A 144,179-nucleotide genomic window follows, 5' to 3' on the forward strand; every position below is an offset into this window, starting at 1 on the left:
CTAAAAATGTTTCATTTGCAGTGTTTCTCTTTCATGTTTTGCTCAATAGGCCAGTTTTTGAAGTGTTATTTTTTTATGTATGTATTTTTTTAGTGAAAGATGAGATTATGATGTAATCATTAGCTCCTTTAAGGAGAGATGTTAAACTGTGAGAACTGTCAAAATGGTGTGTAATTATCATTGACTTGAGAATATTTTATCTAGCTTTAAGGAACTTCTGTCATTTAGAGTAGGTTTTTGAAAGTATGGAAACAATTGCTTCTGAAACTTTTAGTGCCAGAATTAGAAAGACATGTATGCAAATATACCCACTAAATAGCACACTGACACTGCTGTGGAATGCAACATGGAACTGAAAATTATATACTTAGCAGCTCAATATGATGCTGGGCCTTTTCTCTTAATAGCAGTAAGGTTATCATGCATATGGCCAATTGACTTGGTGTTAGAGTAGATGACCTTAGCCCCTGACACAGAATAATTATTTATAGAGATTAAAAAGCATGGCATTTAGGGAAGCAGAATTTGTGAAACAAGAAGAGTGGTCCAACTCAATCCAAGGTTATGAGCCTTGCCAACAGAAAAGCTCATCAACAGTACTGTCACAACCACAGTGAAGGAACACAAAAGAACAATGTTGGAGTTTGGCTGCTTCCAGATAGACAGGTAACAGTAACTGTGTTATTTGTAGAAGACAATGAGTCTTCCAGTTTCTGAGTTGCAGGTCTCCTCACATCTCAACATACCTTTGTCACATGGAAATGGATCCTAAATGCTAGATTGCTAAGGCTTCCAAGAGGCTCACATGAACCAGGACAAAACTGGGAATCTCCAGAAAATTATTCTTGACAGTGGAAGCTACCAAAAAGTGCTTTTGTTACCCCTGTCTGTCACAGTATGCAGTATGAGCCATGTTGTCCCACTGATTTTAAGCAGCTGTTTAAAATATTAATTTGATGTACGAAGCCTTAAGTTGTGTATAGTCTTGCTATATTAGAAGTTCTTCCTATTTTTTAGTTTAGTTGAACTAATGTTGATTTATGTCTTTTTATCTAATAGCTTTGTTTAGTTTCATTCTCCTGCCCTCCTTTTATTGTAGTTTGACAAAAATTTTGGAATAGGAAACAATTCTAAACCAAAACCCACTTTCTTTTCTTTCTGACAACAGAGGATATTTGGGCCCATTTGTAAACCAGATTTCTTTTGAATATCAATTTTTATTTCAACGAATGACTGTTTTGACATATGGGATTGGGAATCTCCTGACTAGCTATTTGGGTGAAATTTGTTGTTTTATATCTTAAGCCGCTGAACTGCATTGTTAGTGTAATTGTAGAGAAACCATAAAAAGTGACAGATTATAACCTACTATTACTAATTAGTAATAGAAGGATTTTAGAACCAGACCCCTGTACGACAAGACTGACAAGAAGAGAATGAGTTGTATTGGTCAGTGATACCATAAAACACATGAAAATTTCTGAGCATTTTCTCAATATAAGGCCATCAAGATGGAGTTTAGCTTTATTTTTCTACATCTGCATGGCATGGTAATTCCAAGATGTATTTCAAGTCATCCAGAAGCACACAAAGAAATGAGAACAACTGCCTTCCTGAATAACTGTTATTCATTCTGGAATCATCAAATCATAGAAAATGGAAATGTTAAGTAAATTACATTCACCTAGATTTACTATATTTTATAGAATAGGACCATATTAGATTTAAAAATCAGTATTGGCAAGAACTACTGAAAAATATCAATGCAGTCTTCTCAGAGACAAACTACTGATTAGCACAGGTAGTCCAGAATATTCAAATTATATTATAGTGGGTACTGACACTTTGCCAGTCATTTGTCACACAATAATTATGTCAGTTGCAACACAACCACATATATGTTTTATGTGTTAAATATAGCCAATTGGACAGGCAGATGTGTTAGTCTCACATGCAAAATACTTAAAAGTAAAGAGGATTCAGTTCCAGTGTTTCTCTGAAACCTGCCTGAGAGACAGAACAAGCAAGCCTTTTTCATCCCTCAGTCTCAAGCTCATTTATACTAATCAAGGAAGGGCAGTAAGGATGATGAAAGCTATTCCCAGGCTCCCTCAAACTGGTGTGGTTTAGAAACCACTTCAAAGGATGTGGTCAGGAGCACAGCTCTTGGTTTTACACCTGTGGAGCTGCATCTATGAGGACCCTCCTACTCATCTTCTCCACTCTGTCCTGGGCCTTCTGGTGCATGTTGAACCTGGTTGCATGGCTTTACATATGTGTATCTTTTACAGAAAAGGTGCAATTATACTTTTTTCCTTTTCTAGGTACCATCTTAAGAATATTCTAACTGGCATTACATACAGCATTCAAAACACATAGCCAGCCACTCAGAGCAAACAATTTAAAACTTGCAGTATTAGGCCTTTAAAAGGGAATTCCCATTCATTACAACAAATGGATGGGAACCACAACCTTTTGATAGCTCAGTGGGCTATATATGGTTTTACTGCAAACATCATGTTATCTGCAGACTTCTATTTTTTCACATCTATCTTCTGCCTTGGGAATAAAAACTCAAGCATGAATTTTTGGGACCCATGAGACAAACTAAATCTCCTGCTGTGACTTCATTCTGCAGAGTCTGTGTTGCACACACTTTGGATTTCATAGTCTCTGAAAGACCTGGATGCTTGAGGGTTGCAACTATTTCAAGTTCAGCTGGAGCCTGATATAGCTCTTCAGTTAAATGCTAAACATTTTTGTCGGTCTATGAGAAGGGTGGGTCTGAGAAAATTGAGGGATGTGGAAAATAATAAACTGAGATTTGTTTATAGAGTTCTGTTTGGATGAAAGGCTGTAAGGATTCTATATTTCACCTTGTTTACTCTAGTTAATTTCTAGGGCATGAAGAGTAAAACGTAAGGCCTGAAAGCACAGGATCATGGTCCACCTTCGGCTGCTGGTGCTTTTGCCTGAGCAAGAACAGTATGGCATGGTGCACAGTAACAGAAGGTACATCTGTGAGAGCTGGTCAGGTTTCAGCACACATAGACACTAACCAGAACTATGCATACTGAGTATTTAGCTGTCGCTTTGCTGCATGGTAACTACTGATACCATTCAACCCTTTCCCTCTTCTTTTTGGAAATTTCCCTCAAGTGCAGAGAAGTCTAACGCAATGGCCAAATACAGCTTAACTGTGCCTAACCCTGGCGTGGGTTAGTGATAATAATATTCAGGATATAAATATCCTAATTCTGGCTTAACCTTGGGCCACCAGACTGCATGACAAGCATGCAGAGGACCAAATGTGCACTTGGAGGACTGTAACTTACAGCTGCCACAGTTGACAGGCATTCCCATTCAGAAGGGCCCTTGGGATTCACTTATAACTAACACACCACTCCCTGAAATATTGTTGGTAAGGACTTATTGAATTTTAGGACTGTTGATCTTTCTCAGGACAGTTGCACCTCTCTCTTTTTTTCCCATCACTACTTGCCCTTTTTATTGCATAGTACTTAAAAGTGTCAGTATTGACAGTCCTTTAAAAGTCACCTATGATTTGCAGCAGAACACAGGAGCTTTGCACAGGATTAACGATTTGAAAACTGTTAATCAATGTCATTAATAATTAGCTGGAAAGTAATCTTGCCATCACTGTTTGATTCCAAAAGAAAAGAGAAATCAAAGTTTGTTTCTTAGTTAGGAAGCTACACAGAACTGGTAAGGAAATTACTTGACTCCATAAATATCTGCAATTCCATCTAGGAAGAAATATCAGAAGTACATAGATATTTATGAAGAAGTCTATACAACACCAGAACAGCATTTAGAAAATGGATCGATTATTTTACATTACCCATTTTAGGCACACTAATAGCTAACTTAACTCTCACATCTGCCACTTAAAAGCCGTAGTAAGGAGAAATACTCCGCGAATGCTGGAGAGCAGAAACTGTTTTAGCTCTAGAAAAAGCATCAGACGAGATGCACTGCATGAATATGGCCAACATATGCAAACCAAACATTACAAATCAGACTCAATATAAATAGCACGTAAGAAATGGCACATACACAGACTATTCGAAAGTACTTCTCTAATTCCTGAAAATCCAGAAGGACTTGCACAAAAAACACACATTGAATGATTATTAGGGAAAACTCATCTGTCAATGGATTTATTTGCGAACATCATATTTCATTGTCTCTGTCTTACGCATCTACATATTCACACCACTAATATTATTAGTTGTATGATATTGGCCAAAGTTAAGTAGCACTCTGTTTCAATCTACAAACTCCAGCCAATCAACATCCCTTGATATCACTACTTCAAATTCTCAGTAGGACTGAATAATAAAGAAGAGGTAAACCAAAGCTATCTACTTTAGCTCCAACCACTCTGTCTTCACTCAAAGCATCCATTCAGCTGGGAAGTACATCAAAATTTACAGCATAGACATTTACCGTGAAAGGCTTTAACATTATGAGGAATCCTATATTAGTGTCTTGAAAGCCAATGATACAACAGAGCCTATATTTGCACTGTCCTACAGGAGTGCTCTTGAGCTGAGTTTGAGAGCAAACAAAAGCATTTATTAGCCTATGAATGTTATTTCATCTATGTACACTGGCATAGAATTTGTTTTTATTGAAGAAAACAACAAAAAATTAGAAATGGTAACAGCTCCAGCCTTCTTCTTCTTCTGCCTCCAACTGAGAGGACAGAATCCCTGAATACTGATACAGTTCTCCATCAAAAAGTTGGGCAGCACATCCCTGTTTCCAACATCATAACTAAGTGGCACAGAATAGAAAAATTCTTGCAGAGAGTATATAGACAAAATCCATTTTTCTAAACAGTGAGAGTTAATGAAAATAATCAAGATTGCAAACATTTATATTGTGGGCAACTTCATGCCTCAATTCTCAACATTACTGGTGATGACATGAAAGAGATGAGCATCTGAATTATTCTCTTAATGTGAAACAATAGTTATCTTGTTTGGACAAACTCTCACCACTTCATAGAAAGACACTTCCAGTGTATCACAGACAGCAGAAGCATAGCAGTTTTCCCTTTCAACCATAAGTGTTTCATTGCACATTGCTCACGAGAAATATACATGGCTAAAGCAATGCGTAGCAGACATATCTATGTTCCACTGTGTTATCCTATATGTTTGGACAAGTGGAAATCAGATGAATTAGTCCCACACTACTTTTCCAGATGGAGGTCTAGATGTAGAAGAAGGAATGAGTGCCCTTTGCAACATCTATATTGCTAACAGCCTGTATGACAAAGCCAAAATGTTGGTAGAAGGGTTGTCTGTCCGGGGCTTTCACAGATCCTCAGTGGATATGCAAACAGGTAAAAAACTTTACATTAATGTAGCAGGAACCTTCATTAATAATCAGTTGTCCTTGTTGTTAAACCACAACATCAGCTCATAGCGTGTTATGATATAGATTGTGTGATTTCACCACAGAGTGTTACAATAGTTTTCAAAGGTTTCTGCTGTGCTAGTCGAAGTAGGATAATATGACATATTTAGGAGAGGGACTTTCAGCTGTAACTATGTTCACTTAGCATTTCATTTGCTTTGCTTCTTTATTTAAAAGTTCCATATTTAGCGTGTTTTATCAAGGCTTTTTTTATAAGTAATAATATTTTTTTTACTTAGTAATAATATTTATCCTTTTCCTCTTCCCACCCAGAACAGTTCAGCAGTTCAATATTTCCTTACCTTTTTCTCTCTAGGTTTACTTAAGCAAATTTAGGGAAGAAAGTTTTGCTTAGAACTTTAACAATGTACCAGCTGGTAATGGATAGAAAGTTTCAGCTTGAGAAACCATCCTTTCAAAGACAACTTCTCTTTCTGGCCTCATTTATCCTGAATAATTCAGTTTTTCCCCATGCTGGTGCCTTTGTCTTCTCTTGTGTTTGTCTTCTCTTGTTCCATATTTAGCGTGTTTTATCAAGTCAGTGTGGTTTCAGAGCCAACAGGAGTACCACAGACATGGTATTTTTTCTCAGGCAACTGCAAGAGAAGTGTAGGGAACAGAACAAAGGTCTCTATGTAACCTTTGTCGACCTCACCAGGGCTTTTGATACTGTGAGCAGAAAAGGTCTGTGGCAGATTTTGGAACATTTAGGTTGTCCCCCAAGTTCCTTAAAATGATCATCTCGCTCCATGAGGATCAGCACAGCCAAGTCAGATATGGCAACACACTTTCTGAGCCCTTTTTAATTAAGAATGGCGTGAAACAAGGCTGTGTTCTCGCTCGCTCCTACCCTGTTCACAGTCTTCTTTAGCATGATGCTCCAAAGGGCCACAGCAGACCTCAATGATCAGGACGGTATCTACATTCGATACCGTACTGATGGAAGTCTATTCAATCTAAGGCGACTGAAGGCCCACACTAAGACCTTAAACCATCTTGTCCAGGAGCTGCTTTCTGCTGATGACGCTGCCCTTGTTGCACACACGGAAGCAGCTCTGCAGCGTTTAACATCCTGCTTCGCAGACGCTGCTGAGCTCTTTGGGCTGGAAGTCAGCTGAAAGAAGACAGAGGTCCTCCATCAACCTGCACCTCAGGAAGTCTCCCATCATCCCCACATCACCATTGGCCAATCAGAGCTCAAATCAGTCCAGCAGTTTAATTACCTTGGTAGCCTCATCTCCTCAGATGGTAAGATTGACGGAGAGATAGACAACAGGTTAGCAAAGGCATATAGTGCTTTTGGAAAACTCCATAGAAGAGTATGGCATAATAAACACTTGAAGAAAAGTACTAAGATCAGTGTTTACAGAGCCATAGTGCTGTCTACTCTCTTGTATGGTTCCGAATCATGGGTCGTCTACCGCCACCACCTGCCTTCCCAAATCTTTGTTCGCGAAGCCTAGCCATGATGATGATGATATTTTTCCTCGAGCAAGTGAGCGGGGGACTCTTTGTCATTCTATTACAAAACTGCTAGAGTTGAGCAAAGTAGGAATTACAAAACTGGAAGAGAATGATATTTCCATGTTGTTCTAAAACACTTTCAGAAATTTCATCGCATCTTTGGAAAGAGAAAACTTCTACCAGATTTCGTTTTGAAATCATGAGATTTCATTTCAGATGTTTCAAACAGAACTTTCAACAGTATCAGAAAGAATCATAACTCTTAAGTGCCACTCTACCGGGCATAGTAAAACTGAAAATTCTCCTGGACTGCTGATTTCTAGGGCAGCACACAGGATGGGAGGTTCCGGGGGTGTCAATCCATTAAAACTTGGGTCAAAAACCTGAGGCTACATTATAGGTATATGCCAAGCATAAAGCTGAGCAAACTGGCAAACCTCTAATAGAAATTCATCTCACAGTCAATCTTTGCAACTGTCCTTGCAGGAAGTGTTCCCAGTCTGTCCCAAGATTCTCAGTTAAGTATTTTCCCGTGAGCTGATTTCTTCACAGAATCACAGAATACACTGTGTTGAAAGGGACCCGCAAGGATCATTGAGTCCAGCTTCTGGCCCTACACAGGACAATCCCCAAGAGTCACATCACAGGCCTGAGAGTATTGTCCAAATGCTTCTTGAACTCCGTCAGGCTTAGTGCTGTGACCACTTCCCTGGGGAGTCTGTTCCAGTGCCCAACCACCCTCTGGGTGAAGAACCTTTTTCTAATAACCAACCTAAACCTCTCCTGACACAACTTCAGGCCATTCCCATGGGTCCTGTCACTGGTTACCACAGAGAAGAGATCACTGTCTGTCTATCCTCTTCTCACGAGGCCGTTGTAGACTGCAATGAGGTCTCCCCTCCATCTCCTCATCTCCAGGCTGAACAGACCAAGTGACCTCAGCATTTCCTCATACAGCTTCTCTCAAGGCCCTTCACCATCTTCACTGCCCTCCTTTGGACGCTCTCTAATAACTTAATATCTTTCCTATATTGTGGCACCCAAAACTGCACAAAATGTTCAAGGTGAGGCCGCCCCAGTGCAGAGCAGAGCGGGACAATCCCCTCCCTTGAGTGGCTGGTGATGCTTTGCCAGATGCCCCCCAGGACATGGTTGGCCCTCCTGGCTGCCAGGGCATTGCTGACTTATATTCAGCTTGCTGTTGAACACACATCTGAAAAAACACATCATGTGGTGGGTGAGCAATTTGCTTACAGCTCAAGCACAGAGGGTAATAGTGAATGGGGTGACATCAGACTGGTGACCTGTCACTGTGGGGTTCCACAGGGCTCCATCTTAGGCCCCGTGCTCTTCAACATCTTCACAAATGACTTGGACACAGGACTGGAAGGAATATTAAGCAATTTGGCAGACAACACAAACCTGAGAGGAACTGTTGACTCCCTTGAAGGCAGGGAGGTCCCGCAGAGGGACCTCGGCAAATTAGAGGACTGGGCAATCACCAACCCTATGAAGTCCAACAAGAAGAAATGCCAGATTCTGTACCTGGGATGGGGCAACCCCGGATGTTCGTATAGTCTGGGGAATGAGAGGCTGGAAAGCAGTGCTTGGAAAGGAACCTGGGGTGCTGGTGCTATTTATTTCACATTTTTTAACAGAAAAAGAAGATAAATTTAGACATTTCTGAGTATTTCTAGTTTGTTACATACGATCAGGCATTATTCCTACCTCTTTTTGTCTCAGATTCCCTTGATTTGTTTAGGGTGAACTCATTTTCATCGTAGAAAACCTATTAGAAGCCGTTACCTGTCACATCTATTAGTTCAGAGCTCCTACTGAGCTTGAGTTGTGAGTCAGATCCTTCATATCACACCTGTTTGCTTGATCTTTCTTTTCACTAATCTTCCAAATTTATTCTGCTGCTTCTTAAAAGTACTAACCTCCCTTCCTGTTCTGAAGTTTTTATATTCTGTAGGAAAGGAAGAGTCAAATACAGTGGTTTGTTAGAGCAGCTAATTTTACGCACACCATGTTCAAGCACTGCTAAAAATATTGAGAGGTACCTACTTAATTAAGATGTAGCTACAGCTGACTACTCTGCACTGTGCTATGTAGGACCATGCTCTGACCTGACTAGCATTACTAAAAGGCTGAGGGCCCCTTGGGGTCCTGATAAACTATTTCTGGTTATCAACAGGTTGTCAGTGACTGACAATAGTGTGTCCTGTTTTTCCACATTAATGCAGCTTTTCTAGAAATCCTCACCTCATATCAGCAATCTCACCACCTTTGAGTCAAATTTTCCAACACACCTCATACTAAACATATGTGAAGCAGCAAACATGGATTGCTGTCAGATTTGCAGTTTTTTCATGTGATGCATATTTTGAGCTGAAAATTTGACCTTACTCTTGTTGAAACTCCTTCTTACTATGAAACATATTTAAAGCCAGATGTGCATACCTCCTATCATTTGTTATGAATGACCTCTGAAAGGCAGTAAGATTTGCTCAAACGTATGTTTCCTCAGTGGGCACACCACATACATCACTTCTGTTTTCTGAAAATATTAACTTGAGATATTTTCAAGATCATGTGTTGTTCTAGAGATTGTACTTCCAAAATATGTGTCAGCCTTCACTCTCTGTGAAGGAGGCTGGCTGGCCACATGTATTCATAACATGTATACATCCGAGCTCAAACACCTGCAACTCAGATACTTAAGGTTTTTGGATAATTCCTTAATGAATCTGATTCCATAGGGTAAAGCTGAGCTACATTTAGTTCAACTTCCATATGCTGTCTGACAATATTACTTCAAGCAGAACTCTTCTCACATGTCTTAGATCAACTCTGAGAAGCAGCTCCACATGAATCTGTAAGATCAGAAGAATAATTTGGTGTCACCTTGAGAGCTGTCAAGAATAAAGGATGACCAAAATAGATACAGCTCTCTTCCAGCACATTATGGTTACCATATGTGATTTAAAAAGTATATGATAATATCCCATGACAATGACTGCAGCACAAGCAACAGGAACATTTCCCACCGATATATTATTACAACTCATTAATTTTCAGCTGCAATTGCAACCTTTCCATGTTCTCACCCCATGAATAATCAAACTCTTGCCCATAAAAACATAGATATTAATTGAAAGTGAATCTATAGTTCCTTTGCTTTGGTGCTGTTTTTAATGTTGTTATTTAATAGCAGGATTTCAAATACAGCATAGGTATGACAAGTTAACTACATGTGGCAAAGCCTATTGCCAGGTCATGACCAAGGTAAAAGTTCTTGGACTACAGGCTGGAGAGACAAAGGTCAGCCAGCAAATGTCATGGTCACCCACAGCTTGTTAGCCTCCCAGGAAGCAGGCTGCAGCAGCAGAAAATGAGACAAAGGGGAAGGCAGTTCCTAGTAAAAACTGAAGGTTTAAGTTTGATCGTACATTGTAACAAAGGATTTCTACATAATTTTTGCCTGTTTCATACTATTCCTGTATACAAAATATCTTTAAACAGCATTCCTATCTTTCTGTGGCTTTCTAAGCACTTAGTGGCAAAGAAAACAGAGAATTGTTTTTCCCTATGGACATGAAAATACATAGGATGTTAAAGGTTTCAGATAATTACTCTGCAATTTTAGACTTCCCAAACTGGATGAAAGAGAATGCAAAGATATTTACAGTTATGATTAAACAGATAGGGGATGTATTGTATAGCAATCATATCTTCAAGAGGAGATTCTGCATCTCTTCAAAAAGGCAGAGTTTATTTTACCCAAAGACTAAAGGTGCTAGTAGATTGCAACTAGATTTGGCTTGTAGGCTGAGTTATGGGGTTGATTTCTTAAGGGAAGAATAGATTCAGACATTTCCTAAGAAGAGCAGATGAAGGAACTTGCAGAGATTGTAATTCCCTTAAAGAATCTGATTAATTAGCAGCTGCTTTTAACTACTGTGTAGCACAGATTTGTAGCAACTCTCTTCATGCTATCATTGCAAGCAGGAGTCTGATCAAACTCTGTAGCACGATGGTTGTAATCCATCCAGCATCTTGTCAGCCTGCTTCAGTTAACTTTGTACCTGTCTGGAGGACAGGCATATCACTCTTGTCATTCAACCATGCCGTGCCACCAAGTGAATTACAAGAGAACACTCACTTTGATAAATGCCAGTTTGGCATCTACCAGAAGCACTGCATAACTCCTATTTCCCAGAAAAAAACTCCAATGCTTTTCACCAAGAAAAGACTACAAATCCTGTTTAACTACTGTTACTACAAAGAAAACAAAGCTAAGGAATGTATGTTGTTGATGAACTGTATTAATAAGTCACCAAGAAATTATAATGCTATGACCGGTTGATGTGATGCATCATTCATGCTGTTTCTGCAATTCTGCATTAAGAATTAATGGCAGACAAGGAATGGTAGAAAACTGACAGTACTGGGTTACTCAAGGTTTATCAACTTCTTCAAAAGAAATAAAAACTAGTGAAATATTTGGAAGAAGGAGTAGAAAGAGCAGTGTTGGCTTAGAAATATGATAAACAAATTGTATTTTGATGCTGGCCTTATTTTATGATTGAAGATCAATTTAAAATGTCATAGCATGGAAAAAACCCAAAGAATTTGGAAGTTTCAAGTATACTTTCTTATAGCTGGCTTTCAAAAATTTCTTGAAGTTGGGTAAATTATATTTGCCAAAATACCTCTTCAATAACAGATAGTAAGAAAAGCAGGTGAAAACAACATAAATAGGAAACTGGATCTTCTCTTAGTCAATGTCTCTTTCAGCTTTGAAAACTTAAGACCATCTTTTTTAGACAATGAACACCTTTGGCTGACAGTTCTACTGGAAGACCAGAGAACTTTGGATTTGAATATTAAAAAAACAGACCAAAAAACTAACACAAACAAACAAAAAAAAACCTCCACAAAAGAGTTCAGCTCAAGACACATATAGTTACAGCTCAAAATCCCCCAAGAATGTACGAATGCTAACATCTGCACTGGAGTGAATGTGGTACTTACAAGGAAACTGCCTAAGGACCTTATACCTGGATCTCATGCTGCTCAACCAGAGTTGCTTCTGTCCAGGGACAGAGATGCTGAAGTGGATTTTCCTGTGTCAACAAAGTAATTCATAAGTGATGCTACAAGACGAATTCAATTATACCCATGCTGTTTAAAAAGGATAATTATTTTGATTTTGATCATGGGAAAGAAGACGTGCAAGTGCTGAAGTCTAAGGATGGAAATATAATGACCTACCTAGCATAGGCTCTGTGCCTTAGCTATACATGCAAAGTTTGCTTCAACTTCCAGTTTAGATAACTTAGGCCCAGATATCCAGAGCTGGAAGTGCTTCACACTCTTAGAGGTGACAAGAATTTATGTATCTGCAATCCAGGTTTTCAATCAAGATGCATAGCCTGATTTACTCACTTAGCCTTGTAGGTCCTGTAGAGTCCATCCCCAAGGTATTCATGGTGACTGAATTGATGTAGCTGTTCTTTAATTATCTATGGATGGGCAGGAAGATCAAGCTAATTTTGGACATTACCCCAGAACTGACTAAGCCAGGTACTCAAGTCATTCATTGTTACTCATTCAATTGGGAAAGTTAAATACAATACAAAGTGTGATAGGTGGTGTCTATTTGTACTCTCTCCAGCAGCAACGGGATACTTGCCAATGACTTCACTGCATGGGCACTGCACCCTGAATCTCCATTCTCCAGTTTCTGTGGTTGCATTTATGAGCTCTAACTAGAAATGACAAGTCAGGTTCTTATTGACAACTCTTTTTTCCAAATAATGGAGATTATACACTTTCTATTCACCATTAAGATTAATTTACAAAGGGAAGATAAATGTATGGCACCTTGCAGATAAATGGGAATTGTCTTGCCTTTTACAAACAGGATTTCAGTCAATGGAAGCATCCATAAATACAAAGAGATATTTACTGTAGAGCAGCTTAACTATTCTTGGAGCAATTGTTTCCGATAGCTGGTGCCACGTAGAACATTTACACTGCTACAAAAACATAGCATTTTGGAAGCACAGGTACCAATAATACCAAATAGGCTTAGTATAGGCCAAGGGAACTTCTCACCTTCTGCATCAATTTGCTGTTCTGTTAGTGATATCAGTAAGAGCTCAGTGATGGAAGACCTTTCAAAAGCCTATAGAGATTGACTTTCAAAAGTTATTTCAGCTAAGACAGAAATCAATCTATTAAATTAAGAGAAAAAACTTCCTTTGGAGTTTGCTATTAACTGATGCAAAGTCTTCCAAGTAGCTGGACCTAGGAAAAAAAGGAGACGTTAAGCACGAGGTCACAGTCATATCTTCTAGCTTTTAGGGTACATAAGACAAAAATTATTCATAGTACAGTGGCATAAGATGTGAAACTTCCTCACTGATTTATGTTGTGTCAAAGCATGCCCATTCAACTGCAGCAAAATACTTCATTTGGACTTCATTGTGCTTCTGCAGTTTTCTACTGTAACAATCAGATTTTGTATTAAGCATCCTATTTTCTATTTGTGAAAAAAAAAATCCAAATTATAATAAAGGATTGTGATAACACTGAAATTAACACAATGATAAAAGCAATCTTCTGGGGTTTAAGATCTCAATGCACAAGAAATTTTATGTTTTGTCTTATATCATTCTACAATCTGATCCCCACCTCTCTTGATGAGCTGTGTTTCTGGCCTCTGGCCATCAAATTTCCACTGGGGATGTTTCCAAACTCACTTAGCACTTAAAAAGCCATCTTCTAGTCAGTTGCATGATGCATCTTGTCTTGTCATGTCTCCTTAGTGAATAAAACTCCATAAACTCCCAGGAGTATCTGCCAATGGGATTTCAAATGGTGTTTGCTAAAATGCAGAGCAATGCATGCTGTGAACAGAGAAAGTGTTTTACACCAGTGCCTTATTCATGTATACCAGTGGATGGATCAACTGTTTAAAGTCAAAAAGAGATGGTAAGAAAGGCTATATATCTGTGCATGCCTACAGTTAGTGTTCACAAATATCCTTCTAAGTATTTCAGATGAGAGAATTTTAATTTATTTATAAACCTCATGTACTCTGGAATTTTATTAGTCTGCATTCCTCTCCCAAAAACAAGTTCCAAAGAGCTCCAGGAGTACAGGAAAACATAAAGGAGGATGCTGTTTTGGGACTGACTATAGAGGCTATGAAGTCATGGCACTGAATGCATGGTGTTACTCTCTGGAAGAGGATACAGTGTCAAGTACGGGCGAGAGCTGTTTGCTTTGTGATTAGAGGCATAATGTAGCAAAACATATATGAGAGAAAGGTGAAGGACTAAGTAATTGTTAAAACTGGGGTCTGAATATGAGAGATACAAGTCCGAAAAGTCAGGTAGTAAAAGTGAGTGATAAAAATTTATGAAGTGGCAGTTGTGGCCACTAGAGTCTGATCCCAGTAAGAACCTAAACATTCTGGCTGTTGCCTCTCACCTCCATGTAGAACTCCACCTAACAATTCAAGGAGAAAATATGCAGTTTTTCTTGTACCTTCTAGGCATATCGTATATGTAAAAGAAAAAAAATTATCTACAGTCTCCCTTCGGCCAAATTTCCATGCCTGAGGTTTTTCTCTGAGCCAACTGTAAAATTTCCATACCTGCATTTACTTCTCAGTATACAGTCAAATGAGTAGAATGGTAGAATTCCTTACCAAATGAAGAAAAAAATAACTTGCCCTTTTTGCATAGCTCAAATTCTCAGGCTACAACATTATTTTCTGTATCTTATTTGAAGAGCAGTCATATTTAAAAGAACAATCTACAGACCCACACCTAGCATTCTTCAGGAACTATATCACATTTCTCTCAGAATGTTATTCTTCCATACCTTACTACAAATGCTTAATTCTGAAACTGTCCTGAAGCCAATAATAGCCATCTGTGAGGTAAAGAACTTGAGTTTAATAAATTTGGATGGTAACTATTTATCTAGAATACTTGCTATTTCAAGAACTGTCCTTAAGAAACCAGCCATTAGACAGTATGTGAAAAGAACTGAGGCTTCAGTGTCCCTGTAGCCACCATATGGAGTAACAGCACTGGAAAGAAGAGGACTTAGCTTTTTAAGAGCACGTCTGCCTGCAGAATGCTGTCAGATTTTTGTCTATCACAGGTATTAAGCACTCAGGAAATTTTGCAGGATTTATGATAATTTCTCTTGGCATTTGGTGGATTCAAAATTAATTCATATTAGTTGGTTGTCCATTCTGAATGGCTGTAAGTTCTTGGATACGGCTCCATCTTTCGTAGATACTTCACAAGAGGATGCCTATATTTCATAAGTAAAAGGTAGACTCAATAAAATGAAATGAGACTCTTATCTTGGAAATTATATGCCCAGCACAGAATTCAGACCTTCTCCATGGTTCCGTGTTATACTATGAACTGGTCTTGAATTTACTTAGCTGCATACATATCAAATATCAATTCATCAATCAATATTGCTGGCAAGGGAGTACAAATCCTGAACTAGGATTTGCACTGAAAAAAGAAGAAAGTGCATCTTCACATCAAGGAATTAACTTGTTGGCAATAGAGTGATATTGATCCAAGCAGAGATAGGGACCATGTTCTTTCCAATGGCATTTTGCTTTCTGGCTAATGAATTTCTGACTGAAAATTAGATAGTACTTTAATTTTAATTAATTGTACTTCTGCTTTTTTATCAAAGAAAACTGTATGATCAGAGGGAAGTTGACTGCAACAATACAACCAATGAAAATAAGAGAAGAAAGGGATCTCAAGAGGTTATCTAGCCCAATAATTTTACTTCTAAGTAGGAGAAACACACCTTGATTGTTCATGACATGTTTGTCTTTCACATTCAACAAAATACATGGTGAGACTTAAGAGAGAATGGCAGAAAGAAATGCTCTTCTAAAATGCTGTCTAAGAACTGAATTACTGTTCCTGGAGTCTTTGGAGATAACTACATAGTGAAACATGAAGCTCATGTCTTAATGCTAATTGTCCTGCCATTCTTCTTTGGTCCATTTCTTTCCCATTCAAAATTGTTCATTACTAAAGATGATACCTAGTTTCTTCGCTATACAGATGGCCACAGAAACTGAAAGACAGAAAAAACAAGCCTTGAATATTTAAGGGAAGACAAAAGTCCCTAGGCCCTTTTTTCTGAATCTGTTTGTGGAAAGGACAGAAAGGAAATATTAATTCTATTAATTGCATCCTTTTCATTCAGAAGACAAAGAACTGTGTTAGCTATTGTTACATTCAGCTTGACAGCAGCATGCTTTCTTGGTGGTATGTTACCACCTCAGGAGAACTTCACTCACTGTCCGCAGTTTTGGGTCTTCTGGTCTTTATCTCTGGACTCAGAAGGAGTAGGTTTCTTTCAGTGTCTTCTACACCCTACACTTCTTAAGTCTTAAAAGTTCATCAATATTAAAAAAAAATGCACCATGACTTCTGAAAGCCTTTTGAAGCCATCATAAGTTAGCCACGCACATTCAAAAACATAAAAATAATAATAAAAAAAAAAATTGTGGGTTTTTTTTTCTGAGCTGTGCTCCCACAGAATCTAAAGAAGAGTTGTACTCTATTCTTCTTCTTCATGTGTGATCACATATTTTCTTAGTTGTTTATACATCTGAAAGCCAACAAATACGTTTATGGCTCACTAGCCAAAACACAGTACTGTAACAGTCAGATAGCTCACCTCTTACTATAAAGTTTACCTCTAATTATAAAACTAAGCATGTCATGATGAGCCTCTCTTGTCATATGACCAGATCGGCAGAGAACTTGCTAAGCTGTCTGGTTTTTGGAAATACAATACTTTGCATGAACTTTATTTCACCTGTATTAACAATATTGGTGTCAAATAGCTGGCAAATGAGCTAATAAGGCACAGTTAACTGAGTTCCTTAAAAAAATACCAAGAATACTGAAGCAAAGTTAACAATAAATATCTACAAAAACCTAAAATTACATGTTCTGCCTCCCTTTCCTTCAGAAAGAAGGCAGGGAAAGATTTGTGTTTAGATGAGAAAAAGGTTTGTGACATTTTTCATTGAAACATAAATTCTAAGTAAAATCAATCAGACAAAAGGTAATTTGTTGCATGCTACAAATTTTAAGTGATACTATTTGTAGAACTGCTCCTAATCCCAGTAAGGAAGAGTGAAAGCTCACTGCATCTTTAGTACTCAGTCAAGCAATGAGAAAACTTTCAATGTGATATCTGATGCATGTCCAGCTAACACATTTATGTTAGCACATCTATACATAGCATCCAGATAGCAATTTAACACAATTCCAAATTACTGTGAGTCTCAATGAAGCTGTTTATTTTCAGCCTATGACTAGGTAATTTTATAGAAGTCAGTGGAATCGGCTTAGACTTGATGAGAGCCTGGCCCGAAATTTCTCAGTCTTAGCTATTCTGGTAAGAAATAAGAGTCTACTTCTCTCTAGTAAGTAGACTGAAAAAAACTTTTACATCACACCGTGGCTAAATTTAATCATTAGCACAAATAATGTGCTTTGGCTTTCCAGACAAAAATGCATCATTAATGACATAAGGGCAGATTAAAGACAGGGATATTGCAAAATGTTTTTAAATAATCCAGACTCCTAATATTGAACCAATGAATTTTCTTTCTGCCAATTTTTGTGCAGGAGTAAGTGGGTAATTATTGACAGCCTCAGTCAATATTAATTTTAAAAACTGACTTCCTTTCCATAGCCTTATGAAATGGTATCAGATCATTGGAAAATAGGGTAATAAAGAACATACTAAGAGGATGAAGAAATTCTCTTCAAAAAATTGTGTAGGAGTAACTGTTTATCTCAGCAACTGTATGCTGATGGGAGTAGACAAACATAGGCAGCACCTTTTCAAAGGGATTTGTAGCTTGCCTTTCTTTGAACAAATGTAATTCACACCTTATCTGTCCATCTGTAAGATAATGCCCAAAGCTGATCCGTGCTTGATGTGCAAATGCTAGGTCTGTCATTTGCATGCACAAGTGATATGCAGGGGCCCATTTGCACTTACATATGTAGAAGATGACATTTGAAAAACTGGCTCCTAGAATCATTCCTTCTGTGAATGTTATGCAGCCATCTGTACAAAAGTAACAACCAAGTACTTTACCATCATCAGAGTACTAGCCTTTGAGATATGACTGGTTGAGAGAGTTTTTTTGTGCAAACTCTGTTTCAACAGAAAACTGTTTTTTCAACTAATACAATTTTTCAACACAAATGTTAAATATGCTGTTGGTTTTCAGCTGAATCCTTCTTTTTCTCACCATTGCTGAATGTGATTGATCTGATAGATTCTAAAGATGTTCATGCCCTGGAACTTCAGTTTTATCTGTAGTAGTATGATCAGGGATTCTTGTAATACATTCTAGCAGCACAGTGAGAGAGTGTGATCCCTTGAGAGACTGTAGCTTATGACAAGACCCACTAGCTCAGATAACATCACAGCATTTTGGGGGAAAAAACTACTATGGTCCATCTTATTACTTCACTTCAAAAAGCATTCAAATATCCAACAATGAAAGAATTTTCTTTATAGTCCATTTCAGTAAATCTGAAAATCCAAACTTGCCACATAATGGTGCATCATTCTTCCAGGTGAGAACTGTTCAAGGACAAAGGTGTTTGTCAGAGAAAGTTGTGACAAATTGTCAAAACATTTCTTTGTGTTACAATCAATGTTGATTCAGCTGCTAAACCAGTGCAAACATGCAATGAAGCATGTTGCCACTTGATCAGGAGTGGATGACAAAGTGTGCAATGAAAGAGGCATGAGGGCAAGACCTCAGATGAGAAGCACATATGGAATTCATGGGTCACGCACTATACAAAATGCTCAGTATGTTAAATCTACCAGGTGCTACACTGTTGAGACTCTAAAGTATGCCCATTTACAGATACTAAAACACACATGATGCATGTTAGATGCACCTAACTGAAATAACCCAAACACACGTGATGGCCAATGGGAGAACCCACGAAAGAGTCATGAAAACAGGTGTGTGACAATTTTCCAAAATCTGCTGAAACAGCACACATGCCAGAACATGTGTTTTGCCTTCACACACTGTGCCAAAGAACTTAATTAGAAAAGGGGAATTAACTTGTATTTGTCACATTGCTCTATGTAAATACTCATTCCATGATATTTTACATGAGACCAAGATCACATGGGCACATATATACATAGATCAGAGACATGGATAGGATTTTTTTGATTAAGTCTTCCAATCTTTTGCTGGGGAAAAAAAAAAGGCTTTTATATTTTTGCTATATATTTAGAACCAATTTTTCTCTCAGTTATAAATACTGCTATCTGTCGAACCAACCAGAATTTTATCCACGAATCAGAAAAAAAAAAAAAACACACCACCAACCTATTCCTAAGGAAATGTAGCTGCAAGCCGACATCTTTCAGAAAAAAATATTGCATTAGACTTTATTTGCAAAACCTCTGTGGAGAACCAAGGTGCCTAACAATGTCTATGCTCCCTTTAGGAGGAGATATTTGAAATCTGAGATTTTTTCTCCCTCCTTTCCTTCATGTCTTGCCTGATTCTTTGCAAGGAATACTGAATGCAGGATCAAATCAATCTTATCCCACTTCGGTAATGCTTTTTTCACCCATCCTACTTTTATAACATTTGATACACAGAAAAAGAGGTGGAAATGGACCATTAGCATCCACAAGTCAAATTAAACTACTGGTGGTCAGTTTCCATCCCTGCAAAAAAAGGGCTTGAATTAGTGAAAATTAGAGTTTAAAATTACCCTTAAAAAAAGTCTTTTAATACAGGTTTCTGCTCTTGCCACACTGTGTCTTTGTGGAATACAGTCACAAATTACTCAGTCAGCAGGAAAGCAGAGAAGGAGGAGGAGAACTCCAGATGACATGCAACATTTCAAAGTAAAAAGCCAAACAAAATGTAGATGAAACTTTAGAGTTCTAAAGCACCCAAAATTAAAATGCTAATTTAAAATTACATTGTCTTTAAATAGTGACTTTTTAATACCTTTTTTTGAAAACCAAATTCTCAAGTTCTATTAACAACCGCTAAGATTATCTTCAGGAATTCACTTTTCTTTGAGAGAAGCAGCTACCAAGGTCACAGGGATTTAGTTACTAATCATATATTCTGTGATATCTTGTTTTACAAGTGCAGACTACCCCCAAAGACATGAAATAAGGAAGTCCAAAGTATTTTGCTATGTAATTGCAGAATGCTAAGCTGTAAAAATGCTAGACTTGAGGTCTCTTGAGATTACTGTTTAACAGCAGGGTACAGATACTGAACCTCACATTTCTTTCATTGTGGTGTAACTCTTTTTCTATTAATGACATTATTCTTGCTTTCTAAGCATGAGACCCTTCCTTTGTGGGAAATCAGAGCAATCAAAACCAGTTTTGCAGTGGCTGCTTTCAAGCCTTTCAAGCATGTGCTGTGCTACATTCACACATTACATCAACCACAACATTCAACTGTCATTTTTGCTCTTCTGTCTTTCTGTGCAGTTGAAAATCTACCTACCTGTTCTTTCTAGAGTTCATACCCACTGCACAAGGCTATAAAGGCATCAAGTAGGAGTCTGTGCTGCAAAATCATACTTCTATTTGAAGATAGAGCAGCAGCGTCTCTTCACAGCTCTTTGGATGCCTCGGGCTCAGTGGCTTCTCTTTTCTTTGGATCAGTTTCACTCCTCTCACAGATGGTTAAAGAATGAAAATTACACGCTTAGTATTTTTTTTCAGGAATTCTGCCTGATTTCTACAGTGCATTGATACAAAGGTCAAATCAGTTTCTGCCAGAGAATTCTCTAAATTTTGTTCTTTTTTCAGAACACCCAAATAAGCACTACATTTGCCTTAAAAATATTTCAGCTTTGGCAGGTTTGTTAGTTTCTTCCAAAAGGAATGTTATCTTTGTAAACTTTTTGTTGATTTCTGTATTTAGCTCCATTATTTCAGCATTTATTCTTTAGCAATGGGTTGAGTCCGTCATTTCAGTCTCCAAGGCTCTAAGGAGCGAAAAAAGAACATCATGTTCCTGCGGGCTGCCCAGGACACATGCTGCACATCTGTGCCAGATTTGCAGCTGACCAATTGGCCTATGCTGCAGGAAGAGTCATTTTCAAAATTTACAATCGTTTATTTTAATGGGTGCCAGATAGGCCAGTTCACTGTGAGAATTCTTTGATTTTATTGATGTTTAAGGACTCAACCAGTTCCCAGATAAGTCAATGGGTGTCCTTCCAGTCCTTATAGCAGAACTTGGATGAATCTCTAAGCAGGCAGAACCGTTTCCTGCCATCTATTTTGTTTACTGAGACATTCAAAAGATCAATAAACCCCATTCTGTACCATCCTATAATGGCATTTATCTTGGAATTTGAAGGATACCTTTAAAGGTATCTAGAAGTTAAAGGGGGCAACTGATTTAAATTAACAAATTCCCCAGTATTAAGCCTTTCTTGGAAATGGTAATACTAATGGCATTATTTTATTTGAGTTTTGTCCAGAAATAATGTACCTTTTGGAGTCCTAAGCCCTTCTCGCTGGACATGATGTCTTATGTGGTTAAAGGAATTGCACAAACAAGGAAGTGTTGGACATCTAATATAAAATTCTATGTGATTTCATTAGTAAGATTTTTAAAAGAGTGGAAGAAGGCACAACTCAATCAAAAAATGTTTTGATTAGCATTTAATGTCTGAAACTATTTCGGACTGAATATTTCAGGTTACAGTGCATATAAACAGACTTATGAAAACTAGCACTTACAAGGATGAAATCATAAGCTGGAAGACTCCAAACCCAGATGACATTTGAGTCTGAAGCCAACAATAGCATCCACTCTGCAGTGTAAAATCAACAGGGCAGCAGCAATGTTCATGTACATACTTGTAGGTGTACGTTAGTTTACAAGCATAGAAAGTATATACACTGTACATTTTCTGACACATGCAAAACCAAAGAATAACTGAAGAGTTCAGGGCTTTTTGCTCTAGTCACTTACCAAATTACTGGGGGGAAATGGAAGAAAATACACCTGAATAGCTTAATTTAGGGAATATAGGGATATTTTTTTCAGTAACTTGAAGCAGTACGATATCAGTATAGTATACATAGGGAGGAATTAAGTAGGCAAGATAGCCTACTTGCTGAAATAACTGAGCTTTTTGGTACCCTACTTTTCTCTCCCCATCTCAGTATCATTCTCCACCTCTGGAGTCATTATAAGGAAGCACACAGAAGAGACAGAAATTGAAAGATAACTTGTTACAAGAAAACAAAAGAATGTTTGTCCCATAGCAGAGTCGACGCACACCACTTCTCCTCCTATACTTCTGGTGAAAATTCATAAACACTTCATCACCCCAGCACAGTTGAAGTCATCACTCTCACAAATTTTGGTATTGGAATTCAGGATTGCTTAGGACCCTAGATTCCTTGAACTGCTATATATGTTCATGCAATTTACTTGACGCTGGGCTGTTGGCTCTTGTAAAAAAAAAAGAGAGAGAAAGTTGCCTACTGTAAGACCAAAGGTATGTGACTTGTCTGAAGTGCCTCTAAATTAAGGTGTTTAATAGGGATGTCTATAGGAAGAGGATATGCTGCACCAAACAAAAGAGCGGGAGAACCACTTCTCAAGGAACCAATATTGCTCAAGGAAATTGAGAATACCTGTATGCAACTATTTTGGTATGAAGAACATCAACTATAAATACAATTGGTCATTTCCATCCCCACTTTCACTACAATCTAACATGATTGAAAGTGCACTGTTTGAAAAAGGTACAGAACATTTTTCTATATTTCTGTTAATAAAAAGGAAATGCTATAAAATCAGTTAAGGGAAACACTAAGCTTAAAGCCAAACAATTATGGAAGTAGTGATGGTAGACCGCAAGAAGAAAGGAAGAACACACTTTAATCCAAAAAACAAGGAAGGAAAGGATAAAAATCTATGTCACTGCAAAGATTAACATTTGATAATTGTCCTACTAAAATGTTTTTAATTTCAAATTTTTAATTTGTATTGTTTCCCGAAGAGAAAACAAAGTTAGTCATAGAGATGTGACAAGATCATGTGTGATGAGTTGACACTGGCTGGATATTGGGTGCCTGCCAAAGCCGCTCTATTACTCCCCTCCACAACTGGACAGTGGGGAGAAAACATGACAAAAGGCTCATGAGTTGACATAAGGACTGGGAGATTATGGTCACAGGCAAAACAGACTCAACTTGGGGAAATTAATTGAATTTATTGCCAATCAAAATCAGATCATGATAATGAGCAGTAAAATAAATCTTAAAAACACCTTTCCCCCACCTATTCTTCCTTCCTGGGCTCTGCTTCCCTTCCCCAAGTGACACAAAGAGATGGGAAATGGGGGTTGCGGTCAGTTCATCACGTTTTTTCTGATGCTGCTCAGGGAGAGGAGTCCTTCCCTTGCTCCAGCATGGGATCCCTCCCACAGGAGACAGTTCTCCATGAAATTCTCCAGTGTGAGTCCTTCCCATGGGCTGCAGGTCTTCATGAAAAGTGCAGTCCTTCAGGCACAGCCTTCTCCAGAGTGGGTTCCCTATAGCGGGTCACAAGTCTTACCAGGAAACCTCCTCCAGCCTGGGCTCCTCTCTCCATGGCTCTCCAGGTGTCTGCCAGGAGCCTGTTCCAGTACAAGCTTCTCACGGGGTCATAGCCTCCTTTGGGCATCCACCTGCTCCAGTGTGGAGCTCCTCCACGGGCTGGAGGTGGATTTGTGCACCCCTAAGGACCTCCATAGGCTGCAGGGCCACAACTGTCTCACCATGGTCTTCACCATGAGCTGCAGGGGAACCTCAGCTCTGGTACCTGGAGCATCTCCTCCCCTCCTTCTCCACTGACATTGGTGTCTCCATAGTCATTCCTCTCACATATTCTCACTCTGCTCTTCTCTGAGAACAATTACATCTGCCCCATAACTTTTTTTTTCCTTCAGAGGCATTACTTCAAATTTCTGACTGTCTGGGCCTTAGCCAGCAGCAAGTCCATCCTGGAGCCACCTGGCATTGGATTTGCTGGATGTGGGTAAAGCTTCTGGCAACTTCTCACAGAAGCCACACATGTAGCTCCCCCCCACAACCAAAACCTGGCCATGAAACCCCAATAAATTCCACCCTTAAGGAGGAGTGATAGAGTGGCTTGGTGGGTGCCTGGTGTGCAGACAAGGTCAACCCACCACATCATACTACCTCAAATAAAACATGAAGGCTAAAACCAAGAAAAGCAATAACTCAAAACCCTGAGGAAAATTTCTTTCAAGGCAACTTAGAGTCACATAAGGATGTTAAACCTATTTTCCATTTCCTTTACTTTGCCTTTGCTTTCCTTGGTACAAACACACTCATGTCTATTCCTGCCCTTGCCCCACCTGGACAAAAGAAGACAACTATAATGAGAAGAAGAAAGAAGTTGTTTTTTATGAATCACTACATCTGGAAATCTGAAAAGTCTGGATTTTGTCACTATCATGGCTGGGCTTCACGAACGAAGATTTGGGAAGGCTCTATCCACATTTGCTAAAGGCATGCTGGTGGCTTATGAGGCCAATACGTGACAGACATATCCGATTGCAAAAGGCACAGCAGAAAGACTCCTTAGATGGTGTATTCTGCAAGACACGGTTCTTTCTGCATTGCCTTTTCTCCTTGAGAGTGATCCTGCGTATGTTCTCAAAGGAGACAGCAGCGTTATAGATGGTGTGTCTCCAGGCCTCCCGACTGGAGGCCAGAGTAGACCAGTGATGATGATCAATATGGCCAAGGCTGAGATGTTGTTTCAGGGACTCCTTGTATCTTCTCTTTGGGGCTCCTCTCTTGCAGCAGCCAGTGGCAAGTTCACCATAGAGCACGATCTTAGGGAGGCGGTGGTCCTTCATCCTGGAGGCGTGCCCTGCCCATCGCAGCTGCGTTGTCAGTAACATGGCCTCAATACTTGTGACTGCTGCTTGTTCTAGAACAGATGTATTGGTCACATAATCTGACCAGTGGATGTTTAGGATTGTACGGAGGCAGCGTTGATGGCAGCGTTCTAGGAGACGCAGGTGGTGGCGGTAGATGACCCATGATTCGGAACCATATAAGAGAGTAGAAAACACTATGGCTTTGTAAACACTGATCTTGGTGCTTTTCTTCAAGTGTTTATTATGCCATACTCTTTTGTGGAGTTTTCTAAAAGCACTATATGCCTTTGCTAACCTGTTGTCTATCTCCCCGTCAATCTTACCGTCCGAGGAGATGAGGCTACCGAGGTAATTCAACTGCTGGACTGATTTGAGCTCTGATTGGCCAATGGTGATGTGGGGATGATGGGGGACTTCCTGAGGTGCAGGCTGATGGAGGACCTCTGTCTTCTTTCAGCTGACTTCCAGCCCAAAGAGCTCAGCAGCATCTGCAAAGCAGGATGTTAAACGCTGCAGAGCTGCTTCTGTGTGGGCAACAAGGGCGGCGTCATCAGCAGAAAGCAGCTCCCGGACAAGATGGTTTAAGGTCTTGGTGTGGGCTTTCAGTCGCCTTAGATTGAATAGACTTCCATCAGTATGGTAGATACCGTCCTGATCATCGAGGTCTGCCGTGGCCCTTTGGAGCATCATGCTAAAGAAGACTGTGAACAGGGTAGGAGCGAGCGAGAACACAGCCTTGTTTCACACCATTCTTAATTAAAAAGGGCTCAGAAAGTGTGTTGCCATATCTGACTTGGCTGTGCTGATCCTCATGGAGCGAGATGATCATTTTAAGGAACTTGGGGGACAACCTAAATGTTCCAAAATCTGCCACAGACCTTTTCTGCTCACAGTATCAAAAGCCTTGGTGAGGTCGACAAAGGTTACATAGAGACCTTTGTTCTGTTCCCTACACTTCTCTTGCAGTTGTCTGAGAACAAATACCATGTCTGTGGTACTCCTCTTGGCTCTGAAACCGCACTGACTTTCAGGTAGGATTCCTTCTGCTATAGTGGGTATTAGTCTGTTAAAGAGTATTCTTGCCAGGATTTTGCCAGCAATGGAGAGCAGAGCAATACCACGATAGCTTGAACAATCTGATTTAATACCTTTCTTCTTATACAAAGTGATGATGACTGCATCACAAAGGTCTAATGGTAGTTCACCGAGCTCCCAACAGCGCACCACAAACTCGTGAAATTTGGTGTGGAGTGCAAGGCCCTCATGTTTCCAGACTTCAGGTGGAATTCCATCAACCCCAGCTGCCTTGCCGATTTTCACCTGCTGTATGGCCTTGAGGGTTTCTCCTAAAGTGGGGGCAGTATCCAATTCATACTTTACTGTTTGTCCTGTCCACTGTTTCAGGATGTAACAGAGCAAAGCAAGTATATCCAGAACATGCTGAACCCGGGCAGTAGCCACAGGAGAACCAAAAACAGACAGACAAAACAAACAAAGCAATCATTCTGACCCCAGTACCCATCCAGGTGGGGGTGCCTTTCATGGCCCCAGCCTGGCGGGGACCCCCATTATTCTAAAAGAACTCATTATCCACCCTGACCTTATCCTTCCCCCACTGTGTTTCCACATACCTTCAGGCACACTACTCACCTGCGACATTACATACGGGATTGTGCCGCTCTCCCTCCTGCTGGTCAGCGGACCCCCACGGCCCGCTTGACACACTACGCTAATCCTCCCCCCCCCCACCCCCTCCCCCCCCAAACCTGGAACACCAAACCTCTGTGTGCTCCGAAGCTTCCTTCTCCTCTTTCATGGAGGCGCAGTACCTGCTGGCAAGGCTCCCCTTGTCTCTCCGTTCTTCTGCAGCGGCCGCACCCGGGGGCACAACCGCGCGGGAACGCTCCCGGCAGCCCAGGGGTCCCGGCCACGCGGCACAGGAAGCCCCCCCCAGCCCTTTGTCACTATACAAAGTGACATATAGGGATGCAAAAGATGAAAAGATGAAAAGATGAAAAGAACAGAAATCTGCCTCAGCTACTGGAGTTAGTCCAGTGGCTAGCTAAGGTAACATTCATTGTTTATTTATACTACAATATCATTCAGAAGGTTTGCAAGATTAAGAAGTTTTGTAATCTTACGTGGTATGTAAGCACAAAGAAAGGTATCCTCTTCTTGGGGCAGGAATTGTAAGGTAAAATGAGTGTCTTGAGACAGAAAGAAAGTGGCTTAGAAAGGGGTCTTAAGTCACTTTTTCTGCCTAACACAATAATGACCACCTTTCTTAGACTGTCCATGGGTTTAGCAGCACATTTAGTCATTTCACCTCCTTGTCAGAACAAAAGAGTGGCTCACATAGGGGGAGAATCTGATAATGAAAATAGCAGAGTGTGAACGTGATAGTGTGGGTTAATGTGCATGTGTATGAGGGGTAAAACATGTAATCTTTCTTGGTTTTTGCTAGGAAGACTTTTTTACTGTTCCCCGTATTTCTTTACTGACCACTATATCATCAACAGTAGTACCGAAAGGCTTCGAGGAGAGGTGCTTTAAATCAATTAGCCTCTCTATAGTGTGATTCATTGGGTGACATAGATACTAGATCCTATCAATAGCTTTTACTTATTTCTTGGAAATACACATGAGGGAGAGTGGTTCTCGACGGCACATCTGGCAGAGAGCTGACACTGCTGGAGCTGACCAGGGCTTCATTCTTTATTCTGCCTACCCACAAAAATGGAGACTGCATAAAAATATCCTTAGGGCATTGCACCACTGGTGAGGACAGAACACAGATTTGCCCCTACACTCATTGGGTCTGCATTTCAGTCACACTGGTGATCTTTAAATGGAAGCATGAACCTAACAGCAAGACAAAGGGAAATGGCCCCAGAATGCAACAAGGCAACAACCTCTTCTGAAATCCTAACTAAAGTAGCAGTGATGCTTGTAATGGTCATTAAACCACCTTTTTTGGAATATTCATTGATAAGGAGCCAAATTGCTCTCTTGGTTTATTTGTAACAATGGACTTTTGAATCCTGTAACAGAAGCAATTAATGTTCAATTAATAAATGAATGGTTACAGGTCTGAAATACTACTCAGTTCCATATGGGCTAACAATTTGCTTAGAAAGTGCTTGATAAAGGTCTTAGATACAGAAGAGGAAATTGTTACTAGTTCCTTGTTCAATCATTTTTACTTTCAATGTTGCCCCAGATAATATTCATGCATTGCCCACTGAAGAATTCCAGCTCTCTTTCTCAGAGATAACCATATTGACAGCCAAGATGTTCTCATAAAAGATTCAAATTCCTTCCCATATCAACAACAAATTAGTCATTCATTTTCACATTCTTGCACAATGGAATCAGAAAAATATAAATTATTAACTGTTCTTATACTCCATTTACAAAAGCAACTATTTTGGTTAATTCCTAATTTCAGCATGGTTTATAAACAAATGAGAAAATGCACTGTAAATGTTAGCACTCAAGGACATAGAGTGGATTGTACTAGCAGCAATATTAGTACTTAGCAGGGAGATTTGTAGATCAATTCTTCATAGGAATAACTCTTATTACAAAAAAGTTTGCTGAAGAATTTTTTTCCTACATAGTAGTATAAAACTTGATCAAAGTGTTTAGATACTATTTCTGTGTTATGTATAACTTACATAAAAGACTGTATTTTATTCCCTCTTACAATGGAGAGTACAGGAATACGTGTGCATGCATTTGTGATTATTTTAAACCTTTGTAGTAATCTAATGATAAAATTCCATGAAATCTTACTTACTGAGTTGATGAATAACAGTGCCAAGAATATTTAACAGTTTAAATTCATACCATTCCAGAAAGGGAATCCTTTAAACAGATCTGTCTGCATTGTTTTACTAGCAATAAACTCAGATACAAAAATAAACTAATGGCTTAAATAAATACACCTGGTTCACATCAGGTGAGGATTCACAAGGAGGCTTCAACAGGGATCAACACAAGGACATAGGACTATGTGGTTTGGTTTCTTTGTGGAACTAGATAAGACAATGATTTTCTAAGGAGTAAAATAACTTTTCACACAGGTAAAGTAGGTCCTGAAATTATAAGGAACTTTGAGAATTATCATGCGAGATAGTGAACATATGTAAACAAAATATCAGCCAGCAATTTTTTAGCATGACAGAGGGCTTTACCTTCCTCTTAAAACTTTAGTTCCATGAATTAAAAATTGTATTGAAACATGAAAAAGCTGTCAGCCCACAGCTTGGACAGGGGCACTCTGTGCTGGGTTAGGAACTGGCTGGAGGGCCAGGCACAGAGAGTGGTGCTGAACGGGGCTGCATCCAGTTGGCAGCTGGTCACTAGTGGTGTCCCCCAGGGATCAGTGTTGGGCCCAGTTCTCTTTAATATCTTTATTGATGATTTAGATGAGGGGATTGAGTCCATCAGCAGCAAATTTGCAGATGACAGTAAGTTTGGGGGGAGTGTTGATCAGCTGGAAGGCAGGAGGGCTCTGTAGAGGGACCTGGACAAGCTGGAGAGTTGGGCTGATTCCAACGGGATGAGGTTCAACAAGGCCAAGTGCCGGGTCTTGCACTTTGGCCACAATAACCCCACGCAGCACTACAGGCTGGAGACAGAGTGTCTGGAGAGCAGCCAGACAGAGAGGGACCTGGGAGTTTGGATTGACAGGAAGCTGAACATGAGCCAGCAGCGTGCCCAGGTGGCCAAGAAGGCCAATGGATCCTGGCCTGGATCAGGAACAGTGTGGCCAGCAGGACCAGGGAAGTGATTCTTCCCCCGTACTCAGCGCTGGTGAGGCCACACCTGGAGTACTGTGTCCAGTTCTGGGCTCCTCCGTTCAGGAAGGATATTGAGGTGCTGGAGCAGGTCCAGAGAAGAGCAACAAGGCTGGTGAAGGGACTGGAGCACAAGTCCTCTGAGGAGAGGCTGAGGGAGCTGGGGTTGTTCAGCCTGGAGAAGAGGAGGCTCAGGGGAGACCTCATCACTCTCTACAACTCCATGAAAGGAGGTTGTAGCCAGGTCTCTTCTCCCAAGCAGCTATCACTAAGACAAGAGAGCATGGTCCTAAGCTCTACCAGGAGAGGTTTAGGTTGGATATTAGGAAGAAATTCTTTACAGAAAGGGTAATCAGGCACTGGAATAGGCTGCTCAGGGAAGTGGTGGATTTTCCATCCCTGGAGGTTTTTAAGATAAGACTGGATGTGGCACTTAGTGCCATGGTTTAGTAATTACAGTGGTAGTGGATCAAGGGTTGGACTTGATGACCTCAGAGGTCCTATCCAACCCAGCTGATTCTATGATTCTATGGTTAAAGCCATTCCAGAGAATGTAGTTTTGTCTTTCTTATACATTCAACAAGCTCCTATTGGACTGAGTTAGTGATCTATCACAGTAACCCACCAGGATCTTGTTCACCTCTTCGGCAGATGAGAAGGCTCTAGCACCCAAGCCATGACCAGGTGAGTTGGACACAATGGACTGCAAGCACAGAACTCTGTCTTTTTTGCTCAGATTATAGAAAAAATAAAGGCTGGTGAGACATCAGGACTGTTGAATTGACAAAGCTGTAGATCTGCTAACTGAGGCCTAAGTTCCATGAGCACATATGGGAAGAAGGAAGAGGGCTATTGATCATATATGTTTCTGTGAAGACACCTCTGCAGCAAAACTATTGAAGAAATCTCTTTCTTCTTACTTAGTAGTGAAAGCAAATCAAGATTGTATTGTATGATCACAGAGAATTGCAATGGTCTTTTAAAAACTCAAAATACATGATACTGTCCAGCTTGAAACAAGGTAGGACTGCCAGCCTACAGCAAAGACTACCTGTAGACTGTTAGCTCCTTAACCTTTCTTTTGAACAGGTTTTCTTTCAGTTCACTACTCCATTATTGAAATGCTATTTTAACCATTCTCTGCAATATTTTGTAGACCATTAGCAACCACACGTACAAAGAAAAAATATATAGGGAAAACTTTCAGTGATTTAGAACTAAGGTACCTGACAGTGAATTCAACAGGCCCTATGTTTCCCCAGCTCTCCTGAGTGTAGCACCATGAGCCAGCACATGAAACACAATGCACACTGTTCACTCAGACCTCCCTCTTTCTCTCTCTACTGAAAGGAGAATTGCTCTTCAAGGACTACTGCTTACAACTCTTTTCATGGGTGAATCTACCACACTGTAACTCAATTTCCATATGACCTATATTAGCCACATTTTTGCTCTCCAGCCTTTTCCATTTCTTTCAATTTCAAGACAGTTGTGGCTACACTGAGGCACATAACTTGAGCAAGGCACACCATAGGCTCACCCAACTTGGAGTTTCTCTGTGTGACCCTCTATTTGTGAATATTTTAAGGCCTCTGTTCTGAGTGCTGTACTAGCACTGTGAGAAGGCAACCTTGCAGAGATACTGGCCCGCTCTGGAGTCCCATTTTCTGCTTCCTGGCCTTCCAGAAATAAAACCCAGATTGTAGGTGCTGCAGGACAATCTGAGACAGGGGATTTGCTTTCCCACAGTCTGTGCCCTTGTCAGTAATTCAGTTCAGTCACATACAAGAATAGCACAGTTTCAGGACACGTCATGATGTTTTAATAGCACTTCCTCTCATCAACTTCCAAGAAAATGTTTTGCTGTAGCAGCAATTCTTCTGTCCTCCATTTAACTATGATGTGTCTTACAATGCACCTCACCATATCGCTCTTTTCCCACAGCCTATACATTTTGCATTGTTTTTCCTAAACTCAAGCCATCAGCATCTTATACATCTTTTAAGACTTTCTCTCTGGAAGGACTCGCAAAAGTCAGGGGTCTTTTCCTGTTTCACATTCAAGACTTTTTATGGTGGATACTGTCTCAATTCATTTCTATACTGAGTTCCGCTAGTTCTTACATTCTCAAGGCTATCACAAGATCCCTCTGAGATCTGACTCATGACATGGCTCAGCCGATGAACTACAAGTTCCCCAAATTCCTCTACTTTAAAAACTGATGCTTCAGGAAACAGGCCAGAGAGCAGTCCTGTGTCTTAAGAGGCTGGTGACCCTACTATAAGCCATAGTTGCACCACATCAAGTGACGTCTTTTCAGCAGAAAGTTGCATGAATAAATTGCACTTTGTAACATAGTTTCTGCTTCAGACAGCTGGCACACTAGAAGACAGTGAGACACCAAACCTTGCTCCAGGGGTTATGTTGTTACAACAAAATAACTCAATTTCATCATGATCTGAGGGGGATTGTGGTATCTTTGCACCTGCCATTGATTTTTGTTTGCCATCTGAATTTATACCTATCCAAAACCAACCAGCCATCCAACCAATCAACCAAGCAAACCCACCCCCTACACCAAGAGCAAACACTGTGGAGACTACATGGCTCTATTCTAGGTTAATTTTGCTGTTTCATAAAGGTTATTATTCCAAAATACATTTTGTATCCAAAGTCATAGAGAAGTGAAATACTTGTTCTCATATGAAACATGCAAGAACAATGTACAAATTGGTGGTTAATGGGTAGACATATTTGAATTTCCATTCTTTTCCTTAGACCCTGTCATGGTTTGAGACAGCCCCAAAATCTAAATTCCCTAGTCTAAGCCCCCGTCACATCGCAGTCCAATGCGAGATGGGTTTTTTCCAGACAAAACACACCAATGGGGGAAAGGGAATATATTACAATGACTGTACAAATAAATACTATAACACATTATACACATGATCACAACTATCTCAACCATGACATATATGGTAGCAGAGGATGGTTGCGAACCATCGAGGGAAAGAGATAAGAGCCATGATGCTTGTTATAACCGAAAGAGTTTTCCAGACAAAACACAGACTGTACCATTGTAGAGAAAGTAAGGTTATAGTAATGTAAGTTAAGTACTAAGAGTAGAGTTTTGTGATGATGCTATATTAATGTGTAGTAGAGAGATTTTGGTTATATTTTAGTTTATTGAAGATTGCATGTTGATTAGAATTTTTTTCCAGTTGTTGTGATATGTTGACATTTCGCAGGAGCGAGGGGTGGGGTGTTGTAGTGGTTAGGACCTTGTTTTCCCCCAGAGGCTAAGAAAAATGGTAAAACCCCAAGGGGTGGAACCCCCTGGAAGTTTTGAAGTTTTGTCCAATGGGCGCTCCTGCAAAATATAAACATACCACAACCAGACTGGAAGACAAGAGTTGTAGTGGGTTGTAGTAGGAGAGGTGGTCATGTTGTAGAGCCATGAGGAAGGGGCTCGGAGCCCCTTGGAGGGCTCTGGCCCCCTCCCAGCCCCGGCTGGGGGGACTGCAGAGACTTGGAACAGTGTTAGACTGGGCTAAGTGTCTGTAGTTATGCTGGGAGATGTTTTCTCCACCCTGGGCAGCGGCAGCAGCCGGCACTGACCAGAGAAACAGTGGCACAGAGCCAGAAGAGATAAGACGAAGCAGCAGAGGCATTACAGACAAGCAGGAGGGAACTCCTGGAAAGAGAGAGAGAGAGAGCAGCAGAGCTACAGAGCTTTTGGGGGTAAGAACTGAACCAGACACCCCCCAAACTCCTTTGAGACCTCCGAGAAAGGAGGAGTAGATGGACTCCTATTTGAGAGGAGCCTTGGAGTACAGCAGCACCGGAGAGAGAGAGGAGCTGAGAAGCTCAGTCGTCCTGAGAGCTGAACCAGGACGGTGTGGGAGGTTGGCCTTGGGGCCCTCCCTTGCTGCAAGCTACAAAGAAGCTCGCAGCCAGCCTGAGGCAGGGCACAGAGGCCCTGCAAGGAGCTTGAATCTCTTGAAGATACCAGACCGTCACGAAGCCCCCTGTGCTCGTGATATGACCGTGGTGGAACGACCTTGTCTGGGGTGACGTAGTCCACGCAGGAAGACCCCTCGCTTGGTGGCGACGGGGCCGAGGGAGCTTGGATACCTCCCTCATGAGTGCTGGCAGAAATCCAGCCACAGCTGCTGCATGCATGAGATGAGGAGAACCTGCTGCCTTGGAAGATACTCCTGCTTAGAGACTGGAAGGGATCTGTCCTTTTTTCCCTCCTGGACTTTTATTTGGAGGGGAGAAGAGATCTGATCCATTGTAAATACTATATGTCATGGTTGAGATAGTTGTGATCGTGTGTATAATCTGTTATAGTATTTATTTGTACAGTCATTGTAATATATTCCCTTTCCCCCATTTAGAGTCTGGTGTGTTTTGTCTGGAAAACCCATCTCACATTAGGTTGAGATGTGAGAGGGGGCTTAGACTAGGGAATTAGATTTTGGGGGCTATCTCAAACCATGACATACCCCAAAACCTTACTTTAAAAGTCTAGGTTTATTCCCCCTTCAGTTTCTTTGTGGTTTAACAGATAAAAGTCAGAAGCGGAGGAGGTTTCACTACTTTTGATGTATGTAAAAACATTAAATAATTCTGTTATTCTGAGGCTCTCTTGTAGTATGAAAATGACAACCGAACACAAAGGATAGCATTTTCTTTTTCTGCTAATAGCTGAGGGCTTCTTGGTTGGGTTTTTCAGTTTAGCAAATTCCCGAAGCAATTGTCTTGATACGAGCCCTTCAAGTGGCTACCTTCATTTTCACCATCCTCCCAAAAAAATTATTCTTTTCCCTCTTTTCACTTTTTTCAAAGAAAGTAATTTTTAAACAACTATTCAGTTTGCATTGAAGTGTATTAGTTCACATGCATTTGTCAATCCTATTTTTATCTCATTTCAAAAGTTGTCCTAGTAGTACATACCAAATAAATATTCTTATAGATATCTTACATATAATATATTCATGCTTACAGTGCACCTCACCATATCGCTCTTTTCCCACAGTCTATACATTTTGCATTGTTTTTCCTAAACTCAAGCTGTTGGCATCTTATGCATCTTTTAAGACTTTCTCTCTGGAAGGACTCGCAAAAGTCAGGGTTTTTTTCTGTTTCACATTATATTCCAAGTCAAAATAAAAGAAATTCAAATTTCATATAATCACAGACTCACAGAATAATTTAGGTTGGACAGAACTACTGAGGGCCATTTAGTCCAGCCTTTTTAATTTCCTCCAAGCATAGCTAGGTTGAAATTTAGATTATATAAGCAGAAAAACATTCAAAACACTAATATATATTTTATATATATATATATATATAAAATTACATATATAAAATATATATTCATATAATCACTTGTTTTACACTGACATTAATCTAATAGTTTTGCAATATTTTTACAATAAGACATATCTTGTAAAACAGCAACTATGTTGTCGCCATAGAAGGACACAAACATCCTACTCAGAAAACAGGCACAATTAATGATCAATTATATTTGCATATGTGTTGGTATGCATGTGCACTGAGGAAAGCCATGGTGAATCATCCTGTCCTATAGCTGAAAGGTGGGACTCACACTTTTCTACTTGCTGTGCCTACCAAGGAACAGGAGTAGGTAGGAATAATAAAGACAATTTGCTGCCATGCATTTTTCCATGAAAAAGTGAAAGATAAATGTCCACAGCCTTCTTGGCTAACTGAGTTTAAAGGAAGCCTGACTTTCTAAGGTGCAGCTCACAGCACCTATATTACCATTTTGAGCTTGCTACAATGACAGCTGTCATGTTCTGTGATAATAATTGCAATAACAGGTAGAAGCTTTGGTGCTAAGCCCTTAGTTAGCAGTAGAATACAATGATACACTTAGTGAATCATGCAAATTTGTCTCAAATTTTAAAAAAATGATAGCTCTGGCCTATCAGTTTAAACAGCAAAGATTCCTTCATTTATTGCTGCAATAAAAAAGAACTACTTTCATAGTCCAGGCAGTAAAAGGATACTGAATACACTTTTCTTCTGGCCCGGAACTCCTACTAGCCCCACAGGATGAGCCCTAATTTTGTATTTGCTTCCTAATATTGTAATTGTTAGAGATGTCACTTAAGATGCACTTTATGTAGGAGCAACAGCACATGTTCCTGCCTGGCAGAATCTGGATTATTCATGCCCATACTGCAGTGAGTTTCGCAGGTTCTATAAAAACACATCTAAATTGGCAAGCTTTCCAACGCTTGGTCTTGCATCTTATCCACTTTGCAAGAGAAGGGAATGTTGCACCTCTCAAGTATCCATCTTGAGATGTACTGTGATGAGTGACTCCTATGAATAATTGATGTAAGGGTCCAGGATATCTCAGACAATTGGTAACAAGCCGTGACATCTTCCACCTTGATGTTATTGGAATAAACTAGGCAACACTTACTCTGTAAACACTGATACAAAATTACTAAATTGTCTCAACATAAATTAAATTTCATCTTTTTAGAACTAGTTCACTTCTGCAGGATGAAAACTTCCCCGCAATCAGATGTCAATACCAAAAACTACAAATGATATCTTTAGAAAAGCTGAGTAGAAAACCCATCTACAGATGGCCCTGGAAATTTAGATACATTATTACACATGGAGGTCTTATTAGTCCTAGCACTCTTACTCAGACAGAGCTGAGATGTGGGTATAGATGTCAGTGCACAAATGCTACAATGCCCAAGAAAACTTCCAAGATTTCTGTTCACTCTGCACCACTTGTCTACACAGAAGACGAGTTTTGCATGGCTGTCAAACCTAGACTTTTCTATCATTTAATGTACAAGCACTGAAAGAGCAGAGGAGGAATTACTCATAGATTTCATAAAAAGCAGAATCCTTGTTTATGTAATTTTATATGGTTGAAAGATAAACACAGATGTTGTATTTGCTGATATTATATTTATAAAATTACTTAATCAATTATGCTGTGCTTCAGACACAGAAAAATACTGTATATTCATTTTTCTTAATTCTTATGGATTTTAAAAGGTTTCTCAAAAAAATGTAAATTTTCATACATTTAGTCAAAATTATGAGACTAGAGAAAAAATTAAATAAAAAGTCAGCTTTCAAAAGTAGTTTGGTTTTTATTTTAAGCAAAATATTTAATGAACACAAAGTATTTTCTGGCTGTGATTTGCACACAGAAATCTTACTTTCCACTACTTTTGTGTTCTAGAAATATAATTCAAAGCAAACTGGAGAAACTCCTTGCTAACAGATCATATTGCAGAGGTAAGTCCCTCTGTTTTTACAACTGCAGTCATCTGGCTTTCAAATATCAGGTGGGAGATTTTTGGGCCATTTTGATTCTGATGGGAAAATTTAATTAAAAGAAAGTATAATTTCTCAGTGTTTGTGCCTTCTTCTGATAATTTGTACATATGTTCACTTACAGAACCACAGAAGGCCTACAGCAGCCATCTACTCCATCTCTCTGGTTGAGGCAGGACAACCAGTGTCTCCGCCAGAGAGATGTTTCACTAGCCTTCCTAAAAGCATTTAGTGATGAAGATTCCACCACCTCCTCGGGCACCTTGTATCTTGAGGAATGTAGAACAGCCTCATATGTCAACCGTGACATAAACATACACCGGAAATGTCTATGAAGGGAGATTTTTCCAGTTAGCTGAGATACCAACATTTACTGCTGGTGCCAGAGTTTTGGCCAGATACAAACTATTCTATCCTTCCCACAGAAATGAAATAAATTCAAATCAAACCACATTGTAATGCCCAGCATGACTGGCATGCTGCTAATCAGCATCCTTCCAGTTATAACATGAAGATTGTCAGGCTTACTTCTCTGATTTTAATGAGATAGCAAGTTTTGCTTCTTTCTTTTCTGAATTTCTTTGTCTTATTTTTAGCTTACTCTTTTCCTTTACATGAAGAAATGCTTTTAAGCAGTGAAGGAACTTGCTTTTCATGCTACTGTTTTGCCTTCTGAAACACACTTAAAGCTCAATTTTTGACCAGCAATGTTTTCTTTCTCCTAGCTATGACAGGAAAACATCACCATTCACAGTCTTTGATGCCTGCACTTCTTCTGTTCCATTTTATTTATTTTGCATTTAATTCATGTCCACAATAACTATGGACAGTTTTTCCTGTTTTTTTTCCTGACTCCCCATTCCTTTGGGAATTTTACATGAGTCATTTAGCAATGTGTGCTAGTAGAACAGTATAGCTACACTGTATGAAATAATTTTCATCTTTGGAAGTAAAAAAGGATGCATGTATTGATTCAATTTCTTCCTTCAAATCAGCTGGCTGAAAACCCCACTGCTGCAGGACGGTATGATATTATGTCACAAATCACAGAACTCTCTTCTGAATTTAGTAAATGACTCTGCTGGTTTAAAGGTAAACCAGCAGGGGAAATGAACTCAACTCAAAAGAGAGATTATAAATCAGAATAACAATTTAATAAAATAATAAAATAAGTACAATTATACAGACAAACAATTGGTTTTAACCCACAAAACCCAAACATATAACCCAACACCCCGGGGCATGAACAGAGTGGTGTTCTTTGGGCCCCGAGTCCAAAGTAAAAGGAGAGGGGAAAACCTGTTGGTGAGAGTGCTGTTGCAGTCTGGTCAAGAGTGGTGATTGCAGTCTGGTCGAGAGTGATGGTTGCAGTCTGGTTGAAAAGTGGTGGTTCCAGTCCAGTCGAGAGTGGTGGTCTGCAGTCTGGTTGAGAGCAGTTTTCCTCTGGATCCCATGGGTGGTTAAAAAAATTCCAAGACTCTAAGATTATATATTCTCCAGTTCAGGCAGGAATGCCCAGCACTTCCCTCAGGGCGGGGAGCTCCACAAAGGTTATGAGGACAAGAGCATCCTCCTGTCTCACAGGCCTCTTAACACTTAGTTTATAGCCTGAGGAGTCAGGCTCTACGTGCAGATGGTGTAAATAGTTCATTGATAACAGTTTCTGGGAAATGGCATGGGAGGCTATAGAATACACAGTTTTGGGTTATACCCATACAATGATGAACTGGTCCCAGATGTTCTAACTAGGACAATGACGTATGCCATTAGCATTCATCACATCTAAGGTATATTCCAATAAAACTCCCCTGCGCAATTTCTCCCACTTCTGCCTATGCTACCCCAAGAAATCATATTCAGAACTGATAAAATCATAGAATCATTTATGTTGGAAAAGACCTTTAAGATCAAGTCCAGCTGTTAACCTAACAGTGTTCACCAATCTAGGTATCTTACTTTACAAATGGATTTGGCTTGACATCTTGTAAGAACCAGAATGAAATCTTCCTGCTTGAAATGTGCCAGTAAAGAAGATAAATGAAGTTTGCCAGTTAAAGTGGAGGAGATCTTATACTCTAGCAACTCTGCTTTCTCCATAGATCCTCTAATCCTCTCAGTTTCCATACTTTAAAATTTCCTTTCTAAGATCAAGCTGAACTTTTTTTCATAGAGGAAAGGGAAGTTTCAGGGTAGGTCCTCTCCAGTGCTGCATGATCTTTGCCACAGAAAGCTTATCCAGTCATAAGATGCAAAGGCTCAAATCATCCAACTTGTACTAGTACTGAACAAAAGACTTGCTCACTTTTTTATTGCATTCCCATAAGCAGCCTACAGCAGAAATGCTCTAAAGGTCTCCTGACAGATGGAGACTACAGTTGCCTTAGCAAACACATGTGTGTATGGTTTGTACATAGATAATCCTGCCCTCTACCCAGATTTTACTCTTCTGTCTTCTGCTTTCCACTGACTGCTGCCTTGAAAATCCCTCCTGTTTACATGCTACCTCAATAACTTAACCTTTCAACTGGTCAAGAATATCCATCTCAAAAACCTTAGACCTTTTCAAACATGTCTACCTGCATTAAAGGCCACTGTAAACTTCATATGCAAAAGCTTTATGGAGTCCTTAAGATCTCCTGAAAAGTAGCTGAGAGAAGAAGGAAAAGGTTTTTGAACTTGTGCATACTCCTCCTTGTCAAGCTTTACACTAGTGTACTGCTTTGCAACATTCCTAGAGCAAATATTATTGTATAACTTTCACCTATCAAGATTAGACATAGGAAGAAACATTCCTGGAGAAACTGGGATAATGCTGGGGTCAGTGGGGAAAGGGATGTGAGGAAGCTGGAGCAACCTTGAGACAGAAGTCAAAACAGGCGTGAAAGCAAATCCATCAAGGGGTGCAACAGTTACTTGCAGATATTGCCTACTTTTACTCTTTTAGGTCCTTTTCTCTCCTTATTGAAAGATAAAGCAGCAGGTAAGGTGCTCAAGGTGAAATTAAAAGTCAAGTTCAGGGAAGAAAACTGGCAAAGAAAGCAGAGACCCAGATGCTCAGCTCCTACAGAGGGGAGGCAGGAAGGAGGTCCTGTAACCTACCCTGGAGACTTTTCCTTCCAGTGAGGGATATAGTGCCAGCAGAGAGGGAGCACAGCCATGGACTCTAGACATTGCATCTGTGGGACAAGTCTAGTCTCACCAGTTGGGAAACATTACTCGAGAGGTTTTTAGTTCCCTTAAATACCCATTGCCCAGGACTGGCATTCCAACCAGCCAGTCTGTCTAATCCCCTTCAAAATCCATGCTGTTTTTGCCTTCAGCAATACCAGATGCCAGAGACAGCAGTCTGGACAGAAGAAATGAAACAGTCTTTCTTAATTCTGCTTCCACCTGCATTTTCAATTCCACACAAAAAATATAAAATATATGAGACAAGGGCTGCCATTTCCCTCCAAAAGATTTACTAATTAGTATTTAAATTATAGCAATGCTTTTGCTTGTATACAAAGAGTAGTCTCTATTCCAAATGAAGTGTTTAGTTTAAAAGTAATTCTGTGTCTTTAGATTGCCAGATAGATTAATGAAGGCATTTTTACCATTTTCCAGGGACTGGATCCTGCAACTCCAAAGCTACAGCCTTGCAGTGCTCTGTTACACCCCTGGGGGGTCACATCCATGCTGTCACCTCCTAGGCCTTAGGAGTTGCTATCTTCTCTCATCTGCAGTCCTGAAGCAAACTGAATCTTAATGAGTCAATGCAGAAATGATTAATGGATCTCAGCAAACATCCTTCTAGTGACTCTTGGAAGCTTGCAAAGTTAGGAACACAATGGAGCAACAAAATCCTCTGCAAAGCATAACAGGCCAGTGAAAAGCATCTTTTAAAGGCATTATGACTAATAAGAGATTCCCACTTTTCCTCTATACTTGGTATGATCAAAATTCTTGTTTTAGAACATTTTTCCAGAGAAATATCTCCAAAAGTCTAAGGATTTGAAAACCATACTGATCTATTGCACTTCGCAAAAACTAATTACACTGTGTTGTAGTAAAATTGGTCCACTTTTTCTCTCTGTTGTTCATGATCAGATCATAAGCTAATTCAAAGTTTCAGAATGTCCAAATGCCAAATTAAAACAAGTTGGACTCTTCCCTCCTGCCCAGCCAATGCATGCTCTTCTTTTGACCATAAGAGTTTAGACTTACTTCACCAGTCCTACAGTTTCTCACAAGGTATTTCAAGGCCCGATCCTTACAGTCTGCAACAAGCCCTTTTGATGTTCTAAGTTATCTCTCATTTCGCTGCTTTTAAGTAGGTCAACCCCTGGCACTTGTATTTACAGCACAGGTCTCAGTGAACCTATACCTTTCTTCTTGCACAGCTGACTTTGCACTCATTCCCTGCCAGCTTGGATGTGTTGCACCTTTGCTTAGTCTGCTTCCTCCTCTTTCAGAGCAATACCTACGACTGAGTCATAGTAACACATGTTCTCATATTTACTATATAAACAGGGACCTGTCCAAACGCAGTTGATACCTCTGCAGCACGACGGTCTCATTGCAACCTTGTGGTGCTGTGCCACACCCTCGTGTTGTTAGATCCACTGGAGGTGGTGTGCTCCTTGGGGCAGGTAATACGCAATTTCATTCCACGCTGCATGGAGCCTTGCAAACTTGGGCACTAGTAATCAATAGTATCAACTGGTGGTCTGTGCTGCTGCAGATAGCTGTCACCTCCACCCAGGCTGGGCTTGAGAGGCCCGGGGCTCCTGATGGATGGTGCTGGCTGCCGGGCGGCCCTGGGCGGGCAGTCCCAAGGCGGGAGCCCCAGGCAGCCCGCCGAGGCTGCCCTCGCTCCGCGGCGCTGCACAGCCCTGCCCTGCGCACTGCCGGGCAGCCACGGCGGCTGTTGCGTTCTGAGCACACTCCACCGACGTGATACGTTACATCAAGATGGAGGGTAGGGAAGGAAAAAAGAGGAGAAAAATCCCCAACGAGGAACTAGTCAGAAGCACATGTTCCTCTCGCTACCACTTCCCGGCCAAGACCGGCCTTACGGGGTCGAGGAGGCGCCCGAGCCTTGCCAGTAGCACTGGGCGTCGCGCCCGGGGGCGGAGACCCCGGAGCCCCCTCGCCCCAGGCGAGAGCTGAGGGGAACCCGAGGGAGCCGCACTGCGCCTCGGGTTCCCCGCGGGTCGGGCTGTGCCAAGCAAGCCCCGGTGAGCCGAGGCCGGGCTTGACTGAGCCGAGCCGAGCCGAGCAAAGCCCACGGCCGCCGTCAGTCAGCGGGCGGGGCGGGGCGCTGCGGCGGCGCGGGTTGGCGGAGGCGCCGGGGGCGGGGCGGGGGCAGAGCCGGCGGCGGGTCAGGCGCCGCCGAGGCACTGTGGTGCCGAGCGCGGCCGGGGCAGTGGGTCCGGGACCGCGGCGGGACGGGCGCACGGCGGAGAGCGGCGCGGCGGGGTGCCTGCTGCTGCCCAGCGAGGGCATGGAGTAGGTGACGGCGCCGTAGACGCCGCTGAGGTAAAGCGAGCCCTGCCGCATCCGCCTCAGAGAGCGCTGCCCCGCAGGCGGCTGCCGGGGCAGGGGAGCGGGGCGGGGTGGGGTGGGGGCTGTGCGGGACCACCCGGCTGCGGACCCGGGCTCCGGCCGGTGACAGCCCGAGCGGCAGCGCCGCCGCCGCCCCGTGCAACTTTTTCTTCCGTGCACGGCGGGCTGTGGCGCCGCCGAGCCCTCTGGCGCGGCAGATTCGGGCAGGCCGCCCGCCGCGGCCGAGCCCGAGCCCCAGGGGTAGTGCAGCCTCTCCCCCCGCGGCTGGGGGCGCCCCAGCCCCGCTCTTCCTGGGCGGGCAGGGCGGGCGACGTGCTGTGCCGGGCTGTTCCGGGCGGTTCCGTGCCGTGGCGTGCTGTGCCGTGCTGTGCCGGGCTGTTCCGTGCTGTTCCGTGCCGTGGCGTGCTGTGCCGGGCTGTGCCGGGCTGTTCGTGCCGTGCCGTGCTTTGCCGGGCTGTTCCGTGCCGTGCTGTGCCGTGGGCGCGGCGCGGCCACTGCGGGGCTGCCCGGGACCTCCGGCCCCGCGGTCGGCGTGGAGAGCCGGGCGGGTGTCCCGGCCGGGCTGTGTCCCGGGGCGGTGGGAGGGGTGTCCGTGCAGATCGCTGGGCCGGGAGCGACGTCCTGCCCGCCCGTGCTCCGATCTCCGCCGAGGGCCCCGCCACCGTCCCCGCGCCGCCGGGGAGCGCCGCTCGGCGCGGCCCTGTCCTGCCTTTGGAGGGGCTGCGCCCCCCGAGCTCCGGCCCCGGGAGAGCGGCTGCTCTGCGGCGGGAGCTGCATGTCAGTGCAGGTCTCCGGAGTGATTAACCTGCCGGCCTCTTAAACGGGGTGGAAGCTCAAATTCTGCTGTTTTCCTAGTTTTTTAAATTATCAGTATTATTTTATTGATTCTGCTGGAGTAGTCCTGATGCTCACCTGCCGTCTTTCATAGTTTTGCAGCCCTTAGAAAGTCTGAGATATTTCAGAATGGGATGTGCTCTACAGTGTCTACAGTACTTATTCTGTGTGTACATTTTTGAGCTTCTGCAGTGGTAGAATCTCCACAGACTCAAAATAATTATTTCAAAGACTGTAAGTGGTATAAAGGTATTACTTCATGATACATAACGGACCTCACTCTCTTGCAGAAAATAGTGTTCCGATGTGGTACTTAACTTGGTTATCTCCATTTGGAGAACGGCAGCATCCTACTTCAGAGATAACTGCAGTGTGAGTCACAGGTGTGTAGACACCTAGTGGGCAGAAGAGTCAGTCTCCAAGCAAAGTTCCCCGCTTACCTTTCAATTCTCACTATTTCATGTCTCCTTAAGTAGGTTGGTCTGCTCTTCTGTCTACGAAGCTCATACTGCAGTGGAAGGGAAGTTTTTGTTAGGCACTATTTCCCTCGGGATTTTTGGAAAAAGAGAGATGGCAGTACAAGGAGATATGGTTGTTAAATATGTTAATATAAAGATGAAGAACATTTTTGTGTCTTGTATTGTAGGGGTGCCATATCAGTAACACACGCACCCCCCTCTGATTGACCTGGTATTTACAGCGATATGCAGAATAGAAGTTCTTGGGGCAGGTAATATGCAATTTTATTTCACGCTGCACGGAGCCTTGCAAACTTGGGCACTAGCAATCAATAGTATCAACTGGTGGTCTGTGCTGTGTGTGCCTGCACGTGTGTGCAGGCTTTTTGAAAAGGGAAGTCTAATTCAGGCTCAGATAATTTTGAGTACACAAGTACTCAGTCACCAAAAGAATACTCCCTTGCGTGGGAGGAAATGCTTGGGTACCAGTGTAGTGGAAGCCAGACATCATTTTTAACCGGGGATGCATGGGAGAGTGGACAGGAAGTTTTCATGTCCCCTTTCTTTTCCACTTAAATTTGCAGGACTGTCTTGCATGTTTCTGTTGAATTTTAAATTTTATGACTATTAAAATGCCCAAGATAAACCATTCTGCTGAGAGACCAGAATTCTGTCTGAACTCAGGAATCTTTCAGCGGGAACAAGCTCTTAGTAAATAAAAACCAAATGAACATTTGATTCTCTTGCAATACTCCTTCCCCCTTTTCCTTTCCCCCAGCCAAATGGAAATCCAGTAATATGTCATCTCAAATGTAACAATGTTTCTTCCCTGAAGTGTTTGGTTTGGTTTTTTAATCTACTTAAGATGGTCTCCAAGCTATTTATTTTAGGACTTGTCACCTTAAGTCAGTTTGAGTTAAAATGCCTGAGTGTAGAGGCCATGTAACTTGGAGTAAAGGGAATTTGTTTATACCAGATCTTAGCAGAGCTTTCTAAGAGGGCTCTTTGGATATGCTACAGTGTTACTGAGCTGCTATGGAAAACCGTTGTTTGTCCCTGTGCTAGGTCTGTCTGCAAGACTCTTGAAGTCTGAGTCTTAGTTTGTCCCTAAACCTAGTAATAATAGAAAAAGCGATAAACTCAAGAAATTCAGAATGGCTCAACCCTGGGAATGTCTCCAGGTACATGAACCATAGATCAGTCAGGGGATCAGATGCTGGGGGCCCTGTACCAAGGGCAGTGCTGATGAGTATGAACAGGTACTGCAACTCTGAGCCCCAAGGAAACTGGATTTAGGGAAACTTTGCTACCATAATTGCATTGAGTTTTTCTAATCAGATGCATGTTTTGAGTTTTTGAAATATGCTTTAAAACTGTCATAAGCAGTTTTTATGTTAGTACAACATTTACAGTTCTGTATTTTCAGATGATGCATAGGAGACACAAGTACTCATTTTAAATATATGGCCATAAAGTTGCTATGATACTTTTGATAATAAAAGATCAGAGGAATAGGTCAAGTCAGTTCAATTATGCAGTGTTTAAAAGATTTCACTGACTGCCAAAATGCCCATAGGCAGAGTTAAATAAGTAGTTGTAGCAGAGCACTTGTTGAACCTTTCTTAAAAAGAAAATAAATATTTTAGAATAATTTAAGTAGTCAAAGTGGTAATTTTCTAACAGGTTTTGCTATGTGCATGGTTGGTTTTGATTGGAAACATTTTTATTCGTTCCACCAATTAGATCTAAAGTGTGTAAGTGCATTTTTTTGCCTTGCTACATGAAATGGGAGAAACCCACGCTTTTGGAAAGGCTTATCTGCTATTTAATTGATACATTGACATTTGTGCTGTTTCCTCAGTTCTTGTCAGCAGGCTTTTCTCTGGTAGAAGAGGGAAACAAAATGTCAGTGAAACTCCATTCACGTTAATTGCAAAGTCTGTGGTGTTTGGTAGCATGAGCTAAGCAGCATAGTTTGGTTTTTCAGAAGTGGCTGCAGAAATTTCTAATTAGAATTTTGATGGGAGCTGGATGCCTAATGCACGTGGATAGATTTGCAAGTTATTAAAATAAATACGTGTGTGCAGGCTTTTTGAAAAGGGAAGTCTAATTCAGGCTCAGATAATTCTTTCCTACAGCAAAAACTGGTTGCAAGGGATGATAAGGAAGTTCTTCAAGAATTTAACAAGATTCTTTTTCTGTGTTCTGTTACAAGAGATGTTGAGCAACATGCAGCAGGGACCTGATGAACTGAAGAGGAGCCACATACAAATTAGGGATCAGGTTCATTCACTGGCAAAGGAAGCCCATATGCATTCTTATAAACACTTCTTAGCTTGTCAGATAGTCATATTGCAAAGGACTTCATGACTGAGACATTAGAAAAAATGGTGTGGAAAAGAGCTGTCAGATGTTCCCTGTTCCAGCCCTGTGTACTGGTGTCTCTTTACAAGGTAAAAGGGAGTGTTTCACCAAAAAAAATCAGCTTTCTGTGCACTCAGTACGTAGTACAAAGTCAATATTTTACCTGCTGGTATTACACAGCTCCCTTGGGTATTTTATTCAGATGTAGTTTAGGAGTTTCCGTGCAGCTTTGAGGAGTTAACTCTCTGGTTTCCAGTATAGCATTTCAAAGTATGATTTGGCTTGTCTTTTTAAGTATATAAAAATGAGTAACAGTTGAAATAACATTTAGAAAGCTTTCACTGTTCTGTATGTCTTTAAGCAATTGTTTGCCAAATAGATTCGCTTTTTAGTAATATTTTTTCTTTTTACTTTATGGTTGGGCAACCTTGAGCCAAATGTTCAGGCCTGTGTTCTCTTGCCTTTAGTGTAATTTAAGCATACACTCTGATACTCTACTCCTGATAGGGCTGCTTAGGTGGTCTGGGTGTGCCTGTTTCAGTTGCTGATTGTTTTTCTAGTATTATACCATAAACTCATTAAAAATCATCTGGAAGATGAAAGAGTGGGGAAGCCCCTCATTTGGGAAAAAAAAAGGAGATATAGTAGTCATCAAGTAAAAGCATTTTGGACTTTTTGGTTCTTTTACAGATTATGAAAAGACGCCTTCTTCCAAAGGATTTTGAAATATATACTTTGGGAAGGGGATTGTTGCCTGTCCTTATCCTTGTCATAAACAGGAGGAGAATGAATACCCCAGTGGTCGATGTTAATTACCATGAGCTCCCTCCCGTCCTGGCTGATCTTTTGAGGAAAAGGGCTGTGGTTGTCTGTCTTCAGGCAGATAATATGTAAAATCTTGCTGAGAGGTTAGATATTGCACTACAGGGACAGCTACAGGGCTTAGCCCTCTCATCCTGAGACTTCAGTAGCTGTAAGTGACAGAGAAGGAAGCATGCCTCAGACTGCAGGGGTGCAAATCTGATTCAAGTAATTTGATGTACATCCTTTACAAAAATGCAAACATTACCTGGAGATTTTTTTGTGAGGTCACTTTATTTTATTGTTGCATAGGACTCTTTTGTGGGACACAGTCTTTGCCAGGGTTGCAGTAAGCTTAAGTCATAAGTAGAATCCCACGTTCACAGTCATCAAGAGAATCTGAAGTGGTTTCATCAGTTTTCTCTTCTCTTTCTAGGAAAAGCATGTGTGCTGAGTTTGGTGGCAGAATTTTTAAGGTACGTGGGCAGTCTGTGGCAAATACATCTGAAGAAGGTGTGACTGTCTACAAGAGTCGGCTGAACTTGTGCGTGGAGACACAGAAGTGCCAGCAAGCCCAGGAAAGGAACTAATTGGAAGAATATTGCCACACATAGAAATAGTGGAGCACTTACTTCATCAACAGTCAGTGACTCAGAATAAATACATCAGTAAATACATCAGCAGTGAAATGATAAATCTTGATGCTTCTTGATTCTCTGGTGGATTTTGTTACTTAAGAGACATTTTCATTATCCCATTTAATAAGTCTTGAATTTCTCTGTACATTAAAATATAACTGGACAATCACATTTTGATACCTTTTAATAACACTTTTGAATGTTAAATCGTTTGCCAAGATGAGTGCTGAGGGATATCAATATAGAGCTTTATATGACTACAAAAAAGAGCGAGAAGAAGACATTGACTTGCACTTGGGAGATATATTAACTGTGAATAAAGGTACCTTACTAGCACTTGGATTTAGTGAAGGGGAAGAAGCAAAGCCTGAGGAAATTGGTTGGTTAAATGGCTTTAATGAAACCACAGGGGAGAGGGGAGATTTCCCAGGAACTTATGTAGAGTACATTGGAAGAAAAAAAATATCTCCCCCAACTCCAAAACCTCGTCCTCCTCGGCCTCTTCCAGTAGCACCAGGTCCTTCAAAAGCTGAAGCAGAGAGTGAGCAACAAGGTTAGTACCATTCTGAGAAAATGTGTATGTCCTCCATGATTTCATATATTTTTGTTTCATAGACTTGTCTGACTGTACATTGATGTGTATTAACACCTGCTGGTCAGCTTTTTTTAGTGCATGGCTCATTTCAGTCAATTAAGAATTGTTTCTACTTAGTAATATTTAGCTCACACTCTTTGTAGTTTCGTGTGCTTTGTCTCAGGCGCCACAGAAACCAATAACTTACTGTGAGGTACATCTCACAGGTCGGAAAGTATGCTTGTAATTCACCGCTGTAAAGATTTAAATGGAAAATGAACTGGTTAGCATTTATTTTAGGTTTATAAGAAACTGGTCGAAGTGTTTCCTTTTGTGGTTCATCAACCTCACTATTGAGAAAGTTCTCAGTGATTCCAACAGTATACATTCTAAATAAACAGTACGTTCCTATCACAGATCTCTTGCTAACAGCACAGAATGCATTCTTTACCTGTGGCATTGAAGGTAAGAACCCATATTTAAAATTTAACAATGAAATTATAATAAAGAGAAATTCAGATTTTACATTGTTTGGAGGAGTATGGCATGCAGTAGAAAAAATAGCTCTTATATAAGAAAGGAAGATACTTCCTTTAATCTAAGTTCCTTTCTAACCTACATCTGCAACAGTATGTTAGGCAAAACTCAGAATTTGATCAGAAATCTTCTGTTAATAGAAGAAAGAAGTCTTCTCTTTCGTAACTGGCAAAACCGAAGGGTAAAAAACCAAACAAAACCAGCCTTCCTTCAGGTGATTGTCTCCTTTACCTGCTAACATTCAGATAGTTGGATTTTACATATCAATGAGTACCCCAAATCTATCTTAGGATAGACTTTGGTCTTTCACTTCTGAGAAGTCTAGAGTGGCTTATATTGCTTCAACTTCTAATATTTCTTAAATTCTCATTGTTTCTAGCTGTAGGAAATATGAGTTGTAGTATTTGATCCTGATTTTCACAGTGCCACCATAGTAATGACTAGTATCATCACCCTGTGCCTCCATAGAAATGTTTGCAGCATCAACTGCAAAGTGGTAGGATCAGTTTATCAACTTCCATCCCACTGTGCATACTCTAAGTTTATATTCAGCTATGCTGACAATCAGCACAGATAAGAATGGAAATATAGAAAATTGTATGTGGCAACGAAGTCGAAAGCTTGCAGAAGCATTTGTAGGTTGGTGGGGACTTAATAAAGAGTGAAGATGAACTGGTTTATATAGCAATATTCTTAAGCGCTAACACATTGCTTGCAAGTCTGCAGTGCTTATCAGTTAGGATGAAGGTGAGGGCAGATGAGGCTGTAGTGACATTTTAGGTTATACTCTCCCTATGTCTTAAATCCTTGAACTCTCAGCCTCTAGTTATTAGAGTTTCATGGTTTTTCTCTCCTTAGATTAGTTCTGAAGATGGGCTATTTGCTTTTGGAAGAAAAAAAATGTTATTTCTTTGATCATTCCTTGTATTGGACATTAATGTGTGCTGATCAGGTTAACATTGACTTTTCTTAAGCCACCTGTGGAGATAGCTGTTGCCATCATATGTAACTGCAGAATAAACATGGCTCTTTGGATAGACACCTCAATGCTGATAGATCATTTTGAGCAGTAGAGAATGGAAAGAAAGTGTCATTCTTTACATGTGCATGCTGCGGTGAAGTAACCGGTATCCCAGGCTTTGATGGGTTTATTGGTTTTAAAAGTGATACTTTGTAACTTCCTTGGTTTCTGTACTCATGTTTGCTTGGTGCTGCTGTGCTGGAAAGTCCTCTTGTTAATCTTGTCGTTTCCAAGCCTGCCCCACGACTGTGCTTGTAACAGACATTTATGGGAGTTTTGGCTGCTGGGAGTTACTTTGGGAAATTCTGCTGCAGATTTTAGGGGCTCTGCTTATATGTAGGCTTCTCTGTTTCCTCGGGATGAAGCAGTGCCCCAGCCTTAGTGACTAGATCTCTCCTGTGTGAGGTTTATTGCCTTTAGACAGAGTAATATTTACATAGAATGTGTTTATTTTTAATACCGTGGGACTGTGGGAATTGGAAACAAGAAAATGTTCTACTTTAATTGAGGATCTTCATCTCAAAGTCTGCACATATAATTCTACCATGCTCCAAAATGTTTAAGAATCAGCTTGCAATCCAACCTTGGTTTTTTTCTTATTGAAAAAAAAAAAAAAAAAAAAAAAAGAGTCAAAGTTCCCATAACTCCTTTTGAATTTAAGATTTTAAACTTCATGTAAGAGTCTAGGCACCTTCATAATCCCCTAAAATCAGGGATTAGACCCCCTGAACAGAATTAGGGTAAACACTGAAATTTGAACTCCAAGTAGTTCAAGAGCTATTTGGAGTTTAGGTTTAATCACTTTTAAAATAATGTATGTTTTCTTAAAAGAAATAAGGAAAAGTTATGATAATCAGTCTCATTACAGATCTTTTTGCTGTAGAGAACTAAGGCAGAGACTGTTTTGAATCCTAGAAACAAATTTGGGAAAGAGTATTATAAAAAACAAAATGAAGATGACATTTTTAAGTTAGAAGAATGCCACAAAAATTATGGTGAAACCAGAGGTGCTGGCAGAAATACAGTTCAGATAAAGAATAATGTAGCAATGTATGTTTGGCTTCCAGGAGGCTTCACTACTTTTGTGTCTATGATTTGGGGCAGGGAATAGTACAATTAATATTGTCCAGCAGTTAATGTTATGGGCCAAATGTAATTGGCAGTGAGCCAAAAGATTTTTCCCAGGATGATAGCTCTCTCTACACCCTTATAGTGTATTTCAAATAAATTAATGTATAGTGTGAAGCTTGCTTGACCAAATGCACTCAAGTTTACATTTTCACTACTTGATGAATTGAAACTGCAGTGGATTAAAATGACAAGTTAATGATGAACTGGAAGCAGACTTCTTAAATGTACCTTATTATTTGTAATCCACATACTTCTTTAATTCTGTAAAGAGTCAGTTCTGTATGTACTCCTGTTGTGTATATGTTGAATGAGAGTATCAGAAACTTAACTTGTGATGTCAAAGAAAATATATGCACAATTATGGAAGTTCCTTCAATTTTTTGAAGAAAATACTTCAATACTCTTCAATGTTTTCAATACTCTTCAATGTTTTTTTCTCCATGCCTTTTTAAACTTTATCAATTGCTCATCAATGTCTGTTGTTTCGTATTAGATCTAATTTGCAATATTCAGACACAATGATGCCAGTATTCACAGCTGTGGGGTACTCATACATAAATAATCATAGACGTCTGAACAGACTTTGCAGTCAATGAGGCTAGTAACATGGGCAGAGCTGCTCATCAGGCCTGTGTCTTATGCAATCAGTCTTACTTATAAACAGTAATATTTATATTAGAATATAATATTTCATAAATATTAAAAGCCAATCTGAAAACAAGAAAAACCTCTGCTGGTGGTCTCAAATTACATTAAAACACTTAAGTCAAATCTTTTACCATTTTATTTCATTCATGACCCATTTAAATTTCTAGAATCATTGGTTAAGACAATAATTGGCATTCCCTGACTGAAATTTTAGGACTGTTGCATTTTTTTAAATTGCATATGAAAAGATATGAAAATAAAGAAGGTACAAAAGCCCCAAGAAGTCTCTAGCACCTTTCAGTTTCAGGCCTGGTGCATGTCAGAGCTGTGGCAAGGCAGATTTAATTTCTCTTGCTGGTGTGAGGCTCTAACTGGCCCAACCTGCCTTCTCCCCAGATTTCCTTTCCCACCAGGCAAAGGTGCCTGGTTGCTGCTGGAGGGATCAAGGCACTTGCAACAGTGGAGGTTGCAAGGTCATCTTTATTCCTTCCACAAGACATCTAAGTTTATGAAGTAAAGAAGTAGTAGTAGATGAAGCAGTAAAGATTTTACATGATTTCCCCCCCCCCCCCCAAATGCCTTGTGTGGGGGTTTTTTGTTGTTTGTTTTTGTTTGTTTGTTTGTTTGTGGTTTTTTTTTGTTGTTTTTTTTTATTTTATTTTATTTTTTTTATTTGAAGCTGTGTTAGTCTGGTTCCTCTCACTTAGCCTGGTTTTGCTCAGCTCTTTGCAAATGAAAAGGGCATAAGTTGTACAAAGTCCAGATATGTTTTGTGAACTTTGATTCATCTCATCTGATACTGTTGCATACGTTTAGAATTGACTCCTACCGTGTCATTTCTCTACCTGGTTTGGGAAGGCTGATCTTAAGCAGACTTTGGAGCATGAAGCTTTGATTGATGAACAGAAACACTTTCAGATTTAACTTGGAGTGCTAAATTCTCGCTTTGAAATGAAGATCAGATTGCAAAAGGGCACACCAGGACTCTTTATGAATAATTTGTCAGTTTTGATGTTTTGGAGCTTCCTACAACTTCCTGTGTAACTTAAAAGGGTTGTTTATGTTGACAACCCTTTCAGCTGGTTTTGAGCCTAAAAATAATCTGAAGCCCTTCCTTCTTGTATAAATCTATAAAGTAGATATATATTTTTTTCAATAGAAAATACCCAAACTTTCTTTCATTTTTCTCCTAGTACAGATACAGATCAGCAAATTAGACAAAGATAATGTACACAGAAAATTTGGAAACTCTTTCCTTTCAGCAACCAGGTTATGCAATATCTGAAAAAGATCCAAACCAACGAAGAGCATAAAACCGTTTGTGCATGCTTTAACTGAATGTGTTGTAGGATTTGTTCCTTTAATTTTGCTATAAAGCCAGTGGAGCAATTACATTTGTGAAAATTATTTACATTTGTGTATTGGGGGACATAAGAGTGAGTGGAATGCAGCAAACCTGAAGCCTCTAATTGGGAAGAAAACGGTCATCCTCTCTCCTGATTTAGGCAAATGGAAAAAGGAAATTATGGGGTGAAGTGATGAGTCACTGTCTTGTGGCAAATACAAATGGTAAATATGTATGCCATTTGAGCCAGAGTCCTTGAACTCATCCTTTTTTGAAATAGCTTGAACATAAGTCTTTGCCCTGCTGCAGTTTTCATAACTGCCTTTCAGTCATGAATTTTCACGTTGATTGATTTAGACTTGCACTGAGAAATGCAAGTCTAAATGAGTCTGAGAAATGGGGCAAGTTTCTGCCGTAGACTTGTGGTCATATCTGTAGGCAAATTTCTAGCTGCGAGATGAGTGCATGCGTCTGAATACAGGGTTGTCATCACCTGCTTTAACACTGATGATAACAAAGATTTTTGCAAGCTGCATTAAAGTGAGACAGAGCATTTTTTCAAGTGATAGTACCATGATGATAGTAACTAAAAAAGCTTTTGTAAGCAACACAGGATGCACAGGGATAGGATTGCAAGTACTGCTACAAATTGCTTATGAACCATTGACCTGGACGAGTTCATGGTTGATGCGTGGCCCCACCTGCTGGTAGAGGAGGAAGGAAGCAAGAGGGAGGAAGGACCTTCAAAACCAGTTATCTTCCATGTTGTGTTTTAATCGTCACAGGATAAAAATAAAAGTGAGAGAGAGAGTTCTTGAAAATAATACTTTATTTGACCAGTAGATATTTCTGGGACAAATATATCACTAGGGGCACGCAGAACCCCCTTTTGACTCTCAAAGGTGACCTCAGCCTGAGAAGGCTTTTGTGGCTGAAATGCATCTTTTTTCCCCAACAGTATCAATTAGTCTAAAAAAATGGTGCCTTTTGTTACACATTTTGCTTTAAGAAACTGAAAGAATAAGACAGCCCTGTTTTGATGCTATGAGAAATATTTGTCTGATTTGTATCATGTCAATTTTAATATGCCTTTCTATAGTTACAACAGTGGCATTATTTTGAATGACTTTGCTTACCTTTTTTTAGCCTTCTGTAATAGTGATTTAGTCTTGTTAATACCTTGTACCGACATGAAAGCTCCCGGGGCAGATATAAAGCATGTCAAAGGTAAAGTAGCTTGCTCCTCTCCATTGGAATCATCTTGATCTGTTCCTATAGCTGTGATCCAGGAACATCTGAAAAAAACCCTACTAGCAAATAGTTAGCCAATAGTTCTTACTTAGGCTTGCATATGATAACATCAGTTTGTAAGTTGCAGCAATATGTGGTGCTGTTTGCCAAGAATGGATCATTCAGCACCCCAAGCGAATAACTATGCCCACTTAAATAGTTGTGTGATGCCATATGTGTATCCAGATTTTCATGTGTGAAAGAACACAGGTCTGTAACTGCAGCTGGCTGTACACTTTCACATCTGCATCTTGCTCCAAAGCTGCTTTACACGATGAGCATCCATGAAATCAATCTGAAGGCTAGAATACAAAGAACTGCTTTATTTTCATAGCTAAGAATCACAAAGGGAACTACATGATATTAAAGATATACTTATTTTAACTGGCAAAGGATTTTAAGTCCTGAGAATACTTTTGTGAGAATACTTAGGAGAACTTACAGAGAAGTTTTGGCTTTAATAAAAGTAATAGCTGTGGTTAATAGTTCCTAAGTTTTGTTCATGTATGTCTAAAATGCAATCCTATTTTGTGGTGGATTCATTAATAGAAGAGAGCTGTGTTGTGGTTTTTTGTTGATTTGATTTTGTGTTGGGGTTTTTTGTTTGTTTGTTTATTTGGGCATTGCCTGAATTCTTTCTGTAAAGTGTTAGCAGGTGTAACTTTTTGTACTAATTTGACTGCTTTTTGTTCCGTCGTTGTGCAGCAGTCCACAAGAATACCACCTGAATACCATTCTTTATTTTACATGCTGATCCACTTTATAGTTAGACAGCATAAAAACATATTATTTAAGCTGACAGCTTTTCAGGTAATAAGGATCTATAAACAAGGTCTTCCAGGCAGTTTCAAAAACACACTATTGCCCTGAGCCAGGGAAAGATGTAATTGCATACGCTTTCTGCCCTTTAAAAATATCTTTTAACACTATCTTGTACTTCAACACTACTATGTAAACTATGATATGAATGATGAAAAAGGTGTTTAACAGTTCAGTTAGCTGTCAGACAATTTGCTCATACAATCCACCTGGTCTTTGTGTATATGCTTATCATCATTTTCTTTGTTAGAACATTTCCCAGAAGTGAATGTCTGAGATAATTTCTTCACTGGATATTGTAGATGTTGAACACAAGAAGTGAAATCCACCTTTGTTAGGTCTGAACACGGCAGTTTTCATCTGTGCTGGTAGATCACTTGGTGGCATCTGGGATGGGAAGATGCTTCTGCAGAAGTTTTTTTTTTTTTTTTTTTTTTTGAGTACTTAGATGGTAGAAAACCTAAGTTAACTCTGCTTTCCTTGAAAGTTTTGATGTTTCATTGTAAAAGAGATACACACTTAAAAAGGTAAAGATACTGGCCAAAAGCCAAACTATTCCACTCAAACACATTAGATTGGTGTAATTCAAGGGGTCTCTACCTTGCTCTTTCTCCCCTGTGGGGTTAGATTTATTGGATGCAGCATGCTGGAAATTCCTGCGCCACAGCCTCCTGCTCACTAGCTGGGAAGGAGGAGTAGCACAGCCTGCTATCTGTAGTCTGAGGAGGGAATGCACTTCCCAGGAAGCGTGGTTGCACCAGATTTGTATTCTTGTTTACAAATATAACAGTGGAATTTATTTGAGGGGGTTAGGAGAGAAAACTCTAGTGCCATCACCTATTTCTTCCAAGATCTCTTCCTACTTGGACAAGATTGGTAGATAGCAGATAAACACAGAGGATTATTCTTGGCAAAGAAAATTTTGAATGGTGCGCTGCAAATCCATGTTTCAAAGCATGTTATGGCTTCTCCAGCAGACTGTCTCAAAGGGAAAGCTTTTAGTTTGTGAGGTTACCTTTTTATTTCCAAGCCCTCTTCATAAGCTGTTTTTGGCTGGAGGTAGATGAAAGCACTTAAATTAGGGAATTAATGAAAGAAACCACTAATTATGCATTGTGGTAGATAAGGCTGCACAGCTGTGTCTGGTTTCATTATCTTTCTATCCAGGAACATTCCAGAAATAAGCGGTTAAAGGGAAAAAATTCACAGTTCTTTTCCTACTTGCACACTTTGTTCAATTCTGTGAGCAAACATTCCAGTTCTCTACGGCTAATTTGCAAGTGTTCATGTGCTGTGTTTGGATGGGGATATGAAAATGTCTGTTGTGTTTATGACCTTACCCTTGAATTGTTTCCTTGCCAAGACACAAGTGCTTGGCACAGGTGAGGACCGAGAGAGGCCATGGCAAAACCCTCCATCGTTCCCCGCTTTTCTCCTAGCTGACTGTCACACACTTGAGAAGCATTTGCCCTGACATGGTCTGCGGAGAGTTGTGAGGTGCCAGGGCACCATGGGGTGCAGCGAGGTATGATCTACTCTCTTAGTCTTCTTGTCTCTGCTGATGCATGGGTCTTCTGTGAGGGGTTGATGCCCTCTGAGAGCTTCTCTGAAAAAGGACACTCGGCTTTACCAGGCTTTGTGCCTCATACTGTAATATGGTCTTTCATTTTTGGTTTGATAATATTTGCACTGCTTAAAATGTAGCCGTTTCCTTGAGAGAAACGTAAGCAAATGTCATCCTTTGACATTTTGAAGCAAGTTATTTTGGGTACTTTGGAGTCAAATCTGTATGGATGTTTAAGTATAATTTAGAATATATTCTGGCCAGTCCAAATCTACTGCATTGTTCTGCAGCCAGAATAGTGTAGCTAGTCAGTGGCCTAGATAAGCAATTTTCTTGGGAAGAGAAAGATTTAGGGAGGACTTTTATTCCGGTCTAAGCCAATTCGAAGTATAACAAGTTTTTTTGTGATCCTTGCAATCTGACCTAGTCAATAGATAAAATTTTAGGGAACAGATATTCAAAACAGCAAGTAGCAAAAACTTCATCTGAAGTATCTGGAAATAAAGGGCCTCTTTTCACCAAGTGAGGGGTTCTGAAGGGCACAGAGGAATGAATGTTTGAATTGTCTTTGCTGTATTTATGACTTACTACTCGTAGTTGAAAGAATAGCATCAATTCCCGACCATTTTCATGTTTTTCTGACTTCCTCTTGGGCCAAACTTCATGCTGATAACTCCAAAACCTTTGTGGTAGCCTGTGTAAGCTGCAGCCCCCTACAAGAAATCAGAGATTTTCGTAGTCTCGTTATTAACAGGACACTTTTTGAGGATTACGTTAAATCACTAGTTGAACAATGTTTGCTACAGAGCCACTAGCATAAAATCTTGCTTCTTAGCGAATTGAAAGTCCATTATTAAAACTTGCACTGACAAGGCTAGTAGGCTGTTGGTACTTTCCACAGTGATTGAAGATGCAGGACTGAGTTGCATGTGCAGTGTAGCAAAAAAGGGGAAGACAGTTACCAACTGCTAAACTTTTTCTCCAGATGTTTCCTCTAAGACAAATATGTAGAGTTTTATTATGACACAGTAAGAACACGCCAATAAGATGAGAATGGTTGTTTTGTGTTTTTTTTTTTCTTCTCATTGTCTGTTTGATCTAAATAGTCAGTCAGTCAAATACTGTGGTAAATTATCTGGTGGTTTAGACGGAACATGCCCACACTTGTTAATGTGAACTGCTCTATTCTAAACAGAGTACTAAAATGCTTTATTCAAAATCCTTTTGGATGCAAAGTAAAAATGAAATTATTTTAAAGTACTGATGTCTTGAATTTTTTTTATTTTTTTTTTACTTGGTGGATTTGTTCACACAAGAAGCAGAAGGTTAATATTCTGCTTCCCCTTAAAATGGTGGCAAAATCCATTTTGACTTCAGAAGGAACAGGATCAGACCTATAGTTGAGGTTTAGCAGCACTGGGACAAATTCCATAGTTCTTACTCTTACTTCTCTCAGGCAAAATTCCCCATTATCTTTAGGGTTTGGAGCACAAATCCTAGCTCTGTTCGAAAGAGATTCCAGTGTATCAAATTGCATAGAATATGAATGTGCATGAAATACTGTGCAATAAACAATGATGTAAAGAACAGCATTTGACTGTCCTTCCTGAATTTTGAAGACACAGAAGGGAAACACTGTTATGATCATCTTTTCTGAGGTCCTGGGCTAATGCAGAGTGTGTAATTTCACCCTGTAATTCCTGTTTCAAGCTTATTACTTCTAGATAAGTTTAAAGCATGTTACTACTTAGTTCAAACTCTTTAATTTAGTACATATTTAATGTACATTACTCTTTATCTCTTTTATGTCCATTATATAGTACGGATTGTAAATTTAGTAGTAAAATGTTTTCATTTGGGACACACACACGTATTTAATTGTATTTGGTGATGACAGTATAGAGATTATTTTCACCAAGTTATTTTCTTCCATTATATTCAGAATTCTTCACTGATACATGTGAAAAATTTGCTCTGTGCTGATAGATACTTTAGCAGGGCTGATTTTTTTCTTAGGGATGCTTTTTTGAGTAACTAGTGTGATGGTAATGGAGATTTCTTATAACTGAGGAAGTGATATAGAGACAGTTTTAATTTTATAATCCCTTATTGTAGCAAACTATTACATTTATAATAAATACAGAATTTTATTACCTTGATGCATATAGACAATGGATTACACACTACAGTAGGAAAACCTTGTAAAGATTTCAAAACTGCATCTAAAACTCGTGTTTATATATGTAAGGTCAACTTCTTTTAGAGTATGCCATCAGATACAGTTTTTAATTACATAGTTGTTTGACCCCTTTTCCCACTTATTCTTTCTTTGTTCATTGTCGGAGTCTTCACCGAACTAAAATTGCTTCTTTCAGCTTGTTTTGTTTGTGGTCTTAAGCCACCTGTTCTTCATAGCTTTCAGGCTTCTCTCTGGAAGCAGGTTTCTTAATGATTCTTCTGTTCTTTCCAATGACATGACTGATAAAAGTTTCATAGAACTTCATAATCACAAATATTAAGTCTTCTTCAGGACACTGTTGTGACCAAAGGTACTATCATGATTCCTGTAAGAATGAGGTAGACCAAACAGACAGCTAAAAAAAATAACTACTGCTTTAATATAGTTTAGGTTAATCTCTTTGTCGTAGGAAGATCATGTGGAAAAACACTTTGAAAGGCTGAATCTGGGGAGTAACTCTTAACCTATAAGAACTCTAGCCCTTATATTTCATTGAGATAACTAAAACCGGGAACTAGAACTGCATTAGGTTTGACTCTGTTGGGCTTTATTTGTCGCAAGGAGCAAGTACCGTTTGCTCGCTCCACAGGTGGCTTCAGTCACTGCATACTGGATGCCCAAGACAGTTCATTGCAGAACAAATCTTCCTGGCATACCTCTGCCTCCACCAGCTGGAATACAAATATGAAGATCAAAATAAAAAAAAAATTACTAGTATGTGAAAGAACAGATTCAACTGATGTGGTGACATAATTTAGTGTTGGCTTACTTGTCTCCCGATTCTGCAAATCCAAAGTTTCAAGTTCTCAGTACTTTGTTGTACATGTAAAGGAGGTCTTGCACTTCAGTGCAACACACAGTTCAGTGACATGCACATGTTTTAAGTACCTATTGCTTTAGGGTTTTATGCTGCATCTCTAATAGTTTTGGGATTTTTTACTGTATCATAGCTATGATTCACAATGCAGGAATTTTTGCAAATGATGACATTACATATATGTTACTGTTCTAATATCAATCAATAACTTGCTTGCTTGAAAGATGCTTTTCCTCCCATCTTTATTCTGCCATGCAGTAAACTGCAACCTTACTTAATCAAGAGGTGTGGCAGTGCAATTTCATCCTACTATGACAAAGTGCAAAGTTTTTCCTGGATTACTCTGTTGCTAGCATCATACTCTAGATTCCTTTTTTGGGAAACACTGGTTTAGAAAGTGAAAGTCAAGACAGCTTCAGTGTGGATAATAGATGAGTAATGGGGGAGCTATGAAAAATATCCTTGACACCTGGAATGGTTATTCATTAACTTTCCAGACACTCTAGAATCATGGGAAGTGTTCTGCCATAGAGGAATCTGTACTGTCTTGCATCAGAGCCCAATGCCAAATTGGAGAAATTGAAGGCCATACTTACTCCATATGAACTTATCTGCACAAACTTTGTGGGTTTAGGTTTTTAATTTTTAGTATCCTCTAAATACTGATATGGAAGTTGCAGGGTCATAGGGTTTGAATGTACAAACAAGACACAGAACTCAGAAGAACCATGGCATTTGATCTTTGAAAGCTATATATGAATGCATACTCCTATGAAAACCCCAAACTGCAAAAATCATTTGTAGTGGGCTAGAGAGGTATTTGACAGATTATGTGCAAGTACATACATGTGTCTTTCATTATTTGATTGCCTTAGGAGACTGGTGTTTAAGTTGGCAGATCTACTTATTAAAAGCAAAGCTCTTTGGCTGGCAGAATTACAGAATGCCTGAAGGAGAGAGACGAAATGCTGAGAGCAAAAGAGAGAGAACGTGTAATGTGCAGAAAACATGGGGAAGCTATAAAGCCAGCAGGAAAAAGTAGACTTAAATGTGGTACCAGTTTGTTCTATTGGGCTCAATTTGATTGCCATACAGAAGCAAAAGCATGGAGCTCTCTTATTTCAATATAAAGTTAATATTCTGGAAAATACAGTGTTTTTTGTCATGCTAAGTATTATTTGGTTATCTATTTGCAGCTCATCAGAAATCTTTGAGTCTTTGACTCAAATTAGAAGAAAAAAGGCATCTTGCTTCAAAGCTTTACAAAGTACTGTCAGACCATGACATAAGTGGACACTACAGTATGCTCTAAAACTTTGTTATGTGTTAAGTTTCTACATTTAATTTCGTGATAAGTAATTTGTAACTATTTGGGGGGAGGGAATAAAACAAAAAAACTCAACCCAGGATTTATACATTTGAGTTTAGAACAAAACTATCCTGCAAGGTTTTGGAACCAGCATCCAAGCAAGTCGAGTATGTGTGTCTAGAGAAGCCTGTACCCATGGCCTTGCACTTTCTCAATGGAGTTGGCTTCCTTTGCAACCTCAGACATCACAGATTAGCTGGTCCTTTGCATTGTTCATTCCTAGCTGAATGCCATTATATAATAACCAGCCCCCCTTCTCTGTCTCCTAAGACTTCTCAGTTTGAGAGCAAGGTTTGAAATGTAGGAAGCTGACTGGTGAAAAGCAGACTGATGTAGTGAAACAAGAAAAAGAGAAGCAGAAGGTCTGGCTCACCCAAGAGATCAAGACATATACTATTAAAGAAAAAAAAAACACCAAAAAAACCCCAAAAATAAAAGGGCATTTCCCTTAAAATAAGACCTAGGCTTAGAGGATTGTTCACACTGATCTCTATAAATTACTTGAGGGGCTATTAGTGGCACACCTACTGCAAAAGACTGGAATCCATTGGGAGGTGACAGGTTGCTATTCAGCAATTCTGAGTCCTGCAAGAAATAGGTGGTAGCGTAGCAGAGCTCAGGTGAATTACACTAGCTGTCTGCTGCATCTGCCATTTTTGAGGAGCTTTATCTTGTAAAAGTCTCAGTAAAGTTCTCTGAAGATGCCACATCTGAGCTAATTAAATTACAAGTTTTTCCAGCTTCATGCAGGCAGTTCATGTGAACTGTGTTTAAAAACAAGGAGTCATATGCCTGTTAGAAAAATCAGGTCAGTTTAAAATTAATGTATTCCTCTTTCTCCTGTTCTCGACAGGGAACTGGCTTTTTTTGGAAGTATTCTCCATCTGGGAGTCAAGTGAGATATCCTTTTTCCTATTGGCATGGTCCACATTTAAATAAATAAATAAATTCATTTGAAAAGATAAAATGAAATGAGAAAGAGATGTTCCCTTTTGCTAGGGTCAAATAAAGGTAACTGGTTCTTTCTTCTGTCAAGATGACCAGGGGATTCCTGTGGAGCAAAATCATAATAAAAACCATAAATGCAAGACTTCCTTATTTTTTCTTCTCTCTCCATTTTTTTCTTTTTTTTTTCCCCCAGTAGGATAGCTGGAAAACAACCAGGATGTAATTGGCATTTTGACAGAATACCAGCCAATTCCCAGTCCTTGCTGGCCAGTGTGGAAGAAGACTTACTTCCAGCCAGCAGCCTTTCAGCTTCACAAACCTCCACCCACTTCTTAGTGAGTCATAGCTGGAAGGCCTTTTCACATGTTTGATCACATCTTGTGCAAGTCAAGAATGTATTTTTTACTCCTTTATTGCATCCTATATTTAACATTCCGACACAACTGAGTGATTATAGCTTTAAGTTCTGTACATATGTGGAAATAGAGATAGATGTATAGATAAATAGTGTCACTATATTTGCAGATATGGATGGGTGAGAGGACCAGCTAACTTTCTTGTCAGGAGCAAGATGGTGGAAAAAGTGGTTTGGGTTTTTTATGTGTGTGACCTGTAGAAGCTCAGTACACTAGCAGCACTTAAATATACAAGAGATTAGTATTTGTTGGCATGCTCATGTATGCACCTAGTACTCCTTTAAGTTCGGAAACATATTAATCCTGTTCCCCATGAATTTTCTACAGGGAAGTTGGAAAACATCTACAACACATTCCACTGTGCTGGAGAAAGACAGTGTAGGACAGCTGCCTGGGAGCAGAAGTAAGGAAAGGAAGGAACAAGTCTTTGTGCAGGACATAAGAAGAGCTTCTGCCTCCCTCATTTATTCTCTGAAACAGCTGCTTTTATTTCATCCACCTGAGCTTAAGATCATGAGGAACATGTCAGTTCTTAACCAGATGCATGTTTTTTTTAGTTTGCAAAGACCTTCTGCAGTTTAGACTTTTCAGTCTCACTTACAAAATATTGCTTTCACTTATTTCATCCTCCTTTGTCACTCTTTCACAACACACACTGGTTTTCCAGAGGGACACATTTTCCTTTGTTTTAGTCTTAAAGGCACTCTAGCACTGTAGGGCTCTATAGAGGTTACAAAAGGATCTCTTAGATTTGCTCACAATTATGCTTGGGTTTTCTTAGGGAGGCGTTGTCTCTTGCTTTTGGTCTCTTTGCAAGTGAGTACTCCCAGTGCAGACTGAAATTCTGTTCCATTCCTCCTTAGCCTGACTTCAGTTAATCTTTGGCTTGCAGACGGTGATGTGAAAACATAGCCAGTTTTTCATCAGCACCATATTTGTTGTTATTTTCAATTTTTTTTATACACTTCTTATAAGCAGGTTTTGCACTATAAGAATTTCTGCAACACAGTGTGCTAGGCACAAATGAAGGTCTTTACCAGTTAGTTAGTCAGCCTGTTGAGCCCCTGACTGCTTTGTTAAGGTATATGAAATTCATTCACCACCTTAAGTGCTAAGGTCTAGATTAAAGTTACTTTAGCAGTGGAGTGTGAACAAACAGTGATACGTGTACTTCATATTCCATTACATCCTTTCTTGTATAGCATCTATATATGAAATATATTACAATTAGAAAATAACACTGACATTGCTATGCAGAGAAGTCTCAAAAGGAGTATGATATGGCTCAAAAAATGTTATTACATACAGACTTACAGCTTTCTTCTTCATTGAAATTAAAGAGAATGGTAGGATTAACTCTCTGCAGATTCAGTCCAGGATTTTCCTAATAATGTTGTTTCTGTGTCTGTGTCAAATCTCCCCATGGTTTAATGGCTGTATGGATTAACCCAGTTTTACTTTCTTATAAGACTACTTTTCAGCATTGCTGTATTTTGTTGCTGCAGCTATAGCCCTAAGCTTTTTTTTTTCTTTAAGAGGAGGAAAAATGTTTGATATGAAATGCATTAGTTTCTTGAATAAAAGTCCTGGTGCTAGAGAGCTGTTGCTATTGTTTGCTTTTTTTTTTCTGGGCGACTGCTATATACTCATTATTTTCAACATTCAGTGTACTTACAAATGTTTCCCATAATTCCCAAAAGATGAAGGAGCTGTCAGCAGCTTCTGCAGTTCTTTTATGTAAATCTTCTAGATATAAACAACTTGACTTCTCAAGCACAATAATACATATTATCTTTTTCTTGAAGTAGTGAAGAGCCTGTTCTTTTCCTCTGGATTGCTTGCCTGTGGATAGTTTGAGGCAGATTTGTTGGCATTTTCCCCCCCATTAATTTCTCTACAGAAAAAAGGTAGCAAATCAAAGCATTCTTTCAGAGTAGAACAACGTACTACCCTGAATTTTTATGTATTTTGATTATTGAATTAAAGAGGGGGTTTTAAATATGCTTTTCAAATGGAGTTATTGTCACAAACCAGTAATGGCCTTGCCTAAGAAATTTTATGGTACCAAAAAAAAGGAAATAGCAATAAGGAGCAAGGATTCTTTACAGATGGGACAGGTAATTCTCAACAGTGTTACAGCAATCCCAGTATCTCACAGTGAACATTCATCCAGTAGTCCTGTCTTGGTTATAAAGAGCAGATGCTTCTGGGGCACCATTTCTAACCATCACTATGTTTATGTGGAAAGGAAATTGAGGTTAGTAATCTTTGTAGGTTAGCACCAGACTATTCAGAAGAAAATATATGCAACTGCTTTTTATGTAAAAACAGTTCCAGCTCAGGAACTCACTCTATCTGTGAAGTTTTACCTGATGAAAATCATTGAAATCATGTCACCATGACTCTCTACTGCCTGTACAGAACCAAAATTTTCAAGTGCCTCTTGAGATGGACCTCAGTATTTCTTCCCTTAAAAGGTAGGCAGCTACCTCTCTCCTGTGTGTCAAAGGTTTCCAGGAACAACCAAATATGTATTTCCTTTCCCACTTGCTGGGAAGACTCAGGAGCAAATTTTGGACTGAAGTATTTTTGCATGAGAAGCCATGTTGAGATGATAGAAAATTCAGGTTTGAAGAGGAAAATAAACAGGAGAGTATAAACCTACTGAATGACCATGTGTCCTTCTACAATCTGGATAATGTTTCAGATAATAAATAACTCAGCTCTTCAGCTGAGTTTCGTTCCTTGAGAGCACTGGCCATTGTGCACTGAAATGCACAGGATAATTTCATGGGAAAAATGCTGTACCATTATGTAAAAGAGATGAAACCATCAGCTGAAATTGCACATGCAGTCTTAGTTCTTTGTGGTCTTAGCTTTTGAGTGCTTGACCTTGTGGTCTTAATGTTCTTAGAATGTAATTTCATGTGTCTGTGTAGTATAGCAGACAGCAGGTAGAGGGAGCTTTGTTGCTGTAGCAAAAACACCATGTAAATGTATTAACTTACATCTAGTCACTTTAAAATAAATTACACTTTTACTAGAGTTTCACCATTGCTTTATTAAAAAAGAATTCTAGAGTGCAGAAGTTAGTAGAAATCATGGCTTTAATATCCTTGGAAAAGATGCGGTAGTTTGTGAGAAGGCAGCTGGCATCAGTTCTAAAGGAATGCTTAGTTAATGTTAAGACCAGTAAGGAAGCTTTTGTTTGTAGAGATCTGTCAAAATTTTGTTCCAATTCCAATGAGGACTTCTACATACTGCTATTAAAATCTGGATGTTTAATGGCAAGAATAACACTGAAGCACTGGGAACCTGATAAGTAAGTCAGCAGAGGCAACTGCCAATGGAATGTGCTGTTTATCCTCACGCCAGTGTTATCCATACTACACTTGAATATTCAGTGTTACATGTTTTCCTTCTTGATACCGTGTACAGTTTCGTGTCAAACCACTGCCAGAAGCTGTAATTGTCCGTTAGTGTCTCTGAGGAGAACTGGGCAGAGTAACTCAAATTCTTGCGGAGCTCAGCTCTTTTCTAGCCCTGGAGCAGCAATCCTGAAGGAGGAGGAGGGAATATAACAAGCCTCACTTCATGAAAAAGGCAATGTTTTGCACTGTACTGATCTGTTTACTCAATTGACCCTGTCCTGTTCCTCCCTTTCTGTCATCTCTGTAATCGTCTTTTTTGCTTGTGGTGATGCAGTAGCTTGGTACCCTACACCACAGTTTACCTCTCATCTGCTAATATCTCTCTGACTGTAAACTCCTGGCAGGGAACCTGCAGACATCAACAAGACAAGAAAAGCAGGCGTTGGCTTACTAGAATATTTTTTCTGCCCTCAGAATCATACTCTCAGATCCTTGCTGGCTTGTTCTATTTAGAGACATTAACCTGTCCTCCCATTTAAAGTGATGCTCATCAGGAATGTGAGAACACTGCTACTGCTGTGCTTCTGCATGTCACACAGGGCTTGGAGTGATCCCTGAGAGTGAGGGCTAAGAAGGATTTCCTTGCCAGTCTGCCACACCTGAGAAAAGCATGCACGGCCTCAAGCTGTGCCAGGACTCAGACCCTGTGATAGGGGTAAGATACACCTTTCCTGAAAGCCAGCAGTGTTGAAGCCCCAGTGCCAGCCTGCTTGGGGTAGAGCTCCAAAGGTGTCTGTGCTGAACCTCCTCTGTGCTCCTCAGCTTATTGAATGCCTTCTTTGACTTAGAAGTAGAAAGATACCTTTTACTACATTCCTGCTTATTTCTTATTTTACACTGTTTATCTCACAGCTCCTTGAAAGAACAGTTGAAGAAGCAGGTGGTTTTCCCATCGCTTCCTTGTTTTTTTGGGAGGCGGGAGTTTATTTTGCAAAATAGTTTATGCATTATATATGCCATTATAATACAGTGGCATGGCAGAAGGCTGTACTTAGTTAATATATTTTCCTCAGAACAGTTCTGTTCATGATTTCTGATTATGTTAATAATAGTTTTAAATAGTTGCAGCCACTGAAAGCCTAAAATTCAGTTGTTTTGAAAAGGAGTAGTGCAAAAGCTCACCTGTAGAGGGAACCAGAATACTGTCTTAACTACAGGCTGCTTTTTAGAAATTATCTCTGCTTCAGATGAAGCCAACAAAGGACGTGTGTTGTCTTAATTATAGCTTCTATTTCTAAGTATGTTCAGTAGCAGATGAAAAAGTGTCTGACAGGTCATAGTTCATAAAGTTACTGAGGTTTAATCTGATAGAATATTATGTATAGAACTCCTTCCCAGTACAGGCATTATTGCTTCTCTTTCAATAAATTATAGAAAGAGGACTTTATGAAATATTAAATTAATAAGTGTGAAACATGATTAGCAGCTACTGCTGAAAGTATTAACCTGTTATGAAGGAATATAGTCCTCTACACTCTGTTGCTTGGTGGGTTTGCTATGCTGCTTATCTCTGCAAGTAAACTTTCCTCAAGCCAGACACCATCTCTGTGTTCTTTCTCTCCCTGCTTTCATTTTACTTTGTCTTAGAGGAATTCTGAGTTGATTAAAACAGCAGCTCAAGGACAAGTATTCATTTTTGTGTCAGAGAAGGGTAAAAAGATCCCAGATTTCTTTCAGGAGAATTTGTACATTATAAAGTAAGACTTTCAAATCAAAGCTTTGTTCTGCCTAGTCCTGCCACCTCTTGTTTATGAATTATTTTCTTGTACTAATCTATGTTTGCCTGGGCTTGTTTCACCCCTTTTCACATGGTTGCCCCTTGTTCTTCTCAGCCTGAGAGTGCTGCTGGCACAACTTTATGAATGGGGATGAAGAGAGGAGTAAGTTCTCCTGGCACCCCAAAACTTCCTGCATAGTAACCATGCACATGATACCTTATCAATCAGATTGTTGCTTGTACACATGTGCTGATAACCCTGGAAAGTATCTAGGCAAAATATTTTACTGGTCTCAGTTACAGCATTGATTTATGCAGGTAACTTATGTCTCTTTTCGACATATTATGTGCAACAGGGATAAAATGAAGTAACATTCAGTTTTTATTCTCACCCTCTTAGATTCAGTGCATTGGACTATAAATGACTCTATCTTATTATGCATAATTGTCCTTCTGAAAAAATGACTGCCTTATTCTGTAAAATGTCACATATATTATAATGTTTCATACATTTTTCTATAAAGGTCAGTTTGAGATGCCCTTTTTTGAGTTTATAGGCTGTGGTGGGGGGAAACAGTTTTCCCCCTGAAGTTATAAAATGGTAAATCCCCAGGGGGTGGTGACCCCCTTGGAAGTTTGAACCCATGAGCGCTTTTGCAAAATATAAACATATCACACTTAGACCGGAAGAGAAAGGTAGTAGTTATAGTTGTTGTTGGAGTGGTGGCCATGTTCTGAGGCCATGAGGAGAAGGGGCAGGAGCCCCTCTTGGGGGCTGCGGGGACTTGAACAGTGTAAGATTGGGCTAAGTATCTGTAGCTGAGCCGGGGGATGTTTCTCCACTGTGATCCGCAGCAAGAGATACTGAAAAGTGGCAGCAGAACAGCAGTGGACGAAGAAAGTGGCAGAGAGCCAGAGGAGATAAGACCAAACAGCAACAACAGGCATGCAGCAACACAGAGAACTCCTAGAAGGAGAGAGAGAAAGAGAAAGAGAGCCAGCAGCAGAGAGAGCAAGACTAAGATCTACAGAGACAGAGTTTGGGGTAAGGACTGAAGCCAAAAACCCCCAAACCCCTCTGAGACCTCCGAGAGAGAGGAGGATGATGAACTCTTACTTGAAAGAGTCTTAAAGTGCTACAGCACTGCAGAAAGGAGCTGAAAAGCTCAGAGAAGGAATGTGGAGGGGGTGACCCTGGCCCCCCTTGCCACTGCTGCCAAGCTAAGCTAGCAGCCTGAGATCAGAGCACAGAAGCTCTGATAGAACTCTTGAGGTAGAGGCCTTCAACTGGAAGCTGCCCAAGACGTTCTGACTCAGGGATGAATCCCCTGAGGAAGGGACCTTCATGGGGGTCTTACACCCCATGATATGACATGGTGAAGTGAGTTTTGTACCTGCTATGCAGCCTATGGAAGAGAAGGCCCTCGCTTGGAGAAGATGGGCCGAGGGGCTTGGATACCCCCTTGTGTGTATTGGCAGAGATCCAGCTACAGCTGCTGCATGTAAGAGAGAGACAGAGAGAACCTGCTGCCTTAGAGACTGCTGCTCTGAAAGTAGAAAAGATCTTTTCCTTCTTCCCTCCTGGACTTTTATTTGGAGGGGAGAAGAGATTTGATCCATTGTAAATACTTTTATGTCATGGTAGAGATAGCTAAGATTGTATATAATGTATCGTAGTATTTATTTGTACAGTCATTGTAATATATATTCCCTTTCCCCCATTTTGAGTCTCTTGTAGTGTCTGGAAAAACATCTCACACTGAGTTGAGATGTGGGAGGGGGCTTGGACTAGGGAATTGGATTTTGGAGCTCTCAAATCATGACATAGGCTATGTTTGTCAGTACCAACCTCACACAGAGGAATCTGGAAACGTTGGCTCTGTGTTTTGGGCATACACTGGGACTGACTGGAGTCAAAAAGTCATGCTCTCTTGAGAACTCCTGCTGTTGTCATCCTTTGGAATAAGCCCCTTGGATAAGTTCTTGTCACTAGGTATTACTGATGTAGGATCACAGTAGAAATATGAATGCTTTACAAAGATATTGGAAGTCTGGAAGTGTATTGCCAGAGTACTGTTTGTCCATGAGGGTTATATGTTGTAATTGAGATGTCCCAGGAAGGCCGTTTCGTTTTAGTCAGGTATTTCTCCATTGAAGATGGAGTAAAAAGAGGAATGACAGCAGATGTGATAAACCATTTTTTCAATACAGATTTGTATTTCGTTCTGTGGCTAAAATCTTCAGTGTTCTGTTAACAGAACATCTAGATCTAAGTGATTTAGATCTAACAGAACATCTGCATCTAAATGGAGAACTTTTCCTCCAGTTCATACCCGTCGCCTACTGACCGATGGAAGAAGCAGACTGTGCTGGTCGCATTAAATTGAAGGGTCTTAAAATGGTGTAATTTTCATCCAGCTTTCAGGTTGTGCCCCAGTCATGTAAGGGCACCAGTGGGCATAATTTCTCTGTTCCTTTTCATAGCTCTGGGGTCATTCATATTCCAATAAACCTTAAGTCTCACACATTTGTCTGCCTCCATATAAATGGGCTTCTTGTGAGCCCAAAGGCTGATAGCGTTGGTGGGCCCAACCATTCTTTTTTCTACTGCTGCAATAGTCTTCACCTGTCTTCATTTCTCCCGGATTTAGTTTTTGCTAGCTGCCAAGGCTTCTGTGGTATTCTGAGTCTGAAATCTGCCTGATTGACTGCATCTCATAAGAGACAAGTAGTAGCTGACAGACTTATTAAGCCACTTGTAATGATATGTCAAATTCACTGAAGCTTAAATCTCTTTCATATTTTTCCATGTTGTGTTTTAAAATATTTCTAACAAAACCAATACTGGAGAAGGTAGTTGAGCCCTGAACTGCTCTTCCTCCTGACAGTTTTAGTGGTGCTTTCATCCTCTAGTAGGATTTAACTATAGCCAACCTAAATCACCTCAGGTCAGTAGGGTCTAAGGAGAGGTATTCTTCTTTTCCAACTGTTGCAGCTGAATTTACAATGTATTGCAGTCCTTGATTTGTCTGAGACACACAGTGACACTAACTTTGTCTCCATTCTCACCTTTTTGTCTTTCATCTTGGCCCAGTGAAAACGTTTTGCTAATGGCAGTTGGGCAGTTCTATACACTGTTCTTTTCATAAATACCAGTAGGTTATCTGAAAATGCATATGCCAAGGCAAGGTTATAGTCCTCAAATCTCAGAGTAAGTTGCTCTCTGGTATTTAATTGTAATACCAGACTTAACTTCTGTGTTGGTCTGACACTGAACCCAAAGCATAGATCTCTCTTGAAAATTTCTCCATAAAGTTTAGTGTTCTGGGGTTTTTTAATCTTTCATACTGTTCTACTGAAACTTTTTGCAAGAACTTGCTACTTGCTAAGAGTACAAGGAAACATACAATGGACCACAGAATGCTTCTCACTAGGAGTTAAGAGTTTTGTGTCAGTAAGACTCTGCTCGCTCTCTGACGTGTTGTGAGGCTCATGTGGCCTTTCTTCCCCAGCAGATTAAAGCAGGTGCTGAGGGGGCTGTGTCGGCTGAGGCTTGGCATCTGTACCACCTGCTACCACAGGGCCATGAGAAGCTTCAGGCCGTGCCCTCACCTGGGTGGAGGTACCCCCTGGTGCTTTCCACTCTTCCAGCATCTGCACTTGTGTTTCTGCAGGCATGGCTTTTGGTGTGTAACTAATGCAGCCTTCTGAAGCACTGCTGTCTCTGGCCTGGGAGTCATTAGCAGTCAGCACATGGGAGGAATACAGGGGACTGCTCAATAGGATACTATTGCCTTAAAGGTGATGCCTCAGAGCTTACTATGCAGAACTGCCAAACTGCCTTTGTTTCCAATGCATCTTCACTGGAATTCAACATTGTAAACTGACAAGTGCTTGAATTCATCCATTATGGATCCTTATTGATTCTGTTTCAAGGAAAATAGGTGATACTAGTGGAACACTTTTTGAATTCCATTTCCCGTACCTAGGAGAGTACGTAACTGCTGAAGTAACTGTATTGCAGTCAAATAAGCTCCTATGTTTTCCAGAATTTTCTGTAGCAAGCATGGGCGTTGAACTTTGTTGGAAACCCTCCACTGTCCACAGCTTGTAATGCATTACACTGATGGTATCACTGGCAAAAGTATTTTAGGTGATTGATCAGCTATAGTTTCTTCACAGTTTACTGGCTAATCTTGTTGGAGTATTGTCACAATTGCTTGACCATGATCCTTACCTTCGCATTTTTTCTTCTTCATTAATTAATATGCTTATATTTAATATATGTAATTTCAGTACTGGTCAAACCATTCCTGTTTCGACTTATTGCATGATTTTCAAACAAGTATGTGTGTAAATCCATAATAATTCGCAATGTTAGTGGATACAGTTGCATGCATAAAGAGTATATCTGCATGCACATAAGTCAGTTATAAACATCTGAAGACCTGAGCTCTCAAATAGTAGACTTTTATATAGAGCTGTGTTGTCATCAAATGCAATATACATGCAAAAACGTTAATGCCGTTTCTGGAGAAATAAGAACATTCATGGAGATCTTAAAGCTAAATTCAAGTGATGTTAGTATATAGTTCCTTCAAATATTTAGAAATTAAACTCCTTTTCATGGTGTGGATTGTACATTTTAAGGGGTTTTATTATATGTATTTTTCCATTTCATTATTCATCTAGCAGTAATGAAAGATTTGGCTCAGAAGCATCTGAAGCCAAATTGTAGCTTTAAATTTCCACTTGTCATTGCCAGATACTAAGTCTAAAGTATATCTTTTTACTGAGAACCCTTCCAAAAGGTGCAGCTGTATACTGGTTTCATCTTGCATTTTGTAGCTGTGTTGGCAACCATTGAACGTAAGGTATGCTCTCATCTCCCACACATTGCCATTGCCTTAGAGCTATTCAGTCCTGTCTGTATCAAGAAGAAGGAAGAGTTTGCAGATTGGAGAGAACCCTGATGTTGTTCATCTCATTGGTTCTCACTGCAGCAAGGTAAAAATAGAGCTAGTGGAAAATCCAGCTTTTGTCAAGTGTCACTGGAAGCTTCCTTACTATCTGGAGACCCACTACCAGACCTGGGAAGAAGCATAAAAGCTATATAATAGTTTTCAGAACCATAATATTTTGGAGACCCTGGAATTAAAAAAGAAAAAAGAACAACAAAAAAACAGGAATTTTGGGGGAAATTATTGCTTTAAATAAAAAATTAATACTGGATTTTAGCAAAGGGATCTACAAAGTACCTTAGATCCTTAGGTGTGGATTTGGTTCTCCAATCCTCTGTGCTGTCCTACAGTGTTCTTCAAAGCAAAAGATTATTTTGGAATCAAGTACTAAATTCAGTTTGCATGTGAGCTTTTGTTCAGTTCTCTTTCACTAAAAGTGACCTGTCTGAAAAGTTTTCCTTTCCCTTTGTACATCTGAATGTGCATGCTGAGTTTTCTTTTGGAACACCCAAGCTAGAATCATAACTTCTTTAAGCATAACTTGTATCCTAGCTCTAGGGGTAAATTCTCGGCCCTGCCCCCCTGCCCTCCCCCCACCCCAATTAGGTGTAGTTTTATTCAGTTTAGCCCCTGAGATTTCCTCTCAGCATTTTGAAACTGAAATGCACTGTTTCCAAATTGGGCTGTCCTCCGTGTCAATGTTATGAAGTGGCTTCGGTTCTGTGAGTACTGTTAAGTCTATTTTTTTTTCTAACTTGTGTGTTTTGTGAGGCCTTACACCTTTAAATGAACGTAATTTTCTATTCTGTGCAGAAGTGGGAAAATTTAAAGCAAAAGTCAGTATGATGTTGTGCACTAGTTATAGTGGAGGTGCCACAATGAGTAGGAAATCCTAGAACAGGTGGCAGGTTAAGCGATTTTAATTTGTTCATGCCTACATGTTGATGAAATGAGTGTTTTTCTTCTATGTTGATGAGCATTATGGCTGTGTGACTTAGATGTTTTTTTCTGTCACTGAAGGTAACTGCAGGTTTTGTACCTGTCATTGTGTGTCTGTGTGTTATTTGTGTCTTTTTGCTGTAGAGCTTGTACACGTGCATAGTATTAAAAGATAGGTGAATATCACAAGTTTTCAGTCATATATGCAAGTATCTTACAGACTGCTTACTTATGGAATAGATTGTCATTCATTTAAATTTCTTATCATTTCTAAAGTTCGGCAATGTCTTTGGAAGATACAGGTTTCCAGTTTTGGAAAGGAATATGATAAAGGGAGGAAGAGACATCAGAAATTCTCTGAACTTCTAAAATACATATTTTAGGGGAACAGAGAAGTATTGGAAACCTGTCTTTTTAAGCAATGTGATGTTTGCCTTGCATACACATATTCTGTAGACATATTACGGATTTTGCATAAATATAAAGGGAAATGCATAGCTTCCAAAAGCCTTTCACTTTAATTAAGAGTATTATTGATCAATGAACAGATATTCAGTAATAGATTATGATACAAACCTAGTTTATAAGCTAAAATTCTGCTTAAAGTTTAGATGAAAAGCATGGAGCATCAGGTAGGTTGCAGGAAAAGTCACTTTATGTTTAGCTAACCTATGTAGGGTCTACACCACCCCATTCCTCATTTCCCATGGAGACAAAGTGTTTTCTGTATTGTCTTGTCTTCACCTTGCAAGGTGCTTCTTCCCATGAACTGCACTCTCATAGCATACCCTTTGATATGACTGATCTTCCATTTATTCTTTCAATAAATTTGCCCACATCATAAGATCGATTTATAGTTTGAGATTGAAAGGAACTACTTGATCTGAAAATTAGAAATCAGATGGTCTGTAATTCATTATGCCTGAGCAGAGGCTGCTTGGAGGGCAGCATTTTTCATTTGGGCCCATCTTGTGTCTGATGAAGCAGATGTTAAGCTAATAGAGGTGTTCCAGGTGGAAAGTGACTTAAAGGTGGAAAGAATTGAAAAGTCCATGCCTTCCCTGAATAGCTTGTTCTGCATTAATAACTATACTTGGAGATACAATGGTCAGCTGTACCTATATAACGTGCTTTCTTTGAATTCAGCTTTTAATCAGTGTTATATTAAGTCAGAGTTTATTATGTCTGGGCACCCCTGGTGGTCTAGTGGTTAGGATGTGGCGCTCTCACCGCTGCGGCCCGAGTTCGATTCCCAGTCAGGGAAACTCCCCCGGGCAGATGGAGCTCGTCAGCCCTGTAAGGCCATCCATCTAAGAGAAGGTCACTCTAAACAAACCTACGTCCTGAGGACCTCGATGCCACTGTCCAAGCTGGCTCGGCCCCAGTAGATGAACCTTGGGATTAAAGGGTGGGCTCAGTTCAGCGCACACTGTGTCTCACCTAAAAAATCCACTGCGCAGGCTCAAAGGGTAAAGACCTTTCCCAAATCTTCGCTCGCAAAGACTGGCCATACAACTTATTATGTCTACTCATTTGCATTTTTCAGCTCACTAAGGTGTCACCAAGGAAGGAACCTATCCTCTAAAAAGCTGTGCAGATAATCCTTATACAGTGCTGTCTTTTATTGCTTTATATGAGTCTAGTGTCAGTTTTTTCTTTATTTTGCCCATGACTTATAATGTAGCTAGCATGTAGTCATGTTACTTGTCCTTTTATAGTGTGGGTCAGGTATTAGAACTCTTTTGACCTCAGGAATTGCTCTGATTTTCCAGAAGTCATTAAAAAGTAGCATCAGCAGGCCAGGGATCTGCTTAGGCAACTCTTTTGGGACTCCTGAATGCTTATTTTCTGGGCACCCTAAGTTAAACTGTTATGGCTAACAGATGTTTTTCTAATGTCTTCACTTATGAATGGACTAAAAAGTATTCCAACATTGTGGTACCATCATCTTCCTTCTTTTTGCAAGGGACGTGTCTCAGCGTCTCAGTACGCTTCACTTCATTACTACTTACTAAATAATTTTTATATATTGTCTTTCATCTCTCCTCATCTTTCTACACTTCCGAACTTCTGTCTCTTCCATGCAGGTTTTAAATTTGTGTTAGTTTTGGCTGCGGTAGAGTTAATTTTCTTCACAGTAGCTAGCATGGGGCTGTGTTTGGCATGCTGGAAACAGTGCTGATAGCAAAGGGATGTTTTAGTTATTTCGAAGTGATGCTTATACAGTGTCAAGGCCTTTTCTTCTTCTCACCTCGCTCCACCAGCAAGGAGGATGGGGGTGCACAAGGAGCTGGGAGGGGGCACAGCCAGGCCAGCTGGCCCCAAATGACCACAGGAACATTCCACACCATATAGCATTGTGCTTAGCAATAAAACTGGGAGAAGAAGGAGTGAGGTATATACAGAGTGATGGCATTTGTCTTCCCATGTCATCATTATGGAGCCCCGCTTTCCGGAAGTGGCTGAACACCTGCCTGCCCATGGGGAGCAGTGAATTAATTCCTTGTTTTGCTTTGCTTGTGTGTGTGGCTTTGCTTTTCCTGTTAAACTGTCTGAACATCAACCCATTAATTTTCTCACTTTTATCCCTCTGATTCTCTCCTCCATCCAACCAGAGGAAAGCAAGCAAGCAGCTGTGTGAGACTTAGTTGCCGGCTGGGGTTAAACCACAATAAAACTGTTTGCATTTTTATGGAATTATGTAGTCTAAAATAGCGTGAATTATCAGCCAAAATTTTCTGCTTTCTCATTCTCAGTTGTTGTATTTTTGTTTCTTTTTTTGCTATGTCAAAAATTTTCACATTTTTCTCTTATTTTTTTTTCTTCTTTTATTTAGTTATCCTCATCACTTTGTTCAGTTTCAGTCTTGTAAGAATGGGTGGGGGGCACTATGTATGTATGTATACATATCCATGCAGGCATCTATGTGTATGTGTGTTTAAGAATTGCTTTCTGTTTGTCCATGGTGAGTTTAATTGGACAGAGATCGCCATCACTTAGGCAACTGGCATTTTTTACTTCAGTGATTAAGCTTTGTTTATCAATCATAATTCATCAAACTATGCCAGATGTTTCTGGCATAGTTTAATATCTTTATGTAAACATTTTTGCTTTCCAAGTGTTAAACAGAACCACTCTAAAACTTTTGAATTATTCTTTTGGCAAAAATTGTGTATTCAGAGATAGATCATCACTCACATCACAGAGCTAGAATATTCCTTTATAGAGTATGTTCTCTGCATGAAGAAACTAGATTGTGTGAAAACTGACTTTGTATAAAATCTGTATGCAGTTTTGTTTGAGTCTACAAAATGTCCCTTTCCGATTATACCGCTATTTATTCTTAACCAGCCCTTGAAAAGGAGATTCTTGCTATAAGTAAACTACATTGTTCATAGTAAAATGCCTGAAAATTGAAATAAAAAGAAGTTGTTGAACTTTTTACGAGTGTGAAATACTTGTTTCTACTGCTGTTTCAGGTCTTTGTAAATCTGTTGTACCCACAGGATCTGCAGCTCTCGGACAGTGATGTGTTTAGTTCCCATACTTGGTGCACAGTGTATGTAAATGTTTCAGACCAGAAGATTTTTTTCTTTCTTTCCTTGCATTGTATTTCTGCAAAACCACAGACTACAAACTTTTATTATATTTTCTTTTTCCAGGCAGTACGGTGAGTGGTTCTAGGACTGAGTTAGGTCCCTAAAAGAAAATGCTATAAAAATGCAGTTACCATTGTTTTTATTCTATTTTCTGATTACTTATGGAGTCTTCTCTTGTGGCTCTGATATGTGGCATGTTTGTTCTGTTACTAAATTAACTGGTTGCATTGCATGTCAAGATTTTCATGAACAGTAATTGCATTGACCTGTAGCTTGGCTTATTCTTCTTCTTTTTCTTTTACAGCTTTTTCACTTCCAGATCTTACAGAACAGTTTGCACCCCCTGATGTTGCTCCACAGATTCTTGTCAAGTTAGTAGAGACCATTGAAAAAAAAGGTAGGCTGAAGAACAATCTACCAAGGTTTTTTGTTGCTTATGTAAACCAAGACTGCAGAATTGGATCCAGAGGTGGCATCTCCCCTTTCTAGAGCTGATATTGCTTAACACCTGAAATAATCTCATTTAAGGTCTGTTGCACTGGTTTCTGCTCAGTAGAGGCTATTTGGACTGTAGGAGCAAAACCAAAGCTCATCTCAAATGACATTTAATAACTCAACTAATATGAGTATTATTAAAAGGTAAGGGAGAAGGGTTTGGTATTGTTTTGTTTTTTCTAACCAGTTGGTTATGGAAACACCTTCATAACATTGAGTTGGATACACAGCCATACAGGAAAACAAGTAATACTTTGCCCGAAAGCAGGGGGCAAAGAAAATAATAAACCATGAAAAAGTTACAAGAACTGGTTTGATGTTGAACGAGCCAGTGTTATTTTTATGTTTTTTTCTTTCCTGCTTTCCCATATTGATGTCTCTCCATCCTTTTGAAGCTTTCCTCTTTCTTTTTCTGTGTTCTACCTCTTTTGCCCCATTTCTGTCCTCCTGGCACCTCCTCTGATGTTGACTTCATAGTCCTGGTGGGGTAAGGAGCAGCTTCAGTGAGTCCTGATCATTCAGGGATCTTAAGCCAGGGACAAGAGGAAAAGCAATATTCTGATCAGAATCAGAATCAGGCTGCTATCCTTGCGGACATAGGTTCTCACATACTGCATACTTTTAAGAGAGGGTAAGCCTTTCTTTAATGAGTATGGACTTGCTAATATCAATGAGAAAGGCCAGTATTTAGCAACCCTTTGCATAAGTAACTGCTGCTTTCAGGAAACACCACTGATAGTATTAAATCATCAGCGCTCTGCATACCAGGATATGATCTCTTTCCTTGTGTCTTCTCTATTTTCACTGAAATATGGAAGTAGTAAACAGTACCTTTCACACAAAACCACTTTATTGGTGTCTGTTATTCAGGTGGATTATTAGACATATTATGTGACATATACGGATATTTTCTCTCACAGCAGTGTGAATCTGTTTCTTAGTCCTGGCCTTCTACAGTTGGCCAGTGGATAGCTGTGTAGAATACATGGGACTGCTGGTATTTCTGATCTTCCTTGGTCAGCTTTTTCTGCAGACACAGCAGTTTGAATGTACAAGGACCTGTATTGTAGCCTTAAAAAGCAGACACATTCTTAGCGTGGTAGGTGGATGGCGGTGGAAGAATGTTGCTAATTTAAACTTCTTGAAGAAAAGAGAAATATATTCTGTCAAGGCAACAGTCACTAAAATATTAATATATCCCATTGATTTTGTTTTGAAGGTCTGGAGTGCTCAACTTTGTATGGAGCACAAGGCTCAAGCAGTTCAGCGGACTTAAGACAAATCTTTGAATGTGGTAAGTGCAGGTATCCTTCTTAAAGCACTAGACAGATTTTGTGGTCAGAGCACTCCTTTTTTCTTTGCTCCTCCACTCATATGTTCTGGTCCTCAATAATATAGTATTAAGAAGACATATATATATATATAATTAAAATTTTTCTTTTACACTTAATATGAAAGGTGTTTTTCACTTTTACAGATTCTTTCTTCATGGCTCCATTGTGTGTTTTTTTTCCAAGAATAATAATTTTAATCTCTGCTTATCCTTTTGCTTGTTCAAAGACAGATAATCTAGCTGTACAGAGAAAAAAAAGATGTTTTGGTCAGAGTCAAAATAATGATTCATTGTTCCTGTAAGGCTGCAGGTTATTATTTTGTAACCAAGTAGTCATTTGTTTACATATAGTTCTATGTGTGCAGTTTTTGGTCCAGTAGGTGGGGTGGCAATAGCAACACATTACCTACCCTGCTACAGAGTAGCAGAGACCATTTGATTAATATTGTAGGCTGAGTTCTCAGGTTTTAGACAGTAAAACACAACTACACCAATAACACCACTTACCCATTCAAGTTTCCCGAAATATATTTCCTTTTCTTTTTGATACTCTTTAACACTGCTTCAGGCCAGAATATACTGGCTTGGCAGCACTCTGTTGCAGTATGAGAGATCAGTAGCTATTGTAGGAGGAGCGCTTGACTACATCTTGGTGAGCTGGGGTGCAGTGTGTGGTGTGAGCTTTCACTTGGTTAAAGGAGCACAAAAATACAAGGGGTGGGAAGTGAAACTGGCTACATGCCTTGTTGCCTAAGGGACAAAGAAAGCAAGCTTAAACTGTGAATTAGTCTCTTCATTTTTAATAATTGCAAACATTAACAAAATGAATGAGATGATACTATGAGTTGTCTGTTCCTTCAAAACAAAAGGGCATCCTGTCCTCTGATGATTGTGGCAGGAGTGAAGAAGTGTATGTGTACAAGCAGGGAGAGGAGATATGCTTGTGGTGCTAGCAGCCTTACACTAGCAGCCATATTTTTAGTTTGTAATTGTATTTTTAGTCCAGATAAATCCAGATTTTCTGGGCACCAATATGAATGTATCTCTTCATTTATCTGCATCCTTTCTTAAGTTTCTAAACTGAGGTGTACTTTTTTGAAAGGTTCATCTATCTCCTGAGATCAAAAACTTGTGGTTTACATGTATTCTTACTTAAAATGTAGTTAGCTTTGAGAAACAAAAACAGGACTTCGCCCTTTAGTAACAGTGTCTCTTTCTGACTTTTCTTTAAGAAAGAATCAGAATCTTCCAGGACAAAGCTAGTGCAGTGGGTATCCAGGTACATGGATACAGACAGATCTCATCTCCTCTGCCTGCTCTCTTTGAATCAGCAGAATGCTAATTCAGAGAGCGAAGTCATCTTTGGTCTCAAAGTTTTGAACTTGCGTTAGTGTGGTGTTCTGCTAACGGTTAAAATGCTCTCCATAATTGACTAACTGTCTGTTAGCATCAACACAGTGCTATCTAGCTCTAAAATCAAAGTTGACTTGCATCTAGCCAGCTTGGCAGATGGAAGAGGTCAGGTCTGTTTATATCATTACACCTAAAGAGTTGCAGAGTAAGTTTATTCTCACTTATGTACTCACTATAATAATTTGGGATATACTTCAGGGAAATGTTCAACACTGAAGAGGCATGATTTAACTTGGCTTATGAAAAAAAAAACATTCAGTGAGCAACAAAACTAATAAAAACTATTTCTGAAGAATTTTAGTTGGATTCTCTGACACATAATTGCTCTTGTAGAATTCATTCCCACACTGCAAGTTTTTTATCATCTGAGACATTCATGATGTCTCTTTTCTCATGCAAATTCTTTAGTGTGATAAGATTTGAGCTCATACTGCAAGCTTTTCTTTGGGGAAAACAGAAAGGAGGTGGAGTAGCTCTAAGTTTCTCACTACCCCCTCTTGGCTGCCTTATTTCACAGTATTTGTAGATGCACCACATATCTGATTTCCTCTGCCTCCCTGTTTACTTTAAACTGGCCAAATGGATTCAGGACTTATTTTACAGAGGACCTGGCTAGCATAGAATGTTGATCAGCATTAATGCCTGAAAATTCTTGTACCAAATATGGATCTTTTTGTAAACACTGAGGACTTTACTGTGCCAGAGTTTCATGTTTCAGGATGAACCCTAATCTGGCTCCTACTAAGTAAGGATTTCTATATTTTCCTATTTTTATTTTTGCTGCTGATATTCCTTTATGTGACACTTCCAAACTTTATCCCGAGTCATAACTATCCTGGAAGGGTATCAGGTTCTACAAGATAAATCCTAACAGCTGCACAAGTTCTGCACATGTATATTTGTTTCGACTTACTCACATAAATATTTACAGACTTGGAGCCCCAAGTTGTTAATCAAACTTTCAGTCATAATAGAAGTAGCTACCAGTAGAGAAGTGGCATTTGACCAAACCTTTGATTAATACTTACTTCTTACACAAAATATTTACACATAAAACAGAGACCTGTTAAAAATATTCTGGTGTTCCATTACCCTTCCAACATGCAGCAAGTTACTGTTACTCTGAGTTCAGCCCTGAACTGTATGTGACAGAAGGCCACAAACAGCTGCGGAAGCCATTTGGTTCATCATATGCCAAAGGCCTGGACATGGTGTTGAACACTGTATGTTGTTAGTCTCAAAGATATTTCTTAATGTCTTCTTTCTTATGAGTTGTTCCCCATAAACCAGATCTAAGTTAGCAATTTTGGCTTGTTATGAAGCCCTAATATGATGAACTTTGTATATTTTTTCCATTTTCTAGAGTCTAAAAAGTATGTTGCTCTTTCTCTTCAGATGCCTCTTCATTAGATTTAGAGACATTTGATGTGCATACTTTATCAGATGCTCTCAAGAGGTATATCCTGGACCTGCCAAATCCCATCATTCCAGCTGCTGTTCACAGTGACATGATTTCTGTAGCTCAAGGTATGATTATCACAGTATTTCAAATGTCAAACAAAAAAGCTTTTATTAGAATTCTGAATATCTGGTAGTCCAGCTGTCACTCACAGAACAGGGAAGATTCTGCACAATGTGGCAGCATCTCAGAGAACATGAATACCTTCACCACTTTTGATGAAAGCTGTTTCAGCAGAACTAGATATTATTCTGCATTATTTGGTTACTTATTTGTGTAAACATAATGGAAAATACAAGGAATTACACAGTTCTCTTTGTTTTAGTAAGTAGAAATACTATAGAACAACTGGGGGGGAAAAATCAAGGACTTATCTGTATGCGGAAAGCTAATTTTTAACTTTTTATCAATGCTGACAAAGTAAATGTATTAGAGGTCATGGAGTGCTGTGTTACATTGGGAGTTGCAGATTATGAAGTGAGAAATACATGCATTCACCATCTACAGTGGTCATTTTAAACAAGTATGGCTTTTTGGCTTTCAAGGCCAAGTATTCTATTATATATTCAGGACAGGATATTGTTACTGGTAACCTTCAAAGTTAGAACAGCACCTGTGAGACTTATCTAGTGCATCTCTGAATTACCCAATCATGTGTAACGCTAAACACAAGACAGACTTCTACCAGTACACTCTGAACATATTGCGGTTTTTACCAAAATGCGTATCTATTTCCATTTGACTTTTAAATACTTGTTCTTCACTCTACTCTGAGCATTTTACTTTTTTAAAAGACGAAAGAAATCTTACAGTGCTAATGGACAGAATTATTTTTTTCTGTAAAACTGACACTTCTAAAGGAGTCTCATATAGTTTCATTTTACTTGAATGTTCCTGTGCTGATTTCAAGAACCTTTTATCTATTTGCTTGCAGAAGTGCAGAGCTCAGAAGAGTATGCTCAGTTACTGAAGAAACTCATCAGATCTCCAAATATACCTCCCCAATATTGGCTTACACTCCAGTATTTGCTCAAACATTTCCTCAGAGTTTGTCAAGCCTCCAGCAAAAATCTTTTGAATGCAAGGTCCTTGTCTGAAATTTTCAGCCCTCTGCTTTTCAGATTCCAGATCACAAGGTATGTGGGTCATCTTGATCATATTTTCTACTGCAAATATGGGTTAGTCATGTACAAAAGTAAGTTTAATTAAGTAATTTTCTGAACTTATTTCTGACGTGAGGGCATTGTAGTAAATTTTTCCAGTGTTTTTTGAATAACTCTAGAGTAAACTTTTTCATTTCTCCTAACTCTTACTGCCTGATCCACCTCTTGCAGCTCTGATAATACGGAACAACACATAAAAATCATCGAAGCTTTAATCACAAGTGAATGGAATGAGAGACAGCCTGTACCAGGTAAAAAATATTTTTAAATTAAGTTATATACCATTGTTTGCTTAAATAATGAAATTCAACTTAAGAACAGTAAATAATTTTTTCTTTCTTAATCAAAATTAATGCAAAGCAAAAGCGTGCAATACAGAACTAAGTAGAAGTTGTTTGTCTATTTTATGTGGTATGCAACGTTTGCTTCATAAGAAATGGTCTTTTTCATTAAAATAATTTTAATAGCCATAGTTTGTACAGCCTTAGGACTTTCATTTCTCTTTCAATAAACAGCAAATAGGAATTTGTGGTTTTTTTAAGACTTGTAAACCAATAAAATGCCTATCCTACAGTGATTGAGGGGTTAATTCTGGAGGTTTTATTGAGCATTCAATTTACTTATGGGCGAATTTTCTTAGAAATACTATACCCCATAGAGATATTGGAAGAAAGTAAATTTCACCATTTATTTACATATATATATGTATTTTAATCCAGATACTCAAAAGATTTATTTCTTGATATCAATATAAATAATCCAAAAAATATTAAGAGCCCATTCAGGAAAGAAAGATAATACTTGTATTGATTCTGTAAGGTAGCATATGATTTAGTCAACAAACAGTAAAGCCCACCTCTGATTTATGTGAAATCACTGGGTTTGAATCAAATATTTGGTAAAAGCAAGGCATAGTTGCTGACTATGTGCAAAGGAAATTATTAACGCCGGGAACTTTACATGTTAGCTGAAAGCAATTCATTTCACAGCTTATTTACAAAGGATATCTGAACAGAGGATAGGGTGATGGTGAACAGAACATTGGACAGCCTGTAGCTTTCCTACCTCTCTATTCAAAGTACAAAGAGAAGTTCATGGCAGTAGTATTCGTAGGGCTGCTTAAGGTTTGAAAAGCTAGAGCTTTTTCAGCAGCAGAAAAATGCTTCATTTCCTGTATTTCAGGTAGGCACATTGTATAATCCCCTTCATCAGCTATTGAAGATTAACTTAAAATAGCTAAAACTTTTGTTCCTACTGCTTTGTTTGAAAGGTTTTTCTAATCTTACCAGCTCTTGTAGTTAGGAAACCTTCCCTAACATTTAGTGTACATCTGTTTTCAGCTAGTTTCCATATATTTGTTTTTGTTACATTTTGTCAAAATAGTTAAGCAGGCATTTCCAGAACTACTGTTTTTTTTAATTCCTAAGGCTTCATAACTAGGAGAGTCCAAACTTTTAAATGACTATTTGTCCTATTTTACTAAGAATCAGCAAATAGCTGCTAATTGTTAAAGAATTATTTTCTTTGTCATACATTATAAGTCTTAAAAAACAAAATAGATATTAAATCCTCCAATATTCTAATGCTAACAGCATTTTTTATAGTTACACATTTGCAAATGCTTTCGGGTATGTAAATAAACATGTCTAGAGGCACTGATTGGGAGGTTAAAAACATAGGGTCGACAGTTTTTAAGTTTTAAAGTGCGAATTTTATAAGTTGCACTTAAGAGATCCCTTGGTTGCATTTCTGAGTTGCTTCACGTGAGGAAAGTATAAAAGTGAAAGGTGTTGACATTAGAACTACTAATGAGGACAAGGAGTCTAGTCATCTTGAGAATATGATTAGGGTGATTGAAGCAATGTCATTGTATCCATCAGGTTCATGGTGTGTGACACTACATTAATAATTATAATCAAACATCAGATTGTTTATAATATTACTTCTACATTAATTAATATTTCAGATTGCAGTAATTTATTTTGAGGGTCCACCCTGGATTTTTCACAAGTTCTATTACAAAAACAGAACTCCTTCGCTGTGCATTTCAAAGTCCATCCTGTCTAGTGGAATGTTTTTTTAGTAGAACATTTGCACATCTATTAATACACTGACAAATAACTCAGGTAAAAATTTTCAGGCTTTGTAGTCTGCGGTTAGCTAGCCTCTGCTCTTAAGCCTGTAAAAGGCTTTGCATAATTTTCAAAAGTTGGATCTTCATAGAGTGTTCTGTTCTGTTCAAGAACTAGGACATGAGTCCGTTTCCACACCAAAATCATTCAGACCTGAACATCTGAAGTGGTCTGTTTTTATAGTTCTCATAGAAGACTCTAAGATGTGTTTTTCAGAATTGTCATCTTTAAGATTATTGTTTGTAGTGGCTTGATTTGGCATAAAGATTGCTTAGAAACATTGTAATAAAAAGAAGATTCCAATAAAATATATCTTATTTGTCATACAACCGGTTTGAGAATTACAATTTTTAATAGAATTTTACAAGTGGACAAGTTAAGCGGTTTTAAGCAGAAAGAATTTTACATGTTGAAAATAATGTCATGACAACTAAGTGATAACAGGAAAGCCAGTGCTGCCAGGTTTCTTCTCTTTTTCACAGGCTGGAGTGATGGCTTCCTCCTTTCATACTTTTTTCTGTTAAGATGAGAACATTCTGTCTAAAACAAGCTGTGCATGAAGTTTTAGTGGTATCTTATGCAGTACATAGAGATATTAAACGTAACGTTGGAGATAATGATCTGAATAGCGAGGAGATCTTTGCACAGCTGTGGGGGTTCTTTCTTACTACATCGCCCACTAATTATCCTTCTTGCCTGGGAACAATAGAAAGTAAGCAACTGTACCTTATATCTTATTGTATCTTAAAATTATTATCTTAAATTGGGCATCTTTAACTGGACATCTTTTAGCTAGAGTGATGCTTTGCACGCCATAATTCAAAAAGAGGAAGCTACCCCTACACCGTTACTTGATTTGTCACAGAACAATTGGATTGGTTTTTTTCCTCTGTCATAGTGTTCATCAGCAAACTCTGCATTTTAGTTTGTGAGTTAGAATAGTGCTTAGTCCTACACAAAAGTTAAAGTACTAAGGTTATAATACCTGGTCGTAGAATCGTAGATACTTGCTTAGCAGGCAAAGACAACGTAATGTTGCAGGAAAAAATAAGGCTGGAGAAAACAAGATCTGTTTTCTGATTCATGTCTCATTCTTCAAATTTATCAGTAGGAGAGCCAGAAGATGGTGTTGGTGGGCAAGCAAGGTGATTTCCTGTCCCATTTGAACACCCCAACTTGATGTACAGCTGCACAGGCTTTAATTTAATGAGTAATGCTGATTTTTCAGTGAAGAACAAAGTGCAAGTCTCTAAATATGTTATTCAAAACAGTGCTATTAGAAGAAAGTAGCTTAATTGTGACAGATTTTAGCAAACAGTGCTGGTTATCCTGCAGAAAGCAATCAAGTGTCTTGTCTCACAGAGTCTCATGGATTATACAGACTTGTGAAGGTAAATATTGGAAAATAGGCTATATTAGGCTATAGTTATAGGTATAGAAGACAGGGGGGGTTCAGTTGATTGTCTGGGATCATACAGGCTCCTGGCTTTCGTGTCCGGAGGAGGCCTGTCCTGGATGCAGATCTCAGGGTTGTCTGTGGGGCCCAGTGGATGCTTGGGGCAGCACGGTAATTTTGACACTAGTAACTGGGAAGGCAGGTCACACAGAGAAAGGTGGGGTGTTGGAAGAGTTGGGAGGTGATTTTTTGTGGGGAGTTCTGGGAGATTGGGGTCCTTTTTGGGGCTGGGGGGGGAGTTAGAGAGTGTGGAGGGGCTTTGTGTGAGATTAAGGTCTGTTTTAGGAAGGCAAAGAGTAAGCAGCATGTGACGAGAGAGCAAGGGGATGTGGGGAGCTGGTAGCATTGCTGGTAAAGAGCAGAGGAAGAGCTACTGCAGAGGCAGGAAAGAGCTGCCTTGTTGTATGGATGAATCAAAGCCTTTGCACTGACTCAAGCTGAGATGCTTTGTTCGGGCTGTCCATCCCAATTGTTTCTCAGGCTTGTACATAACACTGTAAATAAATGGCTCAAACTGTGAAATATTGCAGCTTTAAGCCTGAAGAGTTTTACTATTCAGAGGATCATAGGTAAGAATTAGTGAGGTAGTAAAACTGCCTCACATGTAACTGCTCAGTTGTTGGTGATGGGGTGAAAGTCATGGCAGTATCACCAAGGTGCAGACACTTTGCTTTTAGCTACACAAAATGTTAGCAAGGGTGGGTAGCAAAACAGCTGGACTGGAGCAGTGTAAAGGCTGATCCAGTTCCTCTTAGAATTGGACTCAAGAGCTCCCCTGGAGTGCTGCAGTGGTCAGGCGGAGACCACAGTCCTGTCAGTAGTGTCCTGGGGACATACGCTAATGTGTAGGAGTGCTTCCTTTGGCAGGACTTTTCTGCATCGTGCCACAGTCTTGGCTGGACTCTCAGCACCACCGAGGGTGGATTGGAGCACGCAGAAGGCAGTGTGTCCCAGGGAAAGCGAATGCCCCGCGGCAGGGAGGGATATTGTGCGTCCTTGATTCACCCAGCAGAGGGCTCCCCTTCTAAGCTAATAAAAATCAGGCTTCATCCCTGATCTAACGGAAAGTAAAATGCTTGGTTAACCACCGTACTTTGGAATGCTCTATTGGTTTAAGTTTTGACGCTAGCCTGTTCTTTACGTTTCTTGATACCTGATTGGAAGTATTTGATAAAAGCTACTAGAATTTTTACAGATTTATCCGTGCATGTGCGTGGTTTTGCATGTAAGTATGTGTAACACACATAAAAGCATGTCAAATCTAATCAGTTCTTTTCCTGCTTTAGACATAGAAAAAAATATGTTATCTTGCTAGCACAAGACTGTGAGTGTAACTTCAAGTAATAATCTGCTGCAGATTAAATGTGCACCAGTGAAGGTTTCAAAATTTAAATAAAAAGTTAAGACAGGGCAATAATTAAAAATACAAGTGTGTGCATCCCAGTATCTTTTTTTGACAAGACACTCGATTCCCTTCTGCAGGATAACTAGGAACTCATTGTCTCTCTGTGGATACCTATGCTTTTTAAAAAGATTAAAAAATTCAGTGAGCCAGGGTTGGGTTGTCTTTTCTCCTTTCTGAATATGCTTCTGTATTGTGGCCCTATAAACCAAGAAGTTTTCTCAACCTCTTCCACAATTTTAACAGTAAAGAGGCGTATCAGCTACAGTCTGAAGTTGGATTTGTTCAGAAACAGAGGTTTACATCTCCACTTGGACTCTGCTGCTTTAAATTGTATTTAGAACTGACAATTGTTTAACTAGGCAAAGGCAAAAACTACAGAAGCAAGGGATTGTTATAGGTGAAGCTGATCAATCAACTGCAAAACATCAAAAATATACTGCAGATATTTGAGATTTCATTATTAGGTGCAAGTGATGTTTTGCAGCATTAGGAGTATTTCGGTAGGTGAAGTATTAGGAAGGCAAAAATTTCTATGCTATTTGGCTGCCATAACAAGCAACAAGAAGATCTGAAACAACACAGCTATTAGAAATTCTCACTGTTTGCAACAAGTGGGAGGAAAATATTAATCCCCTTCTCTCTTTATTTGAATGTGTCTGCTTCTCCTTTCACTTTGAATTTATTTCATCATGGAAGTTTATCTGGCAAAGAAGGCAAAGGGGAGCAAGCTTTTCAATTGCCGCTCTGTTCCTTTAGCAAGTTTGGTCTCCACTAAACACTAAGGCAAGGAAAATAAATTTGACCTAAAGCTCTCCCTCTTCACTGTTGCTTTCCCAAGAAATGAACAATCCTACCTACTGGAAAACACCATGGATACAGATAGGTGTTTTTTGTAGTATTTTTACTTTATAGGAAATAGGTAAAAAGCCTCACAGCATCAGACTAGGGGTCTTGAAGCAGCACCTGTATTTGTGATCCAGCATAAGTGTGTAGGAGGGGATGCTATACTTGCAGGCAGGCTCTTTTGCTTGCACAGGGCTGCTCTGAGAGATGCAGCTCTTTTCAAGGATAATTTTTATCTTCTCTTTTTTTGTTGTTGGTTTTTCTTTCTTTTTTTTTTTTTTTTCAGTTAGCCACTTCCTGTATTTGGCTGTTCATGGTGCTTCTCTCATCTTCAATACTGCATGCAGCAGCAAGTGCTAGAGACTATTTTAAGGCCTCTTACAATGGTCTTCTCATTTACTTAGCTAAAATGAGAAAGTTAGTCCTGCATTGGCCACTTGTTAGCTGATGACAACTTTTACTTTGAATCTGGGTCCCCTCCCCCACCTGAAACCCCTGGCTCAGCAAATATTTGAACCTACCCAAGTTAATCATGAAGCTGAGATCTTTATCTGAGAGAGACGTGCAAGCTACTGAGGGTGGTGGTTTCTTTTTTTTTTTTTCTGTAGTGCTGAAGTCAGGTGCACTTTTTAATGATGAGCCAGAGTAAGTGGATACCTTCTGCACAGCACAGAGCATTAAGCAGTTAAGAAGAGAGAGAAGGCTTGGATTTTCTCACTGCATGTTGCAGTTTTTTTAGGGATTTTTATGGAACATTGTTTGGAAAGCAGAGCAATCTCTTTTTCAGAATTTTTTCCTTCATTTCTCCCGAAAACCTTCCTAGTGAAAGGAGGTTTTGGGTTGTTTTTTCTAAGAAAGATTTTTATAAGAGGAAACCACTATTGGATTGTATATTCCGACAGTATTACAAGGGCGATCATTTGCAATGCATAATTTACAAAGTAAGTGATTTTCAACTTCTGTGTGTGTTTTCTTCATCATGTTGTGGAAGTATCATACTGTAACTGATTACCAGGTAGAGTTTTAATGGTCTTAAGATACATGAATTAAAGTACTTCGGTACCTCTCCAGGTTATATATGGAATGGGGAATAGCCTATCTACCTCCTGTCTTTTCTTGCCTGCAGGCTAGACTAGTCTGAGCTGAGCACTAACCTGATTATGCAAGTTTGTTGAGTCCTAAATTTGGCCACCAGTGAAACCCTAGTGAAATAATTTTTCCTTAAAATCTTTATGCAATGGAATAAAATCTTACTGATCCCACATGAGACCTAAATGCAGCAATGTTCTCTTCATAGGAAGTCTTTGTTGCTTAATTTAAATAATTACCTTGGCAACTCAACTGTCTGGGTAGCAGATGGGCTAAACCTCCAAGTTCAGTGTTTAGACTTGTGTCTGGGGTGATTTTGAGTATCCTATTTCATTTTGGAAATGAAATGAATCTTTGGAACATGTCTACCTAAACTGGGAGAGCAGAGTCTACTTCAGAATGAATTTAAGCTTCTTAATGTACAAAGCAAACTAGCATGCATCTTTTTGTATATTCTGATACTCCAGATACACTCTTATATATTGAGGCTTGTCTGAAAGGGTTAACCTGCTGAGAGGCACAGACCAGACGTGTGGGGTGGGAGGGGGAAGGGAGGCAGGGATTAACATGTGTGAAATATTTGGGAAGGATATAAATTGTATTAATTTTTTTTAATTAATATTTCTGATATTTCTGAGATAGAGCACATTGAAATGTGCTCTATTTCAGAAATGTTGCTCCAGAATTTCTTATGATGCAGGCACAGATAGTTGCTACAGCTAGTCTTTGTCATGGTTATTTTTGGTCTCTGATTTTCTCCCCCCATAGATTATAGCAAATATAAAATATTCACGTTACTTTACATAGCATTCTGCTTTGGAGTTAATAGTCTGTTCTGTGCATGTTTCTTCCAAGAGGTGGGAGAGAGTTACAGTCAACTGATGGGGGGAGTTAAGATGGAATATTTCTAAATGGGAGGAGGATACTGATGACATAAAGTCAAGTGATGAAGGAGACACTGACAAGGGACTCTTACTTTTAAAAACAATTAACTTGATAAATATCTCAGTGAGAATAAGGTAGAGAAAACATGTGAAAAGGCAGACTAAATCTTTTTGTATCCTGACAGACAGCAAAAACACTTTTGAAGATCTTGCTCAGTTTTGACTTTCTTCCATGTTTTCAGCGAATCTGCGAAGATTAAAATATTTGCTTTTTAGATTTCAAAATCAGTCAATCTAGATTGATTTGAACTGTGTTTTGTTACATAATGATAAGAGAGGAAGACATCTCTATAGTAAGCACGTTTTATGTAATAATATCTACCCTATCAGACCTGTGTGCCCATTAGAATAATAGAAATCTGCACAGGTTAAAAACATAATCTGTATTTCATTATGTGAATATATATGTGTCTGTGTGGATGTTTGTCTAAAATGAGCGTGTAATGGACATGCACAAAGTCATGCTCTTTTCCCTTCTGCATCTTTAATATGTACAATCTAGAATCCTTTTAAAGCTTTTTGAAAGGTAAACTTCAGGCATCCAAGCAGGAGAATGCCGTTGAGATGTGACTGACATGCTTCTAAAGGGAGCTGCCCTGTGTGTGTGTGTGTGTGCAAGAAGAGCTGCGTGCTGCAGCATATCAGCCTTTTGTCATCCTGCGAGGATTGGACTGTACCATGCTGCTAAGTCAGGAAAATGAGCCGGGAACACGGGCAAGGAGAGTCCACTCGCTCCTTTTGTGTGTAATACCAGGTTTATATTGCAGTTCTGCTAACTGTAGATTCTTTCCAAAACTGAAATTGTTTTAAGATTAATGTAGAGCAAAATAAGGAAGCAGGAGTGGTTTGGTGACATTATTTTGACATGATTGGCTGAGGATTATGATGTAATAGGTTACAGTGCAGCCCCTTATAGGTTTTAAAATGAATTCCAAGACACCATTACAAAGAAAGCTTGACTCTTTTCTTGTATCTGAGCTTACTCAGTGAAACTCATACAAATGTACAATACTGTTTGGAATATGGAAGAACTGGATGTAGAATATCCTAAGACAGATATAAGTTGTGGCACAGACTTGATGTTTTACATAGAAATGGATCCACCAGGTAAAACTGCAGTCTTATTATAGAAGACTTAATAATTTTGGTCTTTGCAATAGATGCTGGAAAATTGCTACTGGATATGTAGGATTTCTTTACTTTGTTATTGACACAAATATTTTTTTTTCATAAATTAGAATGAAATTGTTGTTTAGTGCATGGTTGTAGTAATTAGAATCTTAACATATACCTGTCTGCTTATTTAATTGAATTTTTAATGAATTGACCTGTTTATAGTTTTTTTTAATTATATCAGAGGTAGTTCTAGTCCTGCTATTATATCATTATAAAAATTGTATTTCTTTTATTATTATTTTTGCTGTCTCTGTTCCACACTGTGCCTAAAAGGAGATGCTGTAGTATCACTCTTGTTTCCTGAAATACTGATTACAAATCATTGGTTTGGATTGTTTAAGGAAAAACATTTTTAAAATTTAGCAATATTAATTGAATACCTGTTATAGCATCATTTTTTTCATATTATATGAAAATATTATGCTATCCTGATATTCATTGCAACTTTAAAAACATTGTCTTTTGAGTCCGGTCATACTATACAGGACAGGAATGATGTACTTACTGAAAGAGCTGAGTTGATTTTTGATGCTGATTCCAATGTAGTCCCCCTTGTTACTAAGTCAGTGCTGCAGTATCTTCTCTGGCACCCACTGGTATACGTATGCAGCTTTGACATTGAGAAAAGGGGAATGTGGTTTTTAATCAGTCCTGCCATTTGAACACAATTTATTCTGTAGAATAATAAGATTAACACAAGAGATATTTAGGTCACAGATGGGTTTCTTAAACTGTTGGTTTGGGGTTTTTTCCTTTTTTTTTGCATATCATTGCACAGAATGCTAGGGATCACAAAAAAACCCAATTCTTTTTGAAATATACAGTATTGCTGTGGGTTTGCATTTTTTATTACTCAGCTTCTAGGTAAGGAAGCAGCAAAATTTGTCTAAGATTATTACATAGGAGGATAAAAAAAATTTGGCATGTTTCATTATTTATGTTCACCTGAAGGTAGTGAAAGAAGGTAAAAGCAAAGTTCAGATTTTTTTTCTCAAATGCTTTCTTCACAGAGGGAGGAGGTGAGTTTAGTGTTATATTTTGCTTAAAATACATTATTACAAGAGTAACATAGTTTTTTGAAACAGTACAACTTTATTTTGAATTATTTTGTTTTCAGTACAGTATCTTGATTCCTCTAATGTCTTTTAAAAACTGTTAGTGATGGACAACTCTGTTTGGTAACCAGTCCTTTTTTTTCCTCATTCATGGAATCATAGAATTCATGTAGTAACATGTGATTTCAAGGAATATATGGTCATGTTCTCAGTGTGTTATAATCAACTTTTTTCCCCCCTTTCATTTGCAGCACTGCCTCCTAAGCCACCAAAACCTAATACAGTAACTAACAATAGCATGAATAACAACATGTCATTACAAGATGCAGAATGGTACTGGGGAGATATCTCAAGGTAAATCAGCTCAAGACATATATTTCTTATGCTTGGCTTGATGTTCTTGCTGTGCTATTCTGTGTATATGTATTATGCTTCAAGTGTAAAAAATTTAGTTATAAGAGCCATTTTTAGGATATTTTCCAACACAAACATATTACAGCTGGTTTTATTCCAAACATGACTAAAAAGTTACTGGCAGTCAGTTGGAATGTAGTATGCAAAATGGTTGTTCTATTACTTTAAGATAGCTATATGAAAGACTAGCATGAAAGGACAGCACCAAGAAATAAATATTTTCTTCTTGTCTTTCATCCAAAACCTCAATTGTAGGCACAATAGTTAACAAATCAGACTAACAAGTGCCATATATTAGCAACATTTTTAACTGTACTATATATAGGTACACTAGGCCAGCACTGGCTGCTCAAATTGTACAGGCTTGTATGAACAAGCAGAAAGACCTTTGCATGAATAATAATTTTGTCCAGCAGTGAGAGGACAGAGTATGCCATTTTTGTATCCCAGTTTTCTCCAGCAACTTTAAATGAGCTATTGAATAATTGTATTTATTAATATGGAGATCTAGAAGGCTTCTAAAACCCACCTGTTTTAAACCAGAAAAAATTAGAGCACAGTGAGAGAATAAATGCATGAGAAGTAACTGAAATGATTGGTTACTTTTGCTTTCATTTTAGGGAAGAAGTAAATGAGAAGCTTCGAGACACTGCTGATGGTACCTTTTTGGTACGAGATGCTTCAACCAAGATGCATGGGGACTACACACTTACTCTAAGGTGAGATTGGTTAATACTAAGTCTGTGATACTTGGTAGTAAAATGCAATAACTGCATTTAACATACAGCGTGCTTTAGGAAATAGTACTTGAAGTATGCCTAACTTTTCAACATACTGTATTTACAGGAAAGGAGGAAATAACAAATTAATCAAAATTTTTCATCGAGATGGAAAATATGGTTTTTCTGACCCATTAACTTTCAACTCTGTGGTCGAGCTAATAAACCACTACCGGAATGAATCTCTAGCCCAGTATAATCCTAAACTGGATGTAAAATTACTGTATCCAGTATCTAAGTACCAGCAGGTAATTTAGTCTATTTTCTTTGTGTGTTACTTAAATACTGAGAAATTACTGCAGACTGAGAAGTCATTTATCATTAAGAACTTCAGTTCTGTCAATGTGTGAAAAAATAAATTGGGTGTAAAACCTGATATTTTTGTTTAAAAACAACTCCACACTTTCCAAGTAAATTTGAAAATTTAAATACTGTGGATACATATTAAGAAATAAACATCTTAATAAATATCCCACTCAATAATAAAATATATAATTTTCGGTATAAAGGTAAACACTTGCAATACAAATTTTCTTTTTGTCATTAATGTCTCATTTGCATATTATGCATTTAGTGTTCTCTGTATTGAAGAAAGAGGAATCACATTTCCATGTAATTATCTAGGTATTTTTAAGTAGTTTTATCTGGAAAATCTCTGCAATACAATTGTTTCATTATGGAATATCTTTCCTTCTGCTCGTCATTCCAGGATCAAGTTGTAAAAGAGGATAGCATTGAAGCAGTGGGAAAGAAATTACATGAATATAATACCCAGTTCCAAGAAAAAAGCAGAGAATATGACAGACTCTATGAAGACTACACAAGAACATCTCAGGTGAGCTAGATTTGAAGCAGAGTGGAAGACTTTGTAGATTTTGAAGAATATTATTGTGAATTCATGCTGCCATCTTCCTACTCTTCCCCTCTGCCACCATTGCCAGTGCCCTGATATGGTTGCTCAGAATAGTACAATTACTTACTTGTGTTTGAACACCCATCACCTGTAAACTTGACTACACTGTGCCCAACTCTGACAACTCCATCCAAAGCAAGTCCGTAACTATCTGGATTTACCAGCACTTCTGCATACTGACCTCATCAAGATGAGTTATGGTTTTCAAGGCATGTTTGCAAGGAAGCGTTGAAGAATTGAAATAATTGAAGAAAAGTGGAGAACTTCTGGCAACTTGAACTTTAACTTGTATGACTAAAGACTTGGCTATCAACTAGGTATGTAGTGGCAGGATAGGCTAGATGACTTCATGAGACCTGTTCAGGCCAGTATCTTACACCTTTATTTCAGAAAGTCAGCTGTACCTCTAAGGACATTAGTTGGTACAAAGGGCAAAGGGTGCTGCCGTACGGCTCTAAGCATCACAAATGAAATTTATTTATACAAAGCAAAGGTTGTAACTGGTTCTTTTTCTAGCAGTTCCACTTCCTTGATAAACCTCATCATGGTAGCCTTTTGCACAAGCCTGTTGTCTCTATGTCATAAGGCTTTGAAGAATGCCTTTTTGGTAAAGGGATATTGAAGTCTTGTTTTACAACATACTGAAGTGTTTCTGTGATAGAAGCCAATAAATTTTCCCCTTTGTCTGATATCAACTGTAATAACAATTACTTTTTTTCAGGAAATTCAAATGAAAAGAACAGCTATTGAGGCATTTAATGAAACAATAAAAATATTTGAAGAGCAGTGCCAAACACAAGAAAGATACAGTAAGGAGTACATTGAAAAATTTAAACGGGAAGGAAATGAAAAAGAAATACAGAGGTCAGTATTTGGTTTTGCATATCAAATTGTGTGGTTTTTGAAAAAACAAACTGCCAAGTATAGGTGTGCCTGAAACTGAAGCAAGATGACAAGTTTAAAGCTGTAAGCAAAGAAGCCTCAAATAGGGTAGATGTGAACTTGTGAAATATATAGCTACATCTAGAGGAGTAATCTGTTCCCTTAAGTGTCTACACATATAAATAGCAGATTATAAAGTTATGAGTAAGAGATCAGAGTTTAACCTACCGCATTATTCTATCCAGAATTATGCACAACTATGAAAAACTGAAGTCTCGGATAAGTGAAATTGTGGACAGCAGGCGTAGATTAGAGGAAGATTTAAAGAAGCAAGCAGCTGAATATAGAGAGATAGACAAGCGTATGAACAGCATTAAACCAGACCTCATACAGCTGAGGAAGACAAGAGATCAGTACTTGATGTGAGTATCATGAATTAACAAATTTGGTTTTAAGTTGTTTTTTTTTTAATGGTATCCACCTTTTGTGACTAAAAATTAATTTTATTTACAATTATTGTCCAGGTGGCTGACTCAAAAAGGTGTTCGGCAGAAGAAGCTAAATGAGTGGCTTGGAAATGAAAATGCAGAAGAGTAAGTATTGAAAGATTTAAATATTTCTGGTTTTCAAATCATCTTACACAGAAGTGAGATAAAGCATATTTAATTCTTGGACCACACAGAGGAAGTCTCAAGCCTACTAACAATGCACACTGTTAAGGCATGACAGCCTACATAATGCCAGTATTGGAAAGGGTGCTGTCTCACCCCCTACTCTACATTTTTTCAGGGAAGTGTATAATCAAGTTACTATAGCAAAGCACTGAAATGTAACTTGTGTCTTTATTCTTACCAGCAAAATTAAGTTCATGAAGTGTTAGTATCTTAGAGAGACGTGACATGGATGGATAAATTGTTCAGAAGGTCTCTTAGGTATGAGCAGCCTTTTTCTGAATTTCAACTGTTGTTACCATATTGTTATCTTCTGTAGTGGTACCCACATGAGTATATCACATTACTGTTGGAGATAATAAATTTGTATATGCTGAGGAGTGGGCCTTCTCTGGTTTTGTGATTTATTTAATTTTTCTGGAAAATGGCAGGATAGTATTCTGTCATTTCAGGCAATTTAGTATACTATAGCTTCTGACAGGGGCTAGACTGGGAAAAAAGCAAAAAGCAATTGGGTTTTGTGAATGTAGACCAGATTTTAACAAAAGTGGGACACAAAATAATATCTGAAGTAGTAACAGTGAAGAATGAACAAATAGAAAATCAAAGTTGTCTCAGTAATATTTGTATAAATATTTTCTGCCTATGTAGTTTCTTGTGCATGCCTTTTATGCTGCTTGGTTGAATATACAACAAAAGCAGCAGACTGACAATGACTCTTCAGTGGTTTTACATTCTAGCCTTGTCCACATCTATTTTAATTTGGCTTGGTTTATTGAGTCTCTTACTGTTATTCTAGAAATTGTGCTTCTCTGCTGTGGTAGAAGCAGGAGATAAAAATGACATACACGTTTTACAGCCACGTTGTTTTCTGAATCTTAGCACAATTCAAAGATGATATGATGTAAAATATGTAGGCACCTGTTCCCAGTAGTACTCCTATCACTTAAACAGTAGAGAAAGAATAATGCCACTCCATGGGTTTAGTTTAGCATCAAAATAGTAAGTGAAACTGTTTAAAGAACATCTTCCTCTTCTCTCACTCTGTGACTCTCCTTGCCAGCGATCCTGGTAACTGCTGAAAAATTAAACTTTTGCTTACTCTTTTTCTGAAGTTGTAATGCAGAAAAAAACCCAAACAGCATTATAATGAGCAGGATAAAATACAGGAATTGCACTCTCTATATTGGAAGTAGAGCCACTACTGCATGTGTTTGACTATCATGCAGGTTGAAAGAGTATGACGGTATAAGGGACTTGAAGAGAGTGTTACATGAAGCAGAAGAACCCTTTTTCTCTGTGAAAATAGAATTCTGGGTGAGATTGCTGATTTTTGTAGACTACTCTGAGTATCTTCAGACAGAACCATGGATGAGTGAGAAGTCATTTTTCCTTAAACCGAGGAAAACTGATTAAAAGCCTTTTAAAGAGAGAATAAGTGCATTATCCAAACACAGATTGACTGCAAGCTGATCAGGAGAGGCAGGGCCCACCAGTGCAGGCTGCTGGGCAAGTGGGGAGCTCTGGAGCTGCTCAATACCAAAGCGATGTCCACACAGCTGAATCAGGTGCATCTCCTTTCATGGTAGGCTTTAGCTCAGAGGGTTCTCTGTAACTCTGGAACAGCTATATTCTTGGTAGCTGATTTGGCAGAAAAGGCCCTGTATTATGTGCTCTTCTCATAATCTGCTTATAAGAAGAGAGAGAGAAAGCACTCGACTGTTGCACCCTTTCCACAAAACCATCTCCCCTATAAATAATTAATCTGTACAACTGCTCAAAGGTTCTCCAAGCAGCAACTGTAATTGATACATTGCATGATTTTTCATTGCTGACCAAGTGTTCGGATCTTTGGAAATCAAGCTGACTCAGAGGGTATTGATTTTGTTGGGCTTGCTATTTACCAAAACAGCGGACAACGGTAGTAGTAGAGTACTGGAGTGCTCACAGCAGGTTCTGAAAAATAGCGGAACATCTTTTTACATTCTTCTTCATATTTACATGAGTGTTCTTCAAAGAAATAAGAAACAGAGCTTATATTTTAGTTTTATTCAATGGTTTGAACAGTGCAATATTACTTGGTTTACATTCCTAGTTTTACCAGGGAGGCATTGGACTAACCACTGATTTTTTTTTTCTTTTTTGTAAGTAATATGAAATAGACACTATCCAATTAGTGGATTTTACTCTGCTATGTGTTTCACAAATGCTTTTTTTTCCAATTTTGGCAGCCAATACTCTATGGTAGAAGATGATGAGGACTTGCCCCATCATGATGAGAGAACATGGAATGTGGGAAATATCAATAGAAGCCAAGCTGAAAATCTGCTGCGCGGAAAGCGAGATGGAACATTCCTTGTTCGAGAAAGCAGCAAGCAAGGCTGCTATGCCTGCTCTGTTGTGTATGTACTCTAATTTGTGAATGATGTAACCAACATTTGAGAGGCCTACCTCGAGCTGGGGGCAGATAGACACTTGCATATGCATGATTCCCATTGGACCTTTGGGTTTAGAAAGTCCTGAGGCCATTCTCTTTGCTGCTTCATTTCCTACACAGCTCCAATCTGTACCACTCCCACAGATAAACCTCACTCAGAAGGGAAACAAAAGCATGGGTGCACTCCTTTCAATGCAGCTACTAAGTCCTGCCTATCTCCTGCCTCCCTAAGCCAGCATGACATCTGCGAATTTGGACTAAACCCAGGTTTTTACCATTATCTCACCACAGAAGAGAGGAATTCTATGTACTGACTAGCATCTTAAGATTTATCGCCAATACCATTTTTTCTATCTCAGTTTTACTGTACTCACAAATTAAAAACTGTTTGTTTTTTTTCCTTTTTAGGGTGGATGGAGAAGTAAAGCACTGTGTGATAAACAAAACACCTACTGGGTATGGATTTGCAGAGCCATATAACTTGTACAATTCGCTCAAAGAACTGGTGCTACATTATCAACACACATCACTTGTGCAGCACAATGACTCTCTCAATGTCACACTAGCCTACCCAGTATATGCACAGCAGAGGCGATGAACATCTTAATACTGCGGATTGTTTGGTTTTTTCTAGAGAAATGATTTGACAACATTGAGGCCTCTGGAGAGAAAAGGCTCCTTTCAGCTTTACTCAAGAATTTGCAGTCTCAAAGCTGTTTCAGATAGGACTAGAGATTTCCTTCACAACTGTGGTGGGAGAGATCACAGTAGTAAGCCGTGAATGTATGTTTGCAATCTGAAGTGCTTTTTGGTTTTTTTGTAATTAAGAAAAGAAAAACACGAGAAAAATCCAAACCTGATCTCCCTGCAGGGACATAGAGGCCTTTAAGCGTGGTGCTTGTTTACGACCACTTCTGAAGCTTTACCAGCTAGAACATTGGATTATCCAGACACAAGGTATAAGAGGTCTGTATCATTCAGTTATTGGAATTTCGTGGTCACGACCTAACTTGGAATGATGTTGCTGCACTCAGTGGATCCAGACACACAGCATTGTGGATTTTTTTGGTTTCTAGTGAATGATATGTAGCAGAATGAATGGCACTTTCATTTCTAAGGGATACTTTAAAAGGACTTCAGTTCCAGTATGTTGTTCAGAGTAATTGTAATAGCAAAGTGCCAGGAAGTGTTTTGTTTAGATGATTAAAAATCCTGTTTTAAGAATATATTTAAGACTGAAGAAAACAGGACTTTCAGTGGCATACAGTGTATAATAGTGTACATAGTATTGGATGACTAACTATCATTGATGGAAACTGTCAATATCAGACTGCTTCTTTTTTCCCTTTTCTGTTTGCTGAAAGCTGAATTCTTAGACCATGCTATGCAATACTGAATTTTCTTTAGGCTGTAGTCTTCTTTCAAACATATCTACAGGCTTCTTTTTCTTTCTTGTTTCCTTGTCTTCTTTTTTTTTTGTTATTTCTTTTGCCTGAGAGTATTTTTCCTGATTATTTTTTGTTACTGATTTTCTTGTTTGTTTCATGGGACTTGCTTTTTTTGAGAGTTTTTGTTTGTTTGTTTGTTTGTTTGTTTTTTAATGTACAGGAAGCCAGCAAGAGTTGGCTTGAGAATTAAAACTATGAAATATTTTACAATTTTCTTTAGAAAAATAGAATATTGAGCTACTAGCTCAAAGTTTAAAAAGTTCATAAATTTTTTTTGATGAAATATTTGTTGGGCAGTGCCTGATAAGCTTCAAAGCTGCTTTATTCAATAAAAAATATATGAACATTATGAAATATCACTGAGTCCAACAATACTGTTTCAGAGATATCTTTAGAATACGGTACCATACTACATTTGCTTCTTGAAGCATTTTGAACTTTTATCACAATTGTCTTTGTATTTGGAAGACAAAAAACAAATAGTGTATCCTTCTTTGATAGTGACTGCAGAAAAAAATGGGGATATTTTGCTACTGCAGTGTAGAGTGTAGATAGTTTGGATCTCAGAATGAATCCACCTTTCACAGTAAATAAATGATTTCTTGACCTGTGGCAGAATTTTTGTCAGCATGTAAAGATATTTTCATTTCATATGAAGGAAGATTCTCTAATCTGTTGCCTAGGGGCTTTTTTGTATTAGTATTATGGGGAAAAAAAAGCTTCCACCTCTACTGAGAATGTTTGGATACAATATAGAGCTAATTAAGACTGGAATATGTCTTTTTTTGAAAATGATTAGGCTATGATACTTACTTTCAGAAGTTTGTAGGCCGAGGCAGTATCAAAGTGAACAGTTCCATAATTTCAGGGCACCAGAGACTTCCATAATTATAGTTCAGTTAAAGAAAACAAATACATGAATCCTACTAAATCAGATTTATTGTAATTCTGGGATAATTTTCAGTCTGTGGTTTGCAATGGTTACTTATTGTCCTGACCACTAAGGAAATTCACACATTGCAAATTGATAAAGTAATGAACTTCAGAGAAATCTTGGAAAAGATTTGACTAAGTGAACATATGACTTTATTCTTCCCCCAAGATCAAAAAAGGCAATACCCATTACCATTAAAGAGAGTTGCACACACAATCAAAAGAGCAAGACCCATGGAGTTCTCCCATAGTAGCTCTGCTTTAGAGATACTTGTAATTTATTTCTAAATATGCAGGGCTTTATAAGCTGTTGGAGGAAATTTGCTGGTCTCCAATGATCTTTATATTATCATTTCATTTTCAAATTGCTACTTCAGTTCTGATGCTGTAAGGCTTTTGATTTTATTTTGATTTTGTGCTCTTTTTTTTTGGTGGGTTGTCTTTGCTTTCCTATAGGTGTATTTTCTTATTGGAATTTGTATCAGGAAACACAATTCAACAAATAGTAATGTTTCATGATAGTCATCACTTAGAAAATTATTCTGAATATTTTTCCTTAATAGAAGTAGAGTCCCTTACCTTCCTCATTCCACACTCTCTTCAGGCCTATAGGACCATGTAAATTTGGTATACCAATAACTGGTTTTTGCTGTGAAAAGCACCAACAATTACTCTAGCATGCCAGTTATACTATTGGGCTTCAAGTTACAGCTTAGTTGAATATGCAGTAGTTTAACACTTATAGCAATCCAAGATATTCTTTGGACATATATTAATTTCTGAATGTTAAATATTTTAAGAGTAAAATTGTATTTTTTTCTCTGTAGGCAAAATATATGTAATCCAAATTGGTGTTTCACGCAGCTTTTGTCAAGAAATTTTATCATAGTTAAGGCATTTGGATCTAATTTTCCTCATATTAAGAAAACCCCTGTTATGTCAGTGGGCCATATCCTTAGCATGCCCTGTCCAGTATGGAATATAATTCCATACTGAATGGAAACATAATTCCTGTTTGCTGTGCAACTTCTCTTCATGTGTGGCTGTAGGAGAAAAAAAAAAAAAACAGTGTGTATGAGATTTGGCACTTGCTTTTCTTGCACAAGCAACAATGAGAAATAAGCACTGTGTAGTAAGGATGAGTGCTTAGGGCTTCTTAAAGAGATGTTCTGCCTACACAGGGTCTATGCAATTTGCAGGGATCAGTTAAGTCTGATGCTGTGGAATGTTGGTGCTAAAAAATAACTCCGGAGCAGTTAATTAGGGGTGAGATAAGGAAAGGGTTTAATGTGCCAAGGCAATAGGTGTTACAAGACGCACGCCCAGCTGTGCCTGAGATGTTACATTTTATATTATCTGTCCAATCCCAGGTGTGTCCACCCCGTAGCCTTTGCTCTGGACCACCTCGGATCCACCCCCTTAGAATTGAGTCTGGGGGCTTTTTAGGACCACCAACTTCATCAGTCTCATCATCTTCAGAGCACAAAGGGTACCTAGTCACCTAATTCCTGACTCCGTTTTGTTATTCAGGCCCTGATATGACTGTTCTCTAAACAGCCTAGGCCTTGCCTTGACAAGAGACTAAACATTGCCACTGAATTCAGGGGTAGATTTGATATGGGGAGCATAGAATGGGGTAAGAGGGTTAAGGAATGTGTAAACTACTTGTATTACAGGGAAAGGGAGTGAGGGTTGCTGCTTTTAAAATCTACTTCTACTACTTATAAAACTTATAAGGTTTATAAAAATTAGAAAAATAAAAACTATTAGGGGCTTAAGGCATCAAGTCCCTCAAATTGGCATGAGTAGGTTTTCTTTGGTACTTATGTATTGTGTGGCCTCTGCATTTCTCTCCCTCCTAAATGCACAAAGCTAAATCCTGCCAAAGGCCCTATTCACTGCAGAGTTGTTTGTCTTTAATGTACCATATCGTTCACTCCAGTTTTGATTTGATCTCAAACAGACTACTATATACGGGGAAAAAAAGCATGGGGATATAACTGAAGAAACACAGTGGTTTTTTTCTGTAGTTCTGTTGATGTGTAGCTTTTTCATCTAATATAATATGTGGAAGGGGTTTGTTTTGTTACCTTTTTTGGGGGAGGGTGGAATTTTTTGTTTTGATTTAAATTCCTGAGGTATGCTGCACTGCAGCATCTCTTTCACAAGGCCTTTGAAAGGTCTGAGACATAGCAAAGAGAACCAAAGCTCCCAAGCAAAATAAGTAGTTTCTGATTTACTTAAGTTGAAATTTGAATTTGCAGGTTGGGGATATGTATCTGCGCATACAGGTGCACACTTGCTGTGTTAATGTGTGAACAGATCCCAATATAGGTGCACTTTCACCTTTCATTCAGAACATGATCATTTTGCTGAATTCAGTAAGTGATGTCATTAACTTTGTTTAAAGACGCACACATGCACACTAGACCTTTGTGGGTGCAGCATGTTTCCAGATACAGTTAGAAAACTGAGTTTCTGTGTTGTTGGATAGTTTCTTAAAAAAAGCAAAAAAAAAGCGAAAAAAACCCCAAACCAAGCTTGTCTGTATGGTTCTGTTATCTAAGAAATTTTGTCAAGCAATCTGTAAAACCAAATCTTCAGCTTTTTTATTTGATGTCAACTGTTCTGTAGTGAGAAATGGCTTTGTCTTGTAATTGGCAATGAAATAATAATGCTTGGGAAAACATTCAGATGCTTCTAATGAGGAAAACTTCTGCCGATTTTCACACAGTGCTTTTGCTATGCATGGTATTAAGTTGGGAAAGTGAATCCTGATACTAATTTTTTTCAGGATCACTTTAGAAATGGGCAGCTCAAAGCACAATGCCTCCCATGGGACAAGGTTCTAAAGTGCAACATTTTATGTAGAATCATGTTGTATTTACTGCAGTTGAGACTAAACTGTGGAAGTTGGTAATGTTACATTACACTTGTCCTGATGAGATTGCATTAGCTGCCCAAGATGCTGCTATTTTCTTTTTTATTCTTGTTTTTAAAAATAAAGCTCTGTTCTGTTAAATGTCTTTAAAACATTAAGATTACTTTGTTTTAAAATTGTCTTTCAGGAGGTGCAGGTTAAAGCAGGTTGTAAATTGCCTTTACAAGGCAACTGTGAAAACATGCCTCCTTGAAGTTTTGTTCAAGCTGTAGAGTTGATGGAGCTGTGTCTTGTTTTTGGGTTGCTTTAAAAATTGTAATAAGTCTGTAATAAGCAGAATAAAGGTTGTTTTGAAACTGCATTTCAGTTGTTGAGGCTTCCATAAGGACTGTGATGTCTCTTTACCAGCATCCTTGGGTAAATCTTTCTGTCAGTATGTGGCCTTCTTTGAAAATTAGACCCAAATATTATTAGAGGGAATATATATTATATAATATATATTATATATATTATGCTCATATAATATATATATTTTATATATATATATATATATATATAATGCTAATATATAATATTATGCTCATATTATTAGAGGGAACTAGGGAAAAAATAGTTTTAGCAGACTCTCAGCCGTCCTATATCTTGAACTGAATGGGGTAGTTGGGTAGCTCCAAAATAGTCTCCTGTCAAAACAGTGTCAAAATCACAGTTCTGCTCATCTCATACTATTTCAAAAGCAGTACAATACTCATGATCTGCCTTCTACAGTGCATTGTTTGCTTACCCTCACTATTGGTAGATGGTATTTGACTTCTTTAAGTCCATTCATATCTTACCCCAAAAGACGTCCTCCGAGTAAGTCAGCCAACCACTCTGGAAGCAGAAAGAGATTCCTATTCAGATTCTGTCCAAGGTTTCCATTCCAAAATTTGCTCACACTAATCTCTAAATACCTTTGACTGAAGTACTCAGGTAACACGGGCTTGGAATAATTTTTAATAATCACAACATTGTCACTGGCCCTTAGAGATTCTTAAAAGAAACTTAGATTAAGGACTATTATCATATTTTTACCCTGCTTATTAGAAAGCGAGGTTAGATCTCCAATGCATGTATCTGTTGCAGTGTTTCTGTTAGTAAGCTGATTCTTTTATACAGATGCTTAGTTTATCTTATTCCTGCCCCCTGAACCAATGCTGAGGAGCACAAAGGCTGTGCAGCCATAGAGTCAACATCTAAAAATAAGGTGACCTATGTGGTGAATTATGCGTTGTCCATCATCATCTGTTGGAGAAAAATTAAGACTGTTGGATCATAATCTGAGGAGTCTATGGACTGGCAGATTTCTTTCCTGTATCATACATTGTATAGAAATCACTCTTGGAAGATTGGAAAAGTAGTTTGCAAAAACGTCATTCTATTTTTGCTGTCTGCAGGCAAACACCCCCTCACTTTCCCTCTCTGCTTTCTTGCTAAGCTTTGATGGTCATACAATCATAGGGAATATGAAAGACTGCTTCAGTCTATCTTTGTGCAGCTACAAGTGGGTGTAATACTTTTAAAAGATTATGAATGCTTATCATGGATTTTGGTTTTTTTTCTCCCCAAGTTGCTTGACTCATGCAAAGTCATGTGTGAGTAACTTCACACAATTCCTTTTGTCTGAGCTGTGAATCCTAAGAGGAAAGAGAAAATTTTAAAACTCAATGTCACCTTCTGCATGGCTCTGAATAGATCAACACTGGTACTCCCCGGGCTGCAGATGGGGGCAGCTGGGCACAGGGGCAAAGAAGCAGCGCTGCTGGAGCCCTAGACCACCTCTCCCTTCCTATAATGGCTTCCCATGGAGGTAGCCCTCCCATCCACCGTGGAGAAGAGCCCCTCTTGTTCACATGGAGGACCTTTTGAGATGATTACCACCAGGATACACCTAATATTTACCACAGGGGCCCGATTCCCTCGTTTAGAGGGTGCAAACTGGGGAAATGACAAACAGTGGGGCCTTGCCAGTATTCCTGAATGAAAAGAAGGCTAAAAATAAGTGAGTTTACTTTCACTGCAGGGCAGCTTGCAGGGAAGTGGGATCAGACATGATTCCAGACAGATGTGGGCTTTGCGAGAGGCACTAGGCCTTTCCTATCTCCTCTGAAAAAACAGAAAGCAGGAACTGTGGGAGCACTGCTGAGGACACGGTTCTGGTGTCTCTTTTTTTTATTCTCTTTGAGGACCTATGTCCTGAAATACATAGACCACCAGAAACAGAAATTCTTCAGCACCTTCTGTAAAAACAGATATTGATTTATCAGCCTCTATTCAAACTTTGGGTAATCTGTGCAGGGACTAGCCTTTTGACCTGTGATCAAGCAATCAGATAACCACAAACATCCCGATAGTTCTTTGAAAAAGCAGGTTTTTGTCCATGGCTGTACCAGGCCTTGTTTCCTGCCAGAGTGGCATTGCAAGGACTCTGCTTGTACTGTTCTGTCCTCTATGAAGAAATTACCTTTGCATAGTAAAAAAGGAGGCATTTAGGGCTACTGATTTAAATGTGCAAATATTTACATGAGTAAAATTTAACAGGTATCACACGAAAGGATCTAAAACCTGTCATGCTCAGGTCTTTGAACAAAAAAATATTGACAAAACTGGACACGAATATAGTTAATTCAGATGATGATTTCAGTGTTGTGTGTTTGATATTCTTGTCTCATTAGAAGACCATAGCCTGAGAAGAAAGATACTGAGTTCATACCTGAGAGCATTTTATCCTCTATAAATCCTCTATAAATGTTTGTTTTCAACATGGTTTACTTTATTTTTCCACAAATCTTGTGCTTGGTATAAAACATTGTTAGATTAATCCTTTTGCTATTTTTTTTTTATGGTGTAACTACTGGAAGTCCTTCAGCAGGGTGGTCCATGGGGTGTTAGCTGAAACAGACATACTGAGAGTCAATGTTTGGTGGTGACCTTCCCACAGGGAATAGCATGTCTGGACTGTAAGACAGGATGGTCCATCACAGCTGCCTCAAGGTCCATCACTCAAGGCAGTGATTGTGATGGCTTTCACGTGCCATCACGTGCCGTCACTGCACTCAGGGTCATGAGGCGTAAGCTTTACCTATCTAAAAGGTGGGTATAGCAATTTTTTGTAGCTTGTTTATTGTGAGGCTGAATGGAGACCTTAAAGAGCATGATGTGGAAACATGAGAGGAATGCAAATCAGCAGCTATCAGGACTGGAGCCATACCAGAAAGCAAAGACGAAAAGGAAAGCTTCGCACCACAGCCTCTAAGCAAGGACCATGCTGGGCCTCCAGTCACCCTCCACCTTCCCTGGGAAATCCATGCAGGATTATTACTCTGTTGAGTAAAGGCTGCCACTTAAAACAGCACCTGTTTGCAGGTGCAGTTTGCTGCTCTTCCTTGTTTCAGAAAGACAGTGAGTTTGAACATTTTGAAGTGGGATTCATTTCATCTAATTTTAAGCACCTAAAAGAAAGGCTTGTCATCAAAGCTGTCTGCAAAACTCTCTTCACAGAGAGAGCCAGGCAATTCCTCAGGGTGATTCACCCCACCTACCTTAGGCACTATTCTTAGGATGCAGTGAATCACTCTATGGAGTCACTTCTTTGACTGGAGGGAGAGCCCAGGCAAATGGCTTATGCTAGATGTGCAACTTTAATGTGCCTCAGGTTAGATGAACTCAATCTCTTCCCTGCTGATAAGCAGTTCAATTTTAATCTCTCCAGTACCAGCTGCAATGTCTTCTGCTCTTAGGCATAATGATAAGGGACAATTAATTTGGGGCTGGAATTAAAATTGGTTTACAGAAATTGAGTCTTTCATAATAATTGTAAAGGTGGCAGAGAGGTTCAAAAAGATGCTGGACCATATCAACCTTGGAGCTGTAATTCTGGACTGCACACAGAGGAATCCATGATACTGCTGCCTTCTCTGCCTGCTCCAGGGACAGGCAGAGAAGACCTGGCTTATCAGAGCCTTCCAGCAGCCTATGTGAAGGCTACACACCTGTCTTCTGAGAAATACCTTGGTCTCTTGCCAGCCATGTGGCCAGCCAAGAAGACATGGATGAGGAAGATGCTGCTGTTTTTTCCAGGTGCGGTCAGTTTGTTAGTCACCACATCTGTATTTCTTATCCAGGGAAAATTTAGGAAACTTGACTTTCTTTCCTTCCAATTGGTCCATAGCCAAGACACAAAGTGGGGTATTATGATAGTAAAACTAAGAAACTAAGAACTTCTGCCAAATTACCTCCCAGTCACACTGAGCTCCACACAGCAGGAGAGCTGTGTGGAATTCCTCAGGCATCTATGGAAAACTTAAGAAGGTCCTGTGGTGGTTTTTGGGTACAAGAGTATATGCATACCTCTGTCAGTTAAACTAAATCTTTCTGTGAAGAATATTCTACTGAGAAGGGTCTGCAGACTGCAAGGGGAGTTTGTCCATCCGATGAAGTGGAAGATCTGGCTTTGGATAGCCTCAGTGGCTAGAGCAAAGACAGTGTCAGGTCAGACGCAGGAACATTTTGGGCAGAAGATTCAGGAGTCTTGATGTGAAAGAAGAGAAGCTGTTATGCAAACAGCTGTTGCTCAATGGGTAACAGGTAATGTAAACAAGAGAGCCACAGATTGTCAAACCACCCATGAGGGCCAGGATTCCTCAGGATACGTGAATAAGATCCTCAGAATGGGTTCACAGCACTGCACCTCTTTGTGGTAGGCACTGTAGGTTTCTGGACAAAAGCATATTGCTCCTATGTGAAAACAGACTGATTTAGTCAGTGAGTAAATGTGCACAGCCACACTCCTTCAGGACTGTGAATATTATTTCAGAGAGGATGAGAGGACAAACTAATTTAAAAAAGGAAAAGAAAGGCCAAGTGTATACAAACACACACAATTAAATGATGTTGATATTTCAAAATATCTTCATCATCATTACCAATAACAATGTTACTAAAACTGAAATCTTGCCATGGTCCATCCATTTCCCACTGTAATCTTGGCAGGCACAGATGACCCAGGTCTTGTCCATTGGTTCTCCAGTGGTAAAAACACCTCTTATCTGGCTGGGCCACATGTGCTTCCAGTAGGGTGTGGCCAGAGACTGGATCCAAGTTGTCTTGAGTTAGCACAAGTTGCTTGGGTGCCTGCACACTCCTATGACAGCTGTATGTGAGAGCTCCTGGGTAATGCTGGATCCAAACAGCCATTTCAGCAGCAGACAGGAAAGGAAAGGGATTGCTATTAAAGTCTTGATAGAAATTTTTTTCACAAGAATGTCCTTTCTGGTGTCACATACAGAAGAGCACATCCTCTATTAAGGTGGTCATCAAAGAAGCTCCTTTTACTGGGGAAGGTGGTTAGCTGTGACAATTAAATGAACAAGTTTCCCTCCCTTATTTTCTCAACATCTATAGCAACATGTATGCACATGCTCCCTTCAGCACATCTATGATGGAGACAGCCTGACTGTAATATCTGTGAGCACCACCTAAGGCTGACCTGACATTTCTTAGCTGAATACAATCATTAACATGGCCCCAGGTCTGAAGGCAAACTAACTAATTGAAAATGTGTTCAGCTTCTTAGCCAGGCTGTGACAATGAATAGTGTTCCTTTCAAAATGCCACACTCCCTACATTTCTAAAACTCATGTGTCCCTTAAAATTGGTATAAAATTTATGAAATGTTTCTAGAGAAGCGAGAGAAATCCACATCAGTGCCTCAGTAAAAAGTAACAAGCAAAACACATTGCTGCAGGGATTTTCCAGAAAAGACACCCCGGGCTTGCAAAGCGGGTCTACCACAGCTCTATCAGAGTATCCTTACTGTACAAATTTATGATTTCTGGATTGGATTTTTTGTATTCATCTCCAGCCAAAAAACAAGGACTGTGGTCATTCTGACTGTCCTCAAATCGCACTGTTCTGGCCACAGACAGGGAAACTAGCTCTAGTAGCCAAAGCTGCTCCCACTCATGCACCTGGGTTGTTTTATGTGGCAATGGAGCTGCAAGGGAAGGTGGTGGCTAGCTTACGCCCTGATATGAAATCAGGATGAACCTGAGAAACATGTCTGACCCCAGAAACTCAAAGAAATTGCTTCCCTGTCTGGTAATACATATGTAGCTCTTGACTGATGCATGCCCATGCCCAATTCAACGTGTGTATTTTCTTCTTTGCACTGATACCTTCAGATCTCTTTGGCTCACAAAAAGTATTACCGCATGTTAGGCAGCTGGTTTCTCCTGATTGTTTTTTTAATGTCAGCACAGTCTTGAAGCTGAAACAGTGGACTGCATACTCCCTGTGAGAAAAATACTGGTTAATTGTGAGAATCACTCGCAGCAGATACTTCACATCTGACATCTCTCTACATTTTCACCCCTAGAGGTTCTGATGCAAGCCTGGCTCTGGAGCTTTGAGAATTGGGTCCCACTGAGAGAGGGGAACCATGAGACAAGGGGAAAAAGACTTTCCTTCCAATATTTTCCTAAGCTGCCCCTATTCAGTGGATCAAATTCATGGTAGATCTACTTGAATGCAAGGAGAAGGGTCAAAGCAGAAAAACATTACCAGCTGTTCATGACTAGTATTTCTCTTCCTATAGTATTCTAAAACCTTGGATTTACTTATCTTTTCAATTTTGCTCTGCAGATAGTTGAGGACAAAATTTTCCAAGCCAACACCTTCATCAGTTCAAAGTTATTGGTGTATTTGTGCTGATGCATTTGATAATACGAGGTTATATTCCTGTATCATATAAATGACCCACTCAACAACAAAATGTCATCATTCTCCATCCTTTCCTAGAAATTAATTTAGTCATGGACCTTAAAAGAGACTAGAAACATAAGGCTCGTCATGCACATATTAGAGTTGATCAAGAATTGTTCTGTGAGGGAAATTCTTATTAAAAAACCCTCATTTATTTCATATGAAACCTTCGCAAGGGTTATGAATTCAGCAGAGCTCTTTCAAAGTTCAAAATAAAAACCAAGACTCCAGTTTCCATCTAATATAAACCTGTTAGCCGACAGTGACCATCTTAGTAGACACTTAGCATAGATGAGATCTAGGAGAGTCCTCAGTGAGCAGAGGCTGAAAACATAAGATACTCTAGCTTTTCCACCAGACTATGGAGTTTGTTTCAATCCACTGGAACTTTTAGTCCATATAAATAAAAATATTAATTGGAATAAATAAAACTGATTATAATGCCTGGTCATTATACTCACCAGGGACACAGGAAAAATGAATTCACATCTTTGCTTCAATGGTGACTCCATGTCTACAGCATGAAACTTAGGCAGGCATAGGCTGAGACAGGTAATTGTATAGCTTTAAAGGTGGTGATATTTTTCTACAAGCAGTTTGAGTTCTTGTGTTTTTACTGAGTAGTACAGCTGAAGAAGTGATATCTGCATCAGAATTGGTTTTAGATCAATGTTTACATTTTGAGGCCTGTTTGGTCTTCAGTGTGAGTCAGTCTTTGGATTCCAGAGGATCAAAGTTTAGAAAGTTTTTCTAGACTCATGAAGAACCACCTCATGCAATTGTAGATATCACAAACCTTCTGCTTTAGACAGATGTAACTTAAAACAGGAAACCAAACCCAGCCAGGTCTAAGTATGACACAGAAACCAGGCTGAACTGGTGTTTTCATGACTGTACTTTATCCACTCAGAAATCAGAAATATTTTAGAATCTCAGTTTTGGTTTTGTTCTTTCATGCTGAAAAACTTCAGTACTGCTTAGTCTTCTGGCTCAGAAACATGAACATTTGAACACAGAAGTAAAGAAAACAAACAAACAAAAAACCCAACCCCAAAAACCAACCAACCAAACAAAGGCCAATGAATGTGTTAGAATCTTTTATGGCTCCATAAAAACTAACCATAAAGTATAATTAACTATTTGCTGATTGTAAACTCAGAGTTAGAAAAGACCCCTAGCCCTTGTTTTCAAATGCTTTCCCTCCAGACTACTCCAATCCCAGCTGAAATTGATGTTAGCTAGAAATGAGGAGACTGTGTGTACCAAAAATCTCTTTAGCTTCACTGGCTCCATCTAATCCCAGCAGAACTACCTTGACACCCTATAGATAGATCTGGCTGCCATTTATGTCCCTGGTTTTGCTGTTAAATTAAAGCAATTAGCCCTTCCTACTTGCTAATCTAAAATATTTTAAAATGGTTTCTCCTTTCTTTATCACAGTGACTGAACAAAAATCACTGGTCAGGCCTCCTAGCCTTGAAGACATGCATGGTCTGGTAGAGGAAGTCTTCTCCTGTCATTCACATGGGAGGAGTATCAAAGTCCAAAAATTCTGAGTGGGTGGTAGAACTGCACCAAGGATATTAATTTTGAAAAGCTGAGTAGGAGAAAAGTCACATTAACATTTCTATCAGATAATTACTTTTGGAGGGTATTAGAGGAGCACCTGTACAAATGTGTTCAACAAGCAAAATGGTGATCATATCCACTAGGCTATTTATTTGACAACTTTTTCAACAGTTTATCTAGCTCTGGTGATACTGCTTTTGTAAGTAAGAAAATGTAAATTATTAGTCTCACTTAATTTTGCTGCCACAAGCTCCTGTGGACTGCTTTTTTATTAGTGTCATAGAAACGTTTTCCCCTTCTGTGCTTGACTGATTGCACCCAGCACACCTGAACAATACTTGCAATTGAAAATGGGACTTGTATTTCCCAATTAGAGCCTGACTGTTCTTACAGATGATCAAGCTTCTTGATCATTGAATCTGAACTATGAGCTTGGTTTACATATATTGTTCACACAGGGTGGATTCCTTTTTTTAATGTTCTTCCGCATGTTCATGTCCCTGTCTGAAAAATAACTGGTGGGAGTGAGAGAGAGAGGGCAAATTGACAGACTGATCAGATGCTTGACTTACTTACTTGGTCATCAGCAATCCCATCCTTTCAGGACAGGGCAAACAGTCGCTAATGAGAGCAAATTCATGGGGACTGGTAAAAAGATATTTTTGTGGTGGTCACCTTATTCAGAAGGTTTAACATTTTCTGTTTCTGTTTCTTTGTGGAGAGAGCTGGGGTGGGGTTTGGGGAGGAAGTGTTTTTTCGTTAGTGATAAGGGCAAGGAGAGGTGTACATTTCCTCTTCTAAAAGTATAACGTACAAAGCTGCTTGCATTGGGTTTTTTGTGAGTGTGTATTCAGGCACACAGGACAAGTGAATTAGTAAATGTCACTGCTGGAGCATCACCTTTCACCATAAGCACAATCAGTCAGAAGCCCCATACCGGCCTTTTTTTTCTCAGGTTGGCAGTGGAAATTCACACTTCAGTGTTGCCTTATCAAAACTGAATCTGTGAGAAAGCCCTTATATAGTACTCAAGCCAGAGACAATCAGTTCCTAAGATGGTAAGCAACTCAGCTGTTTCAAAAACAGTGAAAATTTTTGACTGCATACGGTTGTGGTCTCCTTCATCTAGAAAAGCAGATGAAAAAGGTAGCAAAACTATCAGGTAGAATGACAAATATGGATAAAGGTGTGGAGTAGCTTCACTGAGAGAGCACATAAGCTAGATTGGGATACTTTAATTTGGAAAAGAGGCTGACTAGGAAGTATGATAGGTACAACCACTTATGAAAGACAGAGAGAAAGCAAACAGAGGAAATTCAGTTACTGCTTCTTAGAACACAGGGTCCAAGGGCATCAAAAAAACTTAACAGGTGGTTAATTTAAAACACATGAATGCAAATAATATGTAGATTAACTGTGAAATTCTTTGACCTGGGAAACTACAGTCAAATACATCAGGATTACTGAACAGAAAATTGCTGCAACTACTGGCAGGCAATAAAATCCTTAGATTGCAGGTAAAACTAAAGAAATGATAAGCCACAGAAGCCATTATATGGGTCTAATCGAGGATGTGAAAAAAAGTTATGGTGAAAATTCAGACTCGGATTCCTAATTTTTTAAGGTTTTGAGGGTTAAGGTAATTATAACTTCACCTGCAATACTCAAGTCCACATAGTTATTTAAAGTTCTATATTTAGAAATGTGGGATTTTTTTTTTTTTTTTTTTTTTTTTTTTTTTAGGTCTCCTGGGGCTCATGACTGATTTAATAAAAGTTCTGCAAAAAATCTGTCAGAATGCCATCTCTGCAAAGAACTCACTTTCAAACTCTGGGGTGTACAGTACCATACCTACACATACTGAAATTATACCAAGTATTTGTTAACATAAACAAATAAGGGGATATTCTTACCTCATTCTTGTGACCCTTTTCTTCAAGGGTAAAGGCAATCTTAATTTCTAGTATTTCTCAGCTTTTGCAGAGGCATTCTAAGAGGCTCAGTTTTACACTGAGATGGAATGTGTTCACAGCTGAAATCTAAATGGGTAAAAGGGTTCTGCGTCCCTGTTGAAGTGTTCTGCTTAAATGTTTCATCTTTAATGCAATCTATACTCTGCCCACAGCAAATGTTTCTCCCAGCTGCTGTTCTTCCCATTAACAGAAAGGGGAAGAATTAAGGTACTGCACTATCCAAACACGTTGAAGCCAAGAGTTCATTAGCTGCCATCCAATATGGAGTGGATTATAATAGATTTGGTATTTGCCTGCCCATATATGCAGAACTCATATTGCATGAAGATAACATTCAGTTAGTTAGAAACATTTTCCTGTTAATTTAGTCCTTTAAATTTTCAGTCATTCAAACAGATTTTCCTCCTCCTTTTCATTCTGGAAAACTTCCCAGATAGGTTAAAAATGAGGATTTTTTAATCATTACCCTGTGTTCAGGTGGCCCGCCCGCTCGGCTCAGCCCTGGGCCGCATGCGCTCGGCACGGCCCACCTGCCCGGCTCCATACAATCCTAAACATCCACTGGTCAGATTATGTGACCAATACATCTGTTCTATAGCAAGCAGCAGTCACAAGCATTGAGGCCATGTTACAGAGAACACAGCTGCGTTGGGCAGGGCACATCTCCAGGATGAAGGACCACCGCCTCCCTAAGATCTTGCTTTATGGTGAACTTGCCACCGGCTGCTGCAAGAGAGGAGCCCCGAAGAGAAGATACAAGGACTCCCTGAAACAACATCTCAGCCTTGGCCATATTGATCACCATAACTGGTCTACTCTGGCCTCAAACTGGGAGACCTGGAGACACACCATCTATAACGCTGCTGATGCTTTTGAGAACGCACGCAGGATCACCCTTGAGGAGAAAAGACAACGCAGAAAGAATCGTGCCTTGCAGAATTTACCACCTAAGGAGTCTTTCTGCTGTGCCTTTTGCAATAGGACATGCCTATCTCGTATTGGCCTTTTTAGCCACCAGCGCGCTTGTGACAAACGTGGGTAGAGACCTTTCCCAAATCTTCGTTCGCGAAGCCCAGCCATGACCCTGTGTTCAGCCTTAAGGGGAAGTTTTGTCTTGGACCGGAAGGAGGTAAACTAAAAGCCTAGGATCATACCAGATTCAGCCCATTATTCTCTGAGTTATCACAGATTACTCATTGCATTTCCATCTGACGAATTTCTAAATTTTATTCCCTCCTGCCATTTGTCTCCTTTGTCATTCTTCATTACTTGACTAAGTACAAGTAAAATCTTCTATTTCGAAACACTGGAAATACAAAACTCAACTAACCAAACAAAAACAACACCTCCTCCCAGAAAAATCAACCAAACAAAAATCTTAGAGATTAAGACAGTGACAGTTCAGGCTTTTTAGATAAAGAGTCATAGTAGTACAAAATTTTATCATCCTGAATAATTTTCAAGGTAGATATCGCAGTTCCTCCTATTCAGTGGAATAAAGATATATCTGGCATTCATTCCAGGCAGTAGGTGAAGCTTTCTCAGAGGAGATACTATGTTAGATGAATCTGTCAAACTTTGTGCTATCCCCAGTCTCACCCAGTAGCCTCACAGCCATTTTACTTCATTTTTGGCCTTGTGTGAGAATACGAGTTAATTGAGAGTAGTCTATGTCTATCAGACCAGGCTGCTCATGGGAATCTCACTAATGACTCTCATCAGCTTGTCTCCTTTGGTCTAGATGACTCTGGGGAAAAATAGACACAATTCACTCAAAATACTTGTGTACTAAAAATGTATTCATCCCTCCCTAGGAATACGAGTGGGTTCTTCTCTTCTTAGATTCTTTCTTTTTTCTTTTGTTCTGCCTTTTCTTGTGCATACACAGTGCATTAGGCAAGCAGGAACTCATTTGAGTGTGTATTAAAATACCCAGTCCAAGCTTGTCATTGCAATTGGTTACATTTCTTCTTTTTCTCTGTTTCAGCAAAGCCTTATCTCTCAGCTTTCTGCCACAAGATTCTTTGAGGTGGGGAGGAAAGGCATGAGAGAACACTAAATCCGTACGAAATTAAAAGTAAAAAATTAGACACGCACACAGAAAAGGAAAAAAATTCAGAAAGTTAAAAGAAGCAGTTTCCCCAGGCTCTGTAACTGCCAAACTTCAGCTTTTAGTGTCTGGGAGGAATGACCAAGGACACTGTACTTCTGGAAGAGCATTGTGATATTATAACCACTCACCATATTCAGCAAAGCAGTATCATTACCAGACTCCATCAATACCAGTCTCTTTTGTGGGAATTATTCTTCTCTATAGAAATAATTAAACATTTACTGCCCCAAAGCAAGGATAGGCAATTAAGAGGGGTATGATGGCCCAGTAGCTATATCTCTCACTGGGGGATATAGGAGAACAAAATCCTACTCTAGCATCCATTTAATTATTTATATGCCCTAGTAGACATTATTTGTCTATTATAACACTAACAAGAGTTCTCATTTGACAAAATCTTGTTTCAAGTAGGTATTAGCATCATGGTGAAAGTACTCCACTATACTGGGGAAAAGATGCTTCTTGATTTCTTAAACTGACTTGGAGACAGAAGTTCATTAGCAATTAGCCATTCTAGTGAGCAGAAAACTGATCTCCCTTCCCCTTGGGTTTTTCTCCATCAAACAACAATAATATTATTAATATTTCTTTCACTTTCATGAAAAAAAGCCAACTCTTGCCTGCCGCTCATATGACAACAAAATTACACCCCAGCTGATAGGTTACCTTGTCTCATTCGTGTTATGGGTTATAAATCTGAGAGAGGAATTTTTCTTTCCCTGCTTCCCTGTAAGAGTTCAAATAGGGAAGGGAGAAGGGAGTTAATTAGCCTTACAAAAGAACTAGCTAGCCAGGCTGCATTCCTCGCCGATGGCCCATCAGAGGCTGGGGGGAGAGGGGAGGAGTTTTGGGAGGGGGTGGCTGGCTCTGCTCGGAGGGGAAGGGGGCAGAATGCGGAGTTCGCTCTCGGGGACGGAGACAGGGATCTGCATGCGGGCATTTGGAGAGAAGGCCTGGAAGTTTTTCTTTCTGGCTTTTTGTCCTGGTGAGGCCAGACCACTGGACTCGGTCGGCTCGCACACTGCCTCGTGACTCCAGCCGGGACCTACTGGGTTTTCATCGGAGAGGTCTGTGCTTGCTGGGAGAGAAGGGAAGAGCCTTGGGACACCGTCATCTGGGAACAACAAGAACTGCAGGTCCTGCACCTCCAGCGATCCAACAGCACCCCCTCAGGCCACGATTAGGACTGCGCTAAAGGACAGAGAAGTATTCAGTCAGACTTTTTTTTCTAGGACCACTGTCTAGGGTTTTTGTGTTCTGTTACTGTTTTTTGCCAACATACATATATCTTTTAATAAAGGGTTGTTATTTCTTTTTTTTTTTTCCCACACTTCCTCAATTAAAGCCCCTTAATTTTGAATTTACAATTGCTGAGAGAGAGGAGTTTGGTCTATCTCGTAACTCATCCTCTTTAGCAAACATTCCAGTCTCCTCAGACTGAGACAATTCAACACTTTCTCAGTGATATCTGGAGTATATAAAAAAGCCCTGAGCTGTTGTAAATTCATTTTGAAGTCCCCTGAAATGGGCTTTGCTTGTGGAGCTCTTCAGCAGCGTGACATCAACTTGTCTTATTCAGGTAAAACAACCCCAAGAGGAAATTTAAGACTTCAAAAGCTCTGGATGAGAGTGGAGAGACCAAAAGCTCTGGCCTCAGAATCGAGCTTGTGGAGTAGACTTCGTTACAAATCAGCTCAGCTGAGAAACAGTTTTTTGAGAATTACTGAGACAACAGCTAACAGCAGGATAAGTTTGATTAAAGACATGGAATTAGGTGAAGGAGTGGCTTAAAATGAACTGTTTAGATATTTTAAAGCTATGACTAATAGGAAAGACTGGGAGAGTACTTTGGATATATTTTTGTTAGATTTTCAGAGAAAGCACTCAAGAAAATTTACTGGTGGCTGAGGCTGTGTGGAGAAGGAAGTCATGCCAGTATGAGCATAAGGCACTGGACAGGGATATCAAACCCCAAAGGGCTGGTGCAGAAAGGTCTCTCCTATGGGAGAGGATTCTTAGCAGGGCACGGTTTAGGAACTGCCCTGTACATATGCGATGTTATTCTAGTCTGGACTAGGAAATCTTTTTCATAACTTCAATAATGTGTTATGATTGCAGATTACCTCAAACAGAAACTGAAACACTGCAACAGCAAACATTATCAGCTGCCAGAAACCTCTGGGAGGCGCAAAATCTGTATCATGCTGTATGCTTGGGATGGACTTGCAGCAGTACTGATACTTGAGTTTTCACCCCTCACTAGACAACCTTCCCACATTATTTTTACTTTAACTGCACAGCGATTTAAAAATAATAAAAATAAAAGACAGCAAAAAAATAGGAGCTGCGAAAATGGCAGTAAAATGGTCCCAGAATGGAATCAGAAATTAGGGAGTGGTTACTGTGTCCCTGGCCTTAATAAGCCCCAACAAGCATTTAAGTATTAGTGTAAGGAGGCAGGAGGTAAGTTAAATTTTGAGAAAGACTCTTTTGAGTAGTGGAGAAACTTTTGCCTGAATAGTCCTGCCACACCATGTAAATCAGGTGTCCAAAACTGATGTGCCCTGGCGGGCACTGCCAGGCACTCAGTTTTCCAGCTCTGTTTTCCACCTTTGCATGGGTGAAACTGGGCCATGCACAAGGGGTTGAGACCCCTGCCTCTTCCTGTCCTGCCCCACAGCCCTCTGGCTCTCCATAGTCCCATTTGGTATTCTGACAATGAAATTCTCTATGGCAGTCATTCTGCTGATTTGTGCAGGGGATCAATTACTTCAGTCAGCAAGAGCCAAGTGTCCATGTGCATGTGGTGGGTACCATCACCATGCAGGTTGTTGTACCAATTCCAGTTGGTTTTCAGTTTTTGGCTGTATTTTATGCAAAAGTCAGGCTATGCTGCAGATGGGGTTTAGGCTTGTAGCAGTCCTCTCCTTTAGAAAATAAAAGTGTTAGCAATTCCAAAACTTTAAAACGAGGTAGTTGCAGTGGGCAGGGGAATCCAACTCAGAATATTCAGAAAGCTAAGAGAAACAAGGGAAGATAAACCGTGCTTTTATTTGATCTTCTGAGGAGCCTGACCTCTACTTGGTCTGTCATAAAGCAGCCCTGATTAATACAAACCACCTGGGTAATCCTGTCTGAGCTATTTCCAGCACAGAAGAGGGGTGATTAGAGCAGTAAGAAGCCCCCTTCTGTAGTCTTTTTCAAACTATATTGGAGGTGTAAGGGGCACCATCAACCCTATGGTGCAAGGAATAAGGGAATAGAGGTTCATTTTATTCCTCTGTCAGGAAAAACACAGTCATAATCACATAAAATTCTGCACTTCAAACACTTGCCTGGTACAATAAAACATCTCTTCAAGAAAGACAAAAAATTGAGAATATGGCATAAGCCACAATGACCTCACAAGCCATATTAACTAAGGAATAGACCTAATTCCCTTCTGTGACAAATCTGGAGTTGATGATCTGTTTATGTCCTCTTTTTAAAAACTGCAGCGTGGTTACAGCTTTGGGGTCGTGAACTGATCCTCATATGGATGGTAATTTTGCTGCTGTTTCTACATTTAATTTGGCGATTAGCCAAACTTCACTTTCCATTTCTCCCTTCCTGCCACCATGTCCTGGGCCATGGATGCCGATACAGAGCAGCCAACCCCCGTGTCCTACCCTAAGGCAACAGCACCTGTGGTTTGGGTCAGCTCTACCCATAAACTCCATGTCCCCCTGTGCTGCGGAGACACACTGAATGGAAAGGAGGTTGAGGATGTGGCAGCTTTCCACACTGGAGAGTGACCATTTTCTGCAGGGGTGGGAAGCAATGCTGTTTCCCCAGTGCAGTGTAGCAGGAAACAACCCTCCCTGTGGCTCCTCCAGGCTCCAGCAGCAATGGGGATGAGGTGCTGACGGTACCGGATTTGCAGGAAGTCCACTGGGCACAGGTGCAGGACGCTGCTGCCGGCCAGCATGACTGGCCTGGCATTCCTTTCAGCCACTGCACTCACAGTGGGTGTCTGGAAACCATCCAAGCAACTCATGTTCTTGCAACTGGGGCCGGTACTGCCTGGGTTTGGCTTTTTGAAGCCCTGTGTTAGTGACACTCTGGCCATAAACCAAGGTGGCATGTCACCAGGAATACACATTATGGTTTAATTTGGAAGCAAGATCTCCTCGTCAGAGTGTGAGGGATCTGCACTCTTCCTCCTCAGCCTCCTCTCCTTGCAAGGGGTAGGCTGAGGGCACTCTCCCAGGGCATGAGTGCTGGCCAGCTTGGAGCAAGGACAGCCCCCCTTTCCCTATTAGAGGCACAGATGCTATGTGAGCACCCAAACACAGCCACTGAACAGGATTACAATGCTCCACACACTATCCAATTGCAAGAGAAGCCACAGTTAAAGCAGACACAAAGCAGAGACCCACAGAAGAATACAACTAGAGACACCAGCAGGACCTGGTGGGAGTGACGGGTGGCACAGCCAGTCTGTGCAGCTGCAAGATCTGCAGAATGGGGCTGAAGAGCTCAGTTTTCTTTTTAGCATCTCAAAAGAAAGCTTCAGTTTAAAGGATGATTAGTGAGATTTGGGTATGTTGCCCCATCCCTGGAAGTGTTCAAGGGCAGTCTGGATGGGGCTTTGAGCACCCTGGTCCAGTGGAAGATGTCCCTGCCCACAGTGGAATAGTTGCAACAGGATGATCTCTAAGACCCCTTCCAACTCCAACCATTTTATGATTCTATGATTCTAAATCCTTTGAAAAGCTGAGGCTTGATTCTCAGTCTGGGTTTGAAATCAGAAACCAGGAAGCAAACCCCTGCACAAACTTACTTGTTTCAAGCTGCCATGTGCTTTAGGACCAGTAGGAAAATGTATTTATCGTACAATATTATTCAAGTAAAACACAAATATCTTGCTGATTAAGCCAGACTATTAGGTCAGATAAGTCTCTTTCATCACAAGTCAGCAACCAAGAAAAGATATCTTTGATCACGGGTCTTTCATTCTATTTTAGGAGTAGAAAAAGTGCAGCTAAGTTAATTTAAGGTGATTGAAAAGCCCAGTACAGTACACAGAAGAAACTTGCAAATATTTTAGTTTATCTCTAACATCCAGTAGCTTTTGTGGGGGCTTTCATATCACTCTCTTGAATGCCACTGGAAAGTTGCTAGAGAAGTTAGATAGTGAAACTGTCTGTATATACATATATGCATACATGTGTATCAGTGATGGATGTATCTCTTGGAATGCATTTATACCCATATGGTTTCCTGGTTTTGTTTATACCACATTAAGAGCAAAGCAAAGTTTGAAGGTGTACAAACCTTCATTGTAGCCTAGACTCGCTCTCCCCAGGCCAAGTATGAGCAGCTAACAAGTTTTTGAGCATATTAGCCTACAGCGTAATATAACATAGTCTTTGAACTGCCTGAATTGCATTGCTTGAGCTAATATGAGCTATGTTTTTTAGCATGCTTAGACAGGTACTCTGAGGAAGCAGGAACAGAGTTCAATATTTTAGGATAAACTTGCTCTGCAGATAGTTTTTCTGCCCAACAAAATAATCAGGCCAGATTCTGAATGGTTGTGAATGTTATCATAACTGCGCTATAGGTGTGGTGCAAAAGATACTTGCTCTTTGCTCTGCCTAGTAAGGTTTCTAGACCTGAACTTAACCATATTTTTAGACAACCAGTGAAGAACAATGTTCTTTGTAGTGCTGCAGTGTAGAAAATCATGGAAAACTGTTGTTTCGTAGCTGACATTCATAGGATCACCATGGATGGACAGCGTTTCAATCAGACGCTCCTTGTCGAGCCAAGTCCAGCTCTCTGTTGCACAAAGGCAAACTGCTACATTGTCTCGGGACTGCATCTGAGCCTACCCAAACTGATGTTGATCAGGGGGATTATAGCCCTTTCAGCCTCTGCCCACCAGTAGATTTTCACTTCCCTACCAGCACTGCCCTGGGACCTGATTTGCAGTAAGCCTATTGACTAAGTCCTCATAGAGAAGAGGTGCTGAGCACCTCCTGATCCTTTTAACTTCTTGGGATTCAAAGAAATTCATCACCACTGGGAGTTACACAACAGTTGGCAAGCCCTAAAAGAGGAAACACTGGATTGGATATATTTCTTTGTTACATTTCTGTTAAGAGCTGCATACAATGTCAGGCCAAGCAGAGGTTTAACATACAATTAGTGACTCAAAACCACAGCTAGTTTTCAGAAACCCTCCACTACATAGTTGTCAGCTATCTGCTTCCTCACTGCACTCACAAACTGTCATCCACAATACAGACACTTCCACTTGACATTTCATCTCAAAGAAGGAAAAACTTGTCTCTGTTAGACACTTCAAAGCTCTATGTCCTTGATGTTTCTTCCCATTATATAAGGAATAATGTGGATGAAAAAAGGGATGGTGAAAGTTATGACCAATCTGTTCTGGAGGCCTCATTAGGCCTTGAGTATACTGATCCTCACCACAACATCAAGCTGAAATGCTTAAAATATTTTCTAATTATGGATCATTACTCTAGAACTGTGCAGACAAGATTGTTTTGTACTTTCTCTTCTTCCACCCAGACTCCACCTCGACCCTATGGGAATGACACCATATATCTACACAGAAATGAAAGATTGAGAGACATTTTTAACAATTTTTTAACACAAGTTCTTATTGATTTTTTTTTGTAAAAGGACTGTAATCCCACTGTACTTAATTTCCCTATCACTTGGAGCTCTGGAAAAACAGACACAAGATAGCCTGCCTATTCCCCTGAAAATCTGGAGAGAAACAGCACTTCCTCATGGGCAGTTTGGAGATTGTTAAATTGCCCCTCTCCAATGTTCGGCAGACTAACAATTAAAATAATAATAATCTTTCCCTTCAGTTTCAGAAATAGCCTCAATAGCAATAAGCAGTAAGCATTGAGCTTTCAGTTTACTCCTTAAATAAAGCCAATAGTGTAAGTACTGCTCTCTCCCATTGTAGTGGGTTTCTGTGGCTGGATTTTGGTAGTGGTGGGGGCTACAGGGGCAGCTTCTGTTGGAAGCTGCTAGAAGCTTCCCCTGTCCCATGGAGCCAATGCCAGCCAGCTTCAGGATGGACTTTCTGCCACTGGCCAAGGCCAAGCCAATTAGGAGTGGTAGTAACACCTCTGTGATAACACATTTAAGAAAAGAAGATTGTTGTGCAGAACGAATTCCAGCCAGGGAAGAGCAGAGTGAGAACATAGGAAGAAGGTAGACACTGAGATCAGTACAGAAGGAGGGGTAGAAGGTGCTCCAGGCACTGGAGCTGAGACCCTGCAGCCTGTGGTGCAGACCACTGTAGAGCAGCTGTGCCCCTGCAGCCCATGGAGGAACATCAGGGTGCAGAGACCCACCTGCAGCCCATGGAGAAGCCCATGCTGGAGCAGGTGGATGCACAAAGGAGGTTGTGACCCCGTGGGAGGCCCAAGATGGAGCAGGGTCCTGCCAGAGACCTGCAGCCCATGGACAGGAAAGCCCACATTGGAGCAGGTTTTTCCCGAGTAGGACTTGTGTCCCCTGTGGGGAACCCACGGTACTACAGCTCACCCATGAAGGACTGCACCCCATGGAGGAGTGACCCACAGGACAGCAGTTTGGGAAGAACTGCTGCCTGAGGGATGGACTCACACCAGAGAGGTCCATCAAGGATTGTCTCCCATGGGAGGGACCCCACGGGAGCAGGGGAAGGATTCCTCTCTCTGAGCAGTGCAGAAACAACAACTGACCTCAACCCCCATTCCCCTGCACTGCTGGGGGGAAGGAGTGAGAACATGGAAGGAAGGAGGGGGGAGAGGATGGTGTTTTTAAGACTGTTTTATTTCTCACTCTTTGGCTCTTATCCTGTTAGTAATAAATTTAAGTACTATCCCCACTTTGAATCTGTTTTGCCCGTGAAGGTGATCAGCAAGTGACCTCTCCCAGCTGTTATTTCAACTCATGAATCCTTAGCAGTTTTGTTTTTTTTTTTTCTCTCTCCTCTGTCCAGTTGCAGAGGGAGAGTGAGAAAGCAGCTTTAGTGGGTACCTGCATCTGGCCAGGGTCAACCCACTACACCCATATCACCAACCTGTCTCCATCTATTGCTTTTCCTCTCTGGTCCTCATCCAGCAAGAAAACAATCAGAAGGATTGAGACAAATATAGGAAGAACCAACTCACTGAGGAAGTGATTTAGGTTTCCGGATTTGGAGTAGAAAAGTTTCCAGAAGTTTTCTTCTACGTACATTTTTGTATGACTATACTTACCTTTTTGCCCACATTCCAATTTTCTCTTTAACACAGCCTACAAACGTGGAGGCTGAACTGCTTTATCTTGTAGCTCTAGCAGATCTGAAAAGCTTAGTTCCTCTATACAGGAATATTTGTTGGGTAGCCCAGTACCATTTCTGATCTGTACTCTTTATTTCAAGTCCCTCAAGACCTCACACCCTTAACTTCTCCTTCTAAGGGTACTTGAAGTTCCTGAGGAGCTCCCTTTACCTTCAGTAGACATCAGGCCGTGCTGTGCACTTGATGGGAAAGGGTACCTTTTGGCATAACTTCTAAATGGTACTGGGACACCCCCAAAGTTACTTGAAGGAACAGAATGATTTTGAGTCTTCTGGAGTGTGAAACTTGGAAATGAGATAGCTGAAATCTGCTAAGAATGAACTAATCTAAAGTCAGAAAGATCATGATTGGTTTATTTAGGAAGACACACATACTTTTATGCTAGGTCTTTCTATAGTAATTTGTATTCATTAACCTCTAGGAAAGTCACACTACTATGAGTTTTCCACTGATTTCTTTGTGGTACAAATCTGCGAGAATGCAGAACAGGATGAATACATTCAACAATTAAAGCTCGTAATTAAAACTCTCAGAGACATTTTATGCATATGGTTAACTAAGTGCAATGAACTCTCTTTTGAATACATGTACGTATTTGTAAAAATTGGGTGTAGATTTGTAAGATTACGATCTAATTTATGTACTGTAGTATAAACACTGACACTGATTCAACAAATCTCCTTTAAGTAGTTTCACCAGAGTGTAATGTAACAGAATCAAGGCTGCTCCTTAAAAGAACCAAAACAGTTAGAAACCTCTGGGATGGAGTTAGTTGACAGAAGGACTGTCTATGCCATGTAGAGTATAACCATTTAGCATACTCAGGTGATCCTGCTGTCTTTTCTACCTTGCTGTGCTAGTATCAGTGTCTCAATTTGCAGAGGAGGTGAAATGTGAGAGTTCAAAGATCAAACCCCTCAGACTTCCAGAACCAGACAGTCAGAATGGGAAGCTCAAACATTAAGCAAAAGAGTAAATGTTCATAAGCACAGACAGTCAACACACACTAGACATCCCAGTTCTGAAATACTCTCTTCCTGTTTAGATAGCATAGAAATACAACTCAGTGCAAAGTAGCACTTCTTTCAGATAAGATAACTTTGAGGGCAGAGATACTTTGTGAAGTTACCTGTTCAGAGGCCAAATGTTCTTCCCAAGACCTACCAGGGATTTCAATCTTCCAAAACCTGTTTGGAGAGTATAAGTGTTTCATTAGCCTTTGCTTGTTCTGCTGAAGATAAAATGCAACTCAGAAAAAAGATAGTTTTTTCCTCAGTTGAGGATTGGGTCATTACCTGGCACATCCCTGAGCTCTGTAACTGCCCAGGTACATGGGTTTCATCGTTGACTGGCTCATTCCTACACCACAGCATGACTTTACACACCGATCTCAAAACCACTAGTTAGAGCTGAAGTAGTGCCTATACAACCTGACGGGTGTTACACACAGAGATGCAATAGAGGAATAATCCAGAGAAACATGCGTTTGTCCTGTCACGTGGGTAGCAGCCCCGAGACAGAGCCTCAACCAGCCAAAAAATCGTGACACTGGGGAGTCTCACGAACTCCAAGAAATTAAATGTCTCCTTCTCATGTGCCTCATCAGCCAAACAATTTCATTCAGTATATCTAGGAAACTTTCCTCAGAAAGAACCAACTAAAAACTTTGCTTCTTGTTCTGCTACTCCATTAAAGTAGCAGCTGTACACCTCCTAAGTCATGAACTTGGGGCTTTTTTGGTCTCCATCTCCATCCTTTAACTGCAAGTCCTGTAGCAGAGTTTCAGATATAGAATGGGCTACATCATTCAATTGTTGAGCTTTGTCACCCAAACACTTTTACAGTAAATGATTTCACTTGCATAGTAAAAACTAAAATAAAAGGTTGCATTTATAGCTCATTGCATCACAAACCACAGCAAAAGGCCCCATTAGCAGCCACCTAGCTCAGGGAGAGCTGCAGTCCCAAATGCAAATCAGTTAAGAGAGAAGAAATGGCATCTAATGGTAGATGAAATTATTTGACATTGTCAAGGTCACGATTGCCTGTCTGTTTTTAAAAGATACTGCTATCAAATTTAAAAGATGTAAAAGGTCACGGGTATCATTTTTAGGAAATACAAGATTAAGGGGAGAACAAGAGAAGGTGATTTAGCTGTATGCTCCTTAGGTTATGATATTCATAGATTATTCCTCCATTAACTCACAGAACAGATGAGAAAGAACAATATTTTTTTAGTTTTCCCTTACAACTGTCTCACTCTAGTACATAGACCCCACAAGCTATAATCCAGGTTCAAGTAACTTGTCATGCTTCTTGTGGGACCAGCAGAGTTTAGAGATCTTTCACTGGAAATGAACCAGCTGTGGGAACCATTTTCCCTAGACACTTTGAAGCTTGGTTTGAACCATTATCAGACAACAATGCCAATGTCATATTTCAAGTGCAAAACTGCAGCTAGTCTCTTATCAGGGAATTAATTAAAGCAGTTGCAAAAAACAGGGAGCCACCAAGTGAGACTAGAGTGCTTGTCACAAGCAGGGAAACATAATATTATTCCCTTGCATATTCCGTTTTTCAGTGTGAAATGGGAGGTTGAAAACCTCTCTGTAGATATATTTTTTTGAATTAGGTAAAAATTTAGGCTGCTTGTCAGTGAGTTTCATACAACATGCTTTTTGACACAGGATTTTATCTGTGTTCTTTTACTTTCTTTTGTAGGTATGAAGATTCAAAATAGCCCATGCAGTTCATGTTTGCTCTGTTTTGGGGGAAAGTTCAAGTCACGAACAATGGAACAGTGTAGCTGCACCTGTGGATGAATTAGGTCATGGGGGAAATAAAAGGTTATTCCCTTTTCAGAGATGTTTTGTCTTAGGGACAGGCTGACTAGCTGGTTTACAGTCCTGTCTGTAGCAATATGACAAACATTTTTCCTTTGACTTTGAGTTTGCTATCATGTTCTATAGCTATCTGGTTGGATCTCTGCTGAGATACTGATTGCTGAAGATGGAGACTGCTGGACTGCCTCAGCACTGCCCATTGCGTTTAGGTGCCAGGCAATCAGCTGGCATCTAGCAAACCTAGTCTTCAGTGGTACCTTGAATCCATTCCCACTAGTGATGGAGATCTGGTCTTTATAAAATGATAGCTGTTCTCAGCACAATGCTGATCACAGAGCCTGCATTGATGTGTCTGAGATATGTTGAGTGCTCACAGCTGGGTGGGAACAAGCTGTCAGAGCACATCAGGGAAAACTATCAGCAGGACACAGTTTAGACACTTTCAAAAGACCCTGCTCCAAAGCATGTGGCCCTTCTTTTCACTAGCATCCTTAAATTGAATCAGCCACGTAAAAAATAATATTAAAAAAATCACGTTAAAACAAGTAGAAGAAAACTATTTAAAAACATCTACACACAAACCAAAAAGTGAAGAGAATTTTACCCCTAAAAGAAAGAGGTATCTGAGTTCTACAGTGTTGCACTATTGCCATTGATTTTACATGGTAGGTTTTCAGATATTCTGGTAATGGGTGTCTACAGAAAATCCTGAGCCAAAAATTGTAGATGTATCTCTCAGTGAAGAAATTCTTTGTCCTGAACTCTTTCATTATTTCTCCACATCACAAAACTTCATAGTACGAAATTACCAAACCCATATATATCTGTAGTCTTACAAAATGGGCCCAGCTTCTCTTAGAAGCATTGCCTTGAACTAGAAATATCTCAACATGAAGTACAATAAGGGGTTATAACAGCAGCTCTTTCCTTTTCCTTCAAAAAATCCAGAGATGCCTTTACACAACAAATACTTCAGTTTTACTCTGGTAAAGCAATCTGCTATGTAATGGCTTCTGTTTTTTTATTATGATAACCAAAAGAGCTGCATGAGGCAAAAGAAGGAATTGTTCTTTGTTTTGTTCTAAACAGATACAAAAAAAATCATCATGAAAATCATCCCTCAGTGGCTGATAAAAATAGAACTGCAATTTATGCTCCCAAATACTACCTTTATCTTAAGGAGCATTTTCAGTAATAATGGCTGATTTAGATGGATTCCCAAGGTGCTGGATCATTGCCGATGACATTAATGGTTTAAGGCTCCCTGAATTTTGATTGATTGCTGTAATCTGCAGAAACTATTTTAGGACATATATTTATTATTATTAAACCTATAAAATGGTGTCAGGGTCAAAGCAAGCTGCTGATTTGTGTTGTGATGCAAACACTGCACAGGAGAAAATGAAATCTTTTAATAAACGTGAAATTCAGGAGGGAACAGTGTTTCATCTTCTTTGAAGAATCTGTGGTCAACCAATACAGATTACAGCAGCAGGGAGGGTGTATTTAGGCTAAAGTTGCACTGCTAAAATTAACCTTCAACAACATACTGATTCCATTGAGTGTTATGCTACCCAGTGATTGAGAAATTTCAAGGTGTTTCACTAAGTTAAACCATGCTTATGTCTCTTTGCTCATTCTCTATCTACATAATCTGATCTGATATTCTTAATTTCACAAAATATTGTGGACCTAAATCCATTTAATATCATGCAATATTTCAAGCATGCCTTTATTTGTGAAATTTTCTCCCACAGGACTAGTTGCTAAATAAGAGAGAGACTGAACTACACTCTAACACCATCAAAACATAATAGGAGTGGCCATAACTGAATCTAGAGATCACTGGATTTTTCCTAACTCCATATGTGCTTACAAGCAGAATTGGAGTAGCTGATTTCTTGTAAAAAAGAGGATCAGTATCATAGCACAGTAATTCACAGCACTGAATGGAAGAGATGCAAAAATATCCTTGTTTGCTTTTTTCTTTGTGACTGGATTAAAAAAAAATACAGATATAAAAGATAAATAAAGATACAGAACTAGTAGCACAGCCAAGAAGAGAAACACATACTCTCAAAAATGAGGCTGTTTTGCCTTAGCCCAACCCCCATGCTGATGGGTTAATAGTTTTTTATGCAACTAAATACCCTCAGGAAAAGCTTATTTTCTGCAGTTGACCAGATAGCTACTGAAGCACTGAGAAATGGACAAAACCCGAAAATTCATTTATTCTTATGGTTTTGATCAATTAATGACTTGGATAAGAGACTACCAGTAAGCTTCAAAAATCATCATGGTTACTTCAGGCCAGCACAGTTTAACTTTGTTTTATCCTACTATGTACAAAACCAACTTATTATGTTATTGTTTAACACAATCCACCATGATCAACAAGATGGATACATGTATCTTGTTGTAAGCTGTATATGCTTCCCAAAAGTAATTTGAACAGTAGAAAGACCTAAAGAAATACAGTACAGGAAAAATAAGTGAAGTGCTTGGACTTTTCAGTTCCACAGTATAGGGTGGTTTTTGTAAATATTTGTAACTTTTATGCTTTCTGTCATTAGACAGTGTTCACTGAAGTTGCAGCATGATATTGGAGGAGATGGAGAGAAGAGGAACAGGAAGGGCAAGATGCACAAGGGCTCCTACAGCAGCATATAGATGTGGAAAAAAGCCAGTGACTGTACAGCATGCAAGCAACCACCTAAAATGTAAGCAGTGACAGCAGATGGGATTTAATGAATGGTCACATCAGAAAGCTGCGAGGACTTCCCCTATTCCTGGAAATATGGCTGCTGCTCAAGAAACCCTAGAAGATTAAACCATGTTTGATAATGAGGGTCACAGATGTGGAGTTGAGAGAGGAAAGGAAGGGAACTCATGTCAGGGTGAGGTTTTAAGAGAACCTTTTTTCCTGTGGTTGAGAAGTCACAAGAAATGGGAACCTGTTGAAAATAAGTGCTCCCAACTCCTGTTCACCAAAAAATGTTATACAAAACTGACAGTTTCATGAGTATGTAAACTCTCAAGAGGCTATTTGAAATTAAAAAAACTCTTCTAAAACTATCATCTTTATTTGGGCCCTATATTCAGGGTGCTGAATTCCTTCAATATTCTCTAATATCACTGGAGTCAGGCTGAAGCCCCTAGCAGGAGTACCTGAAGATCACAAGCAGGTTATAGCAGTTCAGTCCTGCATCTTTGTCCACATCTGGGAGTCCTGTCCATAAAATTTTCAGTGGAATGGAGAAGTAACACTACGGGAGCTCTCTTCAGTAAGAATACTGCCAGAAAATGTTGTCAGTCCTATGACCACTGCTGAAAATGTTTGTATAGGATTTGCTAGCGGTCTGGGATTGAAGAACTGAGGTAACAGTTCTGGTGGCCTTTCACAGAGACTCTGAGCAAGACTTTGGATAAGCTTGCTCTGCCACAAGTAATGTCTCCACATTCTTTTTCAGAATAAGAAAACTTCGTTCCCCATGTAGATAACAATGCAAAATACTTCTCTAATTAGGATTAACGAGAAGGAATAAACACTCTGGATCAAAACTAAACAGTGGATAATATAAGCAGTTAGTGGTTTTGCCCTTTTCTCACATTCTTCATGGTTTCTGTATTTCTGTGTTTGTTTCTCCATGTGCCTAGGTTCCATAGTACTCTTTAGTGGATTTGAGGGCAATAAGAGCCTTTTGTCTATTGTATGCTAGGACCTGAAGATTTTAGGTCTTTTCCATCCACAATAATTCTAGGTATTGGCTGAAAGACAACCGACGTGTTGTTCATTTAAAGTTGAGTCCTGCATCAGGCAGTCTTTCCAAAACTGAGGTGTCAGTTTTGGGGCCAAGCTACAGGCCAATGGCTTGGATGCAACAATGGCTCGGGGACTGAGGGCACACATATAGACACAACAATTGCTGAGGAACTCAGGACGCAGACATCCATTAAAATGTGGAAAGAGGTAAAGTCAGCTAAGAAGCTAGATATAGTCAGCTCAAAGGATGAGTGTAGCAACAGATCAGCCAGGTGGACAATCTTAATTTCAAAATTCCTGTAGACCAAGATAAGGCTGGAGGAGCTGATCCAACATGTCACTAACCTGAGTCTGAGGCTATACCAACTTTTGACTGGATCTTTTATGAGCTGTTTTCAACAGTAGATAGTAAAGGGTTAGAAAATTGGGGGCAAGCCTGAAAACCACATTAAAGAAGCTAGGGAAATTAGAGTGTAAAAAGAGGAACAGAATGATAAAACAATTTTTCTGTAAGAACATTTTAAAATAATTATTTCTGTTTATTCAAGTAGTAGAGTATGAGCACTACAGAAATCTTCGAAATGCCCTGCTTGATTTTTGGCCCGATTTTCTAGGGCAGTGAAGACTATGTCATTGGCCTGCTGACTCCTCAGTATATTTTGAATATATTTGTTGATTTCTACCACATTTAGAAAAGCAGAGAGTTAGGCTTGAGCTGATTTTGTATTTGGTTTTCTTTTTTTTAGCAGAGCCTCTTGTTATATATAGGAGTGGTCTTCACTCTTTCTTTAAAACAGAAAAAACCATATATATATATATCTAAGAGTGTGTATGATTCTCCAGTTATGCATGTGGAGAGTTATATATATGCATATAAACTATTGAACTTTAAACTATCTTTAAACTGTAACCTACATGTATAATTATAACTACATAACTGTACAACTACATTTATAAATACATACACACATATTTGCTTTTTTTATAAATGAACTGAAATATCAGCCTAACCTGATAAATGCTCAAACATTTCAAGAGGCTCCAGGCAGCTGCAGAACTGGATGGAATTTTCTGGAATGTTGTTTCTTCCTTTTCTCTGCTCTCAGGTGCTATGCTGAAGCTTTGCAGACCTTATCTGTGTTTTTCATTCACTACTTCTTAACATGTCATGGGGCCATGATAATTTCTGCATCTGGACAAGAAAAATATTAGCTGATTAAATCCCCCTACTTCGCTGTTAGTTTATCCAACTGCAGTACAGTCAGAAGAAAGGGTCTGCTTACATTTGCGAATGATCTTGGTAGCAGAGTATTGAACAGAAGCCAGATCTTCTGAGTCACAACCCAACTAAATTGCTATTTTGGAATTTAACTCAATGCAAAAACTGTTCAGCATTGCTGATAAGATTCCTGAAGAACATTTGAAAGCAAAAGGTAATATTTGCAAAATTGAAGTGCATTTCCAAGGTTACATTCCCAAACTCATAAGCAGGAAAGACAAAAGCTGCAGTTTTAGGTCTCCAAGTAGATGGATGGCCCCACACCCATATTCATCATAGTATCTGATAGCTGTGATCTCTGAGTGTGGCATACCTAGGGTATCCCTGGTGCCACTTCCCAACAGTGCCATTTAACACCGCACCACGTCAATCTGGAGGCACAGCACTGTGAAGGAACTAGAACTAAGATGCTCTTTGAAACAAAGAGGCAGCTCTGAGAACAGCTCCTGAGATCCAGGGATGTGCAGAACTGTCTCTGGAAGTGACCGGCTCCCTCTTCAACTTACCCAAAGGATTTCCAGTAAACAAGCCACACAACTCCCAAAAGAGAGTCAAGAAAAATACCTTCAGCTTTACCAGACCTCACTTCACTGTATGCCTTCTTTGCTGTTTTGGTGTATTAATTCCAGGTCACAGCAAGAAAGTCAGAACTTTGAGAATCTTTTAAGAAAGAGACCTGTTCCTCGTTCCCAAAAATATGTGTAAGGCACAAGTGCAGAATGACTTAGTGGGCCAAGAGCAGCCTCATTCTGTGGCACAGGACCCACTTCAGGACACCCCTTCCCCACAGGACTAGCCCTGAGCTGGGCACAGCTCACATTCCCCTAAAACAGAGCAGAGGCACCACTGTCTAGTTCTGGAAGTAAGCCTTGCATCTGTGCATTAACTAAGAGTAAGGGGGAAGAAACTCCTAAAAGAGAACATCAGCCTTCCTCTCTGTGCCTTCCTCCTAAGGCAGCTGAGGGACAAGTAACCAGGAAAGAACTGCTGTGAAACAAGAAGTGTTTAACAGAAATATAGGCACAGAGCAATGAGTGGGGAGGCTGGAAAGCACAGTAGCTATAATCAGTCACTCATCTTCATCTCTCCTACATGAAGAATTTCTGGTACCAGACCCGAAGTATTTTGGTAAGCAAATAAAAATCCAGGCACTGTTGGTTGTGGGACTTACATTGTCAATTCTGCATTCAATGTGGGCTACAGTAAAAAAATGCAGAGGAGAGTTGTGATAATGGAAGGAGGACTAACATGAGCTATGCAGGCTAAAAAGGCCACGTGGAGACCCTTAGGCACAACCTGGATCTGAAGAGACGTTTCTCTTCAGAAAGTGGGTGAGTTGTGCCCTCACAGAAGCATAAGCAAGTCTAGCAGGATGGGGACAGATGACCATGGCAACCAGACAAAGAGTAGAGCTTTATTCTCCCTCTCTCAGAAGAAACTACTCTCTCTCAGAAGAAGCAGACTGCTCTGGGTGACTCAGCTTACAGGCAGAAAAAGTGTCCGATTTGCTGTGATCTCACTTTACTGAAAAGTTAGATGGGGCAGAAAGCAGAACTTCCCTAAACAGTTCAAAGAGGAGCTGAATTTTAATGCTGCACATTTTTTTTTTGACCAACCTTTCTCTAACTGTTTCCTAACATCAGAAAGGTAGGGCTCTCCCAGGACAACAATTCTCTCTGTGCAATAGCTGAAGATAAATAAATTAGCCAGTGAGTAAGTCAGTTCCTGCTTTCCTTTGCTGGACTGAAAGGACATCGTCACTTAACAGCTCTCTACAGTTTAGATCAATCTTGCCAAAACATCTTAGCTTTATGGATAAAGATACGTCTGTTTCACTTGATCTAAACTCAGCTTTTTTGAAGTAAAGTTCAAGGAGAATTGAACTGACTCTATTTTGGCCAAAATGAGATACAGACTTCTAATTGTACATGTAAATACTTACCAAGGTTTCTAATAAAGTTTCAGAGCTAGTCATGTGGTTCTTTCAGAGTCACATCTGAATTATTTCTTTGTGTAATGTGATCTATGGCAAATGCCCTTGGGCAGGAAGCCACTGTAATCAAGGTGACTCGTTTACCTAGTTCCTTTATCAAAATCCCTTACTTAAGTAACCAGTTCTGCATTTACCTATGAGATCTGTGAAGAAATACAAAATGGCTACAAGAATAAACAGACTTTTTAATCATCCAGGTGGAAAGAATAATTCATGGTTAATAACTTATCCAATTAAGTCAGCCTATTTGTCTGCTTCCAGAATATCCATAAGCAGCCCATGATTCCCTCTCGTTTACTCTTTGTTTCCATTTTCCTAATGACTATGTTGCAAGAGTGATTGTACTCTGTGACCTGCTTCAGCCTTCAGAGGTTACTGGCCTCCGGGCATTTTTTTCTCTGTTTTCTGACTGAATGATCCATAGGACAGAAAAGAGTCTGAAGTTGCTCTGAAGCAATTGTAACAAAGAATTAAGGCATCTTACAAAATTTTTGTTTAAGGTCACACAGGCTTCTTGCTCAAAGAGTCTTTCCTGACAGAGAGCTCTTTTCAGTTGCGTTAAACCCTGACAGCCCGCATTCCCCTCCTCCTTCTGTATAAGAATGGATGCTTTTCTGGAGGATATATCTCATTTAGGAGTGTGTCATTCGGAAATTCCTGACTGATTTAACTTGCAAAATGATGCCCATAGATAAACTGGGCCCAGACAGACCTTTGCAACAGTCAAACCATGAAGACATGTCCCTCATGCATATACAGGACCACCTCAATGCTAGAATCATAGCAAAAGGCTCTGGAAGTGTTTTCCTTCCATTTTCCTAATGTCAGCTTGATCTGTAAAATATTACAGATGTGTATTACAGATTGCTCTGGAATTTTTTGTCATTACTTCTGTTAGTGACACAAAATAAAAAAGTTTCCATTTTGTCCTCATCTCTCTGTCAAAGAAAGGAGAAAGCTGGGAGCCTTCCACTCCAGGAACCTAAATCCAAAGCCTGCTGCCTCCCATGTATGTGTTGATGCATCCATGAATTTTCGTTGAAGGCAAGTGTACCAGGTCATTAAATCCACAGAGGTATAGAGCTTTAGTAGATACTGGTGCACAGTGCATACTGTTGCCAGCAAGACACAGGAGTGCAGAACCCATCTGGACCTCAGGAGTGACAGGGGGATGCCAGGAGTTGTCTGTATTAGAGGCTGAAGTGAATTTAACAGGGGACACGTAGGAAAAGCACCCATTGTGACTGGCCCAAAGGCCCCTTGTATCCGTGACATTAACTGCCTCAGGAGGGGGTACTTCAAATATCCAAAGGGGTCATCATGGCTAGGCTTCATGAACGAAGATTTGAGAAGGATTCTATCCACACTTGCTACAAGCACGCTGATGGCTGAAAAGGCCAATACAAGACAGACAAGTCCAGATGCAAAAGGCACAACAGGAAGTCTCCTTAGGCAGTATTGGCAAGACACGGTTCTTTCTGTGTTGTCTTTTCTCCTCAAGAATGAATCTGTGTGTGTTCTCAAAAGAAGCAGCAGCGTTATGAATAGTGTGTCTTCATGTCTCCCTACTGGAGGTCAGAGTAGATCAATATGGCCAAAGCTGAGACATTGTTTCAGGGAGTCCTTGTATCTCCTCTTCGGGGCTCCTTTCTTGCAGCACCCAGTGGCAAGTTTGCCATAAAGCACAATCTTAGGAAGGTAGTAGTCCTCCATCCTGGAGATGTGCCCTGCCCAACGTAGCTGTGTTCTCAGCAACATGGCCTTGATATCCAAAGGGATATCAGGGGACTTTTGGTGTAGCTAGTGTAAATACAGAGAAGATCAAACAATTATCTACCCTTCCTGGCCTCTCAGAAGATCCTTTCATCATGGGATTGCTGCAAGTTGAAGACCAGCAAGAGCCAATTGCCACCAGAACAGTGCACTGACAGCAATATCTCACCAACCGAGACTCCTCAACTCCCGTCCGTGAACTAATTCATCAACTGAAGAAGCAAGGAGTTCTCAGCAAGACCCTCTCACCCTTCAGGAGCCCCATATGGCCAGTGTGAAAGTCTAATGGAGCACGGAGGCTGACAGTGGACTACTGTGGTCTGAATGAAGCCGCACCGCCTCTGAGTGCTGCTGTACTGGACATGCTGGAATGTCAATATGAGCTGGAGTCAAAAGCAGCCAAGTGGTGCCACAATTGATACTGCCAATGCATTTTCCTTAATCCCTCTGGCAACAGAGTGCAGGCCAGAGTTTGCCTTCACTTGGAGTGGTGTCCGGTATACCTGAAATCAACCCCAGGGGTGGAAACAGCCCGATCATCTGTCATGGACTGATCCGTACTGCCTTGGAATAGTGAGAAGCTCCAGAACACCTGCAATATGTGGATGATATCATTGTGTGGGGCAAGACAGCAGAAGAAGTTTTTGAGAAAGGGAAGAAAATAACCCAAATTCTTCTGAAAGCTGATTTTGCCATAAAATAAAATAAAGGGACCTGCACAGGAGATCCAGTTCTTGGGAATAAAATGGCAGGATGGACACTGTTATGTGCCTGTGGCTGTGGCAAACAAAATACCAACTATGTCTCCACCAGCTAACAAGAAGGAAACACAAGCTTTCCTAGGTCTTGTGAGTTTCTGGAGGATGCACATTGCACGTTACAGTCAGCTTGGGAGGGCCTTCCATCAAGTGACCTGGAAGAAGAACCATTTTGAGTGGGGCCTTGAGCAACAACAGGCCTGTGTCCAGGCAACTCTGAATATCTCCAGGGAAGGAGACTCCACAGCCTCTCTGAGAAGCTTGTTCCAGTGCTCAGTCACTCTCACATCAATGCAATAAAGTTTACTGTGGTATGAATGATAAGAAAAAGGAGATCCACCGCTAGATAATTACCAGATTTTAGGTTTCCCCTTCCTTAAAACGCACCTAACATGAAATTGAAGTGAGAACTATTAGTGAGAATGATTACATGCACTTGGCATAACTGTCCTCTGTCCCATTCTATTACATTTTTTCTGCTCTGTTTCCATGGAAATGGGAGAAAAAAGGTCAGGCAATAAGCAATTGTTTTAAAAGTGCTTGAAAGGCTTTGCTATTCCCTGGTCTATTTTTTTTTTACTAAGAATGGAGGTAGGAATAAAAGTCAGGTATTCATTTGTTGTTATTTTTTATGGTAATTCATTTGAATTTTTATTCCCAGGATGCCAGGAAAGGCCATTTTACTTTCTTTCACAACCTAGAAATAAGATTGTTTTTGGGGAAAAGTGATTTGATGGGGTAGACAGTCCTGGGGTCTATTCCTGAGCATATTAACATAGTCATGTCACATGCTATATGACACTGTTATGCAGTGTCTGAAAGGCCCCAGCCTGAAACAAGGACTCTACACCTACCTGGGAAGGCAGCCTAAAAAATCCATTTGTCCATTAGGAAATGGGTGTACTGTTTACCTCAGGGATGTTTTGAGGCTAACTGCAGTTACACTTGGAAAGCATTTTGAGATGCACCACTGGAAAACACTCTAGATAGAAAGCATTTGCCTTCTTACTATTACTAAACAGTAGATAAAGGTATTCAGCTGCTCTCTTTTGATGATTTTCTCCTATTTTATTGTCATTCTGCTAGCTTCCATCTCCATGGAAACAGGGCTAGAAAGGCATTTTGCAGCAATGTTCAAGCTATAGTTGAGAATGACATATGTAGATTTTAGCTGCTAAATGTCTGCAGATCGCTATAAAATGAAGGCACAATAGAAAAGGAATGACAAGAGGGAAAGAATGGGTGAAAGAAGGAGATCCAGAGATTTCAGAGCCAGTGAGCACTCCTCGTGCCTAGAAAAGGTTATGGACATTTTGTACTTTACTTCCGAACTAATACTTTCATTTTCCGGATCTGTGCTTGGACCTGGCCTCCTTCCTACGCCTTCAGTTACAGTTAGGGAATATTTTGTTGCCATGGTGCCTGAAGGCCCCAGGAAACCTGAGGCCCTCCCATGCTGGAACCATATTGTTGTGGTTTAGAAATGGTACTCCCCAATTCAGTGCCCCCTCAAGACTCTACAAACCACATGCTGCTCCCCTCCCCCTGTCCGATTGGAGGAACAAAAAATCACAGGTTGAGATAAGAACAATTTACTGGAAACAGCAATGAGATAAGGAAACAAATGGTAACAGCAACAATATTAATAATAAAAAGTATAAGAAAAGAAACTATTCACAAATGTCACCAATAATAGACAATAGCAGATGGCTCCCTCCACCGTGCTTTTTTGCCTGGAAGGAACATCTTCTCCCCAGAAGCAAGAGTTCCTTTCCCCTGTCCCAATAATGACATGAAATAATATAGAATAACCTTTGGGTCCTGGCCATTGACCCTCCCAGCTACTGCAAAAAATTAATGCTGTCTTGGCCAGAACCAGAAAACAAGCAAACCTTGAGCAAGAGACTTTTCCATAGTGGGAGGGAGAAAAAAGCACAGGAAAAGTGAAATGACTGGCTGTCATCACACACAGAGACTGGTGACAAAGCCAAACATGGTCTTTATTCAGAGCTCATTGCATAGTTCCTCTCCACTTGCTGATCGTTTACTGTTCCAGTGCTGATGGAGACATGCCTTTTCCATTTCTTTCTCCAGTGCTCCTTCTGTATTTGTGATTTCCTTCCAGAAACTGCCTCTCCTGCTTACGTGTTCATTTCAAGTTGCTCTTCTAAAGCCTTTGACTACAGCAGTCTACAGACCACTTCTTCAATATCTCTTTCACCTGTATTACTGCATTCCACACCCAGCCCGGCTCAGGCAGAGCACTGTCTCAACTAAACCCAGTGTGGAAGGGGCATCTTTCCCTCTTCCCATTGTACGCTAAATCCTCACCCCTCTGTCTAAGCTACCTACATTCCTTCAGAGATAAGTTTTGCACATTAATTTCTTTCTTCTCAGAAGCTCCTGTTCAAACCATTACTCCTCTAAAGAGCAGTGAGGCGCTGGAGCAACAGGGCAAATCTCTAATCGCCAACTCCTTATTAGTTATGAATATTTCACACTTTAATTTCTCTGCCTGATAACGCTCAGGCTGCTTCACCTTTCCACTGAATTCTGTGATCAGTCACCCTCTTTGCTATCAAAGATGTTATTTGGGTTTTCTTGCTGTCATGTACCTGGTTAAGAGCCACAAGTCTCCTAAGGATATCACTATTTCTGAATGAAATTTCATTATGAAATTATTACATTTTAGTTACTTAATTTTAAAAAACATCTTCTGTCTAAAATGTATGACATTGAAGGAATGAATCTTTCACAAGTCAAGAGGTGCATCACCTTATTGGCTTACTGTTTATTGAGGAAGGTATCCAGTACTGGTTACACTGGCTCACTGAGATAGATCGTCTTTAACTCACCCGCACTGCAGTAAGCAAAGTGCTGCAACAGGGAAAGAGGATACAGGATGAACAGTCCAAAGACCAGATTCCCGAAAGAAGACTGAGCTAGTCTTTCTGATGATTTGGGAAAGCAGTGTATTTGAGCCAAGCAGAAGGGAGGAATTGTGTTTTGGTGGCTTTAGTGTCTGTGCAACAGGCTTAATCAGGCCCAAGAGACGTGAGCTATGAATTACTGCATTAGCACAGATAGCTAGAGCCTCTGCTACAAAAGCACGGGAAAGTAGAAAGAGGGATATTCATGTGAAGCTACTCTATAATGAAAGGTATATTAAAGACTGTGTTTATAAAAACACAAACTCCTTGGTGGTAATCAGTGTGCTTGTACAGATTTTCTGTTTGGATGCTCTCAAGACTTGTATTCTTTTGGGTAAAATCCAAATCTCATTTACAAACTGTGTCTGTCCCCCCATCCTTTATTTTTTCATTAAACTCTCAGAGTCTGTGTATAACTCTTTTCAGTTAAGAACAGGAAGACTGAAGCACCTTTGTATCCAGCCAAACCAAAAAGCTTGTTGTGTGTACCTACTTGAACAAGCAGGTAACCAACCTTCCTCTGAGTAGTGGGAAAGGGTTGGCATTCGTAATGTTGAGTCAGGCAGCATAAAGTCTCCTAACAGCAGATAAGCTGAGAACCTCACACATCAATGCATGACACTAAAGAATTAATTTGGTTTATTGCAAAACATTTCTAGTGTGTTAGATTTTTCCTTTTTTTCCCCTTTTTTTTGTTATTTATTTAGTGCACGAGGCCTCTTTTAATGATTTGCTGTTTTTCTTTACATACTTTCCAACAAGAAGAGAAACACAGAGACATTTAAGGCACTTTATACTACATAGAGAATGTATGAATGAAGAGATGTATGATATAGCACTATTCCCACTGTACCTTAGAACTCAATAGAGTAATACTTCTCTGTTAACTTCTTCTTCCACCTTCAGCCTACCACAAATCCCTTCATTGCTTCACAGAGGAAGTGTATACATTGTGGGAATGTTGCCCCTTCCTTTGAGCACCTAAAAGCTGATTATAGCTAAATACCAACAAGGACTGCTATCACTGGAGTGTAAGCTGTCCCCTAGCCATTTCTGCAGAAGAAAAGTTTTAAACATGAAAAAGCAAAATAAAACAGAAGGCATGGAAAAGATTATCAGATTCAGATATAATCAAAATGTTCCCCAGATCCTCTAAAATGGATGTGTCAAAGGCAGGGAGTCGTTCCAGTTCTACCTTTGTAGCAGCCAAATTCTTATGCAAATCCACTGTCCCCAGCTCTGCATCTGCTTGTCAGCCCTGAGCGCTTCCCATTCTCTCCAGAAATCAGCTTTATACAATGTCAGAGACTGGCAGACACGTGTGTCAGGTATCCTTGGCACTGCAGAAGGCCTTTCCATGTGGGAAGCAACACCAAAGGCACATGAAAGGATATGTTTCCCCTTCTCCCAGATTTCAGCACATTAACAGAGGCCAATATCAGAGAAGCGCTGAAAGAAATCAGTCATCATGTGTAGTCAAATGAATTCCTGTCACAGCTAATGAAAAATACCTATGAACAGCATTACTGATAGAGTTTGTTAGCACTGCTGTGAGGAAGGTGGTTCTTCAAAACCAGGGCTTGGCATCTCCAGGGAAAACTTTTCAGACCTGATTGATCCTATAAATTATGCTTGGCTCCAAAGTACTTCTGAGTAATAGGATTATAAAGTAACTAGAGAAATATTTTCTTTTAAATCTTCTGACCACTGGAAAACCTCTGAGACTAAGTCATTGTAACATTCAGAAGTTAGCATCTACCTATAGTTTGTTAAACAAGATCTGTTCTTGCTAATGGGATTTGGTACGCATTTCCATTCAGAAATTATTCAAGGGATGGGAGAAGAAACTTTTGAAAGAGATCAATTCTAATTAAAACAAAAATAACAGGAAGAGGGTGAACTTTGAGCAAACACCAAAGGGAGGTAATAAAAAATACCTGAGTACAAACACTGCAGAAGAGCAACCAACCTCACAACAGCCTCTATGCCAAAGAAGTTTGCTCCTGCAGCATCAGGATAGATGATAATTCAACAGAGTGTCTGGTTCAGACTGTTCAGGCTGTTTGCCTGAGCTAAACACTGAGTGTTAGATGAGCGTTAGGTTCATCTGAAGAGCTGTGAGTTTTGAGTTTTTAACGTCTAATGGCAGCCCCAAAATGCATTTAACACCCCACATCTGGAAGCAGGTAAACAGAAACAATCCTAGGGCAGCATACAAGAGACTCATTCCACTTGTGCCAACTGCTCTTCACAGTCTCACCATGCAGCAGATGTGCCACAGGGTGGCAAAAAAAAAAGTTCAGGGAAATGTAGATGACTAAATCATTCTGCATATACCTCAAAATAGCTGAAACCAGGAGAGAATTTTAGCAAGCAAAGAAGGCTCCTGCATACAGAGACTACAATACAAATGGCATTACATTTGACTGATGAGTTATTTCTCATTTAACCTGGTCTAGTGGGTGGTATTCCTAACCATGGCAGGGGATTTGGAATTCAATGGTCCTTAAGATCTCTTCTGACTCAAACCATCCTATGATTTCATGATTTATTTTGTGCTTCTTTGAAAGCCTTTTTGCTTATAGTCTAAAGACTAGAACCTAAAGGAAGTTGAGAGAGGGAAGAAAATACTTCCTTCAGGAAAGTTACACTTTCTTGGGATGATTTTCCACAAAATGTTCCAAGGTACAAAGATATAGCATTGTGTTCCTTTTACTGGCTTAGGAGTCCAAGTAAGTTTCTTTTTCTGGTGCGCATGTATGAAAAAATGACATTATTTACAATCAAACCATGTCCAGATAGTTTTCTTCCTACCCCTCTCAATGAGAAAAGAAAGCGAAACATGAAGAGGAGAAGAGAGCGAGCATGTCCTGGAAATGAAAGAGCCAGGATCCTCAGAATACAAACTGTCATATCCAAATTAGACTTGATGACCCTTGCTGTGGTTCTTCTGAAGAGTGACTCTGTTCTCTGGGGAGCTTATGCACCCTGGAAATGAACATCCCCTCTTTGGTGGAGTGATCCTCTTGTCATCCTCTCATACCATGACCATTTCTATTCTGAACGTGCAGAACTATTTCTAGAGAATCTGGGAAGCAGTCAATCAATGTTAAATGCTTAGAGTCAAAAAGGGTTTCTTGTAGCTCCCCAAACTGTCTTCTGGCTCTATTATCTACTCCCACTGAGTACAAGATAAGTGGCCTAATTTTGTTCTCTTAGAAGTAATGGGGAGTTGTTGTGAGTTTCAAAAACTGGAGTTTCTGAACCCTAAGTGGCACTGCTCTCTCTCTCTCTGAAATCATAAGCTAGAGGAAGAAAAACAAGAATGAGTAAGAAAGAGAACTCCTAATGTCCGAATGAAAGACAGGGGTTGAGCTTGTAAGGCCCAAACCCATCTTTCTTTGCCGTGAAAATTTGGTATCTATCAACACCTGGATATGAAGAACTTAGCACAGTTCTAGTCAGCTCATCCAAGGAAAACACCGGTGTCCCTGCAACATTCTCCCCTGTCTCTTCTCTGTCTGGGAGGTTATGCTTTCCTCTGGAAAGTGCTCTGGTTGCTGGGGCTATTTCATGCGCTGATACCTCCCTGAACACCAGTCTGCCTCTGTCACCTTC

The 144,179-nt window shown here is 39.8% G+C and overlaps 1 protein-coding gene and 1 long non-coding RNA gene across 5 annotated transcripts; one reads left to right on the forward strand and one right to left on the reverse strand.

Annotated features, from left to right (window-relative positions):
- The first annotated feature begins 42,492 nt into the window (after window positions 1-42,492).
- Window positions 42,493-104,770, forward strand: PIK3R1 (phosphoinositide-3-kinase regulatory subunit 1). Of its 4 annotated transcripts, none has more exons than XM_064641952.1 (16): window positions 42,493-42,601; window positions 47,522-48,276; window positions 77,393-77,485; window positions 78,803-78,877; window positions 81,725-81,856; window positions 82,723-82,924; window positions 83,123-83,202; window positions 93,303-93,405; window positions 94,086-94,184; window positions 94,312-94,492; window positions 94,954-95,079; window positions 95,879-96,021; window positions 96,285-96,461; window positions 96,564-96,632; window positions 98,942-99,112; window positions 99,556-104,770. In XM_064641952.1, exons 2-16 carry the CDS (start codon window positions 47,943-47,945, stop codon window positions 99,743-99,745), a joined length of 2,175 nt encoding a protein of 724 aa, XP_064498022.1. In that variant the 5' UTR covers window positions 42,493-42,601; window positions 47,522-47,942; the 3' UTR covers window positions 99,746-104,770. The 4 variants fall into 4 exon arrangements, with proteins under 4 accessions (XP_064498022.1, XP_064498023.1, XP_064498025.1 ...); XM_064641953.1 differs by lacking the exon at window positions 42,493-42,601 and adding an exon at window positions 46,277-46,373; XM_064641955.1 differs by lacking the exons at window positions 42,493-42,601; window positions 47,522-48,276; window positions 77,393-77,485; ... (2 more) ...; window positions 82,723-82,924; window positions 83,123-83,202 and adding an exon at window positions 89,698-89,728.
- Window positions 90,849-106,479, reverse strand: LOC135407142 (uncharacterized). The gene is made up of 3 exons (XR_010426722.1): window positions 105,194-106,479; window positions 92,502-92,670; window positions 90,849-91,007 (listed from the first exon to the last, which is right to left on the reverse strand). It is a non-coding gene; the product is annotated as an uncharacterized LOC135407142 (long non-coding RNA).
- Between the last annotated feature and the right edge of the window lie 37,700 nt (window positions 106,480-144,179).

This window comes from Pseudopipra pipra, chromosome Z (assembly GCF_036250125.1).
Source record: "Pseudopipra pipra isolate bDixPip1 chromosome Z, bDixPip1.hap1, whole genome shotgun sequence".
Lineage (NCBI taxonomy): Eukaryota > Metazoa > Chordata > Aves > Passeriformes > Pipridae > Pseudopipra > Pseudopipra pipra.

Coding starts and splice junctions, on each gene's coding strand:
- PIK3R1 (XM_064641952.1), top strand. CDS start 47,943: ATGAGTGCTGAGGGATATCAATATAGAGCTTTATATGACTACAAAAAA. Junction 82,925..83,122: donor TTCAGATTCCAGATCACAAG/GTATGTGGGTCA, acceptor CACCTCTTGCAG/CTCTGATAATACGGAACAAC. Junction 94,185..94,311: donor GACTACACACTTACTCTAAG/GTGAGATTGGTT, acceptor CTGTATTTACAG/GAAAGGAGGAAATAACAAAT.